Consider the following 144,179-nt stretch of genomic DNA (forward strand, 5'->3'; position numbering starts at 1 on the left):
CTACCGCTTATGGCCATAGGCGGTACTACCGCTTTGGACAGCGGTACTACCGCTTGGGGTGATAAGCGGTACTGCCGCTCTGGCCGCGGTACTACCGCTAGGAAACCAAAACTGCCATAACTTCTGCATATGAGCTCCGAATTGAGCAAACTCAAGCTTGTTGGATTGAGAAAGACGAGTAGCATCAAAACAGCGACTTGTTATAGTAAGAAGAGGCAGGGGAGGTATGCCAAAAAATAGAGGAGTGAAACCTCCAACCGAGAAGAACCGGCATAACCTCCAACATCAAAAACATCATAGAAGATGCGAGTGAACTCCGTTTTCGATGAACTCGAGCTTGTCATCAAGATGACCATAAGCTCCAAAACTCACAAAGAGAAGAACCAAACAAGAACCAACAAAGATGATGCAAGGATGCAATGGTTTGAGCTCTCTATGAACGATACGATCAAGCTACTCATCGAGAGCCCCCCTTGATAGTACGGCAATCGATCCTATAACCCGGTCTCCCAACTACCATCATGAGACCGGTAAAATAGAAAACCTATCAAGAGCAAACCTTTGCCTTGCACATGGTCCACTTGAGCTAGATGATGACGATCTTGACTCCCTCAAGTTGGACCACCTTTCTTGGTTGTGTTGGCTCGATGAAGACTAGTTGATTGCTCCCCCATACCCCACTATGGGTGAGCCACTCTTCCGCACATCTTCACCAGTCCATTGTCACCATAATGGACGGCAAGCTTCAAGCATTTGATCTCGTCATGATGCTTCACTTGAACTTGCACACCGCAACCTAACCCCACAAAGAACTCTCACGAAGATCATGGGTTAGTACACAAAGCGTAATCGACAATTCTTACCACACCATGGGATCGCTTGATCCCTCTCGGTACATCTTGTGCGCTTTGTGTGTTGATCAACTTGATTCACTCTTGACTTAGTCTTGATCAACCTTGACTCTTTCCAACTCTCTTCATTTGGATGATGTCTTGAAGGTAAACATGAATGATCACACAATCTTCTCCTTCAAGACATGCTTGCAATAAGTTCTACTCTCACATGACCAATCTTTGGATAATTCCTTAATAACACCTTGGTCACCACATAAACTCCTTGAAACCAACACATGGACTTCAAGAAATGCCTATGGACAAATCCTTCAAATATAACTCAAGGCAACCATTAGTCCATAGAGATTGTCATCAATTACCAAAACCAAACATGGGGGCACCGCATGTTCTTTCAGAAAGATTGATGATCGTCTGCACGTACCGGACGTGTTGTTTCGCGGAATACAATCACAGTCACTGCAAGGTCTTTGAGAAGGATCCCAGCTTCTCTGGGCCTTCAGGAATTTTTGACTGGAGGCTGGTAAGTAGCCTTGGTACACGCTCTCTGTTTGTCGGACTGAATTATCCGATTAACCAGGAGATAACCGACGGCAAGGATCATGATGGCAGCGCGGTTTCGTTCATCAGGCAAAACTGTGTGTACACAGCGTACCATGCGTCTCTGCATGCACCATACCCTGATATGTGCCGCCACGCTCTGCAGCCAAAAGTAGGAGAGAGGGTCGCAAGTATCAGACTTCGACCTGCTGGCTGGAGTTTCCCCCCTCAGGCACCCATCTGGTTCAAGCCGTCAGCCAATCTCCACAGCTTAATAAATAGTAACGTCTAACTGAGCCAGTTAGTTAGATGCGTGCACTTGGTGTAGTAGGATCTTTATTTTGTTTGATGCATACACTTGTTCTTTTTTGGTAGCCCTTTTGTAATGATGGCTGATGTTTGGTTTGGAAGAGAGAGCTGCGTCTTCACTCTTCTGGCCTGCTTACTGCTTCTGTTGCACCCCCAGCCCTGGTTGCTGTTGCTGCTGTTTTCAATGTACAATCAGTAGTATATTTCGTCTGTTGGTTGAATAAATGTCTTGTTAGAACGACAAACACAATGTTTTGGAAGTCGTTGCACGGTTCGATCCTTTAGTGCCCCGTACCGTACGTAGCGCATACTATTTTTCGTACGGAACACATTTTCCACTTGTTGATAACATGCAGCCCACTGATGAAGGCCCAATAGAGAAGCCCATAATTAACTGGAAGGGAGGCTCTCACATGAATCCGGCCCAGGTACATGCTCATGGTCCCCTAAACATAAATAAGTAAATAAATAAATAAAGCTAAATGCTCATGCACCAGTTCTTTGGGAAAATAGGTAGCCCAGTATTTCTTTTTGAAGAATACCCAAGCTAGGCCTATTTGTTTTCTCCGAATTACTGGGCTGCAAATCTTTCAAGATGAGGAGGGATGCATTCCGGCCTGGCTTAAGAGTATGGTCAATGTCTGTTAAAAGTAATATCAAAAGGGGTTGAAAATTCCAAAAAAATTATAGCAAATGGGATATAAGTTTCTTTTTTTGTTTTCGTTCTTCACTGATATCTTATACGTATTTCATTGGATTTAACATGACATGGTACTAATTTATTTTTAAATTTGTTTTAGTATGGCTATTAATTTTTGGATTAAGAATATTTCGTTCCCCAGCAAAAATTTGCGAATTTTCAAAATTTCCCACATATTTAGTTAATTTTTTGACCCTGGTACTGACCAGAAAATGGCCAGCAATTCTAAAAATGGAAAACGGGCTGTAATAAATTCCATATGAATTAGAAAATGAGTAAAAATTATAAAAATAATAGCAAATGGGCTGTACACGCCATAGATTTCGAGGCTGACTTGTTTACGCAAGGCTTTGTCAGTGAACACACGATTCTAGCAGCAGTGACTGTTGGATGTCCATCCAACGGCCGACGTGCTTCTTCAATCTCTGATCTTCCTGCTCCAGCCGCCTAAACTAGCGCCGGCGGGACTGCTTGCTCCCTCCTCTTGTGGCCCGCTGTGATGCCGCGCAGGCTTCCCCGGCCCACCCTACTCCCTTCGCTGGCCTGGCCGCACGCAATCAACTGCCTCCTTATTACGCAAAAAAATGATTCCTCCCACTGACATCTGGGGCGCACCGGTTGGGAGGCTGACCTATGGGCCTACTAAGTTGACGCGTACGCAGGGCCTGTCAACTTAGTCAACAAACGATTGTAGCAGCAGTAACCGTTGGATTTGAATCGAACGGTCCTGTTGCTTCTTCAATCGCTGCTCTTCTTGCACCAGCCGCCCAAACCAGCGCCGAGGAGACCGCCTGCTCCTGCCTCTAGTGGCCGGCTGTGCTGCCGTTGAGGCCTCATCGCCCCCTACTACTCCCACCGCTAGCCAGGCCCTGCGGCGACGGCAGCTTCACACCGCAGCCGAACCAGTGAACCCTCGTACTCCTCTCCGCGTGGGCATCCACTGCCGCGTCTTCCCCGGCTCCGCGTCGTCCACTTCCTAGGCCTCGCCGTCGTCCACCGCCTTGGTGCTCTCGGCGCGGCGTGGTCAACGTGGTCAACGACATTCCATCGGAAGAGTATTGTACGTGGAGAGGCTGACAGCTGGGTCCACGGCCACAGCCCAGTTTTTTTGTGATTGGCCAAGTAAGTCGCTTTGTCAGGCCTGTTGGGCTGCAAATCTTTCAAGACGAGGAGAGCTTTCATTCGGCTGGCCGAGAAAATGGCCCATCAGTAATGAGAAATGGGCTGTACATTTTTAAAACACATCAAACCGGCAATTAGTTTCAAATATCTTTTTTTTCATTTTGAGATTTTAAATTACATTAATTTTTATGCGTGGAGAATTTGTTGGATTTTATATTGATATACATTTATTTTTAAAATCAGTTTGAATGTGAGTCGAAATTTCGGGATTAAAAACAGTTCGGACTGCACCGAAATATGCAAAATTTCATATAATTTTTTAACCGTGGCCACAATATGGCCTGTAATGCTAACAAAAAGAATATGGGCTCCAAAATAAACTTAATAATTAGCAAATGGACTGTAAATTATTAGAAATAATGGCAGATGGGTTGTATGCTGTTTTCCACAGATTTGAGGCTTTCCTAAAAAAAGGTTGACGCACAAGCACTGACTGTTGGATGTCCATCCAACGGCCGTCGTGCTTCTTCAATCTCTGCTCTTCCTGCTCCAGCCGCTCAAACAAGCGCCGGCGGGACTGCCTGCTCCCTCCTCCCCGCGGCCGGCTCTGCTGCCGCGCAGGCCTCACCGCCCCACCGTACTCCCATCGCTGGCCTAGCCATCCCTATACTCACCCACACCTGCTGTTATTCTCAGGCGACGGCAGACGAACCAGTAAACCCTCGTACAGTCGTACTCCCCTCCGCGTGGGAAACAACTGCCGAGTCTTCCCTGCCTCCGTGTCGTTCCCTTCCTAGGCCTCCCCGTCGTCCACCGCCCTGGTGCTCTCGACGCGGCATGGTCAACGTGGTCAACGACCGACATGCATCTGAAGTGGACTGTACGTGGAGAGGCCCAGGGACCCACCGGAAGGGCCTTTGTATTTCGCGAAAAAAACGTTACCGCCGCTGACAGCTCGAACCCACCAGCTATATCTTCGCACGCAAGGAAGTGCCTCCTTATTACGCACAAAAAAATGAATACTCCCCCTGTTAGCTGGGACCCAGTATAGTGGCAGGCTGACTTGTGGGCCTACTAAGTTGATGGGGACGGAGGGCTTTGTCAACTTAGTCAATATGCACGATTCTAGCTCCAGTGACCGTACGATGTCCATCCAACGGCCGTAGTGCTTCTTCAACCTCTAGTCTTCTTTCTCCAGCCGCCCAAAGCAGCGCCGGTCGTGCCGCATGCTCCTGCCTCCCGTGGCCGGCTGTGCTGCCGCGGAGGCCTCACCGCCCCCTACTATTCCCACCGCTGGCCAGGCCCTGCGGCGACGGCAGCCTCACACCGTAGCCGAACCTGTGAACCCTCGTACTCCTCTCCGCGCGGGCTTCCACTGCCGCGTCTTCCCCGGCTCCCCGTCGTCCCCTTCCTAGGCCTCGCCGTCGTCCACCGCCCTGGTGCTCTCGGCGCGGCGTGGTCAACGTGGTCAAGGAACGACTTCCATCGAACGTGGACTGTACGTGGAGAGGCTGACAGCTGGGTCCACGGCCGCAGCAAGGAAGTGCCTCCTTATTATGCGGAAAATAATTATTCCTCCACCTGACAGCTGGGACCCACCGGACGGGCCACTGTATTTCGCGAAAAAACGTTTCCCCCTGACTGCTGGGACCCACCAGCTACATCTTCGCACGCAAGGAAGTGTGTCCGGGCAAAAAAACGATTCACCCCCCTGACTGCTGGGACCCACCAGCTACATCTCCGCAGGCAAGGAAGTGCCTGACAGTCGGGACCCACCTGGTCGAAGCGTACGTAGCATTGTCATTCTGGTCGCGAACGTGTACGTACATACTGGTCGATGTAGAGGCGCGCACGTGTCGTAGTAGAGGCGCGCACGTAGCATGTACACGTACGTACAGCGGCCAGTGTGCAAGAAAGAAAATACGGCCACGTACGTACATACGGGCAAGGTCTCGAACGCCTACTCGCGCATATGTACGGCCAGGGCTCGTGTACATGGCTGGGTCGGAACGGAGAAACAGCATTGTCATCGTGTTCATGGGGAGCCAACCGGCTGGGTCGGAACGGAATGCGTCGTCGTGTTCATCGGGAGGGCTTGGACGGAACAGCCGATGGAAACGAGGCCTGGTGTACCGCAGAATGGAGGAAACGGCCTTGTGTTCGACCGGCCACGTTTGAAAGGGATCCTGTTCATCGGGAGGGGTCTGGCGTACCGCAAAACAGAGGAAACGGACCTCCTACGGTCGAAACGGGGGTCCTGTTGATCGAGAGGGGTGTGGCGAACCGCAAAACGGAGGAAATGGACTTGTGTTGGAGCGCTACGGTCGAAACGGGGGTCCTGTTCATCGGGAGGGGTGTGGCGTACCGCAAAACGGGACTCCATGGGACACTGTTCATCTCCACCGTCGACCCCTCCCGCCTCCACGGGCTACTGTTCATCCACCGTCGACCTCCTCCAGCCTCCACCTGTGACTGTTCATCCACGGGCTCCTGTTCATCCAGCCTCCACCACGCGCTACTCCACCGGCTACTGTTCAACCAGCCCTCTCCACGGGCTCCTGTTCAACCACCCCTCCACGGGCTACTGTTCATCCAGCCCTCCACCGTCTACTATTCATTCTGCCCTCCACGGGGTGGTCCTGTTCATCCTGCCCTCCACGGGGTCCTGTTCATCCAGCCCCAACCGGCTCGATCGATCGGGGTCCTGTTCATCCAGAGGCAACACCACGGGGTCCTGTTCATCCACCCCCACCGGGAACTGTTCATCCAAACCCCCCAGCAACGCTCACTGTTCATCCAGAGGCAGCATCGATCGGCTTCAGTTAGCAGCAGTAGCGAAGGAATCGCTCGATCGGGTTCAGTTAACAGCCATCGATCGATCACTCGGGTTCAGTAACGCGTAGCCTGCAGTGCAATCGCTCAGGTTCAGTTAGAGCCCAACGCCTCGCTCGGGTTCAGTTAGAGCCAATGCCTCGCACACACGCGCGTACGTGTACGAGAGAAACGTGCATCGCTCGGCCCCCGACCTCCCACCGTAACCGGGAACTCCCCGAAATTTTCCTCGCCCTCGCTTCTACCACGGTTTTTTCCGTCATGGACGGCCCAAAGAATGTCATGCAACTGCGTCTCCGGCCCGCCCAGGACGAAAAGCCCATTTTCTGTCATGATTTTTTGTCATAGAAGTAGGAGCCCACCACATCTATGATGATACCGGGTTTTGTCACAATTATCATCATAGAAGTGTCATATGTATGACAGAAAAAAAATTCGTTCAGCCCAAAATGTCACGGATGTGTCTTTTTTTTGTAGTGTAGGGCCCGAGTGCCATGATTTCAGATCTGAACCTATTATGTTTTCATGAATATATGTGAGTTCTTGGTCCTATCTTGCAAGTCTATAGTCACCTACTATGTGTTATGATCCGGCAACCCCGAAGTGACAATAATCGGGACCACTCCCGGTGATGACCGTGAGGAGTTCATGTATTCACTATGTGTTAACGCTTTGGCCCGGTACTCTATTAAAAGGAGCCCTTAATATCCCTTAGTTTCCATGAGGACCCTGCTGCCACGGGAGGGTAGGACAAAAGATGTCATGCAAGTTCTTTTCCATAAGCACGTATGACTATATTCGGAATACATGCCTACATTACATTGATGAATTGGAGCTAGTTATGTGTCACCCTATGTTATGATTGTTACATGATGAACCGCATCCGGCATAATTCTCCATCACCGATCCAATGCCTACGAGCTTTTCACATATTGTTCTCCGCTTATTTACTTTTTCGTTGCTATTGTTACAATCACTACAAAACCCAGAAATATTACTTTTGCTATCGTTACCCTTACTTCCATACTACTTTGCTACTAAATACTTTGCTGCAGATATTAAGTTATCCAGGTGTGGTTGAATTGACAACTCAACTGCTAATACTTGAGAATATTCTTTGGCTCCCCTCGTGTCGAATCAATAAATTTGGGTTGAATACTCTACCCTCAAAAACTGTTGCGATCCCCTATACTTGTGGGTTATCAAGACTATTTTTTGGCGCCGTTGCCGGGGAGCATAGCTCTATTCTTTGAGTCACTTGGGATTTATATCTGCTGGTCACTATGAAGAACTTGAAAGACGCGAAAAAAATGTATCCCTCAACTGCGAGGGGAGGTAAGGAACTGCCATCTAGCTCTGCACTTGATTCACCTTCTGTTTTGAGTAAGCTTGCGACACCTAAACCTGCTTCTGCTATTAATTCTGATATGTCGCATGTTATTGATGATGCCACTTCTGCTATGCATGATACTTATGATGAAACTACTTCTATGCTTGATACTACTGTGCCACTTGGTGAATTTCTTGATGAACAACTTGCTAGGGCTAGAAAGAATGAAATTATTAAAACTGATAATATTGATGAAAGTGATGATGAAGACTCTCCTAATAAATATGAATTGCCTATTGTGCTTGAGGGCTATGTTATGGATGAAGAAACTGCTAGAGACTTTCTTGCTTGCAATGATAGGAGTGATCTTAAGAAATTATTAGCTAAGCTGAAACAAAAAAAACTCTGAATGCTAGAATGAAATATGATCCTGCTTATGCTACTTCACCTATCTTTGTTACTGATAAGGATTATGAATTCTCTATCGACCCTGATATAATTACTTTGGTTGAATTTGATCCTTTCTATGGCTATGAATCTGAAACTTTTGTGGCACATCTTACTAAATTAAATGATATAGCCACCCTATTCACTAATGATGAGAGAACTCGCTACTTTTATATCCTTAAAATATTCCCGTTCTCATTAAAGGGTGATGCTAAGATATGGTTTAACTCTCTTGATCCTGGTTGTGTGCGTAGTCCCCAGGATATGATTTATTACTTCTCTGCTAAATATTTTCCTGCTCATAAGAAACAAGCTGCTTTAAGGGAAATATATAATTTTGTGCAAATTGAAGAAGAGAGTCTCCCACAAGCTTGGGGAGGCTTCTCCAATTACTTAATGCTTTTCCTGATCATCCTCTCCAGAAAAATGAAATGCTTGATATCTTTTATAATGGACTAACTGATGCTTCCAGAGACCACCTGGATAGTTGTGGTGGTTCTATTTTCAGGGAAAGAACACCAGATGAAGCTGAAATTCTATTGAATAATATGTTGACCAATGAAAATAATTGGACACTTCCTGAGCCAACTCCTGAGCCTATTCCTAAACCAACTCCGAAGAAGAGGGGTGTTCTATTTCTCAGTCCTGAAGATATGCAAGAGGCAAAGAAATCTATGAAAGAAAAAGGTATTAAAGCCGAAGATGTTAAGAATTTACCTCCTATTGAAGAAATACATGGTCTTAATTTACCGCATGTTGAAGAAATACATGATTTTAATCCATCACCTATTGAAGAAACACATGGTCTTTATAACCCGACACAGGTAGTAAAGGTAAATTCTCTCTATAGATATGATAAAGCTGAAATCCCTCCTACTAAGTTTGCTAGCCAATGTTTGGATGAGTTTGATAACTTTATGGTTAAGCAAGAAGACTTCAATGCTTATTTTAGTAGACAATTAAAACAAAATGTTTATATGATTGAACACTTGGGTGATTATATGTCTAGAGTTAAAGGTGAACTTAAACTCATTAGTAAACATGCTTCTATGGTTACCACTCAAGTAGAACAAGTACTTAAAGCTCAGAATGATTTGCTCAATGAATTGAATAATAAGAATAATGACTACGCTGTTAGAGTGGCTACTAGAACTGGTAAAATGACTCAAGAACCTTTGTATCCTGAAGGCCATCCTAAGAGAATTGAGCAGGATTCTCAAAGAACTAATATTGATGCACCTAGTCCTTCTAAAAAGAAGAAAAAGAAAAAATGATAGGACTTTGCATGCTTCTAGTGAACCTATTGTAGACACACCTGAGAATCCCAATGATATTTCTATTTCTGATGCTGAAACACAATCTGGTAATAAACATGAACGTAGTGATAATGTTAATGATGATGTTCATGTTGATGCTCAACCTAGTAATGATAATAATGTAGAAATTGAACATGCTGTTGATCTTGATAACCCACAATCAAAGAATCAATGTTATGATAAGAGAGACTTTGTTGCTAGGATACACAGTAAAGAAAGAGAACCATGGGTTCAGAAACCCATGCCTTTTCCTCCCAAACCATCCAAGAAAAAGGATGATGAGGATTTTGAGCGCTTTGCTGAAATGATTAGACCAATCTTTTTGCTTATGCGTTTGACTGATATGCTCAAAATGAATCCTTATGCTAAGTATATGAAAGAAATTGTTACTAATAAGGGAAAGATACCAGAAGCTGAAATTTCCACCATGCTTGCTAATTACACTTTCAAGGGTGGAATACCTAAGAAACTAGGAGATCCAGGAGTACCAACTATACCATGCTCCATTAAAAGAAATTATGTTAGAACTGCTTTATGTGATCTTGGAGCCGGTGTTAGTGTTATGCCTCTCTCTTTATATCGTAGACTTGATTTGAATAAGTTGACACCTACTGAAATATCTTTGCAAATGGCTGGTAAATCAACTGCTATACCTGTCGGTATTTGTGAGGATGTGCCTGTTGTGGTTGCAAACGTTACTATTTTAACGGACTTTGTTATTCTTGATATTCCCGAGGACGATAGTATGTCTATTATTCTTGGAAGACCTTTTTTGAATACTGCAGGGGTTGTTATTGATTGCAACAAAGGCAATGTCACCTTTCATGTTAATGGTAATGAGCATAGGTACACTTCCCGAGGAAACAACCTCAAGTCCACAGTATCAATTCTATTGGAAAAATTCCATCGATTATTTTTGGAGGTTTTGAATTTCCCCTACCTACTGTCAAAAAGAGATATGATATTCTTATTATTGGGGGCGTGCATATCCCCGTTGAGGTAACATAGTGTTATTCGAAATTTCTCCGGTTTCATGCGATTCGGAATGAGTTTGTTAACAAGACCTGATCAACCTTGTTAGTAGATTCCTTTTGATGAGCATGAGATGGATGAAGTTAGAAAGCACAACCTTCTGTACCCTCCTTTTACTTTCTGTTATTTAGTTGAAATAAAATAAAAATAGTATTTTCTGTCAGTTTTCTGAATTATCCGTGCAATATAAAAATACCTCGAAAATAAAAGTTCTCCAAATGCCGCGAAATTGAAATATGATTTTTTCTAGAATATTTGAGAATATCTGGCACTGAGAACACAGCAGGGGGAGCAAGCACCTGGGCACAAGGGTCCAGGGCGCGCCCACCCCCTGGGCGCGCCCCCTGCCTCGTGGGCCCACGGTGGCTCCCCTCCACTTATTCCTGCATCCACACACTCCTTCCTCCCAAAAAAATCACCATCCAGCTCAAGCATGAGTTCTAGCTCATTTGCTGCAATTTTCGATCTCCTTGCTCAAAGCACCTCTCACAAAACTGCTTTGGGGGATTGTTCCTTGGTATGTCACTCCTCCATTGGTCCAATTAGTTTTTGTTCTAGTGCTTTATTCATTGCAAATTTGTGCTGCCTAGGTGACCATGTTCTTGAGCTTGCATGTCAAATTTATATGGTTCCAAGTAGTTCTAATGCATGATATAGGCTCTAGGCACTTGTAGGAGTAGTTGCTATCAATTTTGTTGAGTTTGGTTCACTTTTATTTGAAGTTACTAAAAATTTCAGAAAATTTCAGAAAATGATGAAGAGATTTTTGAGGGGCTCATCGAGCCGAAGCTCGAAGGAAAAGCAAAGTGAAGAAGCAGAGAGGCCCAAATATAATCTGCCTCGCACCGCGGAAGTTCGGCCGTGTGAATGGCCTTGTGATGATTTCTTGAGAGCAGCCAGGATTTATGATGATTTTTACGAATTGGCTGAGAATGCAGGCCTCACAGACTTCCTCCGCGACCAACGCGAACAGTATCTCTTACTCACCAATACCTTTGTGCAAAATTTTCATTTCCATTCTAGGAGGTCACCACCTACGGTGGATTTTCATTTATATGATGAGTATAAGGAGATGACCCTTCAAGAATTTTGTGTGGTGTGCAAGTTACCTTTTCTGGGTTTCATAGAGGAACCACATAGTAACGATGTGGAGGGGTTTATTGATACAATTGTTGTAGGGGAAACGAGGAAGGTTTCCGATGCACGAATCACTAGCATACATTTTCCTGTTCTATGTTACTTTGCTATATTTGCTAGTAGGTGCTTAATTGGTCACGGAAACTGTGGAAACCTGAGTGTCCCCGATATTATTATTTTCTGCCATGCCTTGTTTCGTGATGATACATTTAGTATGGGCGATATTGTTGCAAAGCGGTTAAATCTTAACCGTACTAAGGGCCCCATCTTGGGAGGCATCTTCGCCTCATGACTCGCTGCATACTATAACATACCTATTAGGCACTATGAGAAAGAAGAAAAATTGTTGCCTACTGTTTATCTGGATTATAAGAGTATGGTAGCGCATGATTTTATTGTTAAGAATAGGGAAAGGGCGCTTAAATATAAATTGTTGTTTGATAAAAGTCACCCTGAGACTATTACCTTGCCTGCTCCTTCCTTGTTTGATTTATCTGTAGGTCAGTATCTCGTTCCGCTGGCTACCATCCAAGCGTACCGGAACCCTACATCAGCCACAGAGCCAGAGCCGGAACCACAATTTGATCCTCCACGACAGTCTAATTACCAGTGGGATCCGGAGATGATTTTCAACCAGTGGCAATTAGAGGCTTCTTCTTCGCAGTACGACCCCAACTATAACTTTGGATATCCGCCAAGCCATCCGTGGCAATAGAACAACTTAGGCCAAAAGCTTAAGCTTGGGGGAGTACGTATTTCTCACCGACATTACATTCATGTTTACACACTCATTGCTAGTTGTCAGTGCTCATACTCTTTCACTGTAATATCCATGCTAGTTTATTTTCCTTTTTATGCTTTCTTCTTGTGTGTTTGAAAAATCTTAAGAAAAAAACAAAAAAATTAGTAATAGCTTTTAGCTAGTTACTTTTCTTGCTGTAGTAGTAATAATTAAAAAGAAAACCCAAAAAATATTTCATGTTCTTCTTTTGCTTGTTGGGAGCTTTCCCGTGTAAATAGTTTTTATTTCTTTTCTTTTCTTTGGGGGTTGATAGGAGAGGACCATAATGAAATTGTTGAAGTGGCTCTTATATGCATTATTGTTGATTTAACCAAGAGCCCATATTGCCTTGTCTTCTCCTATTTATTGAATGCTTGCAGATTCCAGCTTAGTCCAATGCACGTGCACTATTATTATTATTCACATCGTTCGGTCGTGCAAGTGAAAGGCAATTATGACGATCTATGATGGACTGATTGAAATGAGAGAAGCTGGTATGAACTCGACCTCTCTTGTTTTTGTAAATATGATTAGTTCATCGTTCCTGATTTAGCCTATTATGAATAAACATGTTTGCAATGACAATTAGAGATTATAGTTACTTATGCCATGCTTAATTAGCTAGGATCTTATAATGGTTTACCTTGCGTGCCAACATGCTATTAAAATGGTTGTGATGTGGTATGATGGGGTGGTATCCTCCTTTGAATGATTCAAGTGACTTGACTTGGCACATATTCACACATGTAGTTGAAACAAATCAACATAGCCTTCATGATATTTATGTTCATGGTGGATTATATCCTACTCATGCTTGCACTCAATGTTCATTAATTTTAACGCATGTTCATGACTGTTGTCGCTCTCTAGTTGGTCGCTTCCCAGTCTTTTGCTAGCCTTCATTTGTACTAGCGGGAATACTGCTTGTGCATCCAATCCCTTAAACCCCAAAGTTATTCCATAAGAGTCCACTATGCCTTCCTATATGCGGTATCTACTTGCCGTTCCAAGTAAATTTGTATGTGCCAAACTCTAAACCTTCAAATGAAATTCTGTTTTGTATGCTCGAATAGCTCAGGTATTAACTAGGGTTGTCCGTATCTTCCATGTTAGGCGGGTTATTCTCAAGAGGAGTGGACTCCGCTCCTCACTCATGAGAAAATGGCTGGTCACCGGGATGCCCAGTCCCATGCTTTATGCAAATCAAATCAAAATAATTGCAAACAAAACTCCCCCGGGACTGTTGTTAGTTGGAGGCACTCGTTGTTTCGAGCAAACTATGGATTGATGCTTGTTGGTGGAGGGGGAGTATAAACTTTACCATTCTATTTGGGAACCGCATATAATGTGTGTAGCAGAAGATATCGCCATCTCTTGGTTGTTATGTTGACAATGAAAGTATGCCGCTCAAAATATTATTTATCTCTGCTTTAAAATCGAGCTCTAGCACCTCTACAAATCCCTGCTTCCCTCTGCGAAGGGCCTATCTATTTACTTTTATGTTGAGTCATCACCCTCTTATTAAAAAGCACCAGCTGTAGAGCACCGCTGTCATTTGCATCCATTACTATTAATTTATATTGGGTATGACTATGACTGGATCTCTTTTACCATGAATTACAATGTCTAGTCAGTCCTTGATCTTTAAAGGTGCTCTGCATTTATGTTTTGCGGTCTCAGAAAGGGCTAGCGAGATACCATCTTGTTATATCATATTATGATTGTTTTGAGAAAGTGTTGTCATCCGAGATTTATTATTATTGCTCGCTAGTTGATTATGCCATTGACATGAGTAAACATGAGACCTAAGTGTTATTGTGAATATGTTTGTCATAATCTTTGCTGAAAACTTGAATGCTGGCTTTACATATTTACAACAACAAGAGCAAACAGAGTTTGTAAAAGTTTTTCTTTATCACTTTTAGTTTATCAACTGAATTGCTTGAGGACAAGCAAAGGTTTAAGCTTGGGGGAGTTGATACGTCTCTGTCGTATCTACTTTTCCAAACACTTTTGCCCTTGTTTTGGACTCTAACTTGCATGATTTGAATGGAACTAACCCGGAGTGACGCTGTTTTCAGCAGAATTGCCACGGTGTTATTTATGTGCAGAAACAAAAGTTCTCGGAATGACCTGAAACTTCCCGGAGATTATTTTTGGAAATAATAAAAAATATTGGCGAAAGAATCAAGGCCAGGGGGCCCACACCCTTTCCATGAGGGTGGGGGCGCGCCTGCCCCCCTGGGCGCGCCCCCTGCCTCGTGGGCCCCCTGGAGCTCCACCGACCTGAACTCCAACTCTATATATTCGTGTTCAGGGAGAAAAAAATCAGAGAGAAAGATTCATCACGTTTTACGATACGGAGCCGCCGCCAAGCCCTAAACTCTCTCGGGAGGGCTGATCTGTAGTCCGTTCGGGGCTCCGGAGAGGGGAATCCGTCGCCATCGTCATCATCAACCATCCTCCATCACCAATTTCATGATGCTCACCGCCGTGCGTGAGTAATTCCATCGTAGGCTTGCTGGACGGTGATGGGTTGGATGAGATTTATCATGTAATCGAGTTAGTTTTGTTAGGGTTTGATCCCTAGTATCCACTATGTTCTGAAATTGATGTTGCTATGCTTAATGCTTGTCACTAGGGCCCGAGTGCCATGATTTCAGATATGAACCTATTATGTTTTCATGAATATATGTGAGTTCTTGGTCCTATCTTGCAAGTCTATAGTCACCTACTATGTGTTATGATCCGGCAACCCCGAAGTGACAATAATCGGGACCACTCTCGGTGATGACTGTAGTTTGAGGAGTTCATGTATTCACTATGTGTTAATGCTTTGGTTCGGTACTCTATTAAAAGGAGGCCTTAATATCCCTTAGTTTTCATTAGGACCCTGCTGCCACGGGAGGGTAGGACAAAAGATGTCATGCAAGTTCTTTTCCATAAGCACGTATGACTATTTTGGAACACATGCCTACATTACATTGATGAATTGGAGCTAGTTCTGTGTCACCCTATGTTATGTTTGTTACATGATGAACCGCATCCGGCATAATTCTCCATCACCGATCCAATGCCTACGAGCTTTTCACATATTGTTCTCCGCTTATTTACTTTTCCGTTGCTATTGTTACAATCACTACAAAACCCAAAAATATTACTTTTGCTATCGTTACCGTTACTTCCATACTACTTTGCTACTAAATACTTTGCTGCAGATATTAAGTTATCTAGGTGTGGTTGAATTGACAACTCAGCTGCTAATACTTGAGAATATTCTTTGGCTCCCCTTGTGTCGAACCAATAAATTTGGGTTGAATACTCTACCCTCGAAAACTGTTGCGATCCCCTATACTTGTGGGTTATCAATCACGTTGCCGCAGATAATTCATCTCCAGGTGTGGTTGAATTGACAACTCAGCTGATAATACTTACAAATATTCTTTGGCTCCCCTTGTGTCGAATCTATAAATTTGGGTTGAATACTCTACCTTCGAAAACTGTTGCAATCCCCTATACTTGTGGGTTATCAGTATGCCATTCGGATTAAAGAGTGACGGGTCCACTTTTGCAAGGGCAGTCCAGATTGGTTTCGAGCCACAGCTACACCGAAACATTGAAGCTTATATGGATGATATTGTGGTCAAGACCAAGGATAGAGCTACCCTTATTCAAGATCTGGAGGAAACATTTGCTAATCTGCGCAAGATCAACTTGAAGCTCAACCCGGAGAAGTGTGTGTTTGGCGTTACCTCCGGCAAGCTGCTTGGGTTCTTTGTGTCCCATCGCGGGATCGAAGCCAACCCCGACAAGATTAAGTCTATCGAGCAGGTCCAGGCGCCAAGGGCAGTTAAGGATGTGAGGCGTCTAACAGGATGCGTTGCCGCGCTAAGCAGATTCATCTCCAAGTCTACCGAGCGCGCCCTGCCGTTCTTCAAAATTTTGAAGAAGGCAGGGCCCATGAAGTGGACCCCGGAAGCAGATGCAGCTTTGCAAGAGTTGAAGGCCTACTTGTCCTCTGTGCCTACCCTGGTTGCTCCCAAACCACAGGAGCTGTTGCTGCTGTACTTAGCGGCAACCAACCAAGTGGTTAGTGCAGCCTTGGTAGTGTAGCCGGAAGTGGACGAGGCAGAGTGTGAGCAAGGACCGGCAGAGTCAGAGAAGGATCAGGACAGTAATAAACATAGTAGCGAGAGCAACCCCAAGGACACGGCAAGGAAGAAAGTGGTGCAGCGCCCAGTGTACTTTGTCAGCTCCTTGTTACAGGCGGCTAGATCGAGGTATCCTGGCGTGCAAAAGTTGATCTTTGGTCTCATCATGGCCTCAAGGAAACTGCGCCACTACTTCCAAGCTCATGAGATCACAATTGTCACTTTTTTCCCGTTGCAAAGGATACTCCGAAACCCTGAGGCTATCAGCAGAATAGTGGAGTGGGCTTTAGAGTTATCCAGTTTTGGTTTGAAGTTTGAGAGCACATCAACAATACAGAGCAGGGCTTTGGCAGAGTTTATTGCAGAATGGACGCCAACCCCTGATGAGGAAGTGCCAGAGAAAGTTATCCCCGGCAAGGAATCACCCCAAGAATGGATTTTGTATTTGGATGGTGCCTTTTCCCTGCAAGGTGCAGGGGCTGGCGTGCTTCTTGTCGCCCCCTCCGGGGAGCACTTGAAGTACGTCGTCCAGATGCATTTGGACCGGGAAGAGGCAACCAACAATACAGCAGAGTATGAAGGGCTCCTTGCCAGGCTCAGGATTGCAGCAGAATTGGGAATTAAGAAGTTGATCGTTTGAGGAGATTCACAGCTTGTGGTGAGACAAGTCAACAAGGATTACAAAAGTCCACTGATGGAGGCGTACGTCGAGGAAGTGAGGAGATTGGAGGAACGCTTTGACAGATTGCAAACAGAGCACGTACCCCATGCGGAAAACAGCATAGCTGATCATCTGTCAAAGTGTGTTGCGCAGAAGCTTCATGTGGAACCAGGGACTTTTGTTCTCCATCTTACTCAGCCCTCCGTATCCCCAGCAACAATGCCCCAGAAAAGGGGAAAATTGGACTCCGGTAAGCCTCTCCCGGTAGAGCCGTCCGCTCCTGGCAGAGACCCTGCCGGAAACAACTCCTCGCCACCTGCCGGACCGCACCCTCTAGCTGGGCCCATGGACCCTGCGAATGAGGCATGTGCTCCCGCAGTAGAGGAGGTGCTGCTAGTCCTTGTTGCCGAGCCTTAGGCTCCAACTTGGGCAAGGCACATTGTCCACTTCCTCCAAACCGGAGAGCTTCCCGGCGACCAAGATGAAGCTGAAAGAGTAGCCCAGAGGGCCAGTATGTATCAGTTTGTCGATGACACTCTGTACAGAACAAGGCCCAACGATGTGAAATTGAAGTGCGTCTGCCGGGAAGAAGGAAAGGAACTGCTGGCTGATATACACAAAGGCATGTGCGGCTCCCACATTGGATCAAGGGCATTAGTTGGGAAAGCATTCCGGCAAGGATTCTATTGGCCCACTGCCCTCCAAGATGCGGTTGAGCTAGTTACCAAGTGTGAAGCCTACCAGTTCCATTCCAAGAAAACCCACCTGCCTGCCCAAGCTCTTCAGACAATCCCTTTATCATGGCCATTCTCGGTCTGGGGGCTCGATATCCTCGGCCCCTCCCCCTGAGCAATCGGGGTCCTTGAATTCTTGTTCATTGCTATCGGCAAGTTTACAAAGTGGCCGGAAGTGACTGCCGTGAGGAAGGTGACTGCTCAGTCAGCTATCAAGTCCTTGAAAGAATTGGTGTGCCGTTTTGGAGTTCCGGCAAGGATCATTACTGACAACGGCACCTAGTTCACGAGCCGCACCTTCATGCAATATGTTCATGCCCTCGGATGCAAGATCTCATTTGCCTCTATGGCACACCCCCGGAGCAATGGACAAGCTGAGAGGGCGAACGCTGAAGTGCTCCGGGGACTCAAGACAAGAACCTTTGATACGCTGCAGAAGCACGGCAGGCAGTGGCTCAATGAGTTGCCCGTAGTTCTCTAGTCCCTCAGAACGCCACCAAACCGAGCTACCAGGAAGACTGCCTTCTCCCTTGTCTACGGGGCAGAAGCAGTTATCCCCACGGAACTCATTTACGGGGTCGCCTCGAGTGCTTGCCTATGATGAAGTAGCGCAAGCTCAGCACTGGCGTGACGACGCTGTGCTACTCGAGGAGAACCGTCTTCGGGCTACTACGCGTGCTGCACGCTATCAGCAAGCCCTGCGTCGCTATCATAGCCGCAGGGTTCACGCCCGGTGTTTTGAGGAAGGTGACCTTGTCCTTAGGCGTGTTCAGTCCGCCAAGGGTACAAGCAAGTTGTCACCGAAGTGGGAAGGCCCTTACCGGGTAGTACGAGTCACCAGACCTGGCGCAGTCCGTTTGGAGACCAGAGATGGCATTCGATTGCAAAACTCATGGAATATTGAGCATCTCCGCGGGTTCTACCCGTAAGGCGCGGCTGTCGGGCCCTGCCTGGCAGCCACCCTTTTGTACAGGCCTTGCCTCAGCTGCATCTAACCCCTTGTACAAAGCCAGGGCGATGACCCTATGCAAGAGAAAATAAACGAAGCGTTGTGGGGGCCCCGACCAAGTTGCATGCATGCATGAGCATTCCAAGATCGCTGCATAAGCATTTCATGAGCATTTGCATATGCATATAGATAGGATCGCATCTTGCATCATTCTCATCTACATGAAGCTGCAGGTTCCTGCCGCAAACTTGGCTTTGACAAGGAGTTGAGAAGATTGCCCGGCACCGCGGTCCCCGGCAAGCCAAACCGATAAGTTCTACCTCTTGTCCATTAGTGTTCTGTAAGCTACAACTTGTGCATAAGAAAACCTCACCACTCTTTTTGAAACTTAGGTGCTCCCATCTTTGACTCAAATGTTGCTTCGGTCAGGATGGTTGCAGTGGCCTTTGGTAAAAGGAAGTTGGCGGGGGGCTGGTCCCTTCGTTTCCTATCCGGTAGACACAGTTCTTCGGCAAGCGAAAGGGTGCCGGCAGGATAGCCTACCGAGAAAAACTCGTTTATTTACACTAAAGAGGCATTTCACCTCTGCATGGACATATACATGCACGGGTTCCTGGCAAGGTTCATCTTTTTCATTAATGTGCTGGTAATACAAGTACAAGCATTACAAAACACAAATATGGACTCGAGAGATTACATTATTTGAATTAAAATTTGGCAAGCGCCTATAGATTTAAGATTGAAAAAGGATAAGTGCTCCGTAAACTCCTCTCCCTGTTCCTCTTATCCCAGGTAGTGCGGTGGGAAGAGAAGAGGGTGGGCGATGCGCCGGCACAACACCACCCCGATCTCCATCAGGAGCTGTCGAACACAGCCTGACAAGATCGGGAGTGGCGAGGCTGCGAAGGAGGAAGATGTACGGAGCGCCTTGGCGGCCCCCGGATCACCGCCTCCAGGACCGAGCGGCGGGCTCCAACACAGGTACCGGCAGAGGAGGATGCCGGGGCCTAGCCAGAAGACCCCTAGAGGAAGCGAAAGCGCCAGAGGGGCAAGCCTTTCCCCGGCAGCCCGGGAAAACGGTGATGATGGAGCCGGGGAAAGGGGAAGAGCCAGACAGACGGGCAGCAGGTCGCTAGTACGAGACGAACGTGTCGATGCAGTCATGCTCCTACTAGACAGCCTGCCTCCCACCTTCTCCTTCTCCCTGGCTTCGTATTCATCAACACCATTCTAGGAGAGAGCCAAGGCCCCAGCCCAGCGCCTTCCCCGAGGAGATGGCGAGCGACCAAGGTGGCCGGGGGGCTCGGGGCGCACCGCTCCCCACCTCGGCGGGCAGGAAGGCGCGCCTCACGTCGGCATCAGTCTCGAGACCTCTGGGAGGGGCAGTAGTGGGATTACCAATGATCTCCAACCCTTCCTCCTGGGCGAGCCTCGAAGACGCCAAGAGATTCACCACAGCAAGGACCAGGCTCACTCCCCGAGCACCTGCACCAACATTTAGCAACACCAGCCTCAACCAAGAGCCCGGAGGCTGGCCCCAGGCTCTTCCCTTCGACATAACCAACAAGAAGCAAAAGACAGAGGAGGAGGAGCACGAGGATGGATGACTCCGCCCCTCCTTTTATAGGCGGGACGGGGAGGGGAGCACCTCCCTCCACGGGCGGCCACCGTCCTCCTCCGCCAATTCGAGAAGACCGGGCCCTCGCCTTGATGCTCTCCCGCGTCATGCGTGATGCATGCCGCATACGTGGCTAAGGATAAAGGTGTGGTGGGAAGAGTGAATTGGCAGTTTCTACCCCGTGCGTTAAAGTCATTCACGGGCCATTACCCGGGTGGCCCCACCACTATTGGCTTTATGCAACACGCGGGGAAACCGAAAATTGGCCAGAATCAAGGTTAATGAAGAAGCAAAGAAGACTCCAAGAGACCAGCCTCTTCAACACCCCAACATGTGCACTTATTAGGCCCTACCCCAACGACGCTCGGCAGCGCGTTCGGGGCAGGCCCGGGGGCTTCTGTCGGTGCAACAAACCCTGGGTCTGTTACCCAAACTGTGCAAAGGCACGGGAATAGGATTGAGGCACCAACCCAAGCCCAAGTGTAAGAGATCAAGATCATCAAAGGGCCAACATGCAGATTAAGAGGACCAAGATCTAGCCAGAAGAGCAAGACACCACCAGGAGAGAAGCCTCCCTTGCCGGGCAGGCGAGTGATACGTCTCCGACGTATCTATAATTTATGAAGTATTCATGCCATATTTACAACAATTCCATATGATTTTGGTATGATTTGATTAGAACTAACCCGGACTGATGTTGTTTTTAGCAGAACTACCGTGGTGTTGTTTTTGTGCAGAAATAAAAGTTCTCGGAACGAGCTGAAAATTAACGGAGAATTTTTCTGGAAAATATGAAAAATACTGGAAGAAAAAGATACGCAAGAGGAGTCCCGGGGCCACCAATAGGGTGGGGGCGCGCCCACCCCCTAGGGCGCGCCCTCCGACCTTGTGATCACCTCGTGGGGCCCCCTGACATGAAACCGACGCCAAACCCTCCTATAAATCAACAAAACTCTAGAACAGAAGGGAGATCGGGAATTCCGCCGCCGTAAGCCTCTGTAGCCATGAAAAGCCAATCTAGGCCCTCTCTGGCACCCTGCCGGAGGGGGCCAACATCACCGGAGGTCATGGAGGAGGAAGCTAGAGGGGTCACCATCGTCATGGAGGCCAAGAACCAGAGGAAGAACCTTTCCCCATCTAAGGGGGAGGCCATGGAGGAAGAAGCACAAAGGAGAGAACCTCTCCCCCTGTCTATTGGTGGCGCCGGAGTGCCATCGGGGGAATCATCGCCGCGGTGATCGTCTTCATCAACATCACCATCATCATCACCATCCTCATCTCTTTTACGCGGTTCACTCTCCCGCACCCCGCTGTAATCCCCTACTTGAACATGGTGCTTTATGCCACATATTATGATCCAATGACGTGTTGCCATCCTATGATGTTTTGAGTAGATTTCCTTTGTCTTTTGGGTTGATTGATGATCTAGATTGGTTTGAGTTGCATGTTTTATTTTGGTGTTGTCCTATGGTGCCTTCCATGCCGCGCACACGTGAAGGATTCCGCTGTAGGGTGTTGCAATACGTTCATGATTCGCTTATAGTGGGTTGCTAGAGTGATAGAAGCTTAAAGCCGAGTAAGAGGGTTGTTGTGTATGGGATAAAGGGGACTTGATGCTTTAATGCTATGGTTGGGTTTTACCTTAATGATCGCTAGTAGTTGCGGATGCTTGCTAGAGTTCCAATCATAAGTGCATATGATCCAAGAAGAGAAAGTATGTTAGCTTATGCCTCTCCCTCATATGAAATTGCAATGACAACTACGATCTTGTTAACAATTGCCTAGGACAATTCCGCACACCGACCCATCATTAGTCCACACTCGCTATTTATAATAATAGTAATATATTATAACTTTATATTAACAACGCCTACTTTTATATTTTAGTTCTCCGATATCATGCAAAGTTATCCTCTTCATACCCACAACGTAGTTTTATTTCTCGTTTCTAGTTGGAAGCAAACGTTCGGTGTACGTAGAGTCGTATCAGTGCCAGATAGGACTTGAGAGAATATTGATCTTACCTTTAGCTCCTTGTGGGTTCGACACTCCATACTTATCACTTCCACCTTTGGAAAGTGCTATGATGATTCCTTGCACTTGAGGATTATCAAGCTCTTTTCTGGCGCCGTTGCCGGGGAGCAATAGCGTGGGGTTGATATTTTTGTGTATGCTTGTTTGCTTTCTTCACTAAGTAGATTTTGTTTTCCTTTTTTGTCTTTCTTTAGTTGTGGGTGAAACAAACTAAAAAAATTAGAAATATGAAAATACAAAAAAAAGGTTACTTGCCTCTTATGCCCAAAAACTTTTTCAAAAAGAGAAGTGATTGGAAGGTTATGCATTAGAGAAGTGAGGGTCGACCTTGAACACTTGTGTTCATGCTCATGGAAACAATGTAGAATTTTTCATGGAAGTTTCTCAAAAATAAGTATCCCCTTGTATATATTCATTGTATTATAAAAATAATGTGCCAAGTTTTGGTTTCAGGATGATTAGATTGTTTGTTTGCTATGTGCAGTGCAAAAATAGAAACTTTGGCTGTAGTGCTTGAATTCTCATTTTTTACTGGAACGTCGAATGCCTCTGAAACTTTTTGCACAATACTTCTACAAAAAATTTTTAGAGTGTCCTAATTTTTCAGAATTTTTGGAGTTACAGAAGTATACGAAAGTTCCAGATTCTACAGACTATCCTGTTCTTGGCAGATTCTGTTTTCTATGTGTTGTTCACTTATTTTGATGAATCTATGGGTTGTATCAGGGGGTATGAACCATGGTGAAGTTAGAATACAGTAGATATAATGCTAATATGAAATTGGAATGAGTTCACAACAGTACCTAAAGGTAGTGATGTGCTTTATTATACTAACGGATCTCACCAAGTTTTGTGTGGATGAAGTGTTCGAAGAACGAGGAGTTACCGATATGAGAAAAACAAGGGGAGGCAAGAGCTCAAGCTTGGGGATGCCCAAGGCACCCCAAGTAAATATTTCAAGGATACTCAAGCATCTAAGCTTGGGGATGCCCCGGTTGGCATCCCATCTTTCTTCTTCAAAAATTATCGGTATACCTCGGTTTTTGTTCTGTTCACATGATGTGTGTCTTTTGAGTTTATTTTTCCTTTTTTTTTCCTTTATGCACCATGCTAGTGTGGTATAGCCCTTAATTTATTTATAGAATGCTCTTTGTGCTTCACTTAAATCTTTTGAGTATGTCTTTATAGAATGCTCTTTGTGCTTCACTTAAATCTTTTGAGTATGTCTTTATAGAATGCTCTTTGTGCTTCACTTAGATCATTTGAGTACGAGTTTTATAGAATGCTTCGTGTGCTTCACTTATATATTTTGAGCTTGGATGTTGGTAAATCTATATTAATTAGAGAATTCTCCATGAACTTCACTTATATCATTTGTAGTATGAATAAGACTATCATCGGAATTGGGCTTGGAAGAGTATCATTATAATATCTTGCCTAGCTAAAAAGGCATTAAAGAAAAGCGCTTGTTGGGAGACAACCCAATATTTATCCTTACTGTTTTTGTGTGTTCACATGATTAAGCTACTGTAGTAATCATGTTTTATAGCTTTTGTTTCGATAAAGTGCCAAGTAAGACCTTTGGGATGGCTTACGGTGATAGTTGATTTGATCTGGCTGAAAAACAGAAACTATTGTGCTCATTGCCAGAATTTTAAAAAAATCACAGAAGCGTAATTTTGATCTGAATTTTTTTACAGAAGATTGATATATAAATTTCCTAGGTTTTCCTAATTTTTCAGAATTTTTGGGGTAGCAGAAGTATGGTGGTTGTTCAAATCATTACAGACTGTTCTGTTTTTGGCAGATTCTGTTTTCAATGCATAGTTCACTTGTTTTCTAGTTTCTATGGCTTATATTGCTCAATATCAATTGCAGAAATGATATGGTACAGTAGGAATTGTGTGAGAAAAATTATGAATCTTGTCTTTGACAGTACCAAAGTGAATGATTTACTCTTTATCATACTAACCCATCTCACGAAGTTCCGTTAAGTTTTGTGTGACTGAAGTTTTCAAGTTTTGGGTGAGATATCGATACGAGGAGAATAAGGAGTGGAAAGACCGTAAGCTTGGGTATGCCCAAGTCACCCCAAGGTAATATTCAAGGAAGACTCAAGCGCCTAAGCTTGGGGATGCCCCAGAAGGCATCCCCTCTTTCGTCTTCAAAACCATCGGTATACCTTACTCGGAGCTATATTTTTATTCGTCACATGATATGTGTTTTGCTTGGAGCATATTTTCATTTTACTTGCTCTTTGAATAAAATCATTGGGTCTGAAATCTTGAATGAGAGAGAGAGAGTCCTCCCATGGCTAGTTAATTACTTGACTACTCATTGTTCTTCACTCATATCTTTTTGGAGTAGTTTGTCATTTACTCACGTGCTTCACTTATATCCGATGAGTAAATGGTTGAATGAATTGAATATCATAAATCTGAATTTATATATGTTTCATATGCTTATACCATGGGGAGTAATGACTTCACATATAATAAGTATAGGTGGTAAATTTATTGAAAGTTAGCAAACATAGTATTGGTCACTTGAACAACTAGATGATTTCCCGCACGTTGCGGCGGGAACCAACTTACAAATTGATGTAAAAATGTATTTATTGTACCATGAAAACTTTTTGTTTACCTTGGAAACTCATTATCTATTAACTTATTTCATGGAAGTACTAAAAATGGACTCAATTTAACACGGTAGTGATAAATGTTGTATTTATCAAAGTACATTGTTTGTTGCCAAACAGAAAATTTGCAAATAGCGCAAAAATGTGAACAAAGTTGCATTACTTCCAAAACTTCACTCACTCACAATCTATTGTGTTTGGATAATGGAATAGATATATGACACTCATTCATCCTCGACAAACATGATTTCAGCTCATCAATTTATACTTCAAGAAGAGGACACACCATATATTTACAAAAAATTGAGTGAAAGCGAGTGGGTCGATTTAAAATTCAATCGAATCTGGATTTGATTTCTTCCACCTTTGCTTGTTTATTAGACATAATCCTCCATTGCTTCACATTGTTAGCTTTCATTGGAAGACAAAAACCTTGTTACATGGCTCTCATTATAAGGGCTTGAACATTGGACCAATGCGACAGTAGTTTATTGGGTAGCATCATAGGAAACATATGCTAATCTACACCAAACAAAAGAGTACATGTAAGGTATGAAATGTTCCTGCTATAAACGTAGCCACAATTAAATCCTGAGAACGAAATTATATAAGAATACAAACTTAACAAATGAGGATTTGCTGACCATCAATGAATATAGAGCCAAACCCCTCAAAAACTATTGAGCCAAAAAAGGTTACTACTAAGAGGGCATTCAAATAATCATAGCAGTACCAGGTGGTGTCAGGGGGTATAAAAAGCATATTGGTAATTCACTGGTGCACAACAAAGTAAAGGAACATACACATATTGCACCAACAATTTTATCCAACTTGAAAAATATATAATGTTAATGTCGTACTATTCATAAGGAATCAACCCGAGCATATGACCAATATTAGTTTAAGATTTTAATAATGCCACAAATTTAAGAATCCTACTGACTTGTTCCTAGGGTCTAAGCAGGGTAGTTAATAGGTTTCTCAACTCAAAAGCATGTGCTAAGAAAAAAAATACTGGAAGAAAATTGCAAAAATTAACAGAGAGAGAATGATGAAAGGTTAATGGGAATAGATGAACATTTAACACACTTATTGCTTAATCTGAATAAAATCTTTTACATTGCTAGCGTAGACTAAAGGAAATATGCCCTAGAGGCAATAATAAAGTTATTATTTATTTCATTATATCATGATAAATGTTTATTATTCATGTTATAATTGTATTAACCGGAAACATAATACATGTGTGAATACATAGACAAACAGAGTGTCACTAGTATGCCTCTACTTGACTAGCTCGTTAATTAAAGATGGTTATGTTTCCTAACCATAGACATGAGTTGTCATTTGATTAACGGGATCACATCATTAGGAGAATGATGTGATTGACTTGACCCATTCCGTTAGCTTAGCACTCGGTCGTTTAGTATGCTGCTATTGCTTTCTTCATGACTTATACATGTTCCTATGACTATGAGATTATGCAACTCCCGTTTACCGGAGGAACACTTTGTGTGCTACCAAACGTCACAACGTAACTGGGTGATTATAAAGGTGCTCTACAGGTGTCTCCGAAGGTACTTGTTGGGTTGGCGTATTTCGAGATTAGGATTTGTCACTCCGATTGTCGGAGAGGTATCTCTGGGCCCACTCGGTAATGCACATCACTTAAGCCTTGCAAGCAATGCAACTAATGAGTTAGTTGTGGGATGATGTATTACGGAACGAGTAAAGAACTTGCCGGTAACGAGATTGAACTAGGTATTGAGATACCGACGATCGAATCTCGGGCAAGTAACATACCGATGACAAAGGGAACAACGTATGTTGTTATGCGGTTTGACCGATAAAGATCTTCGTAGAATATGTGGGAGCCAATATGAGCATCCAGGTTCCGCTATTGGTTATTGGCCGGAGACGTGTCTCGGTCATGTCTACATAGTTCTCGAACCCGTAGGGTCCGCACGCTTAAAGTTTCGATGACAGTTATATTATGAGTTTATATGTTTTGATGTACCGAAGGTAGTTCGGAGTCCCGGATGTGATCACGGACATGACGAGGAGTCTCGAAATGGTCGAGACATGAAGATTGATATATTGGACGACTATATTCGGACACCAGAATGGTTCCGGGGGTTATCGGATATATACCGGAGTACCAGGGGGTTACCGGAACCCCCCCCCCCCCCCCGGAGGCTATTGGGCCTCATGGCCCTAATTGGTGGAAGAGGAGAGGCGGCCAAGGGGCAACCGCGTGCCCCTCCCCCCAAGTCCGAATTGGACAAGGAAGGGGGGCGGCGCCCCCCTTTCCTTTCCCCCTCTCTCCTCCTTCCCCCTTCTCCTAATCCAACAAGGAAAGGGAGGGGAGTCCTACTCCCGGTGGGAGTAGGACTCCTCCTGGCGCGCCCCCTCCTGGCCGGCCGCACCTCCCCCCTTGCTCCTTTATATACGGGGGCAGGGGGCACCCTAGAGACACAACAATTGATCGTTTGATCTTTTAGCCGTGTGCGGTGCCCCCCTCCACCATAGTCCACCTCGATAATACTGTAGCGGTGCTTAGGCGAAGCCCTGCGTCGGTAGAACATCATCATCGTCACCACGCCGTCGTGCTGACAAAACTCTCCCTCAACACTTGGCTGGATCGGAGTTCGAGGGACGTCATCGGGCTGAACGTGTGCTGAACTCGGAGGTGCCGTACGTTCGGTACTTGATCGGTCGGATCGTGAAGACGTACGACTACATCAACCGCGTTGTGCTAACACTTCCGCTTTCGGTCTACGAGGGTACGTAGACAACACTCTCCCCTCTCGTTGCTATGCATCACCATGATCTTGCGTGTGCGTAGGAATTTTTTTGAAATTACTACGTTCCCCAACATAGACCCCAGCAATGGGGCGGCTGCAACTGCTGCATGGAGAAGGAAGATTTGTAAGCAAGGAAGGGGAATATAACATGAGATAAATAAATATAGCGTGAACTGATTATTGATATACATAAATAAATACAGTACAAACTGAGCATTGATATACATTTTCCTGTTACCCATAGTGATGGCGGAAACCTATTCCGTGAACAACAGGTGGAGTCGTGATTTCTACACATCCGCAAGACAAACCAAGAATGAAACCAATCAATTCTGATGCATACGAAGGAAACAACCAAGCATGTAAAGAAAATTCTCATGACAATAACCAAGGAAAAAAGCTTACCAGTCCTGTGATATGTGATATGTTAGATGATACCCAAGCACACTTGACCTGAAAACATGACAATAGAGTGATTTCGAAGGAAGATGTATGTTCAGAGCAGAGGTCCTTTGGTGATCATGATGATGTGATGAGATCTTCCGTCGCCTCCATGGGAAACAACACCATCGATCTCCCTTCAGAGCCATGAGCAGCGGCATCGGTGATCTCTCTCCGCCGAGTGCAGAAACACAGCCGATCTCCTGTCACCACTACCACTAGCAGCGTGGCCGATTTCCTTTCGCTACTGTGAGCAGTGGCGCCGTCGTGAACAGCTAGCACTCCCTGCTTTGGCCGCAAGCCATCCCTAATCTAGTGTCTTCTACAAGCCGGTGGCGGCACATCTTGTATTTGCTCAGCCTGTGATCTAATACAATGTCCAACCAATGCGTCCTGATTGTCTTATATAGGCGGTAGCCATGGGGCCATCAGAAGAGCTCAGCGAGAACGGGGACCGGGCGAGGTGGAAGTAATGAGGGGTGATTGAATACTTACGTTTCATGTGCATTCTTGGCCGGAAGAGCATGCGGCCCAGCGGCAGAAGCGAAAGCGGCGGCGAGGAAGATGAATTGTGAAAAACCTAGTACGATATAGTTACATCTTACATGGGCTATCTTTTATTTTCTTGAGGTTCAGTCCGTCGGTCGTAGCTAACACACATGGGCCTCCAACCCAAAGAACAACCAAAGGCCACGTATATTGGCTGGGTGTCAGCCCGTTCGGGTGCAGAAGTTGTAGTCTTCGCTCGGCCCAGGTCAGAGAAATCTAATCGGGCAAGTGATGACGTGGGAACGAGTTTTACTGAGATGGCATGGTTGATGACGTGGATAGGGTGCATGTTTAGATAAATAGGTTAATGGCGATGGAACTCTTAGGTATATAGGATTCATGAAAGAATATTGAAGGAAGAGAGATTTCACATATAAATATACTATATTGGACATCTTTTGTAATTGTGAGCACTCAGTAAAATATGACATGCTAAAAAGTTGACATTGGACAAGGAAGACAACATAATGGGTTATGTTTTCTTATATCCAAATAAAAGTTATATTGTCATGGATCCTCCAATATGTTGAGCTTGCCTTTCCCTCTCATGCTAGCCAAATTCTTTGCACCGAGTAGAGATACTACTTGTGCTTTCAAACATCCCTTAAACCAGTTTTGCCATGAGAGTCCACCATACCTACCTATGGATTGAGTAAGATCCTTCAAGTAAGTTATCATCGGTGCAAGCAATAAAAAATGCTCTCTAATTATGTATGATCTATTAGTGTGAAGAAAATAAGCTTTATACGAACTTGTGATATGGAAGAAATAAAAGCGACGAACTGCATAATAAAGGTCTTTATCACAAGCAACAATATAAAGTGACGTTCTTTTGCATTAAGATTTTGTGCATCCACCCATAAAAGGCATGACAACCTTTGCTTCCCTCTACGAAGGGCCTATCTTTTACTTTCATCTTCTACCCTTATACAAGAGTCATGGTGATCATCACCTTTCCCTTTTTACACTTTTTCCTTTGGCAAGCACTATGTGTTGGAGAGATCCGGATATATATATATATATATCCACTCGGATGTAGGTTATCATAAAGTATTATTGTTGACATTACCCTTGAGGTAAAAGGTTGGGGCGAAACTATAAGCCCCTATCTTTCTCTGCATCCGATTGAAACTTTGAACCCATAAATATCACATGAGTGTTAGCAATTGTGAAAGATTAAATGATAGTTGAGTATGTGGAATTTGCTAAATCAAAGCTCTTACATAAACCCTTCCTGAAAATAAGATGAATTGCAATTGTTTGATGACTAAGAACATTGTTTGTTAGTTTTCAATAAAGTTTATGGTCTATACTTTAACATGTGAATAGCTTGTTACTTGATCATGAGAAGTTTTATGAAGATGAGCTACTATTTATGATAAAGAATAATGCTAGAAAAAGTGCTTGGAACTTCCATTGATCAAACTTGTGCATTTGATAGCATTCACACTTCATAAATTATTTCTTTTATCATTTACCTACTCGAGGACGAGCAGGAATTAAGCTTGGGGATGCTGATACATCTCCGACGTATCTATAATTTATGAAGTATTCATGCCATATTTACAACAATTACATATGATTTTGGTATGATTTTATTAGAACTAACCCAGACTGATGCTGTTTTCAGCAGAACTACCGTGGTGTTGTTTTTGTGCAGGAATAAAAGTTCTCGGAACGAGCTGAAAATTAACGGAGAATTTTTCTGGAAAATATGAAAAATACTGGAAGAAAAAGATACGCAAGAGGAGTCCCGGGGCCACCAAAAGGGTGGGGGCGTGCCCACCCCCCTAGGGCACGCCCTCTGACCTTGTGATCGCCTCATGGGGCCCCCTGACGTGAAACCGACGCCAAACCCTCCTATAAATCAAGAAAACCCCAGAACAGAAGGGAGATCGGGAGTTCCGCCGCCGTAAGCCTCTGTTGCCACGAAAAACCAATCTAGGCCCTCTCTGGCACCCTGCCGGAGGGGGCCAACATCACCGGAGGTCATGGAGGAGGAAGCCGGAGGGGTCACCATCGTCATGGAGGCCAAGGACCAGAGGAAGAACATTTCCCCATCTAAGGGGGAGGCCATGGAGGAGGAAGCACAAAGGGGAGAACCTCTCCCCCTCTCTCTTGGTGGCGCCAGAGTGCCATCGGGGGAATCATCGCCACGGTGATCGCCTTCATTAACATCACTATCCTCATCTCTTTTACGTGGTTCACTCTCCCGCACCCCGCTGTAATCCCCTACTTGAACATGGTGCTTTATGCCACATATTATGATCCAATGATGTGTTTCCATCCTATGATGTTTTGAGTAGATTTCCTTTGTCTTTTTGGTTGATTGATGATCAAGATTGGTTTGAGTTGCATGTTTTATTTTGGTGCTGTCCTATGGTGCCTTTCGTGCCGCGCACACGTGAAGGATTCCCGTTGTAGGGTGTTGCAATACATTCATGATTTGCTTATAGTGGGTTGCTAGAGTGATAGAAGCTTAAACCCGAGTAAGGGGGTTGTTGCGTATGGGATAAAGGGGACTTGATGCTTTAATGCTATGGTTGGGTTTTACCTTAATGGTCTCTAGTAGTTGCGGATGCTTGCTAGAGTTCCAATCATAAGTGCATATGGTCCAAGAAGAGAAAGTATGTTAGCTTATGCCTCCCTCATATGAAATTGCAATGACGACTACCGATCTTGTTAACAATTGCCTAGGACAATTCCGCACACCGACCCATCATTATTCCACACTCGCTATTTATAATATATAGTAATATATTCTAACTTTATATTAACAGCACCTACTTTTATATTTTAGTTCTCTGGTATCATGCAAAGTTATCCTCTTCATACCCACAATGTAGTTTTATTTCTCATTTCTAGTTGGAAGCAAACGTTCGGTGTACGTAGAGTCGTATCAGTGGCAGATAGGACTTGAGAGAATATTGATCTTACCTTTAGCTCCTTGTGGGTTCGACACTCCATACTTATCACTTCCACCTTTGGAAAGTGCTACGATGATTCCATGCACTTGAGGATTATCAGCGAGCTCGACAAGGGCGAGGCCACCCCCGGAAGAAGACATATGAGGCGTCTCGGCAGGGCCTGCCGGGGCTCGCGGAGGCCAAACCACCTCACCCAACCACTTCGCCATGACCCACGTCGCCGATCAGTGTGGTGTCAAGCCGCAAAGTGACTAAGTGGCAGCCATTTTCCACATGGCAGCCTCTCTCTACAGAGAATACCTACAGATGACACCCGTCCCGCATCGTGTTAAGCAAGCAGGCGTGGAGCTGGCAAGAGAGCCCGGCAAGGCTTGCCGGGCAACCAATGACGTGACGTTAGGCGGTGCATTTAATGCTCCCTGTCTGCCTGCAGAGTTAGGTATGATAGCACTGTTTGCTATCTTATTAGTGCATAATGACTACTTTGCCATTGGGGTGACCCCTTAATCTATAAAAGGAGGCCCATGGCAACCGAAAGAAAGGGTTGGAAAGTTGAACAACACACACCCGTACGCGCGTAGCCACTGTCGCCCTGAGGCAAACCCTGTCGGGCAGTGTGCTACACCTCACCACCATTTTTTCAACCATCAATCCACCAAAGCAGGAGTAGGGTTTTACGCCTCACGGCGGCCCGAACCTGGGTTAAATTGCCTGTGTGATCTCTGTCGTGCTGCCCCACGCTGGTCTGCTCTTTGTGCAACGCGACATCCCCCTGCCGAACCAGCAAGGGGCCCTCCGGTCCCATAGGTTGTCGTGGTTTCCCATGACACCCACTTATGATTAACCCCCTCGCAAGCATCTGCAACTATGAGAAAAGTATTAAGATAAAATTTAACCATAACATCAAACATATGGGTCCAAATCGGTCCCTTACGAAGTAGCGCATAAACTAGAGTTTAAGCTTCTCTCACTCTAGCAACCCATCATCTAATAACTACTCCGCATTGCATTTCCTTAGACCCAAAGATGGTGAAGTGTCATGTAGTCGACGTTCACATGACACCACTAAGGGAATCACAACATACATATCATCAAAATATCGAACACATATCAAATTCACATGATTACTTGCAACTTGACTTCTCCCGTGACCTTAAGAACAAAAGTAACTACTCACAAATGATATTCATGCTCAAGATCAGAGGGGATTAAATAGCATGATGGATCTGAACATATAATCTTCCACCAAATAAACTATAGAGTAATCAACTACAAGATGTAATCAACACTACTAGTCACCCACAGGTACCAATCTGAGGTTCCGGTACAAAGATTGAACACAAGAGATGAACTAGGGTTTGAGATGAGATGGTGTTGTTGAAGATGTTGATGGATATTGGCCTCCCAAAGATGAAAGGGTTGTTGGTGATGACCATGGCTTCGATTTCCCCCTCCGAGAGGGAAGTTCCCCCGGCGGAATCGCTCCACCGGAGGGCAAAAGTGCTCCTGCCCAAGTTCTGACTCGAGATGGCAGTGCTCCGTCCCGAAAGTCCTCTCCATATTTTTTCTAGGTCAAAAGACCTTATGTACCAGAAGATGGGCACCGGAGGTGGGCTGGGCTGGCCGCAACCCACCAGGGCGCTTGGGGGGCCTAGCGCACCCTGATGTCTTGTGGGCACCAGGTGGCCCCCTCTGATAGTTCTTTTCTCCAATAATTATTAAATATTCCAAAATAATTCTCCGTGAAATTTCAGCTCATTTGGAGATGTGCAGAATAGGTATCTCTGACGTAGCTTTTTCAGGTCCAGAATTCCAGATGTCCGCATTCGCCCTCTTTGTGTAAACCTTGCATATTATGAGAGAAAAGGCATTAGAATTACTCCATAAAGCATTATTATGCATATAAACATTATAAATAACAATAACAAAACACGATGCAAAATGGACGTATCAGCGCTCTTGTTTAATGACACTGCTAAGAATCCGGAGCACGATCCCTTTACTGATGGGACGTGCCAATGAGAACCGTCATGGGCCGCAATGTGTCTAGCATTAATTGTTGAAGACCTGTTTCGACCGCTAGTGGCGAAGTTTTGGTTCTCGACAAAAAGAGGCTTCCAGAGTTTGACCTGGTGAGGCCTCCCTTCGCGGCTAAGTAAGCGGTAATACCATGTTATACCAAAGTGGAGGACTCGTCAAAAAAAAATCCTCCCTCTATCTGATGGCACGAAGACACATGGTCGCGGTCAGGAAAGCCTCGAATACCATGGAGCCGAGCATGACCTCGGAATCGGAAGCTGGCGTTGAGGATGGAAGTCGCTTACAAAACCGAAGACTCAAACTTATGAAGCCATCTCGAAGAAGATGTCTGATATCCTCGGCTTGAAGACTAGTTTCAGGGGCTACTATTGGTGTCCTGGATTAGGGGGTATTTGCCACATCCGCCCGCTGGTTACGGGCCGGGCCGAGGATCCACCAAAGATTGATGAGTGGGCCATGCCGGCCCTGGCCCCTCGGCGTAATCAAGACAAAGATCTCCCGCAGGCTTGGAGCACACTTCAAGCGTATTATGAATACTTGGCATGTCCCTACATTGTAACCGACCATGTGTAAACCCTAGGTACCCCCGACGTCTATATAAGTTGTGGGGTTTAGTCTGTAGAGGCAGATATACTCATTGGCAAGGTTTACAGCTTATACAAATCCATACGATCTCGAGGGCCTGAACCTGGGTAAAACATCATGTCCCTACTCTCCTTGTTACCATCTAGCTCTGATCACCAAGCTTGGGACCCCCTACCCAAGATCTGCGGTTTTAGCACCAACACTCCTCGCCACCTTTATTTATAGCATAAGGGATGGAGAAGGCAAGGAGATGACAACCCAAAATGGGAGGGGGAAAAGAGGCCTTCACCAACATTGCCCCAGGGGGAAGGTTGCCCACAAGGGCCCCCTTCTCTTCCTAGGTGCCCCACCTTGGGGGGCACCCCCAAAGGGCCCCACTTCACCCAGCACTTGGTCCACATGGGTGGGGGGCCGCCCCTCATAGGGGGCCCATTCCAACACTCTCCACCAAAAGGGGGCTGCCGCCAAAGGGGGCGCCCCACCCAACGTGATCCAACAAAAGGGGGATGTTGTCCCTCGTGTGGGGGAAAACCCTTGAGGCTTGTCTCGAAAATTCCGGGAGGTCCCGTAACCTTTATGGCACCCTCCAAAAATTTCCAAACTTACTCCGAAATTTTTTCGGTTTCTCCAAAACACTTACATTTTTTCCGAAACATTTCCAGTGTCACCAAAAAATTTCCAGTGACTTTCTCGGGCTCCTAACCTACTACTCAGCAGATAGATGACCCTTAAGCGTGTGACCCTGTAGATTCGGTGAAGTATAGACATGACCCAAAACTCCTTCCGATCAATGGCCAATAGCGGAACCGTGGATATCCATATTGACCCCTATACCCATACAAATGAAGCTTGAGTGAACCTTTAGTCTCTGTGTGTTATTCCTATTGCTTCGCGATATGTTACAGGAACTCGATGTGAGATTTATTGGATTCCCCATGAATCAACAACTTGTTCACTATGCCAATTTCCTCGTTATCAGTTTTGTTCTCTTTTCTCGTTCCCGTGTTCCAGCATCCCTATGATGAAATCACATTGTGTCTGACCAAACAATGATGGATATCGTGACACCGAGAGGGTCCAAAGAATATCTCCATCGACGAAGGAGCAAATCCAAGTCTTGAGCTAGCCAGTCCCTTGTCATACTCTTTCGTGAACCCGTAAGGTACCGTAATTGCCACCCTATTACATATGATGTTTGACAAACCCCTCATGAAGCAAGTATGAAGGAACTCGGTACTCTCATGTCTAAGAAATTATGCAAATGTTTAACTTTCTCTATGTTATAAACCATTAACTTGTGACAAATGGATCTCATAGCATAACAAGAATTAGGTCGGTTCAACACAATATGTTCTCTTAACACTGTGTCCTCAAAGTTGCCGCTATTCACATGGCCATGATCAAGAAAACAGAACCATCATGCAACACTTGAATTAATCTTAGAGGGGAGACTAGAAATCTATTTTATCATTTTTTATTCTACACATGCACACGAGTTTCCCTCCGAGCCTCACGGCTATTGCAGACTCGAGAACCATTGCAAACCATAAAACATAAACATTAACTACAAACATGAAATGAATAATAACAGTTATTATTGCCTCTAGGGGCATATTTCCAATAGCTCCCACAACTCATGGCCGTAGTCCGGAGTAGGTGCTACTGACTGCCTGAGCTACCGCGAGCAGTCGCGCGACCACCACGCCCGAGCCGAGCGGCCACTGCTTCGGTCAGCGCCGTCGGTGTTGTGCCACCAAAATTAGGGTTAGCCACCAGCCGACAGGCGTCAAGGAGACGTAGGAGACACTTTCGCCAGCCGCTCGTTGTCGACATGACTACCATCTATGCTCCGACGTGCAACCGCCCGGTTTCTTTCACCTCGCATACAAGGTGTTCGACAAAATTTGCACAAGGTATTTTGCATCATCTATTTTTTTTGCGGGTGACGTGCGGCTTCCTTATTTTATATCATCCGTTTGAGTTGGACGTTTTTTGTGATGAAAACCCCACTTTTTAATAATATAAATTTTACTCAAACCATTTTTTGATGATGTATTTAATATTAGTTTTTGAAAAAAATCATGCATTTTACATAATCTATTGGAGATCCTGTTAGGGTTGCCGCTCGAGAGCACGGTGGGATTGACTGAGGCAGAAATCACATATTTGACCTGAGGACGAAATCAAATCACAAACTGACCTGGTTTCGAAAAAAATTCACTCTGCTGACCCTTTCGTGTGGCGCCCGACAGCTAGGTGCCGCACACTACTATGCAGCGCCTCTGCCTTAGGCGTCGCACCTCCTGCCAGCGTGGCAGCCCTGGTCCAGTTGCGGCCCCACAGACAGCACTGCAGCGCCTAAGGCTTAGGTGCCACACTTGTAATGTGCAGCGCCCGTCTCTTAGGCGCTGCACATTGACTTAAGCCGCATCGGGCCAGCCCCTCCCAGCAGTTCTTCTCCCTCTTGCTCTTGCTCTGTTTACAGAGAGCGGCGGCGGCGGCGCCCCCTTCGGATCCCCCCACACCCTCTCAGATCTGACGTTTTGAGGCCCGGATTCGATCTCCAATCCCTCCTACTAGGTAAACTCCTCCGTTCCCTTTCTTTTCCTCCGTAAATGCGTTGCAATTTTAGGGATTTGCCCAAGATTAGGTGGAACCTTTGATTTGCTTGGTTTGGATCTTTGTTTGCCCAAGATTAGGTGGAACCTTTGATCCCCCCCCCACACACACACTATATGATTCTTGTTAGTGAAACCTAGATTGTAAATTTTTTAGGTATATATGAGATGCCTAGTTTTGTAGATAATTATGAGATGTTGAGTTTTGTAGCTATATGTGAGATGTTGAGTTTTTTTAGATATATATGAAATGTTTAGTTTATTTGAAATATGAGATGTTGATTTACTTGAACACATATGACATACTAGATATATATGATAATTTACAATCATTTATTCATTGTGTGAGAAGGAGATGTTGAGATTCTTGTAGATGAATACATATGAGATGTTTAGATGAACACATATGAAATGTTGAGTGTTTACCGATATTTGAGATGAACTCATATATGTTTATTGTTTGTAATTTGTAAGGATGGTTTGGCTTCTCGACGATGTCTACGACACGAAACACCGGGCCTACATGATGCGCGAGAAGGAGATGGTAATAACGAGTAATCTAAATATTTTGCAAATTTGCCCTAAGTTGAAATTTACATGCCCTAAGATTTGTCATTACTTGTTTTTTGCAGAAGCTTGAACCTTTGAAGATTCGGTATCACGGGGTCTCTGGTCCTGCCATGCCTTACGATGAGCGGTACACACCGTACATCAAGCAGGCAGGACTACTCCCGTGGATTCAGTTGGTCAGCCGGTCCACGCCGAATCTGAACGCTCCACTGGTGTCCGCTCTTGCTGATCGGTGGAGGCCGGAGACGCATAGTTTCCATCTTCGGACTGGGGAGATGACCGTGACGCTCGAGGATGTCTCGTTGATCACCGGTCTTGCTATCGACGGGATGCCTCTTTGTATGAGCACCGATTCTGATGGGTGGCGCGAGCAGATGATTGCTCTTATCGGTATGGCTCCTACTGAGGCTGAGGCTGATGTAGAGGAGGGAGAAGAGAAGAAGAAGAGGGAAAGGAAAGCAGCCGGAGCTGCTTTCACGTGGATTCAAACTCACTTTGCGACGTGCCCTCCGGATGCCACTGATGATGTGATCTAGACACATGCTCGTGTCTACATGTGGTATGTTGTGTCGAGGACTTTGTTTCCTGACTCCACTGGCAAGAACGCTCCATGGATGTGGCTGAAGGCGTTGACCGTCTTCGATAGCAAATGGAGCTGGGGTTCAGCGACTCTTGCCTACTTGTACCGACAGGTAGTTGGTCTGTTTTGTGATCAACTCATTTCTTCATTAGCAATGCAAGCTTGCTGTCAAGTTAACATTGTTTTTCTTTCATATGCAGCTGGACGATGCGTGTTGCAGGATCACAGATAGTGCAGGCATTGGTGGTAATATGCTGCTACTTTCTGTATGGAGCTGGGAGCGTCTGCCTGTTGGACGCCCGAAGAGCGTCAGGTTTAATCCTTGGTATGAAGATGAACATGACGAATTACGGCGCCCCACTTGGGCTTACAAGTGGGATGTGGTTTCCGAGATGACAAACGATGTCAATCTCATGTACCAGAAGTACATTGCCGAGTTGGACACGATTACGCCTGAGCAGGTAACGAGGTCATTACTTCAGTCATTTCTCATGTTTGCCAGAAAAAAAGTCACCAATTTTGCATTGTTGCCCTATTTCATAGGTGGAATGGCAGCCATATGGCGCGGATGACAGACTTGGGTACACCCCGAAGTTTAGCATCAACCCGATGTGCTTGCGGGATAGGGATCTCTGGCTTATGTGGTGCCCACTGATATGCAACTGGGCTGTTGAGTTTCATTTGCCACATCGCGTGTTTCGCCAGTTTGGTCTGTTCCAGCCTCACCCGCCGGAATGGGTGGATACGGACAAAGCACTTCATAGGTAAGAGAGCGTATTGACTAAGCATCATCAGTCCTTCTTGATTTTGCTAATGTTTGGTATTGTACCATGCAAGTTGGACAGGAGAAGGCAGCGGAAGATAAAGGACTGGGACAAGCATCATGCTTCGTATGTTACCCGCTTCCAGCTTTGCATGGAGCAAGCTCGTATCAGTGCACACGCCCAGCTTCGTGAGCATAACCCACTTGCTTTTGATAACTACATACGATGGCTTCTTGAAAATACTCGAGTTGAGATATGCCCGCCGGCATATAATGAGGATATTCTTGAAGAACCCGTGAACTTTGAGGATCTATCAAAGGGGAAGTACAACAGAGATGTCAGGGTAGGGCAAGGAGTCCCTGCTATTCCGGTGATTAACTATGTGGTAAAGTGTTCCTTCTTTACTTTCCCGTTGGCCGTATTACACATGTCTGAATGGCTAACGTGTTCATTCTTTCTCATCCGCAGCGCAGCGAGATCAAGGAAGCAGCTGATGAGAGCCAGTCTATTCTGGAGAACACACCGGTTGGAAAAGGCAATGATGATGGTTCACTACGAGCATTCCTCAAGGTACATATCGCATTCACTATGAGAGCCAGTCTATGTTGCGGAGTTTGATATCTTCCACACTTGTTCATGTTACAGCGTCAAGCCAGGAAGTTAAGGCGGTTATCGAATCTTCTCGGTTGCCGTGATCCCGAATTTGATGAACCATCTGCCTCTAGGTCTGGTACACCATCAGACCCCTCATCTCACCATCAGGGGGACGATGTGAGTTCCTCATATGCTTATCTGGATGATGATGGCGTGGTCACCCAAGAGGTATGACTAATCCTTTAGATGTGATTCTCACTTGATTACGACGCCGGTCTTCACCATTTTGTTTGATTGTGTGATAGGGCCATGAGCTTGATGATGACATGACTTTGGCGGACGCTCAACTTCGGTCCCCATATGTGTTCAAGCCTAGGCAGCCCAGACGCCGGTACACGCCCAACGACTTTGACAATAGAGGCAACCCAAAGGTGGTCGTAGGGACCTCGCGGATGGCTAGCTTGGATCATGAGGCGGAGGCGGAGGCGGAGGAGGAAGTGCAGGAAGAGGAGGCTCGTCCACCCAGGAAGAAGAAGATTGCCTGCAGGCGTGCCACCAGGAACACGCGCGGAAGGCAGTAGTGCTTGTGTTTGTTAGTGCTCTTGTAGCCGTTTCATTAGGTCGATGAACTTGTGAGGTTATGTTATATTTTGGTGAATTCTTACTAGTGTGGTATTTGTGTTTGCGAACTAGTAGTAATGTTGAATTGTCCTAAATGATGTGATGTTCAAGTTATTAGTTTTCTTTGTTCAGTGTGTGCAGTCTACAGTAATTTTATTTATGTTGTAGCAAGTTATGTCAGTGCTGCATGAGGCCAAAATGGCATCTGTTTCTGCAGTTTGGCAGTTAACAACAGCGCCCAACAGATAGGCGCTGCACTGTACTGTGTGGCCCAACGCCTAGGCGCTGCACAATACAGTGCAGCACCCGTCTCATAGGCGTTGTCGACCTGGCCATGGCTATCCAGAGGGCCACAGAAGGCTTTCAGCACTGACCATCCACGAAAATTACCAAGTCATAGTGCAGCGCCCAACAGACAGGCGCTGCACTGTACTGTGTGACGCCTATCCCTTGGGCGCTGCATGGTATAGTGCAGCGCCTGTGTTCTGGGCGCTGCATGGCTGTTTACTGAAAAAACAGAGTTTACAGCACATTCATTTCACCGGAACAACATAATACTTACAATGACTGCAGCATCACAACAATTTGAACAAACACAAATTTTATGCCGATGAGTTCATAATTTTATGCCGATGAGTTCATAACTCGTTGGTTGACTTGGTTGGCTATCATTTGCTTGGCTTGTGCTTGCATCATTTTTCTTTGATCTTTTTCTTGGTTTGGGACAAGTTCTTGTGTTGTGTCCCCGATGACTGCAGTCCCCACAACGGGTTTGCTCACGAGGCTCTTGGAATTGGCCGGTGCCGTATTCTCCACCGCCACCACGGCCCCATCCGTCCATGTCACCTCTAAGACGCTTTGTCTCACGTCTTCCCCGTCTAACGACCTTCAATTCCGGGTCCGGCCATAGTTGAACTCCATGATACTCCGGCCATTGTGATTGGTCCAAGTATGGCTGAAACCGGGGAGCCCATGTATTCTTTACCGTCATGATTGAGAACTCGGACTCCCTCACGGTAAGAGGGTGATTGACGTCCACATTCCTAACACGGGATGCATTTAACAAGTGCGAGCATGGGAGATGAAGCAACGATGGCCTCATGCAGCTGCAATCACACCGTGTTAGGGAGACCTTGAAAGCGCGGCCTCCGTGTTGGTGCCCATCGTTTGTGGTTCCTCCAGGCTCTTTCACTTCATACTTCCACTCGTTGTCGTCATATAGTACAGCTTCTTGGGAGTCTGCCTTTCGTGATTGAAAGTCCAACCATTCTTCAACCTTTGGTGGGAAATAGTACTTGTGCTTATCCTTGTTCTCACCAGCAATTTGCTTATCCGTCTCCATTGAGTACTTTAAAAAGTATCCATTCATCTTGTCAAATGTGTATTGAACTATTGCCGTCACGGGTAATGCACGTACACCCTTGAGCACCTTATTGAAGCATTCTGCCATATTGCTTGTCATTTGACCGTACCTTCGGCCATCTTCATCGAAAGCACGTGCCCACATATTCCTTTCGACAATGTTCCTATTGAGAAATTCAAGACCACCGGGGTCAAGTTTCTTGTGTCTGAGCAATGCAATGAACAATGTGGCAAACCACTTGTTGGTGAAAGCGAGACAACAATCTTGAAGATCATCGGCCAGCTCCTTGATACCACATGCCCTATAGAAGTTTGCACAAAAGTGCCTCATGCACCATCGATGGTGCAACTTTGTATGTCCGGGAATGTCAACCACCACCGCGTTTAGAATTCCTGGATGGCGATCCGATATGACACAAATTTCCCTTTCAGCCGGTAATACCCTTGTTGTCAATTGACGCAAGAACCACTCCCAATTATCATTGTTCTCCACCTCAACCAAAGCGAAAGCCAAAGGCAACACCCGGTTATTGGCATCACTTGCTATTGCAACCAATAAAGTGCCCTTGTATTGTCCGGTCAAGAACGTGCCATCAATGGCGATGACGGGACGACAATGCTCAAAAGCCCTCACGCATTGCTCAAAGGCCCAAAATGCACGGCCAAATACTCGGACGGTCCTCCCGTTATGAATCAATGTTTGCTGCCCATGAGGCTCAACCACGTGAACCATGCCTGGGTTTGTGGCGGCCATAGCTAACAACAACCTAGGGAGTCGGTTGTATGCTTCCTCCCAATTGCCATACAACATCTTGAATGCGGCTTGCTTCGCCTTCCATGCCTTGCCGTACTTCACCTTGTAATGAAAGATGGCTTTCACAAGGTCAATGACACTCTTGATGCTCATTATTGGAAGTGTGGATATTTGGTTGGATAACCTGTAAGCAATGAACTCGGACGTGAGTTGTCTGTGTTGTTGGTACACAAGCTCGCCATCCGCATTCTTGTGCCGGCACATGAGTTGGTAGACAACTCACTATGCGCCAAGTGGGACCTCCTTTCCATGGCCTCGCACGCACAATCCATGGACATCTTGGCACTTCACATTTGACCGTGTAACGCACATTGACGTCCGAGTTGGCCACTTTATGTGGACAATAATGTGTAACCGAATAGTTGTCAAGCCACATCTTGAATTCCAAGAAGGATTCAAACTCACAACCGGGATATATCCCGTTCTTGCCGTCTTCCAAATCACGGTGAGAACTTGGCCTAGCTCCAAGAGATATGCATTTGCCACCATCCACAACGGCTTCATCTGCGAGACTAAGATCCTTGAACAATGGTGTCTTGTGGTCCTTCCCGAATACCTTCTTGAATGCTTGGGCCTCCTTCGGCGTGAACCCCTCCTCATCAACTTCTTCATCGGGACCATCGTCATCCGAGTCCGATGCATATGCACGGGAAAAAGGGATGGATTGGTCCATTGTCTCTTGCACATGATACTGGTCGAGATCACCCACATTGTTGTCATGGAGATCAACTTCGTTGTCATCCTCCTCGTACTCATCATTCTCCTCTTCAAAAGCTTCATTTTGGTTGTTTGGAGTCGGGCTCAATGTTGGCCAATCTTGTTGCATGAAATGAGGTTCACTCATTTGATCTTGGTTAATGGGTGGGGGAGTGCTAGCAACCAACGGGGAGGGGTTCCGGTTCAAGTCCAAATTCAAAGTAGACTCAACCTTCTTGGAGGCAAATAACTCAAAAGCCTTGTCTAGATTCGGCAACCGTCTCCTTGTATGCAACCCAACGTTGCTCGGAGTTCACACGCATTGTCTTCCAACGGATGTGCATTCCAAAACCAACATTATGCCTTCCCTCGAACTCAACAACGTCACTTGGGTCCATCCAATTCAAATCCTTCCTCACTTGGTCCAAGAGCTCCGCATAGCTAGGACTACTCTCAAACAACATGTCAAGCTCATCCGGGTCCAGCTCAACATTGCCTTTCAAAAAGGCCTCTTTATCCACATGATGAACATAAACACATGTTCTCCCCATCCCTACAATAATCAAAAACACACATATATCAAGTAAGTACTTAACAAAAATATTTGCACAAACACACACATATGAATTAATAACCATAACCCTCACTTAACAATAACCACAATCCTAACCATAGGATAACCCTAACACCAACATCAAACACACATAACCCTAACCCTAGCATACTATGAAAGCCTAACCATACCAAATTAGCAAAGAAACATAACATCATTCAACACGAATTTGCAAATCCAAGCCAAAGCTAGGGTTTCCCCAAAGTAGCAAGATTTGAGCAAATGTGGCAATTCCTATGGATGAAAACGAGGGGATCGGAGGAGATTACCTTAAGGGAGGGGTTGGCTTCGAAATCCACGGTCAAATACTCCGGATTTGCAAGATTTGAGAAGGATTTGAGAGGGGGGGAGAGGGGAAGAGAGGAGGGGCGCAAGTCTAAGGGTTTGGGTGGGGTGGGGGTGGGAGGGGAGAGAGGGTGGGGCCAGCCTAAGTGGAACACAGACTGTGCAGCGCCTAAGAGACGGGCGCTGCACATTACAAGTGTGGCGCCTAAGCCTTAGGCGCTGCAGTGTTGTCTGTGGGGCCGCAACTGGACCAGGGCTGCCACGCTGGCAGGAGGTGCGACGCCTAAGGCAGAGGCGCTGCATAGTAGTGTGCGGCGCCTAGCTGTCGGGCGCCATACGAAAGGGTCAGCAGAGCGAAATTTTTTCAAAAGCAGGTCAGTTTGTGATTTGATTTTGCCGGTGATTTCTACCGATGGCGTTCGCTCGAGCGTGAGAAATCGGGACGGTTGGTCGCCATCCAACGGCAGGATAGAGGCGGGACGTCACTGCTCCAGGGCTTCAGGGTTCAGGCGAGGTGCGACCCGGGACGACGTCCGCCTCTCCCCTTCGTCCCCGCCGCCGGCCAGATCTCGTGCCGCCCTTTCTCCGGTGACCCGCTCGGCGAGGTATTCCCATCCTCCCCTTCCTTTGTTCCCCCGTTCGCCAGTCCGGACCCCCGCAGGCTTCAGCCTTCTCCGGCAGGCGGCGCGGTAAGCCCCAGACAGAGATTTCCCCGTGGGCACCCTGTGGGTATTGTTTCTTCGCCGGAATCTATCCCATCCAAAACTTAACTCTTCTATCCATCCAGTTGTTGTGGATTTGTTTACTGCCCGGACGCCTGGTGGAGTACTTACCAGTACTGAAAAGATTTTGGGGCTCAATTGAACCCTGTAGGGTTTATCTTGCGCTTGTTCGTTCATGTATTGCCTCTGGAATGGAGTCTTCGCTTAACTTTGATCCCAGCGTGTGCATTTTCTGTGCAGACGACCGGTCACAGGATGCAGTCTTTGGCGCGGACAGTCTGTCGAGCCGGAACCCGTGGCAATCCTCTGAAGCTCATGGATTGCGCAGCTCCTAGGGTTGAACAGTCCTTCGCGGAACCCCTGAGGTCTTGCAGCTGGATTCGTCAAATTGTGGTGCGTGTGTCAGTGTTCGTACTGCGGATACAAGTCGCGGGTTTGTGATCCTGTGTTACTAATATGGCCTGGTCATGCCTATTGGAATGAATTTTGATGTGCAGAGTCCGATCATTCCACGCGACGGTGTTCAGGCATATGGTTTCTGCACGAGGGCTTTGGCGGCGAGGGGGTTCTCGACAGTGGGGACTGCCGAGGTTTCTGTTGAGGATGAAGATTCCAGCTCTCCCATGGTTGAGCACCCGCCGCGCATTAAGTTCAAGAGGCCTGACAAGACGGCTAGGCACATTATGAATGTAAGTTAAAGTGTCATCTCCAGTAACAGTATAACTTTTAGTACGAGCGACGTTACAATGATCACTTAAACAACCTAACGTATCTGTTACTTGAATTTGCCAGATCTTGAACAAAGAGGCAGTCGACAAAGTTCGCACAGAGAGGACCATTCCTGATGTACAGCCTGGATGTATTGTTCAAATGAGAGTGGTAAGTACTACCTCTGTTCACAAATGTAAGACGTTTTGGCAGTTTAAATTGAATTGCCAAAACGTCTTATATTACAAAATGGACTACCAAAACGTCTTATATTTAGGAACAGAGAGTGTAGTAAGTAAATGCGTTCCTGCCTTATTGCTGTTCATTCATATATCTGTTGTTCTGATTTTATGTGTAAACAGCAAGTTCCTGAGAACAAGCGACGTGAGTCTACATTGAAAGGCATCGTCATAGCAAGGCGCAATGCTGGGATCGCTACGACTTTCAGATTGCGTAGATTAGTAGCTGGCGTTGGTGTTGAGTCTGTCTTTCCACTGTGAGTGACACCAAATATGTGCTTCTCTCTTCCATGTCCATGTTGATAGACATTGCTTTGTTTCTGAGCTTTGCACGTGCAAATTAGAATTACTTCTTAGTTCTGCACTATTGTGTTCCTGTGGGTATTTGCATCTGGGTGCTCTCTGTTCAATAGCATGACAGAACAATCCATATTTGTTGGTTGTGCATGAAAATTTTCTGTGTGAATACAAGGAAGACACACACACACACACACCACTAATTCACTACGCATGCACACCTCCATGCGAGCACATCTTCTAATTGTTGGAATGATAGCAACTTTTTATATATGTGCAAGAGGATGCCAAGAGACTAGAATACAAAAGGTCAAAAGACATCATCAATATAACTCTAACACTTCTCACACGCAAAAACGACGTAAGACTGGGGATAAATCTGTGGACATCACTAAATTCCTACTCCTACTTATTAAACACAGATCAAATTGTGGATGCACAGTTGCCGTATTCGAATTGTAATTTGCTTGGCTGAACTGAAAAAAGTTCTTGATTTATATGTTTGTCTCTGAGCTATTTGTTGCCTTCTGGATATACCTGATAGTATCTCAATCTGCCGTGAGAATGGTGGTACCACCTTCATTCTTGTCTGTACTATAGTTGTAATTCCATGACAATGTGTAATATTGTCTAAACCATGGAATGCTATGTATCTGGCTGATGAACCCTTAAATGAGCCGTGCAAGATGCTGGTACTATTCGAGACAAAACACACAGTTTTTCATTAACCATTGGTACAGAATTGATTGCTTGTGCTGCATTAGCATTTTGTTACAAATGGAGCTTGTAGTTTAATACATTTGTTCATCCAGCTATGTTTAAACTACCTTTCATGCATACATAGCCTTTGTACATCCCGTGTCTGCTGTGAGAATACATTGGAAGAATGGCATAAGTAGGATATTTCATATGGGCTCTCCTTTTGTTTTCACTTTTCAGGTTCTGTTTTCTAGTTAATTTCTTCAATCCTTCGTCACATAAAAAGTTGCCTTAAGTTGTTGAAGAAGTCAAACATGAAAGATATCATCACATGATACTTGTTTCATGCAGATTTTTTTGTTTTGTTTTGCTGATGCCACTTCTCTTTTGTGTTCAGGTACTCGCCAAACATCAAAGAAATCAAGATCTTAGACAGGAAGAAAGTCAGGAGAGCAAAGCTGTATTACCTGAGGGACAGAATGAATGCACTGAAGAAATGAGACAGCATCTGCTTGGTTCTTGCCATTTTGTTTCTGATGTGGATCTGTGTGGCTTCAGTTGTCACAGTGGTTGCAGGTCTAGAAGCTTCATGTTTACTTCCAGCTCCTAAAACTAATGTTTCAGGTCACCATGCTTGGTTTTTGGGTCAAGCGCCAGCAGAAATACCCTTCTGTGATTTGAAATTAACAATGTGGATCTGCCCTCTTTTATATTTTGTAGCAACTAGTGTAACGAGAAAGAAATAAAAATGCTCAGACCTCTAGCTCTCCCTTTTCTCATCGAAGATCGTGATATATCTACCTGTTTCTGGTTAAGTTAGAGAAGCTTGCATAATTTGTGTTCTACTGTTAGACCATTCCTTCCTGCTATCAAGATGGTTGCTTTGCACACAACTCAAGTAGTATAACTTTGATGGCCCGTTTGTAATGCAAGAAATGGAAAGGCTAGTGTTCATGTGCTTTAAAAATGGCATCTCCAGATATTCTTCTTTGATCAGTACTTTGGATTGTGTTTCTCATCTTTGCGAATAACGGGGAGAGGCGAAAATATCAGCGTTAATGAAAGAAATTATTGAGATTATAAGTCTTGCGAGTGTAAGTTGGAAGTTGAACTCGTGGAGTAGTCGAAGGTCGAATTATTTGAGTGCAATGGTTTAAGTCCAGCCCGTTGATATAATAAACAGTATATAACGGGTGGTAAGAAACTAACATGAACATAGACAACAAAGGCTCCTGATTGAAACAACGGGTGGTAAGAAACTAACATGAACATAGACAACAAAGGCTCCTGATTGAAACAACGGGTGGTAAGAAACTAACATGAACATAGACAACAAAGGCTCCTGATTGAACTGCCAAAACATCTTATATTATGAGAAATTGGAGAAAATTTCAAAACACATTGAAATATTAGCTTTGTCCGTGGTAACATCTGGAGAAGAAAAAGGATATGGCCCTGCCAAAAATTCTGCCCCGCAGGCAAACATTTCCCATATGTGAGAAAGATGAGGTTTTCGGACGCGGATTTTTGGCTCTGGGGGCATATGCTCCCTAATTTACAGTAAAATCAAAATAAATGGTAAATAAATTTGAAAAATTCTGATTTTTTGGGTAGATGTTCATATTAGTTTAGCAAGTGTGCTTAACAATTTTCATGCCATATGGGATAGCAGTGCTTCGTCGGTGAAAACAAGACAAAATTAAATGTAACATTTGAAGGTAACACTTGGCGTTCGACTTATTATTATTATTATTATTTTGCACAGGTCAAAATGCTTAAGTTTTTTCCCTGAAAATTTGCATGTACCATTTGGGTGTGACACTGATCACATCTATTTTTTTTAACATTTGTGAAATCCATTTTTGGCACCCAGAGCATGTGCTCCCTAGAGCCAAATCGAAAATCCGGAGGTTTTCATTCTCCTTTGAGTTTCACATCAGCTTCCAGTAACTCGCTTCGCTTGCTTCCTTTGGGCCGGCTGCCTCCACCCTACTCTCCTCCGCCACAGCGCCGTCGCCGCCGACCGCAGCCTCTTTCCACCGCCTATTTCCTGGGCGGGAAGGAAGCCTTCCCCGTGGGCGTCCGTCCGTCCGTCCTCCCCCTCCCCCTCCACCTCCACTCTGCTGGGCTGGTGGAGCGAGCGAGGTCCCTCCCCTCTTCCTGCGCTGGTAAGTATAAGCCCTAGCGCTTGCTTGCGCTGCTGTTTGTTTCGCTTTGGAGTTCAGGTCTATTTGTTGCTGTGCACCACCGAACCTGACCAATCGATCTCAGTTGGCCCCCAATCCCATTCCCGCTCGTGAATTTCGCCATTTCGGTGCCCGTTGCTCTGAATTAGTATCACCAGTACCAGCATCCTTTTGGAGACGAAAAAAGTGGAGGGGTTTAGCTGTACGCCGACTCTTCCCGTAGGCCAGTCCAAGTTTGTGATATGGGTAATGAGTGGAATTAGCTCGAACTTCGTTCAGCAGCAGGCGAGCCAAAGTGTTTGATATGGGTAATGCGTAGAATTATGTCAAAATTCCTTCAGTTCAGTTGAGGATTCATGTTATTGTGGTGAAATTCAGGTGTCAAATGTCTGCCACACTAACGATTTTTTTGTGTGTCAAATGATCTATGTAGCATATGTTGTTCTGAAATTATGGAGGTTGAGATGTAGTGTTATCCTTTTTGGCTCATTCCTTTTGGATTCTTGATTATTGCAGACCTTCGCCGTGCCGAGGGAATCTGGAACTGTAAGTTGAGCTTTGGTACTCTTGGATGGAGTTCTCATCAAGTGAAGACCATGAACTTGTTGAAGATTTCATGGATGTTGAGGATGATACAGGCACCGCTGATGTTGATCAACCAACTGGTGTGATGACTCCCCATATTCATTGCATCGATCCTTCTGAGGGATCCATGTCGACTGCTGGAAACGAGCTGCTTCCAGCAGCTGATGAGCTGGGCAAAAATGCTGAACCATACTTGGGCATGGAATTTGTGTCTGATGCAGCTGCGCGTGCATTCTACAATGCGTATGCGCTAGGCCTTGGGTTTGGCATTCGTGTTGCCCGGTCCCGCAGTGAGAGGCGAAAAGGTTCTGAGGTACTCGTCATGAAGCGTTTTGTGTGCATGAAAGAGGGACATCACAAGAAGAAGGATGTTGACTCTAGCAACAAGAAAAAGAGGAAGCGCCTCTCTATACGGGACGGCTGCCCAGCAATGATGGAGGTGGTGAGGAGGGGCCCAGAAAAGTGGGTCATCACGAAGTTGGTGCTCGAGCACACTCATGTCATTGTTAGCCCAGACAAGGTGCGGGAGGTCCAGCTCCTTCGCCTCTCTGGGAAGGAGCATGCGGACCAATTACAGCAAGTCCGGAGGAATGTGTTTGGAGACACAGGTGCATCCGGTCTCTTCACCTACCTAATGAAAAGGCAGTCAGATAACTCTGGTTTCTTCTATAACGTACAGGTTGACAGTGGAAACTGTTTGAGGAATGCAGTTTGGGTTGATGCAAGATCTAAAATGTCATACAAGTACTTCGGAGATGCTGTTTACTTCGACACTACTTATACTCAAAACGAAAATATGTTGCCTTTTGCAGCTTTCACAGGCATGAATCACCATGGTGATTGTGTTGTTTTTGGTTGTGCGCTTATCTTGGATAAGACAGAATCTTCGTATGCTTGGATTTTTGAGACATGGCTGACAGCAATGGATAAGCGGCTGCCATTTTCATTTACAACAGATGAAGGCAAAACAATGACAGAGGCAGTTGCCAAAGTATTTCCTCAATGTTTCCATCGTCTTTGTAGATGGCGAATTCTTTCTAAATGCAAGAAGAAATTGTCTGATGTCTACATGAGAGTTCCTGAGCTCCATAACGAGTTAAAGAGATGTGTCAATGAGTGTGATACCATGCCTGTTTTTGACATGTTCTGGGGTTCTATTCTCGACAAGTATGGTCTGAGGGAGAACACTTGGTTGCAATCACTGTTTGAAGCAAGACATAAATGGGTTCCTGCATACCTAACAAGCTCCTTCTTTGCAGAATTGTCACTGACCCGTAGAGCAGAAACGATCAGTGGGTTTTATAGGAATAACTTCAGTACAAGAGCTCCCCTCCTTTCTTTTATCACTACATTTGATCAACACATAGACAGATTGTATATGAACGAAGCTCAGAAAGATCTTGCCTCCTTTCCTCCTGAACAACTCCTGAAAACCAATTCAATCTTGGAAAAACAAGCAGCGAGCATCTACACCAGGGCTGCATTTGAATTTTTCCAAACGGAGTTGATTGAATCGCTGCATCACTATGCTGTGAAGGTTCAGGAAAGCCCTTATGAAGCCAAGTACTATGTCGAAAGAGATGGCGATCCTCCTACCAGGCATACTGTTGTCTACAATGTTGCTGAGAAGAAGGCTTGGTGTGACTGCTGCAGGTTTGCTTTCTCTGCGATATTGTGCAGGCATGTCCTGGGAGTATTCATCTTGGCTGACATCGACATGATTCCGGAGCCATGCATTACGAAACGATGGACGAAAAAGGCAAAGACAGGGCCAGTGTTTGTTGGACGCATCCTTGAAGATGAAAACCGGCATGCAGATTCTGTGACTTCGAGGTTCAGTGATCTCGTTTGCGATGCGATGAGGTGTGGAGAGAAGGGAGCTCTATCAGAAGGCTCCTTCAAATTTGCAAAGGAAGTACTTCGCAAAGCCTATAGAGAAATTGATAAACTGACCAGGGCTGGTCCCCAGCAAGTTGGCAACAGATAGCGTCAGTTGCCTTGAACATTTGCTACCAAAGGATGAAAACATGGTCTATTTCTGCTGTGCTACCATGAGCAAGAGCTTGCTGCTTGCCACCGTACCATGTCAATGACCAATCCAATCCTGTTAGTTGTTACTGTAAATTCAATCCTGTTGACCTAGTGTTGGCTGAGTGATGAGTGCCGCCTGCTGCTGCTGCTTCTGCTTGCGATGTCACAACACAAACACCTGGTATAGTGCAATCGCCATTGTAGGAAACATTTACAATTTTATTTCATGTGTCAAAATATCTGGCAAACCTTTATTTCTCGTGAATTTTAAAAATTGAGCAATTTTAAAGGAGATTGTTATAGTCAACCGACACGCTTAATATAAATGCTGCAGAACCTTTACAGGACTAGGCTCCTATGTCAACCTTTTGCGAGCCTGGCCAAGCCAAGCCACGAGCCGGCTTGGCTTGGCTTAGCTCAGCTCGATTCCGCCACTAGTTTGGACCATTGACTATAAAGGTAACATATGTGAATATGTTGTGGTCTTGATGAAAGGGGTCAACAATGAGGGCCATCAACGATAACCAACCATAGATGACAACAGGGTCTTGGACTCTTGGTCTTACGGGCATTAGGGTACCATAAATGATGTTGGATGCAGATTTTGTGCTCGTGCATCATCTAAACTAATTGAAGAGGGGCATATCATTCAAAAAGTGAGAAGAAACTGACATAAAGGATGAGGAAAAACTTGAAATGTACTATGCTCTAACTATGACCCACTCCCAGTTCCCAAACATACCTAGCAATGAAGTATTCCCCAGGTTGGCTTCTATTCAGGGATCACTAGAACTCCAAGGCATCACCATCGGAACCGGGGAAAACATTGTTGATGCAGTGGCTAGTAAGTGGCCAGTTGGAGCCAGAAGACGCCGACGATAGATATGAGAAAAAGATCGCCACCCTAGAGAAGGTGATGAAGAGGGCTAGACAACTAACCCAGATCGGGCCTGAGAAATCCGGGGAGACCTAACCTCACCAGCTCCCCGACGAAGACAAAGCTGACCATATATACTTCGTTGGTTGTAGAAGGAGCCGGAGGATCAAAGCAACACCTGCGGACTATTATTCTCCTGCGGACTATTGACTCGTATATTGCCGATGGCGAGTGAAGCCTGCTGAAGGAGTGGAGCTGTGCCTCTGGCCTTCTCAAGGGATACTTGCTGACCGCCTGCCAAAGGAGCACTTGGGCAGTTTACCCGTGCCTGGAACATCTATCATCGGAGTCGTCGTGTGGCGAAGACCCCATGCCTCATCTAGGGTACCCAGCAGGCAAGATGGCTCCAAGAGGCAGGCCACAACTTCCAGTTTGCCCATGACTTCCAAGCCATCATCTCGCTCTTCCAATGCTTGTCATCAACATGCTGTAACCCCTGACGTTCCTCCAGGCTTTGGTTCTGGTGTTGTTAGGGATGCTGATCATCTACGTGAATACATTTTTATTAGCGTCTCAAACTCATCTACCGCACACTTCTGTCCCGATAGAAGACCGAGAGAGGGAATTGGTTCGCAAGTATGGTGACAGACCTTCTGCAGCCCAACCCTGGAAAGGCGATGGCGACGATGATGACACGCTAGAATGGGATCCGTATTCTCAAGGTAATCTCCAGCAAGAGCCGATTCGGCCACCACATGACCCTTGTCAGCAGCAGCAGATGCAGTGCCAGTCCATGCTTCAGTATTGCATGACACGGGAATCGCAAAGCCCACTGGCAGCACCACAGCAGCATATTGCCATGCCTGCAGCATGCACAACCCCTGACTTACGGGCAGCGAACGCAGCCTGCTCAGCAACCCTACTCTGGTGCGCCCGACGACGGCGGTGGGCAATCCTATACGGCGGTGGAACCAGGGTCTGATGGCATGGTATCAACGGCAGTTTTGTGCAATCTGCAAGCGTCCGTTTTGATGGTTGCTTCGTCCCACCCGTCAATTCCATTGTTAGTTTGTATGTAGTCCGAGTTGGCTTAGAATAGAGTGACCCCGACTCGGAGGTGAGGATGGATCGGATGCCGATCCGAATTGGCTTGGAACTGAAGATCCGGCCGAAAGTCCACCGACCTGCCGATGCCTATAAAAGGAGTCTCCAAGGCTCATGAAGCCAACAACAGCCACCGCGTCCTCGCAATCCAGATCAAAGCGAGCTCGTCGGAGGCCGCCGTCGTGACCACCGCAAGAAGGAGAGGAGCTCGTCGGAGGCCGGCGGCTGCGCCATCAAGTCAAGACTAAGGAGGCGACGAGTAACAAGGAGATGATGGAAATATCGCCGACGGATGTCTTGTTGGGCAGACTGGGCAGGAAGCCCGTGACGGCGGAGGCGGCCGGGGCCAGAAAGAAGAGGATGAAGGTCGTCAAGAGGAGGTTGCCGCAGGCGCTCATCGACCATATCATCGCCTACCCCTACACGATGGAGGACATCCCTGCCGACCGCCTGGCCAAGCGTTCCAAGTTCTTCCGGGAGTTCTACGCCGAAAGTAAGGAGACGGCCGACAATATCGTGGCCTACCAGCGGGGACTCATCGACCAGTACAACACCAAGGGCTACGCGGAGGAGGACAGGGAGGTCACCGACGACGAGGAGGAGACGGTGGAGAGCAAGGGCAGCAACCATTTTTATTTTAAAAAGCTTCAGTCAAAGTGGTTGATAATTTGCAAGGAGCCTACTTAGTATGGTGTCCGTGTTTGGTCCGCTTATCATAAGTGTCTCCTCACTCCCCTCACTAGCTACTTTCGTGTAATCATTATCATGGTATTTACAGAGGGAATATGTTATTTATCATGCTGAATGCCTTGTAAAACGAGAGAAGGTTACCTTCTGTCAAGTTCGGGTACAGAATGTGGCTACACCCGGTTGAACAAAAAAAAATCGACAATGTAAATCAAAATCCAAAAATTCTGAAACTTTGTTATATCAAACATGATCAGATGTGTAGGTTCTTGCAAAATGTTTTAGCGAGATATAGTAGTATATAAGCTATGCATGGTTGGGATGAAACCACACAGAGCTATACTGAATTCTTTTGCTCTCCACGGTTCACCACAAGCAGTGTTTTGCAGCTTGGTGTGCTTTTGCCCGAGTATTGATCATCCTGATCTTATTTGTGCTGTGTTCAGAGCACATATACATCGATGGTGAGTTCAGAGCAATTTAATAGAAGAAGCTACACCTACCAATACAAACAGAACTAGTAGCCCAAGATAAAGAGTAGCTTCATATTGCTAGATTTTATTTGGACAATGACGGTGCCTGAAGTTTTTGTGAAATGTTGGACCAACAACAATTATCTTTGCTTCTACACAGCTTTTCACTGTCCTAAAAATGTGTGCAATCTGCTGCCCAACAAACATCCATTTTTGAAGATGTGTTTTGCTCCCTATCAAACCGAAACCGGACGGTTCAAGTTTTTCATCAGTTCTACATGGCAATTGTTTTATATTATCCCGCCGAGGTATCAGATATGCACCGATGGTAACGTAAAAAATAAGAAGATATGCACTTGATGAAAAAGAGTTAATACCACACTTAGAGCATCTACAGCCGGGCCTCTTATACCCGTCTCAAATGCCCGGGCAGGCCGTCCGACCACTGGCCGGTCAAAAAAATCCACCCAACCGGACCTCTCAAACGCCCGGGCTGACCGACACCCCTAATATCCAGCCCAAATACAATAGAACATGAAGCATTGTCATAAGAGAGTACAATGGAGAGCACACGTGTCAGAAAACATGGGATTCCAAGTGCTTGACAGTAAGGTACCTGACTGAGATATTCCTTGATGAGCTCAGAGACAACACGAGCATGGATTTGGGTACATTTGGAAGGAAAGTTCAGAAGAAGTTCAAGCTCAATCCAGTAAGAATGAAGCTTGGCAGGGCTAGGAATGCAACACTTAAGATCATACATGAAGATGAGAAAGCACAATATAGTATGCCGTCGGACTATGGACAAGAATTGAGGAGAAGCAATCCATGGAGGAAATTCATTGTTTGCACAACCAAGGTCAAGAAAAAGGACGACCTGCTTCCAAAGGATCACCTATCTTCATTGTATTGGTCCTATTATGCCTGCAAGAGAGGTTTCTTGAGTGAGTGCATGCCAATTATTTTTGTTGATGAGTGTCACCTCAAGAGCAAATACAAATATGTGTTGCTTACAGCTGTTGGGATTGACCCCAATGATTGCATATTCCCAATTGCAATTGGGGATGGTGTAGAGGTGGAGTCAACTTTCTCTTGGCAAATTTTTCTCACCACTTTGAAAAATGACTTGAACATCATCAACACTTCGCCCTTCACTATAATGAGTGATAAGCAGAAGGTGTGTCACATATTGCTTGAATTTCTCTTTTTAGAACTGTTTCATTAATTATTGCATGGAGTGATCAATGTTGTTTCACCATGAACTTTTTAGAACTGTTTCACAAATTATTGCAGGGTTTGATCAATGTTGTTGAAAAGATCTGGCCAGATACAGAACATATATTTTGTATTAGACATCTATACCAAAACTTTCATAAAAAGTTCACAGGGGAAACACTAAAGAATATTCTGTGGGCCATTGCTAGTTCAAATTTTTTGGACAAGTGGAACTTGAATAGAGAGAAACTTAGGGAACATAATTTGGAGGCATACAATTGGTTGGATGGCAAGCCCCCCAACCAGCGGGTGAAACTTTCTCCAGAAATTTCCCTAAATGTGACATCTTGTTGAAGAACATATCAGAAGTCTACAACGGGTACATTTTTGCAATTTGGTATTTTTTTACTTAATTTATTCAGAGTAACTGCACTTTGCTGAATTATCTTTTATAAAAAGTTGAGTTAACTGAATTTTGTTCACTGTAACTGCACTTAACTGAATGTAGTGCATAAAAGTTCAGTTTGCTGAATTTTATTCATTGTAACTCTATTTTAATTGAACTTTACTGTAATTGTAATTTAACTTTTTTTCGAACCAGGCTATAACCCCTTTCCATTGCAAATGAACGGAAATACAATAGTTCCAGAAACCATTTATCGGAGAGGGGAGGGGGGAGGTAAAGCGAGCTCGAGCACTGCCAGGAAACCCACTGCATTCGCCTGCCGTCGAAACGAATGCCATGGGGCGAAAACCTGGACAACACCAAATTCAACAATCTGCATACTACTACAGCCTATTACACGAAAAGCCAGGAAATGACAGGATACCACCGTAAGTCTAACTGCAAGCACAACAAAAGCTAAGTAGGGGACCAGAACCCAGCTGAACAAAGCGCCAAAATAGGTAGCCCATCTATTCTCCTTCTATCGGACGCCTCACAACATTGCACATCTTCATCAGATGCATCGTGCTCGATCTGATCATCTCCGCACCATCGCGCAACTCCTTGACTCCACCTCCTTGTTGAAGACCTGCCCAGTACAACAGAAAGGAACACATGGAGAAAACAATTTCGAAAGGTGTTTTAATTTGTTTCTTTTCAACAATAGCTCGATTACGAGCCAGCCAGATGGCCCACAGTATAATACTTTGCTCCAGCAGGGAGGAAAGTGTGTTAACTAAACTTCAGCGTAACTTATTTTACTGAATTAACTGAATTGTAAAGACTGTAGTTAACTGAACTTTTAGTCCGCACTGTATTGCATTTTAACTGAGCTTTACTATGTCTTCTTGCAACTACATCTTGGATGCAAGAGAGGTATGTGTTATTTCAATGCTGGAATGCACAACACACGAGATCACTGTCAGGCATGACAGAAAACACAGAGAATCATTAGAGAAGTGGCCTGGACTGATCTGCCCCAAGATAAGGAAGAAACTGGACAAAAATGCCTGAGTTCTCATGTAACTACCATCAACACATTTATGACTTGGTATCTATGGTGTTGAATCAGGAGAAAATGGGTTCTGACAACGCAGCGTAAAAACAAAATACTGCAGAGGCTTTCTGCAAAATTACCCGAGCCGACGGGCGTGTGTCAATAGCTAACGGGGCATGCCAAATGTCGCGTCTAGAGCGATTTGTATCAAATATGACTCCACGGTATAACTGGAGGGCCACTCTTGTGGGGTTTTGTTCCAACCACTACAAGTTTGTGTACTAATCGTGGTATTAACTCGATGAAAAACTGCAAACGAATGAATGACACAAACCTATGATAGACGATCCAAGCATTGTGTGATGACGACGTGGCGTACAATCGACGACTGCTATTATGCTATTCTCAGCTCATGGCTGATTTTTCTTTAAAAGAGAAAAAATGAGTACGACAACAACCGTACAGTAGTGATATGGTTCCCTTGGAGTAGTTCGGTTTGTATAGGTTGGTGCGGTGTGCTTCGCTTTCATCTGGAGTACCTACCGGCGCAGGATAACTTTCACATCTGCCAGTTTTCCCCAAACCCTAAACCCTCTGGCGGCGCCGGAGGCGACTAGGGTTTGACGTGGACTCTACTTTGCCCTACAACTCGTCGCCGGTGCAAGAGAGATAGGAAGGAGGCAGGTGCTCCGGGCTCATGGCTGCACCTAGCGCCGCGGGCTCGGGGGAGGGGAGTGATCCCCAGGCGGGCTTCGCCGCCAGGAGGAAGCTCAAGGAGGCCCTTGGGAAACTTGACATATCCGAAGAAGAGGCTACTCCTCTGATCCTTAACAATCGCGTCGAGGGGAAGCCGGCGAAGTGGCTTGTGGCCGGGAAGGTGCTCCACCGGAACCATATACGCATCCAGACCATTACTAATGCGCTTCGGCCGGCATGGGGCAACCCGCGTGGTTTGAAGTTCAGATTAGCGGGCGTAAACGTGTTTGTGGCGGAATTTGAGAATCAGAGGGCAGAGATCGGGTGTGGGGCGGCTCGCCATGGCACATCTGTTGGGGAACGTAGTAATTACAAAATTTTCCTATGCACACGCAAGATCATGGTGATGCATAGCAACGAGAGGGGAGAGTGTTGTCTACGTACCCTCGTAGACCGTAAGCGGAAGCGTTTATCAATGCGGTTGATGTAGTCGTACGTCTTCACGATCCGACCGATCCAAGTACCGAACGCACGGCACCTCCGAGTTCTGCACATGTTCAGCTCGATGCGTCCTCGCCTTCTTGATCCAGCAAGACGGGCGAAGTAGTAGATGAGTTCCGGCAGCACGACGGCGTGGTGACGGTGTTGGTGAAGAACAATCTTCGCAGGGCTTCGCCTAAGCACTACGAAAACTATGACGGAGGATAAACTAGAGGGGACGGGGTTGTTGGCACACGGCTTGGTGTTTCTTGATGTGTCTTTGGTGCTAGCCCTACCCCTCTATTTATATGTTGAGCCCTGGGGTCGAAACTTGGAGCAAAAGCCTCCTCAAAGTCGGTTTTGCCCGAAAGGCAAGAGTCCCACTCGGACTCCAGGACCAAACGCCACAATCCTTGGCGTCTGGCCCATATGCCATGGGCCTCGGCGTCTGGCCCAGGGCCAGACGCCAGGGTCTCCGGCGTTTGGCCCCCTGGCCTCCGCAAAACTCCTTTTGCACCGACCTAAAGCCTCGTGGGCTTCACCCCTTGGCCGAACCATATCATCCTATATATAAATCTTTACCTCCGGACCATTCCGGAGCTCCTCGTCATGTCCGTGATCTCATCCGGGACTTCGAACAACATTCGGTTACCAACATACATAACTCATATAATACTATATCGTCAACAAACGTTAAGCGTGCGGACCCTATGGGTTCGAGAACTATGTAGACATGACCGAGACACTTCTCTGGTCAATAACCAATAGCGGAACCTGGATGCCCATATTGGCTCCTACATATTCTACGATGATCTTTATCGGTCAGACCGCATAACAACATATGTTGTTCCCTTTTGTTGGAAATATGCCCTAGAGGCAATAATAAATGGTTATTATTATATTTCTTTGTTCATGATAATAGTCTATTATTCATGCTATAATTGTATTGTCCGGAAATCGTAATACATGTGTGAATACATAGACCACAACGTGTCCCTAGTAAGCCTCTAGTTGACTAGCTCGTTGATCAACAGATAGTCATGGTTTCCTGACTATGGACATTGGATGTCATTGATAACGGGATCACATCATTAGGAGAATGATGTGATGGACAAGACCCAATCCTAAGCATAGCATAAAAGATCGTGTAGTTTCGTTTGCTAGAGCTTTTCCAAATGTCAAGTATCTTTTCCTTAGACCATGAGATCGTGCAACTCCCGGATACCGTAGGAGTGCTTTGGGTGTGCCAAACGTCACAACGTAACTGGGTGACTATAAAGGTGCACTACGGGTATCTCCGAAAGTGTCTGTTGGGTTGGCACGGATCGAGACTGGGATTTGTCACTCCGTGTGACGGAGAGGTATCTCTGGGCCCACTCGGTAATGCATCATCATAATGAGCTCAATGTGACTAAGGCGTTAGTCACGGGATCATGCATTGCGGTACGAGTAAAGAGAGTTGTCGGTAACGAGATTGAACAAGGTATTGGGATACCGACGATCGAATCTCGGGCAAGTAACATACCGATTGACAAAGGGAATTGCATACGGATTGATTGAATCCTCGACACCGTGGTTCATCCGATGAGATCATCGTGGAACATGTGGGAGCCAACATGGGTATCCAGATCCCGCTGTTGGTTATTGACCGGAGAGGCGTCTCGGTCATGTCTGCATGTCTCCCGAACCCGTAGGGTCTACACACTTAAGGTTCGGTGACGCTAGGGTTGTAGAGATATATGTATGCGGAAACCCGAAAGTTGTTCGGAGTCCCGGATGAGATCCCGGACGTCACGAGAGGTTCCGGAATGGTCCGGAGGTGAAGAATTATATATAGGAAGTCAAGTTTCGGCCACCGGGAAAGTTTCGGGGGTTACCGGTATTGTACCGGGACCACCGGAAGGGTCCCGGGGGTCCACCGGGTGGGGCCACCTATCCCGGAGGGCCCTGTGGGCTGAAAGTGGAAGGGAACCAGCCCTTAGTGGGCTGGGGCGCCCCCCTTGGGCCTCCCCCCATGCGCCTAGGGTTGGGAACCCTAGGGGGGGAGCTTCCCCCTTGCCTTGGGGGGCAAGGCACCCTTTCCCCCTTTGGCCGCCGCCCCCCTTGGAGATCCCATCTCCCTGGGCCGGCGCCCCCCCCAGGGGGCCTATATAAAGGGGAGGGGGAGGGAGGGCAGCAACACACAGCCTTGGGCGCCTCCCTCCTCCCCTGCAACACCTCTCTCTCTCTCTCGCAGAAGCTTGGCAAAGCCCTGCCGAGACCCGATACATCCAGCACCACGCCGTCGTGCTGCTGGATCTCCATCAACCTCTCCTTTCCCCTTGCTGGATCAAGAAGGAGGAGACGTCTCTGCACCGTACGTGTGTTGAACGCGGAGGTGCCGTCCGTTCGGCACTCGGTCATCGGTGATTTGGATCACGGCGAGTACGACTCCGTCATCCACGTTCATTGGAACGCTTCCGCTCACGATCTACAAGGGTATGTAGATGCACTCCTTTCCCCTCGTTGCTAGTAGACTCCATAGATGCATCTTGGTGAGCGTAGAATTTTTTTAAATTATGCTACGATTACCAACAGTGGCATCATGAGCCAGGCCTATGCGTAGTTACTATGCACGAGTAGAACACAAAGCAGTTGTGGGCGTTGAGTTTGCCAATTCTTCTTGCCGCTACTAGTCGTTTCTTGTTTCGGCGGCATTGTAGGATGAAGCGGCCCGGACCGACCTTACACGTACGCTTACGTGAGACTGGTTCCACCGACTGACATGCACTAGTTGCATAAGGTGGCTAGCGGGTGTCTGTCTCTCCTACTTTAGTCGGAACGGATTCGATGAAAAGGGTCCTTATGAAGGGTAAATAGAAATTGGCAAATCACGTTGTGGTCATACGTAGGTGAGAAAACGTTCTTGCTAGAAACCTACAAACCACGTAAAAACTTGCAACAACAATTAGAGGACGTCTAACTTGTTTTTGCAGCAAGTGCTATGTGATGTGATATGGCCAGAAGATGTGATGAATGATATATGTGATGTATGAGATTGATCATATTCTTGTAATAGGAATCACGACTTGCATGTCGATGAGTATGACAACCGGCAGGAGCCATAGGAGTTGTCTTTATTATTTTGTATGACCTGCGTGTCATTGAATAACGCCATGTAAATTACTTTACTTTGTTGCTAAACGCGTTAGCCATAGAAGTAGAAGTAATCGTTGGCGTGACGACTTCATGAAGACACAATGATGGAGATCATGATGATGGAGATCATGGTGTCATGCCGGTGACGAAGATGATCATGGTGCCCCGAAGATGGAGATCAAAGGAGCATAATGATATTGGCCATATCATGTCACTATTTGATTGCATGTGATGTTTATCATGTTTTTGCATCTTATTTGCTTAGAACAACGGTAGTAAGTAAGATGATCCCTTATAATAATTTCAAGAAAGTGTTCACCCTAACTGTGCACCGTTGCGAAGGTTCGTTGTTTCGAAGCACCACGTGATGATCGGGTGTGATAGATTCTAACGTTCGAATACAACGGGTGTTGACGAGCCTAGCATGTACAGACATGGCCTCGGAACACACGCAATACACTTAGGTTGACTTGACGAGCCTAGCATGTACAGACATGGCCTCGGAACACGGAGGACCGAAAGGTCGAGCATGAGTCGTATAGAAGATACGATCAACATGGAGATGTTCACCGATCTTGACTAGTCCGTCTCACGTGATGATCGGACACGGCCTAGTTAAACTCGGATCATGTTTCACTTAGATGACGAGAGGGATGTCTATCTGAGTGGGAGTTCATTAAATAATTTGATTAGATGAACTTAATTATCATGAACTTAGTCTAAAATCTTTACACTATGTATTGTAGATCAAATGGCCAACGTTGTCCTCAATTTCAACGCGTTCCTAGAGAAAACCAAGCTGAAAGATGATGGCAGCAACTATACGGACTGGGTCCGGAACCTGAGGCTCATCCTCATAGTAGCCAAGAAAGATTATGTCTTAGAAGCACCGCTAGGTGAAGCACCAATCCCAGAGAACCAAGACGTTATGAACGCTTGGCAATCACGTGCTGATGATTACTCCCTCGTTCAGTGCGGCATGCTTTACAGCCTAGAACCGGGTCTCCAAAAGCGTTTTGAGAAACATGGAGCATATGAGATGTTCGAGGAGCTGAAATTAGTTTTTCAAGCTCATGCCCGGGTCGAGAGATATGATGTCTCCGACAAGTTCTTCAGCTGTAAAATGGAGGAGAATAGTTCTGTTAGTGAGCACATACTCAGAATGTCTGGGTTGCATAACCGCTTGTCTCAGCTGGGAGTCAATCTCCCGGATGACGTGGTCATTGACAGAATCCTCCAGTCGCTTCCACCAAGCTACAAGAGCTTTGTGATGAACTTCAATATGCAGGGGATGGAAAAGACCATTCCTGAGGTATATTCAATGCTGAAATCAGCTGAGGTAGAGATCAGAAAAGAATATCAAGTGTTGATGGTGAATAAAACCACTAAGTTCAAGAAGGGCAAGGGTAAGAAGAACTTCAAGAAGGACGGCAAGGGAGTTGCCGCGCCCGGTAAACCAGTTACCGGGAAGAAGTCAAAGAATGGACCCAAGCCCGAGACTGAGTGCTTTTATTGCAAGGGAAGTGGTCACTGGAAGCGGAACTGCCCCAAATACTTAGCAGACAAGAAGAAGGCCGGCAACACCAAAGGTATATGTGATATACATGTAATTGATGTGTACCTTACCAGTACTCGTAGTAGCTCCTGGGTATTTGATACCGGTGCGGTTGCTCATATTTGTAACTCAAAACAGGAACTACAGAATAAACGGAGACTGGCGAAGGACGAGGTGACGATGCGCGTCGGGAATGGTTCCAAGGTCGACGTGATCGCCGTCGGCACGCTACCTCTGCATCTACCCACGGGATTAGTTTTAAACCTTAATAATTGTTATTTAGTGCCAGCTTTGAGCATGAACATTGTATCTGGATCTCGTTTAATTCGAGATGGCTACTCATTTAAATCCGAGAATAATGGTTGTTCTATTTATTTGAGAGATATGTTCTATGGTCATGCCCCGCTGGTCAATGGTTTATTTTTGTTGAATCTCGAACGTGATGTTACACATGTTCATAGTGTGAATACCAAAAGATGTAAAGTTGATAACGATAGTCCCACATACTTGTGGCACTGCCGCCTTGGTCACATTGGTGTCAAGCGCATGAAGAAGCTCCATACAGATGGACTTTTGGAGTCTCTTGATTACGAATCATTTGACACGTGCGAACCATGCCTCATGGGTAAGATGACCAAGACTCCGTTCTCCGGAACAATGGAGCGAGCAATCAACTTATTGGAAATCATACATACCGATGTGTGTGGTCCAATGAGTGTTGAGGCTCGCGGAGGATATCGTTATGTTCTCACACTCACTGATGATTTAAGTAGATATGGGTATGTCTACCTAATGAAACACAAGTCTGAAACCTTTGAAAAGTTCAAGGAATTTCAGAGTGAGGTTGAAAATCAACGTGACAGAAAAATAAAATTCTTACGATCAGATCGTGGTGGAGAATATTTAAGTCACGAATTTGGTGCACACTTAAGGAAATGTGGAATAGTTTCACAACTCACGCCGCCTGGAACACCTCAGAGAAACGGTGTGCCCGAATGTCGTAATCGCACTCTATTGGATATGGTGCGATCTATGATGTCTCTTACCGATTTACCGCTCTCATTTTGGGGCTATGCTTTAGAGACTGCCGCATTCACTTTAAATAGGGCTCCGTCAAAATCCGTTGAGACGACACCGTATGAATTATGGTTTGGGAAGAAACCTAAGCTGTCGTTTCTAAAAGTTTGGGGATGCGATGCTTATGTCAAGAAACTTCAACCTGAAAAGCTCGAACCCAAATCGGAAAAATGCGTCTTCATAGGATACCCTAAGGAAACTATTGGGTATACCTTCTACCTCAGATCCGAAGGCAAGATCTTCGTTGCCAAGAACGGGTCCTTTCTGGAGAAGGAGTTTCTCTCGAAAGAATTGAGTGGGAGGAAAGTGGAACTTGATGAGGTGATAGTCACCCCTTCCGAACCGGAAAGTAGCGCAGCGCGGGAAAATGTTCCTGTGGTGCCTACACCGACTGGGGAGGAATTTAATGATGATGATCATGAAGCTTCGGATCAAGTTACTGAACTTCGTAGGTCCACAAGGACACGTTCCGCACCAGAGTGGTACGGCAACCCTGTCCTGGAAATCATGTTGTTAGACAACGGTGAACCTTCGAACTATGAAGAAGCGATGGCGGGCCCGGATTCCGACAAATGGCTAGAAGCCATGAAATCCAAGATAGGATCCATGTATGAAAACGAAGTATGGACTTTGACTGACTTGCCCGATGATCGGCGAGCCATAGAAAACAAATGGATCTTTAAGAAGAAGACGGACGCAGATGGTAATGTGACCATCTACAAAGCTCGACTTGTCGCTAAGGGTTATCGACAAGTTCAAGGGGTTGACTACGATGAGACTTTCTCACCCGTAGCGAAGCTGAAGTCCGTCCGAATCATGTTAGAAATTGCCGCATACTATGATTATGAGATATGGCAGATGGACGTCAAAACGGCATTCCTTAACGGCTTCCTTAAGGAAGAGTTGTATATGATGCAGCCGGAAGGTTTTGTCGATCCTAAGAATGCTAACAAAGTATGCAAGCTCCAACGCTCAATCTATGGGCTGGTGCAAGCATCTCGGAGTTGGAACATTCGCTTTGATGAGATGATCAAAGCGTTTGGGTTCACACAGACTTATGGAGAAGCCTGTGTTTACAAGAAAGTGAGTGGGAGCTCTGTAGCATTTCTCATATTATATGTGGATGACATACTGTTGATGGGAAATGATATAGAATTCTTGGAAAGTATAAAGGCCTATTTGAATAAGTGTTTTTCAATGAAGGACCTTGGAGAAGCTGCTTATATATTAGGCATCAAGATCTATAGAGATAGATCAAGACGCCTCATTGGTCTTTCACAGAGTACATACCTTGACAAGATATTGAAGAAGTTCAATATGGATCAGTCCAAGAAGGGGTTCTTGCCTGTATTGCAAGGTGTGCAATTGAGCACGGCTCAATACCCGACCACGGCAGAAGATATAGAAAAGATGAGTGTCATCCCCTATGCCTCGGCCATAGGGTCTATTATGTATGCCATGCTGTGTACCCGACCTGATGTAAACCTTGCCGTAAGTTTGGTAGGAAGGTACCAAAGTAATCCCGGCAAGGAACACTGGACAGCGGTCAAGAATATCCTGAAGTACCTGAACAGGACTAAGGATATGTTTCTCGTTTATGGAGGTGACGAAGAGCTCGTCGTAAAGGGTTACGTCGACGCTAGCTTCGACACAGATCTGGATGACTCGAAGTCACAAACCGGATACGTGTATATTTTGAATGGAGGAGCAGTAAGCTGGTGCAGTTGCAAGCAAAGCGTCGTGGCTGGATCTACATGTGAAGCGGAGTACATGGCAGCCTCGGAGGCAGCACAGGAAGCAGTCTGGATGAAGGAGTTCATTACCGACCTAGGGGTGATTCCCAATGCGTCGGGCCCGATGACTCTCTTCTGTGACAACACTGGAGCTATTGCCCTTGCGAAGGAGCCCAGGTTTCACAGGAAGACCAGGCATATCAAGCGTCGCTTCAACTCCATTCGTGAAAGTGTTCAAAATGGAGACATAGATATTTGTAAAGTACATACGGACCTGAATGTAGCAGATCCGTTGACTAAACCTCTCCCTAGGGCAAAACATGATCAACACCAGGACACAATGGGTGTTCGATTCATCACAATGTAACTAGATTATTGACTCTAGTGCAAGTGGGAGACTGTTGGAAATATGCCCTAGAGGCAATAATAAATGGTTATTATTATATTTCTTTGTTCATGATAATAGTCTATTATTCATGCTATAATTGTATTGTCCGGAAATCGTAATACATGTGTGAATACATAGACCACAACGTGTCCCTAGTAAGCCTCTAGTTGACTAGCTCGTTGATCAATAGATAGTCATGGTTTCCTGACTATGGACATTGGATGTCATTGATAACGGGATCACATCATTAGGAGAATGATGTGATGGACAAGACCCAATCCTAAGCATAGCATAAAAGATCGTGTAGTTTCGTTTGCTAGAGCTTTTCCAAATGTCAAGTATCTTTTCCTTAGACCATGAGATCATGCAACTCCCGGATACCGTAGGAGTGCTTTGGGTGTGCCAAACGTCACAACGTAACTGGGTGACTATAAAGGTGCACTACGGGTATCTCCGAAAGTGTCTGTTGGGTTGGCACGGATCGAGACTGGGATTTGTCACTCCGTGTGACGGAGAGGTATCTCTGGGCCCACTCGGTAATGCATCATCATAATGAGCTCAATGTGACTAAGGCGTTAGTCACGGGATCATGCATTGCGGTACGAGTAAAGAGACTTGCCGGTAACGAGATTGAACAAGGTATTGGGATACCGACGATCGAATCTCGGGCAAGTAACATACCGATTGACAAAGGGAATTGCATACGGATTGATTGAATCCTCGACACCGTGGTTCATCCGATGAGATCATCGTGGAACATGTGGGAGCCAACATGGGTATCCAGATCCCGCTGTTGGTTATTGACCGGAGAGGCGTCTCGGTCATGTCTGCATGTCTCCCGAACCCGTAGGGTCTACACACTTAAGGTTCGGTGACGCTAGGGTTGTAGAGATATATGTATGCGGAAACCCGAAAGTTGTTCGGAGTCCCGGATGAGATCCCGGACGTCACGAGAGGTTCCGGAATGGTCCGGAGGTGAAGAATAATATATAGGAAGTCAAGTTTCGGCCACCGGGAAAGTTTCGGGGGTTACCGGTATTGTACCGGGACCACCGGAAGGGTCCCGGGGGTCCACCGGGTGGGGCCACCTATCCCGGAGGGCCCCGTGGGCTGAAAGTGGAAGGGAACCAGCCCTTAGTGGGCTGGGGCGCCCCCCTTGGGCCTCCCCCCATGCGCCTAGGGTTGGGAACCCTAGGGGGGAGCTTCCCCCTTGCCTTGGGGGGCAAGGCACCCTTTCCCCCTTTGGCCGCCGCCCCCCTTGGAGATCCCATCTCCCTGGGCCGCCCCCCCCCCCAGGGGGCCTATATAAAGGGGAGGGGGAGGGAGGGCAGCAACACACAGCCTTGGGCACCTCCCTCCTCCCCTGCAACACCTCTCTCTCTCTCGCAGAAGCTTGGCAAAGCCCTGCCGAGACCCGATACATCCAGCACCACGCCGTCGTGCTGCTGGATCTCCATCAACCTCTCCTTTCCCCTTGCTGGATCAAGAAGGAGGAGACGTCGCTGCACCGTACGTGTGTTGAACGCGGAGGTGCCGTCCGTTCGGCACTCGGTCATCGGTGATTTGGATCACGGCGAGTACGACTCCGTCATCCACGTTCATTGGAACGCTTCCGCTCGCGATCTACAAGGGTATGTAGATGCACTCCTTTCCCCTCGTTGCTTGTAGACTCCATAGATGCATCTTGGTGAGCGTAGAAAAATTTTAAATTATGCTACGATTACCAACACCTTTGTCATCGGTATGTTACTTGCCCAAGATTCGATCGTCGGTATCTCAATACCTAGTTCAATCTTGTTACAGGCAAGTCTCTTTACTCGTTCCGTAATACATCATCCCGCAACTAACTCATTAGTTACAATGCTTGCAAGGCTTATAATGATGTGAATTACTGAGTGGGCCCTGAGATACCTCTCCGATAATCGGAGTGACAAATCCTAATCTCGAAATACGCCAACCCAACAAGTACCTTTGGAGATACCTGTAGAGCACCTTTATAATCACCCAGTTACGTTGTAACGTTTGGTAGCACACAAAGTGTTCCTCCGGTAGACGGGAGTTGCATAATCTCATAGTCATAGGAACATGTATAAGTCATGAAGAAAGCAATAGCAGAATACTAAACGATCAAGTGCTAAGCTAACGGAATGGGTCAAATCAATCACATCATTCTCCTAATGATGTGATCCCGTTAATCAAATGACAACTCATGTCTATGGCTAGGAAACTTAACCATCTTTGATTCAACGAGTTAGTCAAGTAGAGGCATACTAGTGACACTCTGTTTGTCTATGTATTCACACATGTACTAAGTTTCCGGTTAATACAATTCTAGCATAAATAATAAACATTTATCATGATATAAGGAAATAAATAATAACTTTATTATTGCCTCTAGGGCATATTTCCTTCAGTCTCCCACTTGCACTAGAGTCAATAATCTAGTTCACATCGCCATGTGATTTAACACCAATATTTCACATCACCATATGATTAACACCCATAGTTCACATCGTCATGTGACCAACGCCCAAAGGGTTTACTAGAGTCAATAATCTAGTTCACATCGCTATGTGATTAATACCCAAAGAGTACTAAGGTGTGATCATGTTTTGCTTGTGAGAGAAGTTTAGTCAACGGGTCTGCCACATTCAGATCCGTATGTATTTTTCAAATTTCTATGTTTACAATGCTCTGCACGGAACTACTTTAGCTAATTGCTCCCACTTTCAATATGTATCCAGATTGAGACTTAGAGTCATCTGGATCAGTGTCAAAACTTGCGTTGACGTAACCCTTTACGACGAACCTTTTGTCACCTCCATAATCGAGAAACATATGCTTATTCCACTAAGGATAATTTTGATCGTTGTTCAGTGATCTACTCCTAGATCACTATTGTACTCCCTTGCCAAACTCAGTATAGGGTATACAATAGATTTGGTACACAGCATGGCATACTTTATCGAACCTATGGCTGAGGCATAGGGAATGACTTTCATTCTCTTTCTATCTTCTGTCGTGGTCGGGCTTTGAGTCTTACTCAATTTCACACCTTGTAACACAGCCAAGAACTCTTTCTTTGACTGTTCCATTTTGAACTACTTCAAAATCTTGTCAAGGCATGTACTCATTGAAAAAACTTATCAAGCGTCTTGATCTATCTCTATAGATCTTGATGCTCAACATGTAAGTAGCTTCATCGAGGTCTTTCTTTGAAAAACTCCTTTTCAAATACTCCTTTATGCTTTTCAGAAAAATTCTACATTATTTCCGATCATCAATATGTCATTCACATATACTTATCAGAAATGTTGTAGTGCTCCCACTCACTTTCTTGTAAATACAGGCTTCACCGCAAGTCTGTATAAAACTATATGCTTTGATCAACTCATCAAAGCGTATATTCCAGCTCCGAGATGCTTGCACCAGTCCATAGATGGATCGTTGGAGCTTGCACATTTTGTTAGCACCTTTAGGATTGACAAAACCTTCTGGTTGTATCATATACAACTCTTCTTTAAGAAATCCATTAAGGAATGTAGTTTTGACATCCATTTGCCAGATTTCATAAAATGTGGCAATTTGCTAACATGATTCGGACAGACTTAAGCATCGCTACGAGTGAGAAAATCTCATCGTAGTCAACACCTTGAACTTTGTCAAAACCTTTTTCAACAAGTCTAGATTTGTACATAGTAACACTACTATCAGCGTCCGTCTTCCTCTTGAAGATCCATTTATTTTCTATGGCTTGCCGATCATCGGGCAAGTCAACCAAAGTCCACACTTTGTTCTCATACATGGATCCCATCTCAGATTTCATGGCCTCGAACCATTTCGCGGAATCTGGGCTCATCATCGCTTCCTCATAGTTCGTAGGTTCGTCATGGTCAAGTAACATGACCTCCAGAACAGGATTACCGTACCACTCTGGTGCGGATCTCACTCTGGTTTACCTACGAGGTTGGTAGTAACTTGAACTGAAGTTACATGATCATCATCATTAGCTTCCTCACTAATTGGTGTAGGAGTCACAGGAACAAATTTCTGTGATGAACTACTTTCCAATAAGGGAACAGGTACAGTTACCTCATCAAATTTACTTTCCTCCCACTCACTTCTTTCGCGAGAAACTCCTTCTCTAGAAAGGATCCATTCTAAGCAACGAATGTCTTGCCTTCAGATCTGTGATAGAAGGTGTACCCAACTGTCTCCTTTGGATATCCTATGAAGACACATTTCTCCGATTTGGGTTTGAGCTTATCAGGATGAAACTTTTTCACATAAGCATCGCAACCCCAAACTTTAAGAAACAACAACTTTGGTTTCTTGCCAAACCATAGTTCATATCATCTCAACGGATTTAGATGGTGCCCTATTTAACGTGAATGCAGCTGTCTCTAATGTATAACCCCAAAACGATAGTGGTAAATCGGTAAGAGACATCATAGATTGCACCATATCTAATAAAGTACAGTTACGATGTTTGGATACACCATTACTGTGGTGTTCCAGGCAGCATGAATTTGTGAAACTATTCCACATTGTTTTTAATTGAAGACCAAACTCGTAACTCAATATTCATCTCCGCGATCAGATCGTAGAAACTTTATTTTCTTGTTACGATGATTTTACACTTCACTCTGAAATTCTTTGAACTTTTCAAATGTTTCAGACTTATGTTTCATCAAGTAGATATACCCATATCTGCTTAAATCATCTGTGAAGGTCAGAAAATAACGATACCCGCCGCGAGCCTCAACACTCATCGGACTGCATACATCAGTATGTATTATTTCCAACAAGTCTGTTGTTCGCTCCATTGTTCCGGAGAACGGAGTCTTAGTCATCTTGCCCATGAGGCATGGTTCGCAAGCATCAAGTGATTCATAATCAAGTGATTCCAAAAGCCCATCAGCATGGAGTTTCTTCATGCGCTTTACACCAATATGACCTAAACGGCAGTGCCACAAATAAGTTGCACTATCATTATTAACTTTGCATCTTTTGGCTTCAATATTATGAATATGTGTATCACTACGATCGAGATCCAACAAACTATTTTCATTGGTGTGTATGACCATAGAAGGTTTTATTCATGTAAATGGAACAACAATTGTTCTCTAACTTAAATGAATAACCGTATTGCAATAAACATGATCAAATCATATTCTTTCTCAACGCAAACACCAAATAACACTTATTTAGGTTCAACACTAATCCCGAAAGTATAGGGAGTGTGTGATGATGATCATATCAATCTTGGAACCACTTCCAACACACATCGTCACTTCACCCTTAACTAGTCTCTGTTCATTCTGCAACTCCCGTTTCGAGTTACTAATCTTAGCAACTGAACTGGTATCAAATACTGAGGGGTTGCTATAAACACTAGTAAAGTACACATCAATAACATGTATATCAAATACACCTTTGTTCACTTTGCCATCCTTCTTATCCGCCAAATACTTGGGGCAGTTCTGCTTCTAGTGACTAGTCCCTTTGCAGTAGAAGCACTCAGTCTCAGGCTTAGGTCCAGACTTGGGTTTCTTCATTTGAGCAGCAACTTGCTTGCCGTTCTTCTTTGAAGTTCCCCTTCTTCCCTTTGCCCTTTTTCTTGAAACTAGTGGTCTGGTCAACCATCAACACTTGATGCTTTTCTTGATTTCTACCTTCGTCGATTTCAGCATCACGAAGAGCTTGGGAATCGTTTCCGTTATCCCTTGCATATTATAGTTCATCACGAAGTTCTACTAACTTGGTGATGGTGACTAGAGAATTCTGTCAATCACTATTTTATCTGGAAGATTAGCTCCCACTTGATTCAAGCGATTGTAGTACCCAGACAATCTGAGCACATGCTCACTGCTTGAGCTATTCTCCTCCATCTTTTAGCTATAGAACTTGTTGGAGACTTCATATCTCTCAACTCGGGTATTTGCTTGAAATATTAACTTCAACTCCTGGAACATCTCATATGGTCCATGACGTTCAAAACGTCTTTGAAGTCCCGATTCTAAGCCGTTAAGCATGGTGCACTAAACTATCAAGTAGTCATCATATTGAGCTAGCCAAACATTCATAGCGTCTGCATCTGCTCCTGCAATAGGTCTGTCACCTAGCGGGGCATCAAGGACATAATTCTTCTGTGCAGCAATGAGGATAAACCTCCGATCACGGATCCAATCCGCATCATTGCTACTAACATTTTTCAACTTAGTTTTCTCTAGGAACATATCAAAAATAAAATAGGGGAGCTAAACGCGAGCTATTGATCTACAACATAGATATGCTAATACTACCAGGACTAAGTTCATGATAAATTAAAGTTCAATTAATCATATTACTTAAGAACTCCCACTTAGATAGACATCCCTCTAATCATCTAAGTGATCACGTGATTCATATCAACTAAACCATGTCCGATCATCACGTGAGATGGAGTAGTTTCAATGGTGAACATCACTATGTTGATCATATCTACTATATGATTCACGCTCGACCTTTCGGTCTCAGTGTTCCGAGGCCATATCTGCATATGCTAGGCTCGTCAAGTTTAACCTGAGTATTCCGCGTGTGCAACTGTTTTGCACCCGTTGTATTTGAACGTAGAGCTTATCACACCCGATCATCACGTGGTGTCTCAGCACGAAGAACTTTCGCAACGGTGCATACTCAAGGAGAACACTTATACCTTGAAATTTAGTGAGAGATCATCTTATAATGCTACCGTCGATCTAAGCAAAATAAGATGCATAAAAGATAAACATCACATGCAATCAATATAAGTGGTATGATATGGCCATCATCATCTTGTGCTTGTGATCTCCATCTTTGAAGCACCGTCATGATCACCATCGTCACCGGCACGACACCTTGATCTCCATCGTAGCATCGTTGTTGTCTCACCAACTATTGCTTCTACGACTATCGCTACCGCTTAGTGATAAAGTATAGCAATCACAGGGCAATTGCATTGCATACAATAAAGCGACAACCATATGGCTCCTGCCAGTTGCCGATAACTCGGTTACAAAACATGATCATCTCATACAATAAAATTTAGCATCATGTCTTGACCATATCACATCACAAAATGCCCTGCAAAAACAAGTTAGACGTCCTCTACTTTGTTGTTGCAAGTTTTACGTGGCTGCTACAGGCTGAGCAAGAACCGTTCTTACCTACGCATCAAAACCACAACGATAGTTCATCAAGTTAGTGATGTTTTAACCTTCTCAAGGACCGGGCGTAGCCACACTCGGTCCAACTAAAGTTGGAGAAACTGACACCCGCTACCTGTGTGCAAAGCACGGCGGTAAAACCAGTCTCGCGTAAGCGTACGCGTAATGTCGGTCCGGGCCGCTTCATCCAACAATACCTCCGAACCAAAGTATGACATGCTGGTAAGCAGTATGACTTGTATCGCCCACAACTCACTTGTGTTCTACTCGTGCATATAACATCTACGCATAAAACCTGGCTCGGATGCCACTGTTGGGGAACGTAGTAATTTCAAAATTTTCCTACGCACACGCAAGATCATGGTGATGCATAGCAACAAGAGGGGAGAGTGTTGTCTACGTACCCTCGTACGTAGACCGTAAGCGAAAGCGTTTATCAACGCGGTTGATGTAGTCGTACGTCTTCACGATCCGACTGATCCAAGTACCGAACGCACGGCACCTCCGAGTTCTGCACATGTTCAGCTTGATGACGTCCTCGCCTTCTTGATCCAGCAAGACGGGCGAAGTAGTAGATGAGTTCCGGCAGCACGTCGGCGTGGTGACGGTGTTGGTGAAGAACAATCTTCGCAGGGCTTCGCCTAAGCACTACGAAAACTATGACGGAGGATAAACTAGAGGGGACGGGGTTGCCGGCACACGGCTTGGTGTTTCTTGATGTGTCTTTGGTGCTAGCCCTACCCCTCTATTTATATGTTGGGCCCTCGGGTCGAAACTTGGAGCAAAAGCCTCCTCAAAGTCGGTTTTGCCCGAAAGGCAAGAGTCCCACTCGGACTCCAGGACCAAACACCACAATCCTTGGCGTCTGGCCCAGACGCCATGGGCCTCGGCGTCTGGCCCAGGGCCAGACGCCAGGGTCTCCGACGTTTGGCCCCCTGGCCTCCGCAAAACTCCTTTTGCACCGACCTAAAGCCTCGTGGGCTTCACCCCTTGGCCGAACCATATCATCCTATATATAAATCTTTACCTCCGGACCATTCCGGAGCTCCTCGTCATGTCCGTGATCTCATCCGGGACTCTGAATAATATTCGGTTACCAACATACATAACTCATATAATACTATATCGTCAACGAACGTTAAGCGTGCGGACCCTACGGGTTCGAGAACTATGTATACATGACCGAGACACTTCTCTGGTCAATAACCAACAGCGGAACCTGGATGCCCATATTGGCTCCTACATATTCTACGAAGATCTTTATCGGTCAGGCCGCATAACAACATACGTTGTTCCCTTTGTCATCGGTATGTTACCTGCCCGAGATTCGATCGTCGGTATCTCAATACCTAGTTCAATCTCGTTACCGGCAAGTCTCTTTGCTCGTTCCGTAATACATCATCCCGCAACTAACTCATTAGTTACAATGCTTGCAAGGCTTATAGTGATGTGCATTACTGAGTGGGCACATAGATACCTCTCCGACAATCGGAGTAACAAATCCTAATCTCGAAATACGCCAACCCAACAAGTACCTTTGGAGACACCTGTAGAGCACCTTTATAATCACCCAGTTACATTGTGACGTTTGGTAGCACACAAAGTGTTCCCCCGGTAAATGGGAGTTGCATAATCTCATAGTCATAGGAACATGTATAAGTCATGAAGAAAGCAATAGCAGAATACTAAACGATCAAGTGCTAAGCTAACGGAATGGGTCAAGTCAATCACACCATTCTCCTAATGATGTGATCCCGTTAATCAAATGACAACTCATGTCTATGGCTAGGAAACTTAACCATCTTTGATTCAACGAGTTAGTCAAGCTAGAGGCATACTAGTGACACTCTGTTTGTCTATGTATTCACACATGTACTAAGTTTCCGGTTAATACAATTCTAGCATGAATAATAAACATTTATCATGATATAAGGAAATAAATAATAACTTTATTATTGCCTCTAGGGCATATTTCCTTCAACATCAGCAAGAACGCCATGGTGTTGGCTGAGATTGATGAGTGTATGCGGCCTGATGAGGTCTAGTTCGATCGTCTGCAGATTTGGGCTAGGGTTATGGATCTACCCTATAACCTAAGGGATGAGGCGTGGTGGATGCCGATTGCGAAGCAGATGGATAAGAACGCCCAGTTTGTCAAGTTTGATCATAATGGTGGGTTTCTGAGAGCAAGGATATCAATTGAGGTAGACAAGCCTTTGAGAAGGTGGATTTTGATCGATTCTGCCAGGAGAAAGAAGATGGACTTGTATGACATTCAATATGAACAACTGCCCTATTTTTTTTTCTCTTGTGGTAGATTAGGGCACTCGGAGCTCTATTGTGCTACTCCGGGCTCACGCGATGCCAAGGGTGAGCTTCCGTTTGGCCAGCGACAATTCCTCCAGGGAACCAAAGAATCATAGCAAGCCAACCACAAGGAATTCTAGCACTAACAAGGAACCTGGGGAGGAACTGATATCTCCTATGAAGAACAAGCAGCCACCAAAGAGAAAAGATGCTCCACATCAAGTTTACAAACCCGTGGCAAAACCCTTGTTGCTTACAGATGGGAGTTTGGACGATCCTGTTGGGGACGCGAGTGCAAGCATCAAGGACCCAACCTCTGCTAGTAATGATACAGAGGGGGATGACTTTGCTCGTGAACCAAAGAAGAAGAAGCCCACACCAGATAACTCGGCAGAGACCGTGCCGCGGTCCTGCCCGTCACAATGAGTGTTTTAAGCTGGAACTGCCAGGGGCTTGGGAACCCCGAGCAAGTTCGGGAGCTTCACAGTATTGTGAAGCTTGAAGGCCCCTCCCTTCTCTTTGTAATGGAAACAAAAATCAAGGCAAAAAGAGTTGAGGATCTGAAGTATACGCTTGGTTTTGCAGGTAGTTTTGCGGTTGACATTGTCGGCCTTAGTGGCGGCATAGGTCTTTTTTGGTCCAGAGATGTGACCGTTGATTTGAGAAATTTTAGTAAGAATCATATTGATGTACTGGTTCATAGCAATAATAATAACGCTTCTGTTTGGCGTTTCACTGGTTTTTACGGAGCACTACGAGCGGAAGAGAGACATCACAGTTGGCGGTTCTTGCGTACTTTGTATAACATACCCCATAGTGCATGGTTGTGCATGGGAGATTTTAATGAAACTTTGTATGCATGTGAGCACTTCAGCAAAGCGGCACGGTCTGAAACTCACATGAGAGCGTTCTGGGAGGTTGTGGATGACATCTCCTTCCAAGATCTGGGCTGGTCTGGCACGGCCTACACATGGGATAATCATCAAACAGGAGATGCAAATGTCAAGGCACGGTTAGATCGAGCTTTTGCGAACGAGGAATTCCGACAGCTTTTTCATCACATTCGGGTAAGACATCTTCCTTCAATTGAGTCTGATCATTGTTTTGTGATAGCGGAAATAAAAGAGGTACTGTCAGATCGGCCTATGGCCAAGAAACAATTCCAATATGAAAATGTTTGGCAGACTCATACAGATTATGACCGCCTAATAGCCGAGACTTGGCGGGGCATACCACGGACTCCGGGCCTCCAAGGCATTGCATCGGCTCTTGGCACCTTGCAGTCAACCTTAGAGCCGTGGAGTTTGAAGGAGTTTGGGTGTCTGGCACGTACTGTCAGACAACTCCAACAACGTCTTAACCGCGTTCAGTGTCAGGCTATAGGAGCTGGGCCTTTGGATGAGGAGAAAAGCATTGTTAAAAAACTGAAGGAGGCCCTGCATCAAGAGGAGGTATGGACTCGACAGCGTTCGAGAGTTCCGTGGCTCCGTGAGGGCGATCGCAACACATCATATTTTCAGGCGCAAGCAGCTCAGCACCAACGTATGAATAAAATCTCAGATTTACGTCGAGCTGATGGCACCGTTTGTGCTAGTGGAGATGAGGATAAGGTGGAGGTGCAGACTTTCTACCAACAGTTATATGAATCACAGGGTTTTGCCGACCCCCAGCTATTGTTATTGCATGTGCCGGTCAAGGTGACACAAGCGATGAACATTGAACTATCCAAACCCTACACCCCGGAGGAAGTCAAAGTGGCGCTGTTTCAAATGGCTCCCTCGAAGGCACCCGGTGTTGATGGTTTTACTGCAGGTTTTTATCAGCGTCATTGGGATTTACTTGGTAATGACATAACCCAGGCAGTGCTTGATTTTCTCAATGGGGGGGAGCTGCCATCGGGACTGAATGATACTTCTATTACCCTCATCCCCAAGGTCAGACACCCCCAATCAATATCACAATATCGTCCTATTGCATTGTGCCCAGTTTTGTACAAGATTGCAGCAAAGGCGATCACCAATCGCTTGAGATGTATTATGGACGAGGTTATCAGCGAAGAGCAAAGTGCTTTTGTTCCCGGCCGCCTCATTACCGACAGTATTCTAGTTGCGTATGAAAGCGTACATACGATGAGGCGGAGGAAGAAGGGCAAGAATTTTTCATGCGCGGTCAAGCTTGATATGATGAAAGCATATGACCGCGTTGAGTGGCACTATCTCGAAGCTATACTAGCTCGGCTGGGTTTCTGTACGAGCTTTGTTAGATTAATAATGAAGTGTGTCTCCTCGGTGCGTTTCTCGGTGTGTGTCAACGGTGAAATATTACCATACTTCACACCATCCAGAGGATTCTGACAAGGTGATCCAGTTTCACCATATCTTTTTCTGCTATGTGCGGAAGGTTTTTCCTCATTGTTAAAATATTACAATGGAGTAACCATCGACAGGGGTCTGAGGGTGAGTTATAGATCACCATGGGTCACACATTTATTATTTGCAGATGATAGTTTGATTTTCATCAATGCAAGTAATCCAAGTGCTCTCAGACTCAATGAGATTCTTAGGATCTATGGAGAGGCTTCAGGCCAAAGTGTTAATCGTGATAAAAGCTCGATATATTTCAGTACTAACACTCTTAACTCGTTGAGGCAGGTTCTGCAAGCAACATTGAATATCCATGTGCAAGCATTCAGTGAGAAATACCTGGGGCTCCCTACTGATGTTGGTCGGATCACCAGCGGCACATTTGATCACATCAGCGAAAGAGCTCGCGGGAAAATACAAGGCTGGTCGGAAAAATTATTGGCGTGTGCAGGTCGAGAGACTCTTCTCAAATCTGTCGTTCAATCTATTCCTACTTATCCAATGAGTACTTTCCTACTGACCAAGAAAGTTTGTAAGAGTCTTACTTCACCAATGACCAAATATTTTTGGAGTAGCTCTCTTGACAAGAAATCATTGCATTGGGTGTCCTGGAAGGAGCTAGCTACACCCAAGTGTAAGGGCGGGATGGGGTTCAGAGACTCGCATCTTTTCAATCTTGCTATGTTGGGCAAACACGGGTGGCGCTTCCTCACCAACCCGAATTCCCTTTGTGCAAGAGTTTTGAAGGGCCGCTACTTCCCCGACACCGACTTCATGCATGCTACTATACCCAAGTTGGCGTCGGCCACTTGGAGGGCGATCATGGTGGGGAGGGAAGCCCTTCGATCCGGACTGATCTCTCGAGTGGGCGATGGCTCCTCCATATCGGTCTGGAACGATAAGTGGATCCCAGGTACAATATCTATGTCTCCTATTTTTCGGCCACAACATACGACTATTGAGCGTGTGTCTGAGCTTATTGATCCATCTAATTGGTCGTGGAGACAAGAGCTTGTTCGGCATACTTTCATTGCTCCTGATGCTGAAGCAATATTGAATATTCCTATTCGGCAAGGAGGAGGAGATGATTTTCTTGCATGGGCATTTGAAAGATCGGGGAACTATACTGTGAAGACGGTGTACCGTGCTCTCGTGACTCAGAAAGAACTTGTTGCTCTAGAGGAAGGGACGACTACCGAAACCTCAGAGGATGATACACAGTTGTGGAAATCCCTATGGAAATTGAATGTCATTCCGAAGGTTAGAGTGTTCTGGTGGAGGGTTCTTCGTGGAATTCTCCCAGATGAGGCCACTCTTAACTATCGACATATTGCAGAGATTCGTGATGCAAAGTTTGTTTGGCTATGGATGAAAATCTGGAGCATGCAGTCATACACTGTTCACATGCAAAAAGCTTCTGGGAGGAAGCGGGTGCTTGGTTTGGCCTCAGATTGCCTCGTCTTCATCCAGACTCATGGGCGCGGGATATCACATGTGATCCTCGGTTTACAGATGATGACCGCGCCAAGATCAACACGATAATGTGGTCTATATGGCACTCCCGGAACCGGATCAAACACGGCGAAGAGGGGAGGAATCCTACGGCTACGATCAGGGCGACCAAGGAGGCGATCGCCCTCCTTCATTTACCACGTCGAGATGCGATGATCCTACATGGATTCGGCTGGAGACCACCTGATGAGGGTGTCGTCAAAATCACTACGGACGGTGCCTTGAACTTTGCTGATGGCAGGGGCGGCGCGGGAGGGATGGCTCGATCCTCTTCGGCGCTCCTGGGAGCATGGTGCAAACCATATTTGGGCATCTCTGATCCCTTGATTATGGAGGGTTTATCACTACGAGATGGAGTTCGGTTCGCTTCTCTTCGAGGATTCTCCCAGGTGGTAATGGAAACTGATTGCTTGGAGATGATGACGCTCTGGAACTCTCGCCACAATTCTCGTTCAATTGTGGCTCCTTTATTGTTAGAGATAGGAGAGCTATGTAATAATTTTACTTTGTTTGATATTCAGCATGTAAACAAGTCAGCTAACATCCCGATCATCTTTATGCAAAGCGTGCTTACACTCTGAATGTGACCGATAGGTGGCTTGAAGAAACTCTTAGCTTTTTGGTGACCAGCCTATTGGTTGACTGTCCCAAGAATGCCTTCATATGAATAAAGCTCTCTGGTTTCCCGGAAAATAAAAAGTACCTACCGGCGCGGCTACCGCTGTACGTACCGCACACCTTGGAGCGATCCACCCGAAATCCAACGGAACCATCTGGCCGGCCAGTGGGCGTGGCATTACGTGACGTTCGTCGTGTTTCTCTGAAGGAAGCCGCCCGCGTGTCGCCGAACGTTACACTGCGACAAGTAGTACACAGCACAGGGAAAGGCAACAGCGCGCACGCGTCCCTGCGGGCTCTGTTTTTCTTCTTTTAGATGGACGGTCTTTGTTGAGCAGAGCAGGCACATGCGCACCGCACCGACAGAGACGGGAAGCCCGAGGGCAGTTGGGTACCCGTCAATTCAATTCTTGCGCCTAGAAAGGCGAGGTTTAAGCTGGCTGTGCCGAACTTGGCCAAACAAAACGAGACACAGCACGCAGCAGCAGCCGGGCTGCCCGGGCAGCCTGTGCAACTCACACAGCACAGAGTCGAGAGATGCTTCCAGCCAGCCAGGCACTTCTGGAAGGAACAAGGGCTCTCTTCTTTGTCCAACCACCGAACCGAATCGCCGAACAAACCAGCACACACATGCCTTCTAATCTCCGTCACGCCAGGCGCAACAAAAGCAAGTGAGATCAAGTTCAAACCCCCTCCAGAAGCAAAGAACACCTTTTAACCCCGCGAGGCCACGCACGCTACCGCCACTGGGGCTTATAACAAACCAAGATCGCGATGGCCTGACAGGACATAGATGAAGCCGGTGCCAAGTGACAAACAACTTGCTTACTTACTCCTGCTTTGCTTTGCTTAGGCGGGAGGAGACAGTGGCTCCCCACCAACTCGACGTCTCGATCGTTACAGCTCTTCTTTCACACTCACAACCCGAATCGCAAGCAACAACTTCGCATCATGTCATGTACTCCTAACTGGCAAAACGAATTTAATCGAATGGAACGAATAAATCAAACGGTTACAACACGTATTTTATGTATGTATCGTGGTGTTGCAGTAGAATATTCTCCTCTGTTCTCCGGCCGACAACTACTGGCCGTTGGCAACGGCACCCGCCGGAACTGATCGGGTGGGTGACCAATCAGTCGAGCCGCATCATGTCCCGGTGGAAGGCGTCGACGCCGTCGGCGGCGACGCACTGGGTGATGAGGCGCGCGCCGGGCTTGTGCGCGGAGGGGCGGACCAGGATGCACGTCGCGATGTAGTCCAGGTTGGTGAGGGGCACCACGTGCACGGGGGCGCCCCACCCGTAGTCCACCTCCGCGAACCCGAGCCGCGACCAGTCCGACACCAGCAGCGTCCGGTAGTCGGACGTGATGCGGTACGGGTCCCCGCCGTCGCCCATCTCCCCGCGGCTCCACCGCGCGAACTCGGACGGGAGCCGCTTCTTTCCCTCGCGGATCAGCCGGACCACGTCGTTCAGCGGCGCGTCCGACACGGCCTCGGCCGGCGCCGACACGCGCATGATGTAGTAGCAGTTGCCGTAGAACCCGTCGGGCAGCGCGCGGGGGCGGAGCGCGGGGCGCGCGTTCATGGCGAAGCACACGTGCACGGGGGAGCCCCTCGCGAACCCGGCGGCGCGGGTGCGGGCCTGCCACGCCTTGGCGATCAGCACCTCGAACGCGCTGCACCGGTGCCCCGTCTCCTCCAGGAACCGGGCCTTGAAGTGGTCGATGTAGTCGGTGGAGATGTCCATGGCCAGGTACTGCAGCCGGAGCTCCGTCGGGACCGGGAGCGGGCCCACGGACGCGGTCGGCGGGCTCGGGATCGCCTCGCGGCCCCACGCCGGCATCAGCGACGGCGCGGCCCGCCCGCGAGCGATCTCGCCCATCGCCGACATGAACTGCGCCGCGCCGGGGCCGTCCGCGACGGCGTGGCTGAACCGGAACCCGACCACGAACCCGCCGCACGCGAACTGCGTGACCTGCATTGGGGAATGGGCCGAGCAATTAAGCGCCATTGCAACCCATGCCGTTGACTTGGAAGAACCAAAGGTTCCAGAACACACGCACGCCGGACCACAAATGGGGATTTTTCTGCAGTCTTGCTAAATTATTACCTGGACTAGAAGGATTACGGAGTCCTCGGCGAGGGGGTCGGAGGCGGGGTAGGTGGGGTGCGGCAGGAGCTCGTCCTTGGGCACCATGAGCGGGTACTCGAGGTAGTCCACCTCCTCCAGGGTGCAGCTCGCGGTGGCCTCCACGAACCACACGCCCTCGCCGGTACAGTCCACGACCAGCTCGCCGCCGTCGGACAGCGCGAGCCGGCCGGCGATGGGGTAGTAGCTCACGAGCGCGGCGGCCAGGGCGCGCTCGATGGCCTTGACCGGGGACTCGGCGGCCTCGTCGCCGGCGCGGCCCTTGAAGACGTGGAGGGACTCGATGAGCGCGCGCTGCGTGGGGTAGCGGTCGAGCCAGGAGAGCGGGAGCTCGCCGCCGGGCGTGGGCGCCGACGGGGCCACCACCCTCTGCGCCACCCGTTTCACCGTCGCGGTAGCCGCCGGCCCCGTGCTCCGCATGGTGGTGGTCGGGGTGGGGGTGGCCAGCCGGCGAGGCGGAGATCTGGGTTGTGGTGGTGGCGCACTCGCTGGCTGGCTCACCTGGGAAAGAGAGCTGCCACCGCTGTTGGTTTTTTATACAGGGGGGAGTATAGCGATGAGTATAGTGTCTGTCCGCTACGACTAGTCGTTGTGCGTTGTTGATGACTGGATATGATAAGGATTGCCCACCGCACGATCAAAGAGATGGAGGAGTCAGATTTTGCCTTTTTTCTGTCAGAAAATGGTTTCATTGTAGAACTACGTATTGACCTGAGATGAGAATTCGAAATATTCAGGTGTCAAATTTCAGTTTGTTTAATTCACATCTAGATGTTATTTAAGGATGTCACATCTAAGCTCCCACAATGTATAATGCAACATCAAGAAATAGAAAAAAACTAAAAAGAAAAAATAGACCACAAACAGAGTGGACATCAGCTTAGATGTGACTATGTCACATCTAGATGTGTCCTAGACAAACCCGTCAAATTTAGGCCACCTTCAGGCCTTCTATTTCATCACGATATGTCTGAGCGACAGCACGAACACTATCCTAAACAACATGATTTAAAGACAAGATCCAAACACAACACATTAACACTAACATGCACACTATTAACATAACGGATTGAAACCACAATAGATGCTATTTTAAGACAGCAGGATTCCCCTGCACAACAACGGGTGATGTTCCATAATCAAAATATGAATAGTTTTCAGCAAACACTATACTAAAACTACCACTACCTCCGTAAAGAAATATAAAAGTGTTTAGATCACTAAACTAGTTCTTTAGTGATCTAAACGCTTTTATGTATTTTTACGGAGGGAGTACTACTTAGTTGAGAAAGTTCTCGGTAGTTTTGCACTTGGTTGTGCGTAACAGGGAGGTAGCATTGACGGCAAATGTCCTTAGTGTGAGGACTTAGTCGTGAGGCCAATGCATCTATGTGGTAGCTTAAGAGGGGTTGAGTGGGACGAGAGACGCGAGATTTTACTCAGGTTCGGCCCCTCACGGTGGAGGTAAAAACCTACATCCTGCTTCATTGATATTGATGATGATGATGCTCACGATTACAAGGGTGCTCTTTCGCTACCTCTATCTCGAGAGCTATTGACTTGTATGTCTCAACTTGTGAAACTTGTCCCTCTTGGGGTGCCCTGCCCCTCCTTATATAAGTTGGAGGGGCTGGCTTACATGTAGAGTCCTAGTAGGATTAGGACTAGTCTCTTTTCTATTACAAGACGGATAGCAATCCAGGTCTTATTCAAACTGTTTAAGTCGGCCTGCTGGGCCACCTCCCATGATGGGCAGCGGCCTACCTCCATGAGGATACCCGTGTCCTATATCCACGACAGTAGGGTTGTCGGATGTTGAAGCTCAAAGAGTTGAGCTTGAAGAAATGATGTTGTCGGCTTCCACCTGGTGCTTTCGGCAGAACTTATTCTAGCCCCACGCTGAGCATCACCTGGTCGTCAAACTACAACACATCCACCAAATTTCACACCAGCGGCAGACAACCACCAACATCGAAGGAGGAAGGGGATGTGGAGCCAGGTGCCCAGGGGCTTCTACAAAGCCTTCGGGACAACAAGGAAGGCAGTGTCGTCGTCATCGATTGCTACCTCTTGAGCATGCGTTGGTTTTCCCTTGAAGAGGAAAGGGTGATGCAGCAAAGTAGCGTAAGTATTTCCCTCAGTTTTTGAGAACCAAGGTATCAATCCAGTAGGAGACTACACGCAAATCCCTCGTACCTGCACAAACAAATAAGAACCTTGCAACCAACGCAGTAAAGGGGTTGTCAATCCCTTCACGGCCACTTGCAAAAGTGAGATCTGATAGAGATAATAAGATAAATATTTTTGGTATTTTTGTTGTATAGATTAAAAGTAAAGATTGCAAAATAAACAGCGCCAGAAATAGCTAGTTCACGGGAGATTAATATGATGAAAAATAGACCCGAGGGGCATAGGTTTCACTGGTGGCTTCTCTCAAGATAGCATAAGTATTATGGTGGGTGAAAAAATTACTGTCGAGCAATTGATAGAAAAGTGCATAGTTATGAAAACATCTAGGCATGATCATGTATATAGGCATCACGTCCGCGACAAGTAGACCGAAACGATTCTGCATCTACTACTATTACTCCACACATCGACCGCTATCCAGCATGCATCTAGAGTCAAGATGGGAATGGGCCGGGTCGGCCCGCTGGGTCACTGACCCGGCCCGAAATCTCGAGGCCAATGGGCCAGGCGGGTTGGCCTCGAATCATAAAACGGTTCAGTGGAGCCGGCCCCGTGTGACCCGATGGACCAGACGGGTCGACCCAGCGCTGCCCTAGTCCATCTCTGCCGCCGCCCCCCACGATCTCTGTAGCCGCTCCCGACGATTTCTTCCGCCGCCGGCCATCTTTGCCGCCCCCGGCATCCCCCGACCTTCTCTATCGGCCGCTCCCAACCATCTCTGCCGACCTGCTGCCGCCGCCGGCTGCCCCTGAACATCTCTGCTGGCCTGCTGCCGCCGGCGTTCCTCCCGCATCTTGTTCGTCGTCTTGGTCGCCGTCGAGCTCGCTGACCTGCGGTCCCGTCCACCATCTACCTCGCCATTCCGGTCGCCGTCCTCATCGTCATCATCACGCAGGTGAGACTCTTGCCGGCTTCCTCCCTGTCCCAGCGCAGCTGCAATGACTGGTCTTGTTTAGGTTCTTGGTCAGTGTTGTCTGCAATTAGTTCTTTGTTGGATCTCCAGGCTGTTAGTGAAGAATGGTATAGCATAATTTGTAAGCACAAGTGCACTTAAAAACTTTCCTGACACGACATGATATATGTGGTTGCTATCCCTTAATGGGAACTTTAAACCCTGGATTTGCGCTTGTGATGCAAGGCAGGAGTAGGCACTAGGAAGGGAGTTGAGAACAGTAGTTGGAGCTTGGAAGAGACTGACCAGTGGATGATCCATGGAGCGGCAGGTGCAAGCACTAGTATCTGCTCTCACCATGGGCCTATAAATTCTTCTTCCCCTCTGCTCCAACTGCTAGTATGATCAGATCCTATACTAGTCTCCCGCAGTATGATCATGGGACTTGTTTGATTGTTCTCAAGAAGAAATAGTGCTTCAGTTGAGCTCCTGTGTAGCTGTAGTTTAGCATTCAACAGCAGTTTTTTTTAGCAGTAGCATTCAGCAGCAGTTGTTGTTTCTCCTGCCGAAATGGATCCGCATGGGCCTGGGTTTGCTAGCTTCTTCGGGTCCTGGCAAGCTGGGTCTTCAGCCAATGGAAATTTTGGACTTGCCATTTTCGCAAGCGCAATAAGCAATGTATTCAGTGAACACCTCAGTAAGTATGTTCGTGCGTGTGTTCAGATATTATCAGTGCTTTGTAAATTTCTTCCCCCGAATCCTATTAAGTGTTTGGATTCTCAAACCAAATTCTGTTAAGTTCATATACAAAATTTGTTGGTTGTCCTGCACTAGTACAAGTAAATGAAATTTGGGTATTACATCTGCTGTTGATTTTGAAAGTTAATGCTCTCTAATGTTCCTATATTTCCCTCTGACCAGAAAAAATGGAAGAGGAAGAAGGGGACCATGAGGCATACCAAAGTGGTGGTTCATCGTTGATATCCGGTGCGACAATGAGAAGGGCTCAACCACCCCCAGGGGTGTCTCCTTCTTCGATAAACATTTGTAGAGCTTATCACGGTGAGTATTGTTAATCTTTCTTTTTCTTGGGATGCAAATTAATTATTGTTAAAATAAAAAATACTTGTAATTGCAATGTTAACACTCGTGTCCTTTGCTCAGCAGGACGTTCACAAGACACTCGTATGGTTGATTTTGAAGAAGATGAGGCTGATGAAGAAGATGTTGACTATGAAGAAGAAGAGGAAGGAGAAGAAGATGAGGATGAAGAAGAAGAAGAAGAAGAAGATGATGATGATGATGATGAAGAGCGAGATAATGTGGATGAAGAGGGAGGGGCTGAGATCATTGACATGGGATCATTTTCTGAACCGGGAAGAAAGTTTTTGTCTAAAGTGTGGAAAAATATGAGCCTATCCGTGTTGATGGCATAGTTGTAGCTGCTGAGTGCAAACACTGTTCAAGAATATTTGTGCTGAGCGTAAACATGGAACAAGTTTGTTGCGCAAACATTTGAAGAGATGCAAGGAAAGGAAGAAGGTTCTTAGAGTTTCTGGACAGCTGAGTGCTTCTATCATGAGTCCTGATGGAGTTGCAATGGGGCTTTGGACCTTTAATCAGGCATTAGCACGCCGAGAGCTTATGAGGATGATAGTGTTGCATGAATTGGCATTCTCATTGGTGGAGTACGATGGATTTAGAAGATTTGTCTCTAGTCTAAATCCTAGCTTTAAGATGATATGTAGAAAAACAGTGAAGGAGGACTGCATGAAAGCATTTAAGGAAGAGAAGAGAATTCTGCAAAGGATGTTCCAAAACTCCAAATCCAAGATTTCTTTGACTATGGACCTATGGACATCAAATCAGATAGTGGGGTACATTTGCATCACAGCCCACTTCATTGATGAGGAGTGGAAGCCACAGAAGAGGATAGTGAAATTCGCAGCTATGGAGACGCCGCACACAGGAGCTGCAATGTTCAACATCATGGTGAATTTCATAAGAGAGTGGAATATTGAAGATAATCTCTTTGCTGTGACGCTAGACAATGCATCGAACAATGGTGCATTGATGAAGCTATTGAAGGCACATCTCCTGCTTAAGAAGATGTTACCTGGTAGTGGCAAGTTGTTTCACCAACGTTGTGCTGCCCATGTCATAAATCTGATATGTCAAGCAGGATTGAACTTCCTTGGTCCAGTGATCAACATGATGCGTGAAAGTGTTAAATATATTCGAAGCTCACCAAGTCGAAAGGAAAAATTTCAAGAAATCATTGCGCAGCATGGTGTATCATGTGGGAGAACTCCAAGTCTTGATGTTCCAACTCGCTGGAACTCAACCTACATGATGATTGATATAGCAAAGGAGTACCGCGGAGTGTTTGACTCTTTGGCCATTCAAGATAAACAATATACCTTCAAGCCATCTTTTGAGGATTGGGAAAATGCTGAAGATGTTTGCAGGCTACTGAAGGTATTTTATGAAGCCACTAATGTGATATCCGGCACAAAATATCCAACTGCTAACTTGTATTTCCATGAAATGTGGAAAGTGAAGCTGACCTTAGAGCAACAACATTATGAAGAGGATTCTGAGATGGGTACAACGGTCAAATATATGAAGAGAAAATTTAGAAGGTATTGGAAGATGACATGGTTGAGCCTTTGTATTCCAGTGATTTTGGACCCACAATTCAAGTTGAAATATATCGAGTTCCGATTTGGCCTAGAGTTCGGGAACGAAGCTGCAGCAATGACTGCTAAAATAAAAAAATGTGTTCCAAGGGTTGTTCAAGGAATACCTCCAATTGAATGGCAATGGCTCAGATCCCATGTCAGAAGGAGGTGATGATGACATGGCTGTAAGTGGTGAAGATCCTATGGCTGATTCGGACCAGCATGTCACCCTCACTGCTCGATCAACAAATTTGGATTCTACCGAACTTGATTCGTACTTGTCAAAGGTACCCATCCGTCGAAGTGACCAATTCAATATCCTTGCATGGTGGCAGACCAACTCAGGTGAATACCCAACGCTGAGTCGCATGGCAGCAGATATCTTGGCGGCTCCTGCCTCTGCGGTGGCATCCGAGTCCGCCTTCAGCACAGGGAAGAGAGTCCTATCAGATTTTTGAAGTCGAATGACCGCAACAACACTTGAAGCTCTTGTTTGCTTACAAGATTGGATACGGGCCACCAGTAAAGCCATACGACACAAGTTTCTTCTTTGTTTCTTATTAATGCTTAAAGTTTACAAGTTTCTTCTTTTTTTCTGCAGCTAATACTCAACGTAGCTTGGCTTCAGTTCATGACATTATAATGGACTTACAAGGTATGAGAAACCTTCTGATGTATATAGTGCCATGTATATGAAAGTACACTTAAAGTATGAAGTCTGCTTTTTAATGAGGGATTTCAACTATTTGCAAGATGCAGCCCAATCATGTAGATGAATATATAGAGTGTTTTACACACAGAACTAGTGCTTTTAGTTTTGTTCCCCAAGTTATAGTTGATCTCTAATATATATTTCTTTTTCCATTCTTGCTTGTTGACATGCTTATGAGAATCGGGAATATTCTCTTTGTTCTAATCTTTGTTGCGGAGTGGATGACGGGTAGTGTATGATGGATATTTAGAAGTGTATTTTCTTGCAAACCTGATCATGAATTGGTTTTCTGGAACACGCCTTTGCTACTAAGAATATTCCTCTGTTCATAAATATATTATTTAGTTTTTTTTGAGGGATCAATATACTATTTAGTTGATGTGCACATAATTACTCTTGTAACATTTCTTTGTAAATACAGATATCGAGGATTGATGCTTGTTGGAGCAATTCATGTTAAACCTCAAGCAGATGATGAAGCAAAGATGTGTAAACATTTTACTGTACTGTACTGTGTACACATTTTACTGTACTGTGTACACATTTGCTGACATATCTATTTTTTACTGTACTGTGTACACATTTGCTGACATATCTATTTTTTGGGGACTTAAATCCTCTGGGATGTGTAAACATTTGCTAAATTCTGGGTCGGCCTCATGTGCCCAATGGGTCAATGGGGCCACAAAATTCTGATGAAATGGGCCGGCCCATGGCCTCACATATTGGCCTTGGGGCCATGGGGCCGGGGCCAGGGCCGGGTCGGCCCATTCCCATCTTGAATCTAGAGTATTAAGTTCATAAGAACAGAGTAACGCATTAGCCAAGATGACATGATGTAGAGGGATAAACACAAGTAATATGATATAAACCCCATCTTTTTATCCTCGATGGCAACAATACAATACGTGTGGTTTCCCTTTCTGTCACTGGGATCGAGCAACGCAAGATTGAACCCAAAGCTAAGCACTTCTCCCATTGCAAGAAAGATCAATCTAGTAGGCCAAACCAAACTGATAATTCGAAGAGACTTGCAAAGATATTAAATCATACATAAAAGAATTCAGAGGAGATTCAAATATTGTTCATAGATAATCTTGATCATAAACCCACAATTCATCGGATCTCGACAAACACACCGCAAAAAGAATTACATCGAATAGATCTCCAAGAATATCGAGGAGAACTTTGTATTGCGATCCAAAGAGAGAGAAGAGGCCACCTAGCTAATAACTATGGACCTGAAGGTCTGTGGTGAACTACTCACACATCATCGGAGAGGCCATGGTGTTGATGTAGAAGCCCTCCGTGATCGATTCCCCCTTCGGCAGAGTGCCGGAAAAGGCCCCAAGATGGGATCTCACGGGTACAGAAGGTTGCGGCGGTGGAAATAGGGTTTCGTGGTGCTCCTAGATGTTTTTGGGGTATATGGATATATATAGGAGGAAGAAGTAGGTCAGTGGAGCTGTGAGGGGCCCACGAGGGTGGGGGCGCGCCCAGGGGGTAGGCGCGCCTCCCTGCCTCGTGGCCTCCTCGCTTCTTTATTGACGTCCACTCCAAGTCCCCTGGATCACGTTTGTTCCAAAAATAACTCTCCCGAAGGTTTCATTCCGTTTGGACTCCGTTTGATATTCCTTTTCTGCGAAACACTGAAATAGGGAAAAAACAGCAATTTGCACTGGGCCTTTGGTTAGTAGGTTAGTCCCAAAAATAATATAAAAGTGCTTAGTAAAGCCCATTAAACATCCAAAATAGATAATATAATAGCATGGAACAATCAAAAATTATAGATACGTTGGAGACGTATCATCGATCTGCACATAGAACCGACTGGCAGTGATTCTATGGGCTTGTGCCCCTACTTTGGTGGGCGGCCCCACCTGGGAAAACGTAGCACCACATCCTCCTTCCTCCTCGACTCCTCGGGCTTTAATGCCCGCCGATTGTGTGAGATGAAGTCATCCACGCCATGCGGTGAATGGCAGCCCCCCTCCCCCAATCCCGTGACGTCCCATTCATTTTTATCACCTTGTTAGTTAAGCTGAAAATAGGTGAACATCATAGTGCAAGCCCAATGGAAGAAATCTATAATCCTACATTGTCCTACATTGCTATGATGCTACATTGAAGCACATGAAAAAACACACACAAGCATAATGAAGCATATCTAGCAATGCACATTGTTATGATCGGTGCACAATCTAGCAATGCCCATTGCTTTGATCTATGCACAATCTAGGACTGCACAAGCACAATGAGTCATATCTAGCAATGCACATAAATTAAGCAGTGCATATTGCTTATTTCTATGAATCAGTGCACAACCTTGCAATGGACATCACTTTGATTAGTGCATAGATTAGCAATGCACATTGTTATGAACCTACTAGTGCAAAATCTAGACATGCACATTGCTATGATCCTAGCAATGCAGAACCAGTGTTAGAATCTAATCTAATTGGATATATCTGATGCTATGACCAGTGCTAAAATTGAATTGAATCGGTGCACAATTTGCAAAGTCAATCTAGTGCTATGATCCTAGCATTGTCAATGGAGCAGCAACCATCCTAAAAATCCCTAAATGCTAAAATACAATCAAAGATGCACAACCAAAGAGGCAATGTTGAGTTTGATATACTTACATCTTCGCCAAAGATGGAGCTGTTGTCCACGGAGCTGGAGCAGATAGCCCTAGAGCAAACCTTGGCGGGAACATGAAAAATCTCGCGTGCTGCAGCGGATGTCATGGCAAACGCAACTGAAGTCCCCACTGTTGTATTAGCCGAAGTATCGATTGCCATAGTCGAGGAAGCGACCGTCGATGGATGGTCGATATACACAGCGCAACCTCATGCATACTAGGGAAGCAGACTTTAGCAGCTTGTCAAACTGGTTGGGATGAGGACCCCCCACGTCACGATGGTGACCCAACGGTTGTGGTTGCTAACACTGGCGGGGCAAGGATTCAGGCGACACAATGGTGAAGTATCGACGGCCGTCAATAGGAACAAAGGGGGTTTGACATAGGGGTGTGAATGGGGGTTTGGGAGGTGAGAGGAGGGGAGCAAGCGGTAATGATCGATACGTCCTATCTCCTGCAATTCCATACACGTGGAAGCAAGTGGCACGCATGGCTAGCTGGAGCCTAGCTCTAAGAAAACGGCCTATTCGACCGTTCCTCCTCAACCAGGCCCAGGGTTGGTTTGATGTTCGTGCCGGGCACAAATTCAATGCCCCTCAGGCTATCAAACAGACTAATTTTGCATCCCCAAGGTTTGACTGTTGCATGCGAACTACCAATCACTTACTATGTGGTGCAATGGTGGTAGGAGGAGAACACTAATTTACGCATAAATAAAATCTCTGTTCATTTTTATTCAAGTGGCCGAGGATAGCAAATCAGTCCTTTTGAAGCATAATCCGTTTTGATCTGTTTTACCAAGAAGGTCTAGGGTCCGAATCAGTATAGCCCTAATATGCATCTTTTAGATTTTAGGATCTCTATCCCATGTTTTCTTTAGCTTAGTATAATCTTCATTGTCTCATTAGTATTTGTTTTATAGGTGGATGGGCGCGGAAAATACCAAGATACACCTGGTTGTATGAACCCTATAAATGAATTTAAGGATTTTTTTAGCAATTCAGGAAAAGGTTAAAAATCTTTGAAACTCTTTTCGAACACACTTGACTTATTGATGTACTCGTAAAAAAGATTTGACAAGGAAAACCCTAAAAACATTACGCGATTGTAACACTTTATCAAGTTTGTTGCCAACAAATTTCATGATTTTTCAACATTTTTTGAAATTGCTATTTTTTTTACAATTTGGATGCACCAGCACCTGATACGTCTCCATCGTATCTATAATTTTTTACTATTCCAGGCTAATATTCTACAACTTTTACATACTTTTGGCAACAATTTATATGATTTTCCTGGACTAACATATTGATCCAGTGCCCAGTGCCAATTCCTGTTTGTTGCATGTTTTTTGTTTCGCAGAAAATACATATCAAACGGATTCCAAACGTGATAAAAACTTATGGAGATTATTTTTGGAATATATCATTTTTGGGAAAAAAGAATCAATGCGAGACGATGCTCGAGGGGCCCACAAGGTCGGGAGGTGTGCCCCAGGGGGTAGGGCGCCCCTGGACCTTGTGGCCACCCCGAAAGGTGGTTGGTGCCCTTCTTTCACCGCAAGAAAGCTAATATCCGGATAAAAATCGTGTTAAAATTTCAGCCCAATCGGAGTTACGGATCTCCTGGAATTTAAGAAACGGTGAAAGGGCAGAATCTGGGAGCGCGGAAACAGAAGGAAACAGAGAGAGAGAGAGAGAGAGAGAGAGAGAGAGAGAGAGGGAGAGAGAGATCCAATCTCGGAGGGGCTCCCGCCCCTCCGCCTCCATGGAAGCCAAGGACTAGAGGGGAAACCCTTCTCCCATCTAGGGGGAATGTCAAGTAAGAAGAAGAAGAAGAAGAAGAAGAAGAAGAAGAAGAAGAAGAAGAAGAAGAAGAAGAAGAAGGGGGGCTCTCTCCCCCTCTCTCCCGGTGGCGCCAGAACGCCGCAGGGGCCATCTTCGCGACAACGATCTACACCAACAACTTCATCGCCGTCATCACCAACTCTCTCCCCCTCTATGCAGCGGTGTAACCCCTCTTTTACCCGTTGCAATCTTGAAAGCACAAGTGCTCCCTGGGTGATTTTGGTAATTAATGTCAACATATCTCTTTTTGGACTAATGCTTCTACCTAGTATGTTTCAGATAAGTTCAATAATGGAGTGGCATGGACTAAAGGATGTGGAACCCCTTCAAGACGCCGAGGACAAATGATTGGCTCAAGCCCAAAGCTCAGGACTCTACATTTTTCATTTTAAGTGATCCAAGATCACATTGAGTCCATAGGAAAAGCCAATACTATTAAGAGGGGATGAGGTGTTGCTTAATGGCTTGCTTGCTCAATGTGCTTAGTGATATGCTCCAAAACCCTCAACTACTTTCTCACATCCACATATGTCCCAAACCAAAAGTCAAAACTCGGCCCCACCGAAACTTCCTATCCGGCGCCACCGAGTTCAGTTGACATAGCCACTGCCAGAAACCCTAGTCTTTTCGGTCTCACCGATAGGGATCTCGGTCTCACCGAGATGGGATTGTAATCTCTCTGTTTCCCTTCGTAATGTTTCGGTCAAACCGAGATGAGCGATCGGTCCCACCAAGATTGCAATGCAAACTCTCTGTTTCCCTTTCGTAACGTTTTGGTCCAAGCGAGATGAGCGAATCAGTCCCACCGAGTTTGCCTGACCAACTCTCTGTTTGTCTATTACCAAAATCGGTCTCACCGAGTCTGTGTAATCGGTCTCACATGATTACGTTACACCCTAACCCTAACGAAATCGGTCTCACCGAGTTGACGTGTCGGTCCCACCGAAATGCCTAACGGTCACATTATGAACTAAATCGGTCTGACCGAGTTTCACGATTCGGTCCCACTGAGTTTGGTAAATTGTGTGTAACGGTTAGATTTTGTGTGGAGGGTATATATACCCCTCCACCGACTCTTCATTCATGGAGAGAGCCATCAGAACATGCCTACACTTCCAACATACATTTTCTGAGAGAGAACCACCTACACTTGTGTTGAGGTCAAGATATTCCATTCCAACCACATAAATCTTGATCTCTAGCCTTCCCCAAGTTGCTTTCCACTCAAATCATCTTTCCACCAAATCCAATCCTATGAGAGAGAGTTGAGTGTTGGGGAGACTATCATTTGAATCACAAGAGCAAGGAGTTCATCATCAACACACCATTTGTTACCTCTTGGAGAGTGGTGTCTCCTAGATTGGCTAGGTGTCACTTGGGAGCCTCCGTCAAGATTGTGGAGTTGAACCAAGGAGTTTGTAAGGGCAAGGAGATCGCCTACTTCGTGAAGATCTACCCTAGTGAGGCAAGTCCTTCGTGGGCGACGGCCATGGTGGGATAGACAAGGTTGCTTCTTCGTGGACCCTTCGTGGGTGGAGCCCTCTGTGGACTCTCGCAACTGTTACCCTTCGTGGGTTGAAGTCTCCATCAACGTGGATGTACGATAGCACCACCTATCGGAACCACGGATAAAAAATCTCCGTGTCTCCAAATTGCGTTTGCACACTCCAATCCCATCCCTTTACATTCTTGCAACTTGCATGCTTTACTTTCCGCTGCTCATATACTCTTGTCATGCTTGCTTGATATGTATTGTGAATGTTTAAACTTGTGCCAAAACTCCACATCAACTTAAGGAAATTAAAAACTGCAACTTTTCTTCTTAGAGTCTATTCACCCCCCCTCTAGACACCTCTTCTCGATCCTTTCAAATCTCTACTTAAACATGGTGCTCAGCGCTATATATTATTTCCCAATGATGTATGGCTATACTATGATGTTTGAGTAGATCCGTTTTGTCCCATGGGTTCATTGATGATCGTGATTGGTTTGAGTTGCATGTTTTATTATTGGTGCTGTCCTATGGTGCTCTCCGTGTCACGCAAGCGTGAGGGATCCCCGATGTAGGGTTTGCAATATGTTCATGATTTGATTATTGTCTGTGTTGCGTGAGTGATAGAAACACAAACACGGATAAGTCGGTTATGGCGTATGGGAATAAAGAGGACTTGATATTTAATGCTATGGTTGGGTTTTACCTTAATGATCTTTAGTAGTTGTGGATGCTTGCTAGAGTTCCAATCATAAGTGCATATGATCCAAGAAGAGAAAGTATGTTAGCTTATGTCTCTCCCTCATATAAAATTGCAATAATGATTACCGGTCTAGTTATCGATTTCCTAGGGACAAATAACTTTCTTGTGACAAAAAGCTCTCTACTAAAACTAACTTAGTTGTTTCTTTATCTAAACAGCCCCTAGTTTTATTTACGTGCTCTTTATTATCTTGCAAATCTATCCTATCACACCTACAAAGTACTTCTAGTTTCATACTTGTTCTAGGTAAAGCGAACGTCAAGCGTGCGTAGAGTTGTATCGGTGGTCGATAGAACTTGAGGGAATATTTGTTCTACCTTTAGCTCCTCGTTGGGTTCGACACTCTTACTTATCGAGAAAGGCTACAATTGATCCCCTATACTTGTGCGTTATCAAGACCTTTTTCTGGCGCCGTTGCTGGGGAGTAATAGCATGGGGTGAATATTCTCGTGTGTGCTTGTTTGCTTTATCACTAAGTAGATTTTATTTGCTGTTCTAAGTTGTTCTCTATCTTTAGTTATGGATATGGAACACGAAATACCAAAAAAATTAGGTGTACTTGCTACTCATAGAGATGGGGAACCTCCTAAAACCCTCAATGCTTGTTATGTGAAAGATATTATGCACTACTTTGATAATCCTGAGAAAACCCCATTCAACTATATCATGGGAGTACCATTGGATCAACGTGAATACTGATACGTCTCCAACGTATCTATAATGTATGAAGTATTCATGCTGTTTTATTATCATTCTTGGATGTTTTACAATCATTTTATAGCAACTTTATATCATTTTTGGGACTAACCTATTGACCCAGTGCCCAGTGCCAGTTGCTGTTTTTTGCTTGTTTTTTACATCGCAGGAAATCAATATCAAACGGAGTCCAAACACCGCGAAACTTTTTGACGATTTTTTATGGGCCAGAACACTTCCAATGGGCCAGAGCTGCACGTGGGGGGGGGTGCCCCGAGGGGGGCGCGCCAGCCCCCCTGGCACGCCCAGGTGGGTTGTGCCCACCTCGGTGGCTTCCTGCACCCCCTCTTTGCACTATAAATTCCCAAATATTTCGAAACATTTCGAGGTTACCCTAGATCAGAAGTTCCACCGCCGCAAGGTCTCTGTATTCGCGAAAACGAACCTAGACCCCGTTTCGGCACCCTGCCGGAGGGGGGAATCATCTCTGGTGGCCATCTTCATCATCCCGGCGGCCACCACGATGAGAAGGGAGTAGTCCACCCTCGAGGTTGAGGGTTTGTACCAGTAGCTATGTGCTTAATCTCTCTCTCGTGGTCTATGTCATGGGCTTTGTTAATATAGATGGATCATATGATGTTTCTACCCTCTATACTCTTGTTATGATGAATTGAATCTTTACCCTTTGAAGTTTTGTCTTGTCGGATTGAATATTCAGAGATGAGAACACATGATATATATCTTGCGGTATGAATACTTGAGGTGACAATTGGGGTATCATATTGATTCACTTGATATGTGTCTTGGCATTCAACTCGCGGATTCCCGCGGTGATATTGGGGTAATCTATGCATAGGGGTTGATGCACGTTTTTCTCTGGTAGAAACTTTGGGGTCTCTTTGTAGTTCCTTGTGTGGATTGAGTATTATGAATATGAATATGCTTTGGTCTTATCTTAGTACGAACTCTTGATTAGATCGAACGGAAAGAATAGCTTGCATTATTCTAGTACGAACTCCAGGATAGATTGATCGGAAAGAATACCTTCGAGGTGGCTTCGTACCCTACAAACAATTCCTATCTTTTGTTCTCCGCTAATAGGAACTTGGGAGTGATTCTTTGTTGCACTTTGTGTTGGGGAACGCGGTAATTTCAAAAAAAATCCTACGCACACGCAAGATCCATCTAGGTGATGCATAGCAACGAGAGGGGAGAGTGTTGTCCACGTACCCTCATAGACCGAAAGCGGAAGCGTTATGACAGCGCGGTTGATGTAGTCGTACGTCTTCATGATCTGACCGATCGTAGTACCGAAAGTACGACACCTCCGCGATCTGCACACGTTCAGCTCGGTGACGTCCCACGAACTCTAGATACAGCTGAGTGTCGAGGGAGAGCTTCGTCAGCACGACGGCGTGATGACGGTGATGATGAAGTTACCGATGCAGGGCTTCGCCTAAGCACTACAACGATATGACTGAGGTGGAAATTTGTGGAGGGGGCACCGCACACGGCTAAGACAACTGTCAACTTGTGTGTTCTAGGGTGCCCCCCTGCCACCATATATAAAGGAGCAAGGGGGAGGCCGGCCGGCCCTATGGGTGCGCCAAGGAGGGGAGGAATCCTCCTCCTAGTAGGAGTAGGATTCCTCCTTTCCTAGTCCTACTAGGAGGGGGAAGGAAGGAGAGGGAGAGAGGGAGGGAAAGAGGGGGCGCCGCCCCCTCCTTATCCAATTCGGACTCCTCAAGCGGGGTTAACCCTAAGGCCCCCTCCTCTCTCTCTCACAAGGCCCATGTTGGCCCATTAGTTCCCCCGGGGGTTTCGATAACCCCCCGGCACTCCGATAATTATCCAGTGACCCCCTGAACTCATCCCGTGTCCGAATATAGTCATCCAATATATCAATCTTTATGCTCGACCATTTCGAGATTCCTCGTCATGTCCGTGATCACATCCGGGACTCTGAACTACCTTCGGTACATCAAAACACATAAACTCATAATACCGATCGTCACCGAACGTTAAGCGTGCGGACCCTACGGGTTCGAGAACTATGTAGACATGACCGAGACTTATCTCCGATCAATAACCAATAGCGGAACCTGGATGCTCATATTGGTTCCTACATATTCTATGAAGATCTTTATCGGTCAAACCGCATAACAACATAAGTTGTTCCCTTTGTCATCGGTATGTTACTTGCCCGAGATTCGATCGTCGGTATCATCATACCTAGTTCAATCTCGTTACCGGTAAGTCTCTTTACTCATTCTGTAATACATCATCCCGTGACTAACTCATTAGTCACATTGCTTGCAAGGCTTATAGTGATGTGTGAAGGAAATATGCCCTAGAGGCAATAATAAAGTTATTATTTATTTCCTTATATCATGATAAATGTTTATTATTCATGCTAGAATTGTATTAACCGGAAACATGATACATGTGTGAATACATAGACAAACAGAGTGTCACTAGTATGCCTCTACTTGACTAGCTTGTTGATCAAAGATGGTTATGTTTCCTAGCCATAGACATGAGTTGTCATTTGATTAACGGGATCACATCATTAGGAGAATGATGTGATTGACTTGACACATTCCGTTAGCTTAGCACACGATCGTTTAGTATTCTGCTATTGCTTTCTTCATGACTTATACATGTTCCTATGACTATGAGATTATGCAACTCCCGTTTATCAGAGGAACACTTTGTGTGCTACCAAACGTCACAACGTAACTGGGTGATTATAAAGGTGCTCTACAGGTGTCTCCAAAGGTACTTGTTGGGTTGGCGTATTTCGAGATTAGGATTTGTCACTCCGATTGTCGGAGAGGTATCTCTGGGCCCACTCGGTAACGCACATCACTTAAGCCTTGCAAGCATTGCAACTAATGAGTTAGTTGAGAGATGATGTATTACGGAACGAGTAAAGAGACTTGCCGGTAACGAGATTGAACTAGGTATTGAGATACCGACGATCGAATCTCGGGCAAGTAACATACCGATGACAAAGGGAACAACGTATGTTGCTATGCGGTTTGACCAATAAAGATCTTCGTAGAATATGTGGGAGCCAATATGAGCAACCAGGTTCCGCTATTGGTTATTGACCGAAGACGTGTCTCGGTCATGTCTACATAGTTCTCGAACCCGTAGTGTCCGCACGCTTAAAGTTTCGATGACAGTTATATTATGAGTTTATATGTTTGATGTACCGAAGGTAGTTCGGAGCCCCGGATGTGATCACGGACATGACGAGGAGTCTCGAAATGGTCGAGACATGAAGATTGATATATTGGACGACTATATTCAGACACCGGAATGGTTCGGGGGGTTATCGGATATATACCGGAGTACCGGGAGGTTACCGGAACCCCCCGGGGGTTTAATGGGCCTACATAGGCCTTAGTGGAGAAGAGGAGAGGTGGCTAGGGCAGGCCGCGCGCCCCCTCCCCCTCTAGTCCAAATTGGACAAGGAGGCGGGGCGGCGCCCCCCCTTTCCTTCCTCTCTCTCTCCTCTTTCCCCCTTCTCCTAATGCAACAAGGAAGGGAGGGAGTCCTACTCCCGGTGGGAGTAGGTCTCCTCCTGGCACGCCCCTCTCCTGGCCGGCCGCCTCTCCGCCCTCGCTCCTTTATATACGGGGGCAGGGGCACCCCAAAGACACAACAATTGATCATTGATCTTTTAGCCGTGTGCGGTGCCCCCTCCACCATAGTCCACCTCGATAATATCGTAGCGGTGCTTAGGCGAAGCCCTGCGTCGGTAGAACATCATCATCGTCACCACGCCGTCGTGCTGACGAAACTCTCCCTCAACACTCGGCTGGATCGGAGTTCGAGGGACGTCCTCGGGCTGAACATGTGCTGAACTCGGAGGTGTCGTGCGTTCGGTACTTGATCGATCGGATCGTGAAGACGTACGACTACATCAACCGCGTTGTGCTAACGCTTCCGCGTTCGGTCTACGAGGGTACGTGGACACACTCTCCCCTCTCGTTTCTATGCATCACCATGATCTTGCGTGTGCGTAGGATTTTTTTTGAAATTACTACGTTCCCCAACAGCAGCATCCGAGCCTAGTTTTATGCGTAGATGTTATATGCACGAGTAGAACACAAGTGAGTTGTGGGCGATATAAGTCATACTGCTTACCAGCATGTCATACTTTGGTTCGGCGGTATTGTTGGATGAAGCGGCCCGGACCGACATTACGCGTACGCTTACACGAGACTGGTTCTACCGACGTGCTTTGCACACAGGTGGCTGGCGGGTGTCAGTTTCTCCAACTTTAGTTGAATCGAGTGTGGCTATGCCCGGTCCTTGCGAAGGTTAAAACAGCACCAACTTGACAAACTGTCGTTGTGGTCTTGATGCGAAGGTAAGAACGGTTCTTGCTTAGCCCGTAGCAGCCACGTAAAATTTGCAACAACAAAGTAGAGAACGTCTAACTTGTTTTTGCAGGGCATGTTGTGATGTGATATGGTCAAGGCATGATGCAAAATTTTATTGTATGAGATGATCATGTTTTGTAACCGAGTTATCGGCAACTGGCAGGAGCCATATGGTTGTCGCTTTATTGTATGCAATGCAATCGCCCTGTAATGCTTTACTTTATCACTAAGCAGTAGCGATAGTCGTAGTAGCATAAGATTGGCGAGACGACAACGATGCTACGATGGAGATCAAGGTGTCGCGCCGGTGATGCTGGTGATCATGACGGTGCTTCGGAGATGGAGATCACAAGCACAAGATGATGATGGCCATATCATATCACTTATATTGATTGCATGTGATGTTTATCTTTTATGCATCTTATCTTGCTTTGATTGACGGTAGCATTATAAGATGATCTCTCACTAAATTATCAAAGTATAAGTGTTTTCCCTGAGTATGCACCGTTGCGAAAGTTCTTCGTGCTGAGAAACCACGTGATGATTGGGTGTGATAGGCTCAACGTTCAAATACAACGGGTGCAAAACAGTTGCACACGCGGAATACTCAGGTTAAACTTGACGAGCCTAGCATATAACAGATATGGCCTCAGAACACGGAGACCGAATGTGACGCCCCCGATTTGACCGTACACTAATCATGCACGCAAATGTGTACGACCAAGATCAGGGACTCACGGGAAGATATCACAACACAACTCTAAAACATAAATAAGTCATACAAGCATCATAATACAAGCCAGGGGCCTCGAGGGCTCGAATACAAGTGCTCGATCACAGACGAGTCAGCGGAAGCAACAATATCTGAGTACAGACATAAGTTAAACAAGTTTTGCCTTAAGAAGGCTAGCACAAAAGTAGCAACGATCGAAAAGGCAAGGCCTCCTGCCTGGGACCTCCTAACTACTCCTGGTCGTCGTCAGCGGCCTGCACGTAGTAGTAGGCACCTCCAGTGCCGTGGGAGTCGTCGTCGACGGTGGCGTCTGGCTCCTGGACTCCAACATCTGGTTGCGACAATCAGATAGATAGGAAGGGGGAAAAGAGGGAGAGAAGCAACCGTGAGTACTCATCCAAAGTACTCGCAAGCAAGGAGCTACACTACATATGCATGGTTATATGTGTAAAGGGGCATATCAGTGGTCTGAACTGCAGAATGCCAGAATAAAAGGGGGATAGCTAGTCCTGTCGAAGACTACGCTTCTGGACATCTCCATCTTGCAGCATGTAGAAGAGAGTAGATTGAAGTCCTCCAAGTAGCATCGCATAGCATAATCCTACCCGGCAATCCCCTCCTCGTTGCCCTGTTAGAGAGCGATCACCGGGTTGTATCTGGCACTTGGAAGGGTGTATTTTATTCAGTATCCGGTTCTAGTTGTCATAAGCTCAAGGTACAACTCCGGGTCGTCCTTTTACCGAGGGACACGGCTATTCGAATAGATAAACTTCCCTGCAGGGGTGCACCACATAACCCAACACGCTCGATCCCAATTGGCCGGACACACTTTCCTGGGTCATGCCCGGCCTCGTAAGATCAACACGTCGCAGCCCCACCTAGGCTCAACAGAGAGGTCAGCACGCCGGTCTAAACCTATGCGCGCAGGGGTCTGGGCCCATCGCCCTAAGCACACCTGCACGTTGCGAACGCGGCCGCGAGCAGACCTAGCAACCCACACGATCACGGCGGTTACGTCAAAGCGGTCCAACACGGCGCGCGCCACTCAGTCGCTGACGTCAAAAGAGCTTCGGCTGATACCACGACGTCGGGATACCCATAACTACTCCCGCGTAGATGGCTAGTGCGTATAGACCAAATGGCCAGACTCAGATCAAATACCAAGATCTCGTTAAGCGTGTTAAGTATCCGCGAACGCCGACCAGGGCCAGGCCCACCTCTTACCTAGGCGGTCTCAACCTGCCCTGTCGCTCCGCCACAAAGATCCACTTGCGGGTACTCCTACGAGCCGACCCGACTTTAGTCATCACATGTGTCATGTATATAATATATAAGTTGTGCCCGTGTCCACCGCCCAGGTGATCACGGTCCGATAGTATAGCACAGCAGACGGACAAGAATGTAGGGCCACTGATGGAAATCTAGCATCCTATACTAAGCAGTAGGGTAGCAGGTAAGGGAAACAACTGTAGCAACAATGACAGGCTATGCAACAGAATAGGATTAACCGAAAGCAGTAACATGCTACACTACTCTAATGCAAGCAGTATAGAGGAGAGTAGGCGATATCTGGTGATCAAGGGGGGGGCTTGCCTGGTTGCTCTGGCAAGTAGGAGGGGTCGTCGACTCCGTAGTCGAACTGGGCAGCGGCAGTGTCGGTCTCGTAGTCTACCGGAGAGAAGAGGGGGAAGAAACAGTAAATACAATGCAAACATAAGCATGACGATGCGTGACATGACAGTGAGCGGTGCTAGGGGTGTCCTAACGCGACAGTAGGTGGTACCGGTGAAGGGGGGGAACATCCGGGAGGTATTCCCGATGTTTTGCGTTTTCGGACAGAAGGACCGGAGGGGGAAAGTTGCGAGTTCGATAGGTTAGGGAGGTGTGGTGGACGCACGGACTGCGTATCCGGATTCGTCTCGTCGTTCTGAGCAACTTTCATATAGAAAACATTTTCATCCGAGTTACGGTTTAAAAGATATGAATTTTCAAAGTTTATTTGAATTTCTGGAATTATTTAATTAACAGAAAAAGGGATATGACGTCAGCATGACGTATGAGTGACGTCAGCGGTCAACAGTCCGGGTTGACTGCTCAAACTGACAAGGGGGGCCCACCTGTCATAGACAGTGGGTTAACAGAGGATTAAACTAATTAGTTTTTAGTTAATTAACTACTGGGCCCACCTGTCAGTGAGAGATTAATTAAACTAATTATTTTTATTTATAAAACATTTTCTTTTTTAATTTTTGCGGCGGGGCCCGCATGTCAGTGACTGGGCCTGCCCAGTCAGCAGTTGACTGGGTCAACCCAGTCAACTGGGGCCCGTGGGGGCCACTGGCAGTGACCCAGGGGGTGGCCCCAGGTGTGCCACGTCGGCGGCCGGCGCCGGCGCAACTCCGGTGACCAAAACCGCGGCGGTCCCTCGCCGGAGTTGGCCGAAATTGCGCTACGGGGCTCGGGGAGGAACGGGGCTAGGCCCATTCGAAAGAACTCGCAGCGCCGCATCCAGGGGTGGCCGGGGCTTCGCCGGACTCGGCCGGAATCGGCGCCGGCTAGCGGCGGAGGCGGCGGCGCGCACGGGTGCCCGACGGAAACAGGGCTACGGCAGGCGGTCGAGCAAGCGAAGGGGCTGGGGAGCTTCTACGTGCGGTGGGGAGCGCTGTGAGCTTGAGCCCGTGACCATTTGGTCACCGGAGACCCGCCGGCGGCGAGCTCCGCGGCGCGGCGTTCGGGCGCGCGTGGGGGAAAAGCTAGGGAGCGTGGGCGAGCTAGCGGAGTGGGGGAGGAGGTAGAGGAGCTCACCGCGTGGCGCAAGAAAGGCCCGTGGGTGCTTAGTAGCAGCAGGTCGTCGCCGGGGAAGAAGGGGGGTCGCCGGCGTCCGAGGTTGAAGGCGAGCTCGGGGAGGCCGTTGCGGTGGCTCCGAGCTTCGACGGAGAGGCGGAGGAGGTGTATTCGAGGGCGGCGACGTCGTACGACACGGCGGGGTGGCGAGTGGGGCACGGTGGCCGCGAGAACGACGGGAACGGCGGCGAGCGCGTCGGGCGTGGGGAAGAGGGGAGCGGCGCGGATCCGGGGGAGAGGCGCAGAGGCCGAGGGAGTGAGCGGGGTGAGTGGGAGAGAGGCCCGAGGGAGCGGGGGCCGCTGGCGCCCTTATCCTCTCGCGGGGTTCACCGCCGGCGAGGTGGTGCGGCGGCAGCGCGCCCCTGTTCCGACCGGGTCGGGGGAACAGGGAAGGGGCGAGGGAGGAGGTGGGCTGGGCCGGGGGCGCGGGGGTGCGGCCCAGTTTGGGACGGGGGGGGGGGGGGTTCGGCGCAGATGGGCCACGGGTCCAGGGGGGAAGGCCTGCTCCCCTTTTTTTTTCTTTTCTCTGATTGTTTCTGCTTTCTGTTTTCTTTTTATTTGTTTATCTCCTTTTCTGTTTTATTTCATTTAAAAGTATTTAGACATTTTATAAAAATGTGTTTTCTCCACCATAATTACCAGTGTATTATTTAGCACCCACTGAACATTTTTGTTTGAATTTTTGAAAACTTTTATTTTCCACTTTGATTATATTTGAAGTTTGAACTAGGAGTTTGAAAAGGAAGGTGATCCAAATGTGATCAAGCCCTGTTTAGCAACATGATTAGCTTAATCACAGGGAGTTACTGTAGCATGATTCCCAGGGTGTTACAAATCTCCTCCACTACAAGAAATCTCGTCCCGAGATTTAGGAGGTAGAAGGAAACAGTGCGGGGTATTCTTCGCGCAGACGATCCTCTCGTTCCCAAGTGGCCTCATCTTCAGAATGGTGCGACCACTGGACTTTGAGAAACTTGATCGCCTTCTGACGTGTGCGGCGTTCAGCTTGGTCGAGAATGCGGACCGGATGCTCCTTATAGGAGAGGTCTTGCTGTAATTCGAGCACTTCATGATCCACAGCTCGGATTGGATCCTTGAAGCAACGGCGGAGCTGTGACACATGGAACACATCGTGAACCTGAGAAAGGTTCGGCGGTAGCTCCAGTTGGTATGCCACTTTTCCACGCCTTTCGAGAATAGTGAATGGGCCAATATAGCGAGGAGCTAGTTTGCCCTTGATCCCGAAGCGGTGAGCACCCTTCATAGGTGTGACTCGAAGATAAGCCTTTTCGCCAGGTTGATAGACCATGTCTTTATGATGACGGTCATACTGACTCTTCTGACGTGACTGAGCAGTCTTGAGATTCTCGCGAATAATGCGGACTTGTTCTTCGGCATCTTGGATAATATCCGGTCCGATGAGTGGACGTTCCCCAGTTTCTGACCAGTTCAGAGGGGTTCGGCACTTTCGTCCATATAACACTTCGAAGGGGGCCATCTTCAGACTAGCTTGATAGCTATTATTATAAGAGAACTCAGCATACGGGAGAGATTCCTCCCATTTCTTGCCGAAGGAAATAACGCAAGCTCGAAGCATGTCTTCGAGAACTTGGTTGACGCGTTCAACTTGTCCTTGCGATTGAGGATGAAACGCGGTACTGAATGACAGATGAGTTCCCATTGCTTCTTGGAAACTTGCCCAGAATCTTGAAGTGAATAAGCTGCCACGGTCTGAGCTGATAACCAATGGAATACCGTGGAGTGAAACAATCCTGGACATATAGAGCGTTGCCAACTGGCTAGCAGTGATCGTTTCTTTGACCGCCAGAAAATGTGCAACTTTGGAAAGCCGGTCAATGACGACAAGAATAGCATCATTACCTTTCTGTGATTTGGGAAATCCAGTGACGAAGTCCATTTCAACAGTCCCATTTCCATTCAGGAATAGAGATAGGTTGCAGAGTTCCAGCAGGCCTTTGATGTTCTGCTTTGATTCGACGGCAAACGTCACACTCAGCAACATAACGAGCAATGTCTTGCTTCATATTAGTCCACCAGAATCTCTGACGGATGTCTTGGTACATCTTTGTACTACCAGGATGGATACATAGAGGCGTATCATGAGCTTCTTTCATAACTTCCTGTGTCATATCCAGGTTTTTCTCTGCACATGGCACCACTAGGCGGCCCTTGAAGTATAGGGTGCCATCTTCAGAAATGGTGAAGAATGAGGGCTTTCCTTCTGCGAGGTAGCGCTTAATCTTGTAGGCTTCAGAGTCATACTTCTGTAGCCTTTTGATGCTGTCCTCGAGATCTGGTTTAGCAACTAGGGTATTGAGGGAACCCTGGGCAACAACGTGGAGGTTCATCTTGCGAAACTCCTTAGGAGGGGGAGCGAGTGCACCCGGAGGAACAATATGGAGGTTCAGCTTCCTAAATTCTTCAACAAGCGAGGGCTGAACTTTGTGAACCTGGAGGTGGTTGCAGTAAGACTTGCGGCTCAAGGCATCAGCCATTACATTAGCCTTGTCTGGCGTATAGGAAATACCCAAGTCAAAGTCTGCAACAAGCTCCATCCATCTCTGCTGGCGGAGGTTCAGATCTGGCTGAGTAAACAGATACTTCAGACTTTGGTGGTCAGTGAAGATCTCGCAACGATTACCGAGAAGGTAATGTCGCCACTGCTTCAGCGCATGAATGACTGCAGCAAGTTCGAGGTCGTGAACTGGGTAGTTCTCTTCGTGAGGGCGCAATTGTCGAGAGGCATAAGCAATCACTTTGCGGTCTTGCATTAGGACACAGCCTAACCCTTGACGGGAAGCGTCGCAGTAAATGACGAAGTCCTTCTTAGTATCAGGTGGAGCTAGAACTGGGGCAGAAGTCAACTTGTCTTTGAGTGCCTGGAAACTTTCCTGACATTTGTCTGTCCATTGGAACTTGACACCCTTATGCAACAGGTTAGTCAGAGGCCTGGTGATCTTAGAGAAGTTCTCGACGAATCGACGGCAATAGCTGGCGAGACCGAGAAAACTTCTGACTTGCTTAACGTTCTTGGGAGGAGTCCAATCAAGAATAGCCTGAACTCGCTCGGGGTTGACGGCAATACCATCCTTAGAGATGACATGCCCCAGATAGGTTACTTCCGGTAGCCAGAATTCACATTTAGAGAACTTGGCATATAGTTGATGTTCTCGTAGTTTTTCCAGCACAAGTCGAAGATGTTCAGCATGTTCTTCTTCGTTCTTGGAAAATATCAGGATATCATCCAGATAAACCACGACGAACTTGTCGAGGTAATCCATGAATATGTAGTTCATCAGACGAGAGAAGGTGGCTGGAGCATTGGTTAAACCGAAAGACATGACGGTGTACTCGTATGAACCATAGCGAGTCACGAAGGCGGTCTTTGGGATATCCTCTTCGCGAACACGGATCTGGTGGTAGCCCAACCTCAAGTCGAGCTTAGAGAACACTGACGAACCCGCCAGTTGATCATACAGATCATTGATCCGAGGAAGAGGGTATTTATTCTGAATGGTAGCTTGGTTTATAGGACGGTAGTCTTGAACTAACCGGTTTGTCCCATCCTTCTTGACAAAGAGAGAAGGTGCTCCCCAAGGAGAGCAACTTGGGCGAATGAATCCTTTGCGAAGAGACTTGTCGATTTCCTCCTTAAGCTCAAGGAGTTCATGCGGCGGCATCTTGTAGGGTCGCTTGGCTATAGGAGTGGTGCCTGGTTTCAAGTCGATGATGAATTCGACAGCTCTAGCAGGGGGAATCCCTGGAAGTTCTTCAGGGAAGACGTCGAGGAATTCACGCACGACGGGAATGTTTTCAATGCCCTCGAGTGGTGCAGCGTTCAATGCATTCAATGCATAGAGCCTTGCCTCGGCATTTTGCACCAGATGGGCTTGGTAAGTAACTATCTCATCTGAAGGGTGCAGCAGATGGACGGTCTTAGTGGTGCAAACGATTGAAGCAGTATGCGCTTTTAACCAATTCATTCCCAGAATGAGATCAATGCTACAGGACTTCAGTACGATGGGAGAGACAAGAAATTCCAGTCCTTCAATTTCAACAGTAACATCGCGACTAACCATAGAGGTTTGACATTGGCCCGCAGGGGTGTGTACCACTAGCGGAGTGTTTATCTCTTCGTAATGAATGCCATGCAGGAATGCAAATTCTGCTGATATGAATGAATGGGATGCTCCTGTATCAAATAAAACGGATGCTGGTACTGAATTTACGAGGAGTGTACCCATCATAGTAGCAGGCTGGTCTTGAGCTTCACTGAGATCAACGTGGTTGGCATGAGCGCGACCATGAGACTTAGCATTGTTGTTGCGGGGCTGGTTGTTACCACGGCCAGCTGCTGGAAGGGCCAGTTGATTCTGGTTCTGATAGCAGTTCCTGGCAAAGTGACCCGGTTGACCACACTTGAAGCACAGACCATTATCGGGAGTGGGAACAGGAGCCCCAGGTGGGGGAGCTGGTAGCTTTGACTGCTTAGATGGTGGAGGAGGCAGACGCGGTGCAGCATAAGATTTCCTGGGAGCAGGTGCATTTGGACGATACATGTTGTTTGGGATCCATATCTTACGCTTCTGGGAGGGCGAGCCCGAAGATGAGCCCGTGTCACGGTTGCGCCTCTGAGAGCTCTGGTATTCCTGCAGACCAGTCTCGACATTGATGGCCTTATTCACCAAGGTGGCGAAATCGGCGAAGTCATGCACTAGAAGTGCGAGCTTGATGTCAGCTTGTAGTCCATCACGGAACTTCTCCTGTCTGCGTGCATCAGTTGCAATGTCTTCTTCAGCATAGCGGGACAAGTCCAGAAACTCCCGCTGATAAGTTTCAACAGTTTTGTTGCCTTGGGTGAGGTTGCGGAACTCACGCTTCTTCCGGTCCATGACTCCCTGAGGAATGAAGCGGGCACGGAAAGCAGCTTGGAAGTCTGGCCATGTGATGATTGTTCCAGCTGGCAGAGTACGCCTGTGGCTGTCCCACCATTGAGCTGCGGGTCCCTTCAAGAAGAAGGAAGCAAAGGTGACATAGCTGGCAGGGGCTACATCAGCAGACTCCATCTCATAGGTGATGTCACGGAGCCAGTCATCAGCATCCAAAGGCTGAGTTGAGCTGCGGTAGATGGTTGGGTTGAGGCGTATGAAATCTTGAAGAGTCACTTGGGCTGGCTGCTGGTTCATATTGGGGCGAGGAAACTGAGCCATCATATTTTCCATGAATTGGCGGTTCAGTTCGAACTGTTGGATCATACCAGCCATGTACTCAGGTGGTGGTGGGGCATCGCCACCACGACCACGACCACCTGGTCTAACCATCCTGCTAATATATAACAGGGGTAGTTCAGCATTGAGAAAATTTGCAATGACAAGAATCATTCATGATGAAACATGCATAATTGAAAGGAGCACGATAGCTACTACATAGTAGTCGGCATAGTTTACAAAAGGGGTCATGCATAGAGTTCAGTACACAGAGTTCAGTACATAGACTAAAACATCATAGGCGGCACACAGGCTCGCGGCGACTGCAACTAATACTACAATCAAGCCTACATCAGTCCCAAGAGGTACTGTGGAGGTAATCGTAGCCCGACAGCTGGTAGTGAGGCAACGGATAGCCCTCGACGTCAGCAGACTGGGGGCCGCGGATACTCAAGTGTAGAGCCCGACGCTCAGGTGGCAGAAGAGGACCAAGTGCGGGAGAGTAGCCTCCCACCTCTGGCCAACCAACACCGTGGGGCATCACGGTCCTGGCTGGGTAGATCGCAGAACGCGGTACCTGTCCAGACCGGACAAAGGGGTGCAGCAGCGTCAGAGCACGGAAAAGGTGCTGCCGGGTGGTGTACAACTCGTGGCGAAGAGCTCGGTTAGCTCGATCCAGCCCATCAGCATGCAGAACCAGGTGCTGATGGTAGAAGGGCTCTCGGGTGACAGTGGAGTAGGCAGCAGTATAGTATCCCTCCGCACCAACATCAGAGGCGATAGCAATGTGCCTGAAAGGGGAGGTGTCCAACTCCCGATACTCTCCACGAAGACGTGTCAGAGCAGCATAGGCTGCATCGTGGACAGCCATATCGATGGTCACACCAACACCATGTGCGGTGTGCAGCACAGTAGTGGAGTCGTACTCCCGAGAGTAGAGGTGGACGATGGCACGGTACTGCTCCTGGTTAAAGTCCTGGTACTCCTCGTAGACGGTGTACTCAGGGTGCCAGCGATAACCCAGATAGGTCATCATCTCAGCTAGCACCGCAGGTGATCCCGAGGCACCAATGGCCATCGTGTGGCGAACAACCTGCCTCGTGGGTTCCATCTGAAAGCAAAGACGTTTCAAAGGAGTCAATGATAGTGTGTGAATTGATCAAAATACTATTCTGAGAAACATCTATGGTTTATCCATCTTTGGGGTGAACGCGGTCACGGGATCCTAGTGTTAGAGTTAGTAAATTCGTTTAACCCGAGTAGAAGAGAGTTCAGAGTCCCAGAGTAAAGGTCGAGGAGTAAAAGATCCTAGTACCACCCAATGGCGACGTGGGCCCGTAAGACACACAGCCATGTTAGTAAAAGTTTTTGTAATGTCTAGACTCGACTTCGGCCAAGGAGTGTGGAAGGGGGTTTCCTACAGGCAGTCGGCTCTGATACCAACTTGTGACGCCCCCGATTTGACCGTACACTAATCATGCACGCAAATGTGTACGACCAAGATCAGGGACTCACGGGAAGATATCACAACACAACTCTAAAACATAAATAAGTCATACAAGCATCATAATACAAGCCAGGGGCCTCGAGGACTCGAATACAAGTGCTCGATCACAGACGAGTCAGCGGAAGCAACAATATCTGAGTACAGACATAAGTTAAACAAGTTTTGCCTTAAGAAGGCTAGCACAAAAGTAGCAACGATCGAAGAGGCAAGGCCTCCTGCCTGGGACCTCCTAACTACTCCTGGTCGTCGTCAGCGGCCTGCACGTAGTAGTAGGCACCTCCAGTGCCGTGGGAGTCGTCGTCGACGGTGGCGTCTGGCTCCTGGACTCCAACATCTGGTTGCGACAATCAGATAGATAGGAAGGGGGAAAAGAGGGAGAGAAGCAACCGTGAGTACTCATCCAAAGTACTCGCAAGCAAGGAGCTACACTACATATGCATGGTTATATGTGTAAAGGGGCATATCAGTGGTCTGAACTGCAGAATGCCAGAATAAAAGGGGGATAGCTAGTCCTGTCGAAGACTACGCTTCTGGACATCTCCATCTTGCAGCATGTAGAAGAGAGTAGATTGAAGTCCTCCAAGTAGCATCGCATAGCATAATCCTACCCGGCAATCCCCTCCTCGTTGCCCTGTTAGAGAGCGATCACCGGGTTGTATCTGGCACATGGAAGGGTGTATTTTATTCAGTATCCGGTTCTAGTTGTCATAAGCTCAAGGTACAACTCCGGGTCGTCCTTTTACCGAGGGACACGGCTATTCAAATAGATAAACTTCCCTGCAGGGGTGCACCACATAACCCAACACGCTCGATCCCAATTGGCCGGACACACTTTCCTGGGTCATGCCCGGCCTCGTAAGATCAACACGTCGCAGCCCCACCTAGGCTCAACAGAGAGGTCAGCACGCCGGTCTAAACCTATGCGCGCAGGGGTCTGGGCCCATCGCCCTAAGCACACCTGCACGTTGCGAACGCGGCCGCGAGCAGACCTAGCAACCCACACGATCACGGCGGTTACGTCAAAGCGGTCCAACACGGCGCGCGCCACTCAGTCGTTGACGTCAAAAGAGCTTCGGCTGATACCACGACGTCGGGATACCCATAACTACTCCCGCGTAGATGGCTAGTGCGTATAGACCAAATGGCCAGACTCAGATCAAATACCAAGATCTCGTTAAGCGTGTTAAGTATCCGCGAACGCCGACCAGGGCCAGGCCCACCTCTTACCTAGGCGGTCTCAACCTGCCCCGTCGCTCCGCCACAAAGATCCACTTGCGGGTACTCCTACGAGCCGACCCGACTTTAGTCATCACATGTGTCATGTATATAATATATAAGTTGTGCCCGTGTCCACCGCCCAGGTGATCACGGTCCGATAGTATAGCACAGCAGACGGACAAGAATGTAGGGCCACTGATGGAAATCTAGCATCCTATACTAAGCAGTAGGGTAGCAGGTAAGGGAAACAACTGTAGCAACAATGACAGGCTATGCAACAGAATAGGATTAACCGAAAGCAGTAACATGCTACACTACTCTAATGCAAGCAGTATAGAGGAGAGTAGGCGATATCTGGTGATCAAGGGGGGGGCTTGCCTGGTTGCTCTGGCAAGTAGGAGGGGTCGTCGACTCCGTAGTCGAACTGGGCAGCGGCAGTGTCGGTCTCGTAGTCTACCGGAGAGAAGAGGGGGAAGAAACAGTAAATACAATGCAAACATAAGCATGACGATGCGTGACATGACAGTGAGCGGTGCTAGGGGTGTCCTAACGCGACAGTAGGTGGTACCGGTGAAGGGGGGGAACATCCGGGAGGTATTCCCGATGTTTTGCGTTTTCGGACAGAAGGACCGGAGGGGGAAAGTTGCGAGTTCGATAGGTTAGGGAGGTGTGGTGGACGCACGGACTGCGTATCCGGATTCGTCTCGTCGTTCTGAGCAACTTTCATATAGAAAACATTTTCATCCGAGTTACGGTTTAAAAGATATGAATTTTCAAAGTTTATTTGAATTTCTGGAATTATTTAATTAACAGAAAAAGGGATATGACGTCAGCATGACGTATGAGTGACGTCAGCGGTCAACAGTCCGGGTTGACTGCTCAAACTGACAAGGGGGGCCCACCTGTCATAGACAGTGGGTTAACAGAGGATTAAACTAATTAGTTTTTAGTTAATTAACTACTGGGCCCACCTGTCAGTGAGAGATTAATTAAACTAATTATTTTTATTTATAAAACATTTTCTTTTTTAATTTTTGCGGCGGGGCCCGCATGTCAGTGACTGGGCCTGCCCAGTCAGCAGTTGACTGGGTCAACCCAGTCAACTGGGGCCCGTGGGGGCCACTGGCAGTGACCCAGGGGGTGGCCCCAGGTGTGCCACGTCGGCGGCCGGCGCCGGCGCAACTCCGGTGACCAAAACCGCGGCGGTCCCTCGCCGGAGTTGGCCGGAATTGCGCTACGGGGCTCGGGGAGGAACGGGGCTAGGCCCATTCGAAAGAACTCGCAGCGCCGCATCCAGGGGTGGCCGGGGCTTCGCCGGACTCGGCCGGAATCGGCGCCGGCGAGCGGCGGAGGCGGCGGCGCGCACGGGTGCCCGACGGAAACAGGGCTACGGCAGGCGGTCGAGCAAGCGGAGGGGCTAGGGAGCTTCTACGTGCGGTGGGGAGCGCTGTGAGCTTGAGCCCGTGACCATTTGGTCACCGGAGACCCGCCGGCGGCGAGCTCCGCGGCGCGGCGTTCGGGCGCGCGTGGGGGAAAAGCTAGGGAGCGTGGGCGAGCTAGCGGAGTGGGGGAGGAGGTAGAGGAGCTCACCGCGTGGCGCAAGAAAGGCCCGTGGGTGCTTAGTAGCAGCAGGTCGTCGCCGGGGAAGAAGGGGGGTCGCCGGCGTCCGAGGTTGAATGCGAGCTCGGGGAGGCCGTTGCGGTGGCTCCGAGCTTCGACGGAGAGGCGAAGGGGGTGTATTCGAGGGCGGCGACGTCGTACGACACGGCGGGGTGGCGAGTGGGGCACGGTGGCCGCGAGAACGACGGGAACGGCGGCGAGCGCGTCGGGCGTGGGGAAGAGGGGAGCGGCGCGGATCCGGGGGAGAGGCGCAGAGGCCGAGGGAGTGAGCGGGGTGAGTGGGAGAGAGGCCCGAGGGAGCGGGGGCCGCTGGCGCCCTTATCCTCTCGCGGGGTTCACCGCCGGCGAGGTGGTGCGGCGGCAGCGCGCCCCTGTTCCGACCGGGTCGGGGGAACAGGGAAGGGGCGAGGGAGGAGGTGGGCTGGGCCGGGGGCGCGGGGGTGCGGCCCAGTTTGGGACGGGGGGGGGGGGGGGTTCGGTGCAGATGGGCCACGGGTCCAGTGGGGGGGGGAAGGCCTGCTCCCCTTTTTTTTCTTTTCTCTGACTGTTTCTGCTTTCTGTTTTCTTTTTATTTGTTTATCTCCTTTTCTGTTTTATTTCATTTAAAAGTATTTAGACATTTTATAAAAATGTGTTTTCTCCACCATAATTACCAGTGTATTATTTAGCACCCACTGAACATTTTTGTTTGAATTTTTGAAAACTTTTATTTTCCACTTTGATTATATTTGAAGTTTGAACTAGGAGTTTGAAAAGGAAGGTGATCCAAATGTGATCAAGCCCTGTTTAGCAACATGATTAGCTTAATCACAGGGAGTTACTGTAGCATGATTCCCAGGGTGTTACAAATCTCCTCCACTACAAGAAATCTCGTCCCGAGATTTAGGAGGTAGAAGGAAACAGTGCGGGGTATTCTTCGCGCAGACGATCCTCTCGTTCCCAAGTGGCCTCATCTTCAGAATGGTGCGACCACTGGACTTTGAGAAACTTGATCGCCTTCTGACGTGTGCGGCGTTCAGCTTGGTCGAGAATGCGGACCGGATGCTCCTTATAGGAGAGGTCTTGCTGTAATTCGAGCACTTCATGATCCACAGCTCGGATTGGATCCTTGAAGCAACGGCGGAGCTGTGACACATGGAACACATCGTGAACCTGAGAAAGGTTCGGCGGTAGCTCCAGTTGGTATGCCACTTTTCCACGCCTTTCGAGAATAGTGAATGGGCCAATATAGCGAGGAGCTAGTTTGCCCTTGATCCCGAAGCGGTGAGCACCCTTCATAGGTGTGACTCGAAGATAAGCCTTTTCGCCAGGTTGATAGACCATGTCTTTATGATGACGGTCATACTGACTCTTCTGACGTGACTGAGCAGTCTTGAGATTCTCGCGAATAATGCGGACTTGTTCTTCGGCATCTTGGATAATATCCGGTCCGATGAGTGGACGTTCCCCAGTTTCTGACCAGTTCAGAGGGGTTCGGCACTTTCGTCCATATAACACTTCGAAGGGGGCCATCTTCAGACTAGCTTGATAGCTATTATTATAAGAGAACTCAGCATACGGGAGAGATTCCTCCCATTTCTTGCCGAAGGAAATAACGCAAGCTCGAAGCATGTCTTCGAGAACTTGGTTGACGCGTTCAACTTGTCCTTGCGATTGAGGATGAAACGCGGTACTGAATGACAGACGAGTTCCCATTGCTTCTTGGAAACTTGCCCAGAATCTTGAAGTGAATAAGCTGCCACGGTCTGAGCTGATAACCAATGGAATACCGTGGAGTGAAACAATCCTGGACATATAGAGCGTTGCCAACTGGCTAACAATGATCGTTTCTTTGACCGCCAGAAAATGTGCAACTTTGGAAAGCCGGTCAATGACGACAAGAATAGCATCATTACCTTTCTGTGATTTGGGAAATCCAGTGACGAAGTCCATTTCAACATAGTCCCATTTCCATTCAGGAATAGAGATAGGTTGCAGAGTTCCAGCAGGCCTTTGATGTTCTGCTTTGATTCGACGGCAAACGTCACACTCAGCAACATAACGAGCAATGTCTTGCTTCATATTAGTCCACCAGAATTTCTGACGGATGTCTTGGTACATCTTTGTACTACCAGGATGGATACATAGAGGCGCATCATGAGCTTCTTTCATAACTTCCTGTGTCATATCCAGGTTTTTCTCTGCACATGGCACCACTAGGCGGCCCTTGAAGTATAGGGTGCCATCTTCAGAAATGGTGAAGAATGAGGGCTTTCCTTCTGCGAGGTAGCGCTTAATCTTGTAGGCTTCAGAGTCATACTTCTGTAGCCTTTTGATGCTGTCCTCGAGATCTGGTTTAGCAACTAGGGTATTGAGGGAACCCTGGGCAACAACGTGGAGGTTCATCTTGCGAAACTCCTTAGGAGGGGGAGCGAGTGCACCCGGAGGAACAATATGGAGGTTCAGCTTCCTAAATTCTTCAACAAGCGAGGGCTGAACTTTGTGAACCTGGAGGTGGTTGCAGTAAGACTTGCGGCTCAAGGCATCAGCCATTACATTAGCCTTGTCTGGCGTATAGGAAATACCCAAGTCAAAGTCTGCAACAAGCTCCATCCATCTCTGCTGGCGGAGGTTCAGATCTGGCTGAGTAAACAGATACTTCAGACTTTGGTGGTCAGTGAAGATCTCGCAACGATTACCGAGAAGGTAATGTCGCCACTGCTTCAGCGCATGAATGACTGCAGCAAGTTCGAGGTCGTGAACTGGGTAGTTCTCTTCGTGAGGGCGCAATTGTCGAGAGGCATAAGCAATCACTTTGCGGTCTTGCATTAGGACACAGCCTAACCCTTGACGGGAAGCGTCGCAGTAAATGACGAAGTCCTTCTTAGTATCAGGTGGAGCTAGAACTGGGGCAGAAGTCAACTTGTCTTTGAGTGCCTGGAAACTTTCCTGACATTTGTCTGTCCATTGGAACTTGACACCCTTATGCAACAGGTTAGTCAGAGGCCTGGTGATCTTAGAGAAGTTCTCGACGAATCGACGGCAATAGCTGGCGAGACCGAGAAAACTTCTGACTTGCTTAACGTTCTTGGGAGGAGTCCAATCAAGAATAGCCTGAACTCGCTCGGGGTTGACGGCAATACCATCCTTAGAGATGACATGCCCCAGATAGGTTACTTCCGGTAGCCAGAATTCACATTTAGAGAACTTGGCATATAGTTGATGTTCTCGTAGTTTTTCCAGCACAAGTCGAAGATGTTCAGCATGTTCTTCTTCGTTCTTGGAAAATATCAGGATATCATCCAGATAAACCACGACGAACTTGTCGAGGTAATCCATGAATATGTAGTTCATCAGACGAGAGAAGGTGGCTGGAGCATTGGTTAAACCGAAAGACATGACGGTGTACTCGTATGAACCATAGCGAGTCACGAAGGCGGTCTTTGGGATATCCTCTTCGCGAACACGGATCTGGTGGTAGCCCAACCTCAAGTCGAGCTTAGAGAACACTGACGAACCCGCCAGTTGATCATACAGATCATTGATCCGAGGAAGAGGGTATTTATTCTGAATGGTAGCTTGGTTTATAGGACGGTAGTCTTGAACTAACCGGTTTGTCCCATCCTTCTTCTTGACAAAGAGAGAAGGTGCTCCCCAAGGAGAGCAACTTGGGCGAATGAATCCTTTGCGAAGAGACTTGTCGATTTCCTCCTTAAGCTCAAGGAGTTCATGCGGCGGCATCTTGTAGGGTCGCTTGGCTATAGGAGTGGTGCCTGGTTTCAAGTCGATGATGAATTCGACAGCTCTAGCAGGGGGAATCCCTGGAAGTTCTTCAGGGAAGACGTCGAGGAATTCACGCACGACGGGAATGTTTTCAATGCCCTCGAGTGGTGCAGCGTTCAATGCATTCAATGCATAGAGCCTTGCCTCGGCATTTTGCACCAGATGGGCTTGGTAAGTAACTATCTCATCTGAAGGGTGCAGCAGATGGACGGTCTTAGTGGTGCAAACGATTGAAGCAGTATGCGCTTTTAACCAATTCATTCCCAGAATGAGATCAATGCTACAGGACTTCAGTACGATGGGAGAGACAAGAAATTCCAGTCCTTCAATTTCAACAGTAACATCGCGACTAACCATAGAGGTTTGACATTGGCCCGCAGGGGTGTGTACCACTAGCGGAGTGTTTATTCTTCGTAATGAATGCCATGCAGGAATGCAAATTCTGCTGATATGAATGAATGGGATGCTCCTGTATCAAATAAAACGGATGCTGGTACTGAATTTACGAGGAGTGTACCCATCACAGTAGCAGGCTGGTCTTGAGCTTCACTGAGATCAACGTGGTTGGCATGAGCGCGACCATGAGACTTAGCATTGTTGTTGCGGGGCTGGTTGTTACCACGGCCAGCTGCTGGAAGGGCCAGTTGATTCTGGTTCTGATAGCAGTTCCTGGCAAAGTGACCCGGTTGACCACACTTGAAGCACAGACCATTATCGGGAGTGGGAACAGGAGCCCCAGGTGGGGGAGCTGGTAGCTTTGACTGCTTAGATGGTGGAGGAGGCAGACGCGGTGCAGCATAAGATTTCCTGGGAGCAGGTGCATTTGGACGATACATGCTGTTTGGGATCCATATCTTACGCTTCTGGGAGGGCGAGCCCGAAGATGAGCCCGTGTCACGGTTGCGCCTCTGAGAGCTCTGGTATTCCTGCAGACCAGTCTCGACATTGATGGCCTTATTCACCAAGGTGGCGAAATCGGCGAAGTCATGCACTAGAAGTGCGAGCTTGATGTCAGCTTGTAGTCCATCACGGAACTTCTCCTGTCTGCGTGCATCAGTTGCAATGTCTTCTTCAGCATAGCGGGATAAGTCCAGAAACTCCCGCTGATAAGTTTCAACAGTTTTGTTGCCTTGGGTGAGGTTGCGGAACTCACGCTTCTTCCGGTCCATGACTCCCTGAGGAATGAAGCGGGCACGGAAAGCAGCTTGGAAGTCTGGCCATGTGATGATTGTTCCAGCTGGCAGAGTACGCCTGTGGCTGTCCCACCATTGAGCTGCGGGTCCCTTCAAGAAGAAGGAAGCAAAGGTGACATAGCTGGCAGGGGCTACATCAGCAGACTCCATCTCATAGGTGATGTCACGGAGCCAGTCATCAGCATCCAAAGGCTGAGTTGAGCTGCGGTAGATGGTTGGGTTGAGGCGTATGAAATCTTGAAGAGTCACTTGGGCTGGCTGCTGGTTCATATTGGGGCGAGGAAACTGAGCCATCATATTTTCCATGAATTGGCGGTTCAGTTCGAACTGTTGGATCATACCAGCCATGTACTCAGGTGGTGGTGGGGCATCGCCACCACGACCACGACCACCTGGTCTAACCATCCTGCTAATATATAACAGGGGTAGTTCAGCATTGAGAAAATTTGCAATGACAAGAATCATTCATGATGAAACATGCATAATTGAAAGGAGCACGATAGCTACTACATAGTAGTCGGCATAGTTTACAAAAGGGGTCATGCATAGAGTTCAGTACACAGAGTTCAGTACATAGACTAAAACATCATAGGCGGCACACAGGCTCGCGGCGACTGCAACTAATACTACAATCAAGCCTACATCAGTCCCAAGAGGTACTGTGGAGGTAATCGTAGCCCGACAGCTGGTAGTGAGGCAACGGATAGCCCTCGACGTCAGCAGACTGGGGGCCGCGGATACTCAAGTGTAGAGCCCGACGCTCAGGTGGCAGAAAAGGACCAAGTGCGGGAGAGTAGCCTCCCACCTCTGGCCAACCAACACCGTGGGGCATCACGGTCCTGGCTGGGTAGATCGCAGAACGCGGTACCTGTCCAGACCGGACAAAGGGGTGCAGCAGCGTCAGAGCACGGAAAAGGTGCTGCCGGGTGGTGTACAACTCGTGGCGAAGAGCTCGGTTAGCTCGATCCAGCCCATCAGCATGCAGAACCAGGTGCTGATGGTAGAAGGGCTCTCGGGTGACAGTGGAGTAGGCAGCAGTATAGTATCCATCCGCACCAACATCAGAGGCGATAGCAATGTGCCTGAAAGGGGAGGTGTCCAACTCCCGATACTCTCCACGAAGACGTGTCAGAGCAGCATAGGCTGCATCGTGGACAGCCATATCGATTGTCACACCAACACCATGTGCGGTGTGCAGCACAGTAGTGGAGTCGTACTCCCGAGAGTAGAGGTGGACGATGGCACGGTACTGCTCCTGGTTAAAGTCCTGGTACTCCTCGTAGACGGTGTACTCAGGGTGCCAGCGATAACCCAGATAGGTCATCATCTCAGCTAGCACCGCAGGTGATCCCGAGGCACCAATGGCCATCGTGTGGCGAACAACCTGCCTCGTGGGTTCCATCTTAAAGCAAAGACGTTTCAAAGGAGTCAATGATAGTGTGTGAATTGATCAAAATACTATTCTGAGAAACATCTATGGTTTATCCATCTTTGGGGTGAACGCGGTCACGGGATCCTAGTGTTAGAGTTAGTAAATTCGTTTAACCCGAGTAGAAGAGAGTTCAGAGTCGCAGAGTAAAGGTCGAGGAGTAAAAGATCCTAGTACCACCCAATGGCGACGTGGGCCCGTAAGACACACAGCCATATTAGTAAAAGTTTTTGTAATGTCTAGACTCGACTTCGGCCAAGGAGTGTGGAAGGGGGTTTCCTACAGGCAGTCGGCTCTGATACCAACTTGTGACGCCCCCGATTTGACCGTACACTAATCATGCACGCAAATGTGTACGACCAAGATCAGGGACTCACGGGAAGATATCACAACACAACTCTAAAACATAAATAAGTCATACAAGCATCATAATACAAGCCAGGGGCCTCGAGGGCTCGAATACAAGTGCTCGATCAAAGACAAGTCAGCGGAAGCAACAATATCTGAGTACAGACATAAGTTAAACAAGTTTTGCCTTAAGAAGGCTAGCACAAAAGTAGCAACGATCGAAGAGGCAAGGCCTCCTGCCTGGGACCTCCTAACTACTCCTGGTCGTCGTCAGCGGCCTGCACGTAGTAGTAGGCACCTCCAGTGCCGTGGGAGTCGTCGTCGACGGTGGCGTCTGGCTCCTGGACTCCAACATCTGGTTGCGACAATCAGATAGATAGGAAGGGGGAAAAGAGGGAGAGAAGCAACTGTGAGTACTCATCCAAAGTACTCGCAAGCAAGGAGCTACACTACATATGCATGGTTATATGTGTAAAGGGGCATATCAGTGGTCTGAACTGCAGAATGCCAGAATAAAAGGGGGATAGCTAGTCCTGTCGAAGACTACGCTTCTGGACATCTCCATCTTGCAGCATGTAGAAGAGAGTAGATTGAAGTCCTCCAAGTAGCATCGCATAGCATAATCCTACCCGGCAATCCCCTCCTCGTCGCCCTGTTAGAGAGCGATCACCGGGTTGTATCTGGCACATGGAAGGGTGTATTTTATTCAGTATCCGGTTCTAGTTGTCATAAGCTCAAGGTACAACTCCGGGTCGTCCTTTTACCGAGGGACACGGCTATTCGAATAGATAAACTTCCCTGCAGGGGTGCACCACATAACCCAACACGCTCGATCCCAATTGGCCGGACACACTTTCCTGGGTCATGCCCGGCCTCGTAAGATCAACACGTCGCAGCCCCACCTAGGCTCAACAGAGAGGTCAGCACGCCGGTCTAAACCTATGCGCGCAGGGGTCTGGGCCCATCGCCCTAAGCACACCTGCACGTTGCGAACGCGGCCGCGAGCAGACCTAGCAACCCACACGATCACGGCGGTTACGTCAAAGCGGTCCAACACGGCGCGCGCCACTCAGTCGCTGACGTCAAAAGAGCTTCGGCTGATACCACGACGTCGGGATACCCATAACTACTCCCGCGTAGATGGCTAGTGCGTATAGACCAAATGGCCAGACTCAGATCAAATACCAAGATCTCGTTAAGCGTGTTAAGTATCCGCGAACGCCGACCAGGGCCAGGCCCACCTCTTACCTAGGCGGTCTCAACCTGCCCTGTCGCTCCGCCACAAAGATCCACTTGCGGGTACTCCTACGAGCCGACCCGACTTTAGTCATCACATGTGTCATGTATATAATATATAAGTATATGCCCGTGTCCACCGCCCAGGTGATCACGGCCCGATAGTATAGCACAGCAGACGGACAAGAATGTAGGGCCACTGATGGAAATCTAGCATCCTATACTAAGCAGTAGGGTAGCAGGTAAGGGAAACAACTGTAGCAACAATGACAGGCTATGCAACAGAATAGGATTAACCGAAAGCAGTAACATGCTACACTACTCTAATGCAAGCAGTATAGAGGAGAGTAGGCGATATCTGGTGATCAAGGGGGGGGGCTTGCCTGGTTGCTCTGGCAAGTAGGAGGGGTCGTCGACTCCGTAGTCGAACTGGGCAGCGGCAGTGTCGGTCTCGTAGTCTACCGGAGAGAAGAGGGGGAAGAAACAGTAAATACAATGCAAACATAAGCATGACGATGCGTGACATGACAGTGAGCGGTGCTAGGGGTGTCCTAACGCGACAGTAGGTGGTACCGGTGAAGGGGGGGAACATCCGGGAGGTATTCCCGATGTTTTGCGTTTTCGGACAGAAGGACCGGAGGGGGAAAGTTGCGAGTTCGATAGGTTAGGGAGGTGTGGTGGACGCACGGACTGCGTATCCGGATTCGTCTCGTCGTTCTGAGCAACTTTCATATAGAAAACATTTTCATCCGAGTTACGGTTTAAAAGATATGAATTTTCAAAGTTTATTTGAATTTCTGGAATTATTTAATTAACAGAAAAAGGGATATGACGTCAGCATGACGTATGAGTGACGTCAGCGGTCAACAGTCCGGGTTGACTGCTCAAACTGACAAGGGGGACCCACCTGTCATAGACAGTGGGTTAACAGAGGATTAAACTAATTAGTTTTTAGTTAATTAACTACTGGGCCCACCTGTCAGTGAGAGATTAATTAAACTAATTATTTTTATTTATAAAACATTTTCTTTTTTAATTTTTGCGGCGGGGCCCGCATGTCAGTGACTGGGCCTGCCCAGTCAGCAGTTGACTGGGTCAACCCAGTCAACTGGGGCCCGTGGGGGCCACTGGCAGTGACCCAGGGGGTGGCCCCAGGTGTGCCACGTCGGCGGCCGGCGCCGGCGCAACTCCGGCGACCAAAACCGCGGCGGTCCCTCGCCGGAGTTGGCCGGAATTGCGCTACGGGGCTCGGGGAGGAACGGGGCTAGGCCCATTCGAAAGAACTCGCAGCGCCGCATCCAGGGGTGGCCGGGGCTTCGCCGGACTCGGCCGGAATCGGCGCCGGCGAGCGGCGGAGGCGGCGGCGCGCACGGGTGCCCGACGGAAACAGGGCTACGGCAGGCGGTCGAGCAAGCGAAGGGGCTGGGGAGCTTCTACGTGCGGTGGGGAGCGCTGTGAGCTTGAGCCCGTGACCATTTGGTCACCAGAGACCCGCCGGCGGCGAGCTCCGCGACGCGGCGTTCGGGCGCGCGTGGGGGAAAAGCTAGGGAGCGTGGGTGAGCTAGCGGAGTGGGGGAGGAGGTAGAGGAGCTCACCGCGTGGCGCAAGAAAGGCCCGTGGGTGCTTAGTAGCAGCAGGTCGTCGCCGAGGAAGAAGGGGGGTCGCCGGCGTCCGAGGTTGAAGGCGAGCTCGGGGAGGCCGTTGCGGTGGCTCCGAGCTTCGACGGAGAGGCGGAGGGGGTGTATTCGAGGGCGGCGACGTCGTACGACACGGCGGGGTGGCGAGTGGGGCACGGTGGCCGCGAGAACGACGGGAACGGCGGCGAGCGCGTCGGGCGTGGGGAAGAGGGGAGCGGCGCGGATCCGGGGGAGAGGCACAGAGGCCGAGGGAGTGAGCGGGGTGAGTGGGAGAGAGGCCCGAGGGAGCGGGGGCCGCTGGTGCCCTTATCCTCTCGCGGGGTTCACCGCCGGCGAGGTGGTGCGGCGGCAGCGCGCCCCTGTTCCGACCGGGTCGGGGGAACAGGGAAGGGGCGAGGGAGGAGGTGGGCTGGGCCGGGGGCGCGGGGGTGCGGCCCAGTTTGGGACGGGGGGGGGGGGTTCGGTGCAGATGGGCCACGGGTCCAGTGGGGGGGAAGGCCTGCTCCCCTTTTTTTTCTTTTCTCTGACTGTTTCTGCTTTCTGTTTTCTTTTTATTTGTTTATCTCCTTTTCTGTTTTATTTCATTTAAAAGTATTTAGACATTTTATAAAAAATGTGTTTTCTCCACCATAATTACCAGTGTATTATTTAGCACCCACTGAACATTTTTGTTTGAATTTTTGAAAACTTTTATTTTCCACTTTGATTATATTTGAAGTTTGAACTAGGAGTTTGAAAAGGAAGGTGATCCAAATGTGATCAAGCCCTGTTTAGCAACATGATTAGCTTAATCACAGGGAGTTACTGTAGCATGATTCCCAGGGTGTTACACCGAAAGGTCGAGCGTGGATCATATAGTAGATATGATCAACATAGTGATGTTCACCATTGAAACTACTCCATCTCACGTGATGATCAGACATGGTTTAGTTGATTTGGATCACGTGATCACTTAGAGGATTAGAGGGATGTCTATCTAAGTGGGAGTTCTTAAGTAATATGATTAATTGAACTTAAATTTATCATAAACTTAGTACCTGATAGTATTTTGCTTGTCTATGTTGATTGTAGATAGATGGCCCGTGCTGTTGTTCCGTTGAATTTTAATGCGGTCCTTGAGAAAGCAAAGTTGAAAGATGATGGTAGCAATTACATGGACTGGGTCCGTAACTTGAGGATTATCCTCATTGCTGCACAGAAGAATTACGTCCTGGAAGCACCGTTAGGTGCCAAACCTGCTGCAGGAGCAACACCAGATGTTATGAACGTCTGGGAGAGCAAAGCTGATGACTACTCGATAGTTCAGTGTGCCATGCTTTAAGGCCTAGAACCGGGACTTAAACGACGTTTTGAACGTCATGGAGCATATGAGATGTTCCAGGAGTTGAAGTTAATATTTCAAGCAAATGCCCGGATTGAGAGATATGAAGTCTCCAATAAGTTCTACAGCTGGAAGATGGTGGAGAATAGTTCTGTCAGTGAGCATATACTCAAAATGTCTGGGTATAACAAATCACTTGATTCAACTGGGAGTTAATCTTCTGGATGATAGCGTCATTGATAGAATTCTTCAATCACTACCACCAAGCTACAAGAGCTTTGTGATGAACTATAACATGCAAGGGATGGATAAGGCAATTCCCGAGCTCTTCGCAATGCTAAAGGCTGCGGAGGTAGAAATCAAGAAGGAGCATCAAGTGTTGATGGTCAACAAGACCACTAGTTTCAAGAAAAAGGGCAAAGGGAAGAAGAAGGGGAACTTCAAGAAGAACAGCAAACAAGTTGCTGCTCAGGAGAAGAAACCCAAGTCTGGACCTAAGCCTGAGACTGAGTGCTTCTACTGCAAACAGACTGGTCACTGGAAGCGGAACTGCCCCAAGTATTTGGCGGATAAGAAGGATGGCAAGGTGAACAAAGGTATATGTGATATACATGTTATTGATGTGTACCTTACTAATGCTCGCAGTAGCACTTGGGTATTTGATACTGGTTCTGTTGCTAATATTTGCAACTCGAAACAGGGACTACGGATTAAGCGAAGATTGGCTAAGGACGAGGTGACGATGCGCGTGGGAAATGGTTCCAAAGTCGATGTGATCGCGGTCGGAACGTTACCTCTACATCTACCTTCGGGATTAGTTTTAGACCTGAATAATTGTTATTTGGTGCGAGCGTTGAGCATGAACATTATATCTGGATCTTGTTTGATGCGAGACGGTTATTCATTTAAATCAGAGAATAATGGTTGTTCTATTTATATGAGTAATATGTTTTATGGTCATGCACCCTTGAAGAGTGGTCTATTTTTGTTGAATCTCGATAGTAGTGATACACATATTCATAATATTGAAGCCAAAAGATGCAGAGTTGATAATGATAGTGCAACTTATTTGTGGCATTGCCGTTTAGGTCATATCGGTGTAAAGCGCATGAAGAAACTCCATACTGATGGACTTTTGGAACCACTTGATTATGAATCACTTGGTACTTGCGAACCGTGCCTCATGGGCAAGATGACTAGAATGTCGTTCTCCGGAACTATGGAGCGAGCAACAGATTTGTTGGAAATCATACATACAGATGTATGTGGTCCGATGAATGTTGAGGCTCGCAGCGGGTATCATTATTTTCTCACCTTCACAGATGATTTAAGCAGATATGGGTATATCTACTTAATGAAACATAAGTCTGAAACATTTGAAAAGTTCAAAGAATTTCATAGTGAAGTTGAAAATCATCGTAACAAGAAAATAAAGTTTCTACGATCTGATCGTGGAGGAGAATATTTGAGTTACGAGTTTGGTCTTCATTTGAAACAATGCGGAATAGTTTCGCAACTCACGCCACCCGGAACACCACAGCGAAATGGTGTGTCCGAACGTCGTAATCGTACTTTACTAGATATGGTGCGATCTATGATGTCTCTTACTAATTTACCGCTATCGTTTTGCGGTTATGCTTTAGAGACGGCTGCATTCACGTTAAATAGGACACCATCGAAATCCGTTGAGACGACGCCTTATGAACTGTGGTTTGGCAAGAAACCAAAGTTGTCGTTTCTTAAAGTTTGGGGCTGCGATGCTTATGTGAAAAAGCTTCAACCTGATAAGCTCGAACCCAAGTCGGAAAAATGTGTCTTCATAGGATACCCAAAAGAGACTGTTGGGTACACCTTCTATCACAGATCCGAAGGCAAGACTTTTGTTGCTAAATTTGGAATCTTTCTAGAAAAGGAGTTTCTCTCAAAAGAAGTGAGTGGGGGGAAAGTAGAACTTGATGAGGTAACTATACCTGCTCCCATATTGGAAAATAGTTCATCACAGAAACCTGTTTCTGCGACACCTACACCAATTAGTGAGGAAGTTAATGATGATGATCATGAAACTTCAGATCAAGTTGTTACTGAACCTCGTAGGTCAACCAGAGTAATATCCGCACCAGAGTGGTACGGTAATCCTGTTCTGGAGGTTATGTTACCGGACCATGACGAACCTACGAACTATGAAGAAGCGATGGTGAGCCCAGATTCCGCAAAATGGCTTGACGCCATGAAATCTGAGATGGGATCCATGTATGAGGTCAAAGTGTGGAATTTGGTTGACTTGCCCGATGATCGGCAAGCCACTGAGAATAAATGGATCTTCAAGAAGAAGACTGACGCTGACGGTAACGTTATTGTCTATAAAGCCCGACTTGTTGTGAAAGGTTTTCGACAAGTTCAAGGGATTGACTACAATGAGACTTTCTCACCCGTAGCGATGCTTAAGTCTGTCCGAATCATGTTAGCAATTGCCGCATTTTATGATTATGAAATTTGGCAAATGGATGTCAAAACTGCATTCCTGAATGGATTTCTGGAAGAAGAGTTGTATATGATGCAACCGGAAGGTTTTGTCGATCCAAAAGGAGCTAACAAAGTGTGCAAGCTCCAGCGATCCATTTATGGACTGGTGCAAGCCTCTCAGAGTTGGAATAAATGTTTTGATAGTGTGATCAAAGCATTCGGTTTTATACAGACTTTTGGAGAAGCCTGTATTTACAAGAAAGTGAGTGGGAGCTCTGTAGCATTTCTGATATTATATGTGGATGACATATTACTGATTGGAAATGATATAGAATTTTTGGATAGCATAAAGGGATACTTGAATAAGAGTTTTTCAATGAAAGACCTCGGTGAAACTACTTATATATTGGGCATCAAGATCTATAGAGATAGATCAAGACGCTTAATTGGACTTTCACAAAGCACATACCTTGACAAAGTTTTGAAGAAGTTCAAAATGGATCAAGCAAAGAAAGGGTTCTTGCCTGTGTTACAAGGTGTGAAGTTCAGTAAGACTCAATGCCCGACCACTGCAGAAGATAGAGAGAAGATGAAAGATGTTCCCTATGCTTCAGCCATAGGCTCTATCATGTATGCAATGCTGTGTACCAGACCTGAAGTGTGCCTTGCTATAAGTTTAGCAGGGAGGTACCAAAGTAATCTAGGAGTGGATCACTGGACAGCGGTCAAGAACATCCTGAAATACCTGAAAAGGACTAAGGATATGTTTCTCGTTTATGGAGGTGACAAAGAGCTAGTCGTAAATGGTTACGTCGATGAAAGCTTTGACACTGATCCGGACGATTCTAAATCGCAAACCGAATACGTGTTTACATTGAACGGTGGAGCTGTGAGTTGGTGCAGTTCTAAACAAAGCGTTGTGGTGGGATCTACGTGTGAAGCGGAGTACATAGTTGCTTCGGAAGCAGCAAATGAAGGAGTCTGGATGAAGGAGTTCATATCCGATCTAGGTGTCATACCTAGTGCATCGGGTCCAATGAAAATCTTTTGTGACAGTACTGGTGCAATTGCCTTGGCGAAGGAATCCAGATTTCACAAGAGAACCAAGCACATCAAGAGACGCTTCAATTCCATCCGGGATCTAGTCCAGGTGGGACACATAGAAATTTGCAAGATACATACGGATCTGAATGTTGCAGACCCGTTGACTAAGCCTCTTCCACGAGCAAAACATGATCAGCACCAAGGCTCCATGGGTGTTAGAATCATTACTGTGTAACCTAGATTATTGACTCTAGTGCAAGTGGGAGACTGAAGGAAATATGCCCTAGAGGCAATAATAAAGTTATTATTTATTTCCGTATATCATGATAAATGTTTATTATTCATGCTAGAATTGTATTAACCGGAAACATGATACATGTGTGAATACATAGACAAACAGAGTGTCACTAGTATGCCTCTACTTGACTAGCTTGTTGATCAAAGATGGTTATGTTTCCTAGCCATAGACATGAGTTGTCATTTTATTAACGGGATCACATCATTAGGAGAATGATGTGATTGACTTGACACATTCCGTTAGCTTAGCACACGATCGTTTAGTATTCTGCTATTGCTTTCTTCATGACTTATACATGTTCCTATGACTATGAGATTATGCAACTCCCGTTTACCGGAGGAACACTTTGTGTGCTACCAAACGTCACAACGTAACTGGGTGATTATAAAGGTGCTCTACAGGTGTCTCCAAAGGTACTTGTTGGGTTGGCGTATTTCGAGATTAGGATTTGTCACTCCGATTGTCGGAGAGGTATCTCTGGGCCCACTCGGTAACGCACATCACTTAAGCCTTGCAAGCATTGCAACTAATGAGTTAGTTGCGAGATGATGTATTACGGAACGAGTAAAGAGACTTGCCGGTAACGAGATTGAACTAGGTATTGAGATACCGACGATCGAATCTCGGGCAAGTAACATACCGATGACAAAGGGAACAACGTATGTTGCTATGCGGTTTGACCGATAAAGATCTTCGTAGAATATGTGGGAGCCAATATGAGCATCCAGGTTCCGCTATTGGTTATTGACCGGAGACGTGTCTCGGTCATGTCTACATAGTTCTCGAACCCGTAGGGTCCGCACGCTTAAAGTTTTGATGACAGTTATATTATGAGTTTATATGTTTGATGTACCGAAGGTAGTTCGGAGTCCCAAATGTGATCATGGACATGACGAGGAGTCTCGAAATGGTCGATACATGAAGATTGATATATTGGACGACTATATTCGGACACCGGAATGGTTCCGGGGGTTATCGGATATATACCGGAGTACCGGGAGGTTACCGGAACCCCCCGGGGGTTTAATGGGCCTACATGGGCCTTAGTGGAGAAGAGGAGAGGCGGCTAGGGCAGGCCGCGCGCCCCCTCCCCCTCGAGTACGAATTGGACAAGGAGGGGGGGGGCGGCGCCCCCCTTTCCGTCCTCTCTCTCCACTTTCCCCCTTCTCCTAATCCAACAAGGAAGGAGGGAGTCCTACTCCCGGTGGGAGTAGGACTCCTCCTGGCGCACCCCTCTCCTGCCCGGCCGCCTCTCCCCCTTGCTCCTTTATATACGGGGGCAGGGGGGCACCCCAAAGACACAACAATTGATCATTGATCGTTTAGCCGTGTGCGGTGCCCCCCTCCACCATAGTCCACCTCGATAATATCGTAGCGGTGCTTAGGCGAAGCCCTGCGTCGGTAGAACATCATCATCGTCACCACGCCGTCGTGCTGACGAAACTCTCCCTCAACACTCGGCTGGATCGGAGTTCGAGGGACGTCATCGGGCTGAACGTGTGCTGAACTCGGAGGTGCCGTGCGTTTGGTACTTGATCGGTCAGATCGTGAAGACGTACGACTACATCAACCGCGTTGTGCTAACGCTTCCGCTTTCGGTCTATGAGGGTACGTGGACACACTCTCCCCTCTCGTTGCTATGCATCACCATGATCTTGCGTGTGCGTAGGAATTTTTTTGAAATTACTACGTTGCCCAACAATGTGCATTACCGAGAGGGCCCAGAGATACCTCTCCGAAACACGGAGTGACAAATCCTAATCTCAATCTATGCCAACCCAAAAAACATCATCAGAAACACCTGTAGAGCATCTTTATAATCACCTAGTTACGTCGTGACGTTTGATAGCACTCTAAGTGTTCCTCCGGTATTCGGGAGTTGCATAATCTCATAGTCATAGGAACATGTATAAGTCATGAAGAAAGCAATAGCAATAAACTAAACGATCATAGTGCTAAGCTAACGGATGGGTCAAGTCAATCACATCATTCTCTAATGATGTGATCCCGTTAATGAAATGACAACTCATGTCTATGGCTAGGAAACTTAACCATCTTTGATTAACGAGCTAGTCAAGTAGAGGCATACTAGTGATACTCTGTTTTGTCTATGTATTCACACATGTACTAAGTTTCTGGTTAATACAATTCTAACATGAATAATAAACATTTATCATGATATAAGAAAATATAAATAACAACTTTATTATTGCCTCTAGGGCATATTTCCTTCAGTCTCCCACTTGCACTAGAGTCAGTAATCTAGTTCACATCGCCATGTGATTTAGCACCAATAGTTCACATCTTTATGTGATTAACACCCATAGTTCACATCGCCATGTGACCAACACTCAAAAGGTTTACTAGAGTCAATAATCTAGTTCACATCGCTGTGTGATTAACACCCAAGAGTAATAAGGTATGATCATGTTTTGCCTGTGAGAGAAATTTTAGTCTACGGGTCTTGCAATATTCAGATCTGTATGTATTTTGCAAATTTCTGTGTCTACAATACTCTGCACGGAGCTACTCTAGATAATTGCTCCCACTTTCAATATGTATCTAGATCGAAAATTAGAGTCATCCAGATCGGTGTCAAAGCTTGCATCGACGTAACTCTTTACGACGAACTCTTTTATCACCTCCATAACCGACAAATATTTCCTTATTCCACTAAGGATAATTTTGACCGTTGTCCAGTGATCCACTCCTGGATCACTATTGTACCCTCTTGCCAAACTGATGGTGAGGTACACAATAGGTCTGGTACACAGCATAACATACTTTATAGAACCTATGACTGAGGCATAGGGAATGACTTTTCATTCTCTTTCTATTTTCTGCCGTGGTCGGGTTTTGAGTCTTTACTCAACTTTACACCTTGCAATACAGGCAAGAACTCCTTCTTTGACTGTTCCATTTTGAACTACTTCAAAAACTTGTCACGGTATGTACTCATTGAAAAAACTTATCAAGCGTCTTGATGTATCTCTATAGGTCTTGATGCTCAATATGTAAGCAGCTTCATCGAGGTATTTCTTTGAAAAAACTCCTTTCAAATACTCCTTTATGCTTTCAAGAAAATTCTACATCATTTCCGATCAACAATATGTCATTTACATATACTTATCAGAAAGGCTGTAGTGCTCCCACTCATTTTCTTATAAATACAGGCTTCTCCAAAAGTATGTATAAAACCATATACTTTGATCACTTTATCAAAGCATATATTCCAACTTCGAGATGCTTGCACCAGTCCATAGATGGATCGCTGGAGCTTGCACATTTTGTTAGCACCTTGACAAAACCTTCTTGTTGCATCATATACAACTCTTGTTTAAGAAATCCATTAAGGAATGTAGTTTTGACATCCATTTGCCAGATTTCATAAAATGTGGCAATTGCTAACATGATTCGGACAGAGTTAAGCATCGCTACAAGTGAGAAGATCTTCTTGTAGTCAACACCTTGAACTTGTCGAAAACCTTTTGCGACAATTCAAGCTTTGTAGATAGTAACACTACTATCAGCGTCCGTCTTCCTCTTGAAGATCCATTTGTTCTCAATAGCTCGACGATCATCGGGCAAGTCAATCAAAGTCCATACTTTGTTCTCATACATGGATCCCATCTCAGATTTCATGGCGTCAGGCCATTTTGCGGAATCTGGGCTCATCATCGCTTCCTCATAGTTCACAGGTTCGTCATGTTCTAGTAACATGACTTCCAGAATAGGATTACCGTACCACTCTCGTGCAGAACATACTCCGGTTGACCTACGATTTTCGGTAGTAACTTGATCTGAAGTTTCATGATCATCATCATTAACTTCCTCACTAATTGGTGTAGGCATCACTAGAACTGATTTCTATGATGAACTACTCGCCAACTCGAGAGAAGGTACAATTACCTCATCAAGTTCTACTTTCCTCCCACTCACTTCTTTCGAGAGAAACTCCTTCTCTAGAAAGGATCCATTCTAAGCAACGAATATCTTGCCTTCGGATCTGTGATAGAAGGTGTACCCAATAGTCTCCTTTGGGTATCCTATGAAGACACATTTCTCTGATTTGGGTTCGAGCTTATCAGGTTGAAGCTTTTTCACATAAGCATCGCAGCCCCAAACTTTAAGAAACGACAATTTGGGTTTCTTGCCAAACCACAGTTCATATGGTGTCGTCTCAACGGATTTAGATGGTGCCCTATTTAACGTGAATGCAGCTGTCTCTAATGCATAACCCCAAAACGATAGTGATAAATCGGTAAGAGACATCATAGATCGCACCATATCTAATAAAGTACAGTTATGACGTTCGGACACACCATTATGCTGTGGTGTTCCAGGTGGCGTGAGTTGCGAAACTATTCCGTATTGTTTCAAATGAAGACCAAACTCATAACCCAAATATTCACCTCCATGATCACATCGTAGAAACTTTATTTTCTTGTTACGATGATTTTCCACTTCACTCTGAAATTCTTTGAACTATTCAAATGTTTCAGACTTATGTTCCATCAAGTAGATATACCCATATCTGCTCAAATCATTTGTGAAGGTCAGAAAATAACGATACCCGCCGCGAGCATCAACACTCATCAGATCGCATACATCAGTATGTATTATTTCCAATAAGTCAGTTGCTTGCTCCATTGTTCCGGAGAACGGAGTCTTAGTCATCTTGCCATGAGGCATGGTTCGCAAGTATCAAGTGACTCATAATCAAGTGATCCCAAAAGTCCATCAGCATGGAGTTTCTTTATGCGCTTTACACCAATATGACCTAAACGGCAGTGCTACATATAAGTTGCACTGTCATTATTAACTTTGCATCTTTTGGCTTCAATATTATGAATATGTGTATCACTACGATCGAGATTCAATAAACCATTTATATTGAGTGTATGACCATAGAAGGTTTTATCCATGTAAATAGAACAACAATTATCTTTGACTTAAATGAATAACCATATTGCAATAAACATGATCCAATCATATTCATGCTCAACGCAAACACCAAATAACATTTATTTTAGGTTCAACACTAATCCCAAAGGTAAAGGGAGAGTGCGATGGTGATCTTATCAACCTTGGAATCACTTCTAGCACACATCCTCACCTCGCCCTTAACTAGTCTATGTTTATTTTGCAACTCCCGTTTCGAGTTACTAGTCTTAGCAACTGAACCAGTATCAAATACCGAAGGGTTACTATAAACACTAGTAAAGTACACATCAGTAACATGTATATCAAATATACCTTGGCCATCCTTCTTATCCGCCAAGTATCTAGGGCAGTTCCACTTCTAGTGACCATTTCCTTTGCAGTAGAAGCACTCAGTTTCAGGTTTGGGTCTAGCTTTGGGCTTCTTCATGGGAGTGGCAACTTGCTTGCCATTCTTCTTGAAGTTTCCTTTCTATCCCTTGCCCTTTTACTTGAAACTAGTGGTCTTGTCAACCATCAACACTTGATGCTTTTCTTGATTTCTACCTTCACTGATTTCAGCATCACGAAGAGCTCGGGAATCATTTTTGTCAACCCTTGCATATTATAGTTCATCATGAAGTTCCAGTAATTTGGTGATAGTGACTAGAGAACTCTGTCAATCACTATTTTATCTGGAAGATTAACTCCCACTTGATTCAAGCGATTGTAGTACTCAGACAATCTGAGCACATGCTCACTAGTTGAGCTATTCTCCTCCATCTTGTAGGCAAAGTACTTGTCAGAGGTCTCATACCTCTTGATACGGGCATGAGTATGAAATACCAATTTCAACTCTTGGAACATCTTATATGCTCTGTGGCGTTCAAAACATTTTTGAAGTCCCGGTTCTAAGCCGTAAAGCATGGTGCACTAAACTGTCGTAACGGTGCATACTCAGGGAGAACACTTATACCTTGAAATTTAGTGAGAGATCATCTTATAATGCTATCGCCGAACTAAGCAAAATAAGATGCATAAAGGATAAACATCACATGCAATCAGTATAAGTGATATGATATGGTCAACATCATCTTGTGCCTTTGATCTCCATCTCCAAAGCACCGTCATGATCACCAGCATCACCGGCGCGACACCTTGATCTCCATCGTAGCATCATTGTCGTCTCTCCAACTATTGCTTCTACGACTATCGCTACCGCTTAGTGATAAAGTAAAAATAATTATAGAGCAATTGCATTGCATACAATAAAGCGACAACCATATGGCTCCTGCCAGTTGCCGATAACTCTGTTACAAAACATGATCATCTCATACAATAAAATATAGCATCATGTCCTGACCATATCACATCACAACATGCCCTGCAAAAACAAGTTAGACGTCCTCTACTTTGTTGTTGCAAGTTTTACGTGGCTGCTATGGGCTTAGCAAGAACCGTTCTTACCTACGCATCAAAAACCACAACGATTTTTCGTCAAGTGTACTGTTTTAACCTTCAACAAGGACTGGGCGTAGCCACACTCGATTCAACTAAAGTTGGAGAAACGGACACCCGCCAGCCACCTGTGTGCAAAGCACATCGGTACAACCAGTCTCGCGTAAGTGTACGCGTAGTGTCGGTCCGGACCGCTTCATCCAACAATACCGCTGAATCAAAGTATGACATGCTGGTAAGCAGTATGACTATTATCGCCCACAATTCTTTGTGTTCTATTCGTGCATATAACATCTACGCATAGACCTAGCTCTGATACCACTATTGGGGAATGCAGTAATTTCAAAAAAATCCTACGCACACGCAAGATCCATCTAGGTGATGCATAGCAACGAGAGGGCAGAGTGTTGTCCACGTAACCTCGTAGACCGAAAGCGGAAGCATTATGACAACTGATACGTCTCCATAGTATCTACTTTTCCAAACACTTTTGCCCTTGTTTTGGACTCTAACTTGCATGATTTGAATGGTACTAACCCGGACTGACGCTGTTTTCAGCAGAATTGCCATGGTGTTATTTTTGTGCAGAAACAAAAGTTCTCGGAATGACCTGAAACTTCACGGAGATTATTTTTGGAAATAATAAAAAATACTGGCGAAAGAATCAAGGCCAGGGGGCCCACACCCTGTCCATGAGGGTGGGGGCGCGCCTACCCCCCTGGGCGCGCCCCCCTGCCTCGTGGGCCCCCTGGAGCTCCACTGACCTCAACTCCAACTCCATATATTCACGTTCGGGGAGAAAAAAATCAAAGAGAAGGATTCATCGCGTTTTACGATATGAAGCCGCCGCCAAGCCCTAATCTCTCTCGGGAGGGCTGATCTAGAGTCCGTTCGGGGCTTCGGAGAGGGGAATCCGTCGCTGAATTCTCCATCACCGATCCAATGCCTACGAGCTTTCCACATATTGCTCTTTGCTTAGTTACTTTGCCATTGCCACTGTTACAATTACTACAAAACTACTACTGTTACCTTTGCCACCGTTACCGTTACTTCCATACTGCTTTGCTACTAAATACTTTGCTGCAGATATTAAGTTATCCAGGTGTGGCTGAATTGACAACTCAACTGCTAATACTTGTGAATATTCTTTGGCTCCCCTTGTGTCGAATCAATAAATTTGGGTTGAATACTCTACCCTCGAAAACTGTTGCGATCCCCTATACTTGTGGGTTATCAAGACTATTTTCTGGCGCCGTTGCCGGGGAGCATAGCTCTATTCTTTGAGTCACTTGGGATTTATATCTGCTGATCACTATGAGGAACTTGAAAGACGAGAAAACCAAAATTTATCCCTCAACTACGAGGGGAGGTAAGGAACTGCCGTCTAGCTCTGCACTTGATCCACCTTCTGTTTTGAGTAAGCTTGGGACACCTAAACCTGCTTCTGCTATTAATTCTGATTGTCGCATGTTATTGATGATGCCACTTCTGCCATGCATGATACTTATGATGAAACTACTTCTATGCCCGATAATACTGTGCCACTAGGTGAATTCCTTGATGAACAACTTGCTAGGGCTAGAGAGAATGAAATTATTGAAACTGATAATATCAATGAAAGTGATGACGAAGATTCTCCCCCTAGATATGAATTGCATGTTGTGCATGAGGGTTATGTTATGGATGAAGAAACTGCTAGAGACTTTCTTGCTTGAAATAATAGAAGTGATCTTAAGAAATTATTAGTTAAGCTGAAAAAAAAAATCTCTGATTGCTAGAATGAAATATGATCCTGCTTATGCTACTTCACCTATCTTTGTTACTGATAAGGATTATGATTTCTCTGTCGATCCTGAGATAATTACTCTGGTTGAATCTGATCCTTTTTATGGCTATGAATCTGAAACTCTTGTGGCACACCTTACTAAATTAAATGATATAGCCACCCTATTCACTAATGATGAGAGAACTCGCTACTATTATATCCTTAAATTATTTCCGTTCTCATTAAAGGGTGATGCTAAGACTTGGTTTAATTCTCTTAATCCTGGTTGTGTGCGTAGTCCCATGATATGATTTATTACTTCTCTGCTAAATATTTCCCAGCTCATAAGAAACAAGCTGCTTTAAGGGATATATATAAGTTTGTGCAAATTGAAGAAGAGAGTCTTCCACAAGCTTGGGGGAGGCTTCTCCAATTACTTAATGCTTTGCCTGATCATCCTCTCAAGAAAAATGAAATACTTGATATCTTTTATAATGGACTAACCGATGCTTCCAGAGACCACCTGGATAGTTGTGCTGGTTGTGTTTTCAGGGAAAGAACTGTTGATGAAGCTGAATTGCTATTGAATAATATGTTGACTATTGAAAACAATTGGACACTCCCTGAACCAACTCCTAAGCCAACTCCGAAGAAAAGGGGTGTTCTATTTCTCAGTCCTGAAGATATGCAAGAGGCGAAGAAATCTATGAAAGAAAAAGGTATAAAAGCTGAAGATGTTAAGAATTTACCTCCTGTTGAAGATATACATGGTCTTAATTTACCACCTATTGAAGAAATTCATGGTCTTGATAACCCGACACAGGTAGTAAAGGTAAATTCTCTCTATATATATGATAAAGCTGAAATCCCTCTACTAAGTTTGCTAGCCAATGCTTAGATGAGTTTGATAATTTTATGGTTAAGCAAGAAGATTTCAATGCTTATTTCGGTAGACAATTGAAGCACAATGCTTATATGATTGAACAGTTGAGTGATTATATGTCTAGAGTTAAAGGTGAGCTTAAACTCATTGGTAAACATGCTTCTATGGTTACCACTCAAGTAGAACAAGTACTTAAAGCTTAGAATGATTTGCTCAATGAATTGAATAGTAAGAATAATGACTTTGCTGTTAGAGTTGCAACTAGAGGGGGTAAAGTGACTCAGGAACCTTTGTATCCTGAGGGCCACCCTAAGAGAATTGAGCAGGATTCTCGGAAAACTAATATAGATGCACCTAGTCCTTCTAAGAAGAAGAAAAAGAAAAATGATAGGACTTTGCATGCTGCTAGTGAACCTGTTGTTGACACACCTGAGATTCCCAATGATATTTCTATTTCTGATGCTGAAACACAATCTGGTGATGAACATGAACCTAGTGATAATGTTAATGATGATGTTCATGTTGATTCTCAACGTAGTAATAACAATGATGTAGAAATTGAACCTGCTCTTGATCTTGATAACCCACAATCAAGGAATCAACGTTATGATAAGAGAGACTTTGTTGCTAGGAAGCACGGTAAAGAAAGAGAGCCATGGGTTCAGAAACCCATGCCTTTTCCTCCTAAACCATCCAAGAAAAAGGATGATGAGGATTTTGAGTGCTTTGCTGAAATGATTAGACCTATCTTTTTGCGTAGGCGTTTGACTGATATGCTTAAAATGAATCCTTATGCAAAGTATATGAAAGATATTGTCACGAATAAAAGAAAGATACCGGAAGCTGAAATTTCCACCATGCTTGCTAATTATACTTTTAAGGGTGGAATACCAAAGAAACTTGGAGATCCAGGAGTACCAACTATACCATGCTCCATTAAAAGAAACTATGTTAGAACTGCTTTATGTGAACTATTTTAACAGACCTTGTTATTCTTGATATTCCCGAGGACGATAGTATGTCTATTATTCTTGGAAGACCCATTTTGAACACTGCGGGGGCTGTTATTGATTGCAACAAAGGCAATGCCACTTTTCATGTCAATGGTAACGAGCATACGCTACACTTTCCGAGGAAACAACCTCAAGTTCATAGTATAAACTCTATTGGAAAAATTCCATCGATTATTTTTGGAGGTTTTGAATTTCCTCTACCTACTGTCAAGAAGAAATATGATATTCTTATTATTGGGGACGTGCATATCCCCATTGAGATGACCTAGTGCTATTCGAAAATTCTCCGGTTTCATGTGATTTGGAAAGAGTTTGTTAACAAGACTTGATCAACCTTGTTAGTGGATTCCTTTTGATGAGCATGAGATGGATTAAGTTAGAAAGCACAACCTTCTATACCCTCCTTTTGCTTTCTGTTATTTAGATTAAATAAATTAAAAATAGTATTTTCTGTCCGTGTCGTGGAATTGTCACGGCAGATGTCCTCATGAAAGGACTTAGTTGTGGAGCCATCGCAACGAGGAAGCTTAAAGGGGTTAAACGGGACAAGGAACACAAGGGTTTATACTAGTTCGGCCCCTGACGGTGAAGGTAAAAGCCTAATGCAGTTGAGGTGGAATTACTAGGGTTTCGATGACCAGGGAGCGGATCCGCTATGCCTGGCTCTCGATTTGATGTTACTTGCCCTAAACCGCCACCGGGTCGTCCCCTTATATACAGAGGTCGACGCCCGACGGCTCATAGAGTCCCGGCCGGCTCATAAACAGTGTCCGGCTCAGTGACCAGTTAATCTTGCCTTACAATACAGGTTATGCCCTTATGGCGGTTTATCACTACAGGCCTTAACTCGCCCTTGGGCCTTGGGCCCTTAACTGAACCGCCATCTTCAAGCTTGATATTGGGCTTCATATGATGAGTCACCATAGCGTAACCCGGCCCCTCCTGGGTGGGTTACACCAGTAGTTATATCCCCAACATTAGGCCCCAGATTGATTTGAACCGGTTCATGTCAATCTTCAATACCTTAAGAAAAAATCTTCCGCCCTCTTCCTGTGCAAAAATTATAACCCACCGTGATGTCATCTTTTGGATTCCTTATGACCCGCCATGACGTCATCTGTCATTGAATTCATATTTTATTCAATCATATCCCAACAGATCCTTATCTTAATGACCATCCCGAGAATCAAGGCGTCTGAGTAGCTGGATAACCATGTTTTGGCCTCCTCATTTCTCGCGCCCACTCTGTTAGTCTTTCCTTATAAATAGGCGCGACCAAGTCTTTCTTCATTCTCCCCCTTTCCTTCATCTTCTTCCTCTCGCAACTTCGCTGCTTCTTCGAGCTCCGCCGCCATCACCGCCGCAGAACACCTCTTCTTCATCGACCTCGGCCGCTGCATCAACCTGAATCAGTCCAGAGCACGGCGGTGACCCTCCGCAAAAGATCTGCAGCTGTAAGTCTTCATCTTCCCGCACCTCAGATCCGCATTAGGGTTTGCGAGTTCCTCTGTGTTCGTCGCTGTTCATCATAGATTCTCCATGGTTTCTTCATTACCTCCTTTTTCGATCTAAAAGAAGTATTAAACTCATGCGGTAGTTGTTTCTCATCCATTTCAGAAGCTAGTAGATCCCTTTTCCTAGTTCATAGGCCTCATCAAAACTCGCGAGCTTATCTGGACTAGATTTTTAGTTCTAGAATATTTTCTTTTCTGAACAGCCATTTGGTCCAAATAAATAACTGCGACCTGTGAAACCTGTTTTTGTACACTTAATCGATGCCTGTATCTTGATAGATCCACTTAGTTATAGTGGCTCACACCACCGACTTTAATTTGAAATGCTCAATAACTTCAACCATGCCCGGCGGCTTAAATAACTGTAACTGCTCATGTCGGCTTAAATAATCCGACATAACTAGCCATATACCATTAGGCCCCTTTATAAGCCGCCATCTTGAATATGAATTGAAGTACTCTTTTCTGGCTTAAATTTTAAACCGGAAATTTTATTTTGTCGTAGGCTTCCATCTCCATAATGCTGCCCAAGGCTCCCAAAGCACCCGTTACATGCAACTGGGTCAAATCCATCATCATAGATAACACTTTTAATGATTTTGTGAAGACTGGTTATCTGCCGAAGAAGGAAGTCATGTCCTACCGTGCTCCTGATCCGACAAAAGAAAAACCACAACCCAAGGAAGGGGAAGTTATCGTTTTTACTAATCACATGAACCGGGGCTTTTCTCCACCCAGCTCAAAGTTTTTTAGAGACGTCTTGCACTTTTTTGACCTCCGACCTCAAGATATCGGACCCAACTCCGTGTCAAATATTTGCAATTTTCAAGTGTTCTGTGAAGTGTACCTTGGAGAAGAACCCAGCTTGCTACTCTTCAGAGAGTTATTTTATTTGAATCGCTAGAATGAGTGTGCCAATGGGCCTAGCTTAGAACTTGGTGGAATCTCAATCCAGCGATAGAGAGACTGTCTTTTTCCGTATGCCGAGCCGCCGAGTCACCCTAAAGATTGGAACTAGACGTGGTTCTACTGTCAAGACACTTCTCCGGCTGATGAAAAACCTTTGCCCGGCTTTCGCGCCCTGCGCCTCGAGTCCACTCACCCCTTGCCAGATAAACTGTCTCCTGCTGAACGTCAAACACTTGCCCCCACCATGAGTAAAATCAATGCTCTTCTAGGGAACGGTTTGAACGGCATTGATCTGGTCCGGGTTTGGCTTGCCTGGCGGGTTATCCCTTTGAGCTGCCGCCCCGGCTTGATGTGCGACTATACAGGCGAGAAGAATAATCCTCTGCGGCATAGCCCTGACGATTTACCTGAGGACGTCATTGATGATATGACAAAGTCTCTTCTGAATGAGAGCCTGGCAGATTGTGGCAATGTAGGTTTAAGCCTTTCTGCAAAGCTAACCCGGCTCCAGCGGTAAGCTAACAACTTTAAGCATTTTTATTTTGTACTCTCACCTTTTGAGATTTTACCTCAAAACTTCTTGTTTTGAATCCACAGGCCACTGACGATTTTTGGAAAGCCAACTATGACCATGAGGCTGCAAAGAAAGCCAGGAAAGCTAAGAAAGCCGCCAGGAGAGCCGTCGCCAAGAAGAAAGGACATAAACCCTGTGCCTCAGACATGCTTTGACTAGAGGACACCTCTAAGTCAGAGGTAGCTCTTGATTCTCTAGGCTCCTTTTTTAACTATCTTATTGAGACCAATTATCACCAGGAGGATACAGGCACGAGTCATGCAGCGGTTGAAGAGGTAACTATAATTTCCTCCGACTCCGAGCCTTTGCCAAGACAGAAAGTCCGAAGAGTAACCCGGAAAGTAAGATTTTCACATCCTTTAGCTTACCAAGATCCTCAATTTCTTTTGAAGCGACGGATTCATGAGAGCCGGAGGCAGACCCGGACCAGTAAAGATGTGGAACTCTCCTCCGGCTTACCCGATGTGACAAGAAAACGCCGGACCGAGGTCAATTCCGATTTACATTCCTTTTATCCTCTGGCGGGTCTCACACGTCGACCACTTAATTCTTCTGACTCAAACTTCCGGGGAACTTACCCTTCCTCCGACGAGTCAATACAGTCCAATTTGCCAGCTTTCAAAACCGCTCCAGGGTACTGATAACCTGCTTATCCTATGTTAATTTCAATTTGCTACTCTTGTACTAACTTTTTGATTTGATGCAGTGGACAAGCAAAACTTAGCAAAAGGGCGAAGAAGAACAAGCCGACCGAAGAGCCGGTCTTAAATGAACCGGAGCTCGGAACAACTGCTCCTGACACCTCCATTCATGAACCGCCGCCTGAACCGGCCCACGATATTCCAACGCCTACCGCTGATCCGCCTGTCGAGCAAGCCATTGACGGTTCTGAAAACCCAGAAATCCCTAGCCCGGCCAAGACAGATGACCTCGGTGTCGAGATCATCAAGACCAGCTTTGTTGAGCCGGGAAGACCAACCGTGCTGGCCAAGTGCTCTGCCAAGGAAGAATTGCTGGAACGCCGCAGGGCTAAGCTAGACATCACTGATTACACTCATATAAGCATTGGAGAGATCTTTTCTGGTTACATGAGCCAAGTGCACAACAGCCGTGACATGGAAATTGACATGGTGAAGCAAGTGCACCAAAAATCTGAGGTATAACTCTTTCGTTGTACTTTATTTGTCCTTACCCTACTAGCCCCCAAGTCTATTGCTTATGATGAAATATGCTTTAGACTTTAAGACCAGCTTAGTAATATATGTAAGAAGTCTAGCTTATCCTGTAGCCCCCAAGGGCCGGCTGAAACAGCACGTTTGAACCGGTCCTTATCATGTTAAAATCAAGAAATATTTGGAACAGCAATATGCATTAGCCCCCAAGTGCCAAGTGCCTTTGCCTGCAAAGTGCTTGGGACTTACTTCCATGAATCGCCACTATATATAGAGTTCTTCAGCATACATTAGCCCCCAAGTGCCAAGTATCTTTGCTTGCAAAGTGCGTGGGACTTAATGTTGCATTATGATAATCCTGATTGTAACCCGGCATTTGTACAGGCCACCGTTAGTCAATTTGAATCGAAAATATCTGACTTGAAGAATCGCCTAGAAGCACAGGAGATTGAAACCCAAAAAGCCAACTCCAAGTCTGAATTCAGTGTATCTGAATAAGAGAAACTGAACAAAGGCTTTGAACCAGAGAAGAAAGCCTAGGCTGATGAAAAGATCGCCTTGACCAACCGGGCTGAGAAGGCTGAGGCGGCTCTTGCAGAAACAACCGCCGAATTATCCGGCTTAAAACACCATGTGTCTCAGATGGTTTCAGCAATCTTTGGTAAGTTAGTCTGCAAGTATTAGACATTTTAACCTTTTTGGAATAACCATATGAATTGTCATCAACTCACCTGACATTGTAATACAGGCCCCAGGAGCTCAAACCTTAACCAGAGCATGCTGATAAAACTGTAGGCGGTTTACACACTGGTAGAACAACTTTACACCGGGTCTCAGCGTGCCTTAGCCGCAGTGGCCCTGTCAAATGAAGTTCCCACCCTTCTGTCAGATGTATTAAAGCGGCTTGCCGTGCTACCTCAGCGGTTTAAAGAATTAAGGCGATCTTCTGCGAGAGCCGGAGCCATAGCTGCATTAAGCCGGGCCAAGGCGTGGCTACCGGAGCTAGACCCGGCCGACATCGCTATTGGGTATCCAAGCCTGAAGGAGGACGGCATCCCATTTGACCAGAAGGATTTCATCGCTTGTGTGAAGGAAATACGCCCTGTGGCCACTTTGATTGGTAACGACATGGATCTTACCAAGTATCAACCGGGTTATGACGCAAAGAATCAGAGAATTCCAACCCCTCATTATGAAGAGATCAGCCTGATCCCTCCAATTCGTAATCATACCTTCGCCCCTGAAGTTGACCTGGCTGGGCTA

At 46.4% G+C, this 144,179-nt stretch overlaps 4 protein-coding genes and 1 pseudogene across 6 annotated transcripts; 4 read left to right on the forward strand and 1 right to left on the reverse strand.

Moving 5' to 3' along the window:
• The first annotated feature begins 44,453 nt into the window (after positions 1–44,453).
• Positions 44,454–47,473, forward strand: LOC109770904 (large ribosomal subunit protein bL19c). 3 transcript variants are annotated; one of them, XM_020329621.4, is made up of 7 exons: positions 44,454–44,650; positions 44,833–44,914; positions 45,008–45,160; positions 45,265–45,456; positions 45,560–45,646; positions 45,838–45,971; positions 47,108–47,473. In XM_020329621.4, exons 3-7 carry the CDS (start codon positions 45,023–45,025, stop codon positions 47,208–47,210), a joined length of 654 nt encoding a protein of 217 aa, XP_020185210.1. In that variant the 5' UTR covers positions 44,454–44,650; positions 44,833–44,914; positions 45,008–45,022; the 3' UTR covers positions 47,211–47,473. The 3 variants fall into 3 exon arrangements, with proteins under 3 accessions (XP_020185210.1, XP_020185208.1, XP_020185209.1); XM_020329620.4 differs by having other exon boundaries at positions 44,509–44,734; XM_020329619.4 differs by lacking the exon at positions 44,833–44,914 and having other exon boundaries at positions 44,463–44,650.
• Positions 47,474–48,597: 1,124 nt separating this feature from the next.
• LOC109770903 (protein FAR1-RELATED SEQUENCE 5) lies at positions 48,598–51,749 on the forward strand. The gene is made up of 2 exons (XM_020329618.4): positions 48,598–48,878; positions 49,413–51,749. Exon 2 carries the CDS (start codon positions 49,468–49,470, stop codon positions 51,466–51,468), a length of 2,001 nt encoding a protein of 666 aa, XP_020185207.1. The 5' UTR covers positions 48,598–48,878; positions 49,413–49,467; the 3' UTR covers positions 51,469–51,749.
• Positions 51,750–55,311: 3,562 nt separating this feature from the next.
• On the forward strand, positions 55,312–56,222 carry LOC141027267 (protein FAR-RED IMPAIRED RESPONSE 1-like). The gene is made up of 2 exons (XM_073504255.1): positions 55,312–55,830; positions 55,947–56,222. The coding sequence occupies exons 1-2, from the start codon at positions 55,312–55,314 to the stop codon at positions 56,220–56,222; spliced, it is 795 nt and encodes a 264-aa protein (XP_073360356.1).
• Positions 56,223–81,333: 25,111 nt separating this feature from the next.
• On the reverse strand, positions 81,334–83,058 carry LOC109767895 (acyl transferase 7). Its single transcript, XM_020326619.4, has 2 exons — positions 82,478–83,058; positions 81,334–82,342 (listed from the first exon to the last, which is right to left on the reverse strand). The coding sequence occupies exons 1-2, from the start codon at positions 82,934–82,936 to the stop codon at positions 81,500–81,502; spliced, it is 1,302 nt and encodes a 433-aa protein (XP_020182208.1). The 5' UTR covers positions 82,937–83,058; the 3' UTR covers positions 81,334–81,499.
• A 1,445-nt stretch (positions 83,059–84,503) lies between these two features.
• Positions 84,504–89,426, forward strand: LOC109767896 (zinc finger BED domain-containing protein RICESLEEPER 2-like; annotated as a pseudogene).
• Positions 89,427–144,179: the final 54,753 nt, after the last annotated feature.

Source organism: Aegilops tauschii, chromosome 7 (assembly GCF_002575655.3).
Source record: "Aegilops tauschii subsp. strangulata cultivar AL8/78 chromosome 7, Aet v6.0, whole genome shotgun sequence".
Taxonomy (NCBI): Eukaryota; Viridiplantae; Streptophyta; class Magnoliopsida; order Poales; family Poaceae; genus Aegilops; species Aegilops tauschii.

Bases quoted from the DNA above. Each gene is read 5' to 3' on its own strand.
- LOC141027267 (XM_073504255.1), top strand. From the start codon at position 55,312: ATGGATTTGGGTACATTTGGAAGGAAAGTTCAGAAGAAGTTCAAGCTC. The intron at 55,831-55,946 runs GTGTGTCACATA...AAATTATTGCAG, and splicing joins TAATGAGTGATAAGCAGAAG to GGTTTGATCAATGTTGTTGA.
- LOC109770904 (XM_020329621.4), top strand. From the start codon at position 45,023: ATGCAGTCTTTGGCGCGGACAGTCTGTCGAGCCGGAACCCGTGGCAAT. The intron at 45,457-45,559 runs GTAAGTTAAAGT...TGAATTTGCCAG, and splicing joins CGGCTAGGCACATTATGAAT to ATCTTGAACAAAGAGGCAGT. The intron at 45,972-47,107 runs GTGAGTGACACC...TTTTGTGTTCAG, and splicing joins GTTGAGTCTGTCTTTCCACT to GTACTCGCCAAACATCAAAG.
- LOC109767895 (XM_020326619.4), bottom strand. From the start codon at position 82,936: ATGCGGAGCACGGGGCCGGCGGCTACCGCGACGGTGAAACGGGTGGCG. The intron at 82,343-82,477 runs GTAATAATTTAG...TCCCCAATGCAG, and splicing joins CCGTAATCCTTCTAGTCCAG to GTCACGCAGTTCGCGTGCGG.
- LOC109770903 (XM_020329618.4), top strand. From the start codon at position 49,468: ATGGAGTTCTCATCAAGTGAAGACCATGAACTTGTTGAAGATTTCATG.